This window comes from Gossypium raimondii, chromosome 11 (assembly GCF_025698545.1).
Source record: "Gossypium raimondii isolate GPD5lz chromosome 11, ASM2569854v1, whole genome shotgun sequence".
In the NCBI taxonomy this organism is placed as follows: Eukaryota; Viridiplantae; Streptophyta; class Magnoliopsida; order Malvales; family Malvaceae; genus Gossypium; species Gossypium raimondii.
Genome location: NC_068575.1, coordinates 56,822,160 through 56,954,085, shown reverse-complemented (window position 1 = coordinate 56,954,085; position 131,926 = coordinate 56,822,160). Strand labels below are relative to the sequence as shown.

Below are 131,926 nucleotides of genomic sequence, written 5' to 3'. Positions count from 1 at the left end.
GAGGGAGTGGATAGTCGTGCTTTTGCCCAACAATAAACCCTTTTCTTTTGGGTGGCATCATTTGGCAGAAGGAAAGCAATGGAGATTCCCAAGATGTGTGGACGTACATGTAGGAGAACCCAGACAAGGTGACAGCATTATCTAACTAAAGTTATTTCCCAATGCCCAAAGGCAAGCCTAGGGCATTAATTATAAATTGGTTAAAAACCACTATTTGTTAGTGACAAATGACGTCACCCTCATTATCTCAGACATTATATGTATTTCTCATCATATAAGTTACACCCAACGTTGCCCACCAGACAAAATGTGGTAAGTGGTAATCCGAAGTCATGTATACGAAGAGAATATAAAACTCAAAGGAACTAAAATCACAATTATACTCCTATACACTTTCATTGCATGAAGTGAAGGAAAATACAATAATAAGAAGCTAATCATATTTGGCTATAATTTTAGTAACTTTTACATGCTTTTGTTGAACTTTATGGTTTTGGGAATTAATTTTAGTAACTTCAATGAATGGTATTCACATGTTATGTTATTTACATGCAAAGCACGTTTAATATAAAAGTAGGTGCTACTATTTTTATTACACATTGCCTATAAGGGAGATGCATGGGACCATAACTAACATAGGTTGAAGATATATAGTATATATAAACAATTAAGACAAAAGTAATTGTCAGTCTAAGGTCAATCTTATTGCTAAAGAACTAAATTACAAAGATAAAAGCAAAAACAGTTAATTAAAATGGGTTAGGAGAGCAATTTATAATTTGACACCATGTTGGATCATGACTTTATCAACTGTAAACCTACTTCTTTAGTAACAGTACGACAGATACCTTGTACGAGCAAAGAAAAAATTTTCTTCTCTCTTAGATCTTTAAGGTTAACACTAAGAGACTGCTTTATTCTGCAAGCAATATGGCATGGTTAATCTTTTCTTCTTCTTTTTTAATGTCTTTCATCAAAAACTTGTTGGTTATAAGTATGACTGCTGTTGTTGTTTTCTTGGCCATCCATATTTTTAATACATATAATGTGACACTAAGCTGAATGTATTATTTCATATTAGATTATATTATGTTGGGCGAAAGAAATAAATAATTCTATATCAAAATATATTTATAAAAGATTTATATAATATTTATGAATAAATCTTTGTGTCTTAAATAATTCTATATAAAAAATTGTAAAGATAAAAATATTATTAAAAAAGTTTGATTGAGTTGATGTTGAGTCTACTAGTAACACCGAGATTAATAAGATATTACACACCTAGGGTAAATTTTTTTGGTGAAAACAAAACTTTAAATAATATATATGGTTATTTTTAAGAAAGTAAAATATAGAATTGGTTGTTTTAAAGAAGGTAATATTTTCTTTTAATAAACATGTAAATATATATATATAATATTTTAAATATGATTATAACATGAATACACAAATTATTAAATTTATTTTATTGAAAAATAAACTTGAAAACATTCAAGAAACATAATTATTTATACAGGATCCTTGTGTTGTTTGTTTTAAACCTCTCCAGTTTTCCAACATATTTTCTGCATTGAAACATCACACTGCAGTGCATTAGCTAAACGACATATGTTTTATGTGGGGCGATGAAGTTGGATCAAGTTTGATGTCACGACCTCCGAAATCAGACCACCTCCAATTCCATGAAGACATTAATGATCAATTGTAATTATACGATTAAGGTCGTCTCATTACGAACTATAAAGGGGAAGAAAAAGGCAAAGCGAATCCAATCGATTTGATTTATTATTATTTATCCCTAAAATCACGAGATGTATAATCTTGATTACTTTTGAACTAGTGCCCCCTTTACTGAAATGAGACAGAACCTTAATCTGTCATATATATATTTAAGGATTAAAATGCTGACAAGCACGAGGATTGTTTGGACTCCATAATGGAAACTCACATGCATTCTCAATCAACCCATTCCTATCATGTTTAACCATTTTTCTTCATTAATATAATATTTGGGTCTTTGGTTTCAAATCTTGGTGTTAGCAATAATATATAATATGCTCATGTATGATATTTTGCCCAAAAGTTAGCCCCACCACCAAATCTTTACATTATATATCCGTATTTTGAAGATTCATATTACTCCATAAATTCAAATGTGAACTCCTATTTTTTTTGAAGTGGCAAAATTTATGGAACTGCCAAGTACCCACACATGCAGTAGTTTTTACTCGTCAGGGCATTCACAAGCAAAAGATAAATTTGAGAAACTTGTATCATATGAACTCACATACGATCAATTTAGTATCCAAGTCCTCGCATTTGTAGCTTCTTTCCAAAACTACAATCTTCTTTGTATAAGTTGAGGAATTGATAAAATAAATGCAAAAATTATAGCTTTCTTTTTTTTTTCTTTTTCAAAGAAAGAGCATCCTTAAGAAACAAAACTGATACTCCCTAGTCTTTGTTGGTATTTTTAACCTTTGAGAGAGATGCGAGAGAGAGAGCATGTGCATGAACTGAAAAGACAGAGACCTATGTTTCCCTTGCATCCAAATTGAAAAGAAACAAACAAACCATTATTATTATTATTATTTAAAAAAAAAACAAAAGGAAAAGAAAAGCTGTATATCTCCACTGGCTGCAAGCAAAGACCTGACGACAGGTTAGCCCTTCTTTTTTTTCTTTTGCAGAAAGCAAAGAAAGAAAAAACGTAACGAATCCTATGTTTTTCAGGGCATTATTGCATGCTGCCTACAGATAGCAAACAATTAAAGCTTGCAATGGTACTTCAACGCCAATGAACCAATATACACGTCAAGTCATAGACATAGCCGCTTGATTAATTTAGCTGCGTCCATTGGACAACTGGTGGATGATTTGAGTCTGTCTACAAATTTCGTGCTTCTTCCTCTCTTAAGTCTCTTTGCCAAAAATCTTTGGATAATATTTCTACTTGCACTAACTCATTGAGCTACATCTCTCCAAAAATTAACCGGGTTTGGTTCAACTTTCCAAGGCAGGATTCCTCTAAAACCTCTCGCAAAGGGATTAAACCCCAGTAAACCAAAGGAGAATTAAGACCAATTAACCACCTCTCTGCATTCTTTTATGCAACCTCTAAAACATGGCATGAGAATTGAGATATCCCCGGCTGGCGCACTGCAATCAGGGATGTACCCCTTCAAATTTTCAAGTTTTTGAATTTTATATAAAAATTATTACGTATTTTAAATTTGGTGTCCACATTAGATAACATTTGCTTTTTTGGCTAGATTGTATGTAACAGCCCGATTTTTGGGTCTAGTCGGAATAGTGGTTTCAGGACCACAAATTCGAAGAGAAAAATTTTGAGGACGAAATTTATTTTAAAGGGGAGAGAAATGTAATACCCCGAAAATTTTTACAGTAAGATATTATCTTTGATATAGTAAGGAAGTAAAGTTACAAAAAGGAGAATTTTGAGTTATGACAACATTGGAAAGTATATTATGACATATTAATTAAATAAAGGATTAAATTGCAAAAGTGAGAAAATTTTTGTTATCCAAGAGTAAATACTCAAAATTTGAGGGTTAAAGTGTAAATATGAAAAGTTGAAAGACCAATAGTGTAAATATTTTAAGGGTGGAATAATTTAGAAACTAAGGAAAATGGATAAATTGGGACCAAATTGAATAGAAGAATAATTATGAAGGACTAAATCGTAATTTTACCAAATTAAGTGATGACTCAAGGATGGAATTTTAAAAGATCTAAAGGGAAAATGGTCAATTAGAAGAAAGAGAAATCTAGAAAATAATGATGATGTTGGAGATATTTTAGATTAAATAAATAAATAAAATTAGTTTATTAATATTTTAATTTGATTTTTAAATGACATTTTATCATTTTATTATTATTTTATTTAGTATATATATATGTGGAAGAAAAGATGAAGAATCATCTACCTTTCCCATGCATTTCACGTTAGAAGAGAAGGGAAGAAAGAAAGTTTTGCTTTCTTTAAAGAAAGTTTTGCTTTCTTTACAATTTGGTCATTCCACCAAAAATTTACTATTTTCACCTAGAAATCAAAAGAATTTCCATAGCTACCAAGAGAGAAAAATGTTAAGGAGACTATGGGGAGCTAGAATATCAAGTTAGATTCGATAAATAGAAGTTGGAGGAGAGAGAAAATCAAGTTAAAGATTGAAATCAATAGAGCAAGGTAAGAACATCAAGGTTTCAATATATTTTTAAGTTTGATATTATTGAAAAAGTATGAAATTGATGTTAATGTAGGGTTTTATTATATAAGGCTCTATGTTATTGATATGTTAGTGAAGGGAAACAAGAGGAATTGATAGACAATATTGTAGAGAAAGGAAAGGAGGGTGTTATAAATTTGATTATCAACATCTTGCACTAAAACAATTTTGGACAACAGTAGTAGGTTAACTTTGAAAAAATTACCATAAACTGTGGAAATTGAATTAGAGGATGAAAAAAATATGGAATTAAATCTTATTGAGTCTAGTTTCTCATCGAAGAAACGGTGTAAGTAATGGAATTGTAAATCATGAGATATAATGAATTTTATTAGATAAGGTCAGAATGAATTCGGGTTCCCCTGTTCTAACTTGGAAAATCATTAAAATTGTATAAAAATAATTATGGGTTATAATTTATATATTTAAAATCCTTAATGAGTCTATTTTCAATAGAAATAAACAGGGACATCATCCGGATTCTATACAAAGAGATAATTAATTTTTAGTGAAGAGGGGTCGGAACTATCGAACAGTGAAATAGGGGAACTTTAAAGAATAAACTGTACTTAGTGACTGAACCAAAAATTCTTAAAATTTTATGTTAAGAAGATATGTGAGTCTAGTTTCAGGGAAAATTAACGGATCTTAATTTGGAGCTCTGTAGCTCGAGATATAAATAAATTAGTGACTCAGACTTAGACAGATAGCTTGAATTTACATACAGGAAAAATAGTGATAGTATGGATAATGTTGTTTAAATGTGTTATACACATTAAGGATATGGAATGGAGAGGAGGAGGAGGAAAATTGGGAAATATATGAATGATTTGTGTATAATTGGTCATATTCTTGATTATAATTGATAAATGATGAAATAGAAATGATGCTTATATTTGTGCGTTATTGGTCATGGTCTAAGCTCATGTGTGAAAATAAAGTTTCATAGAATGTGTGTATGGTATATTCGGTATATGATTTGGCATGAAGTAATGTCATGAATAGTTTATGAATTAACACATGTTGGTAAGTGTGATACATGAATAAATGTTGTGCTCATCCATGCTTATAATGTTTATGCTATATGTGTATTTGGCTAACATATTTGACGTACATGCTTAGGCTTTGGCCAAGTAGTGGTTGAAATGGTAACATATTTAGTTGTGATCATGTAATCTCTATTGAAATGGTTTATCATGTGGTTAGTTCCAAAAAGAGTTATGTTTAAATACACTAGCTTGCGACTATGGTTGAATGATATGTTTATACCTTGTGTGATGTGCATAGGAAACGAGTGTGGAAAGATAATGAAATAGTAAGTTCATATGGCTGAAATTTAATGATTACATGTTAATTTCATGAATTATATAATGTATGATGAGATATATTCGTTAATGAATTGAGAATAAAATAACAATACGAAAATCGAATAAATGATCAAATTGAGCGGAACGTCGGATTTGAGTACTTCTGATCAGTGACAAGTGATAAGTAGTAGCTTCAGCTACACTTATCTGATCAGTGACAAGTAGCAAGTGATAAGTGATAGCTTCAGCTACACTTATCTGATCAGTGACAAGTGATAAATGGTAGCTTTAGCTAGACTTATCTGATCAGTGACAAGTGACAAGTGATAAGTGGTAGCTTAGCTACACTTATCTGATCAGAGACAAGTGATAAGTGATCATACGTAAGACCATAGTTATACTATGGCAAAGTGGAAGTGAAGTACTCAATTTTCCGTAACCGTTCCCTAATTTGATTAAGGATGGTAAGTGACAAATGGGCCCAAAAGAATTATAGTAAATGGATAAGTGGTAGTAAATTTATACCAGGATGATGAGTTGAATTGATGTTGTTATATAAGCTAAAGTGATATTTTCATTGCAAAAATTGAGAATTTCATAAATGTGTTAATGAATGGTATATTCAATAAACGTTGAGTTAAATGATAAATGCGTATTAGTATTGAACTTAATGATTTGAATTGTGAACATGAGAAATTTGGGAATTGAATGAAATGGAAATGAAGCATTGAATTATTAAGACTTGTGAATTGCATGAATATGTATCGGGTCTCATAGGTCCTATTTATTATGAATATAATATTTTGAGGATATATTATGAAGAATTATAAAATCATGTTAATAATTTGAAAGTTTTAATTTAGATGAAGTTTTATAACTCGGTTAAATATGTTTACAAGTGTATGTGTTCTGGTAATGCCTCGTACCCTATTCTGGTGTCGAATACGGGTAAGGGGTATTACATTGTATTTCATATAATTTGTCTTTTAAGCCATAAGATTATACTTTATATTAACAAAATACTTTTTTATTTTTAATTATTTAACTTTAATAATAATCAAATATTAATGTATGATGAGCCTTAAAAAACTAAATTTAGAGGCCCAATATAGATTTTAAAGCTAAATTTCAGAATTAATTGATTTGACTCATACCGGTACATATTAGGTTAGCGACTTTCTTGGTTTTTGATTTGTATGTCTTGCTAAGGAATTATCTTTCCTCTGGTAAAGTGTAACGACTCGATAGTTACGGGTGTCGGAAAATATATTTCTGAAATTCCGTTAATGTAAATTAGGCCAATATCCATTCCATAGTCATTTCAAGAGTATATAAATCATATATTCCATATATTTGCAACATATTTCACATTCTGTTTTCAATTCACTATTTCGCTTCCATTTCTCATACCATACCATTTCAATATCAATAATAAAACTTTATTATTCCTTTATCCCTATTAACACGACTCGGACTCGGACAGATACACGGATCCAACCAAAACACACCAGTTTGGCACCCAGTGCCTCATCGGATAATTCGAAGTAATAAATTGACACTCAGTGTCTCATTGGTTAAACCAAAGTAAATTGGCACTCAGTGCCTCATCGAGTTAATCCGAAGTAGTAAATTAACACCCAGTATCTCACCGACTCGAAGTCGAAGAAATCCCTGAACTCTTCCAATCCTATGGCATGCCATCTATATCTGACTTAGCCCGATACAGTTAATAGGGTTTCAATTCACTTTTCTAATGCCACAATTATCCAATACTCAATTATCACATAAATCACAATTTCACATACATTACATTCAATATAAAAAATGCTAACACTTACCTTATTTACTTATCATAAACATTTAAATCAAAATACAACAATTAATAATTAAATTCGGATTATAGAAATACAAACCAAGATTTTCGAGCTACTCCTCGTCGACTTTATCTTTTCCTTTTTCCCTAACCAAAACCTAATTAACCACACAACTAACTTCGTAAATTAATAAATATTTACGAGCCTAATTTACAATAACGAAATTTTGGAAATATAGTTTTCGACACCTGTGACTATCGGGTCCTTACAATTCTCCCCCTAAATAAATTTCGTCCCCGAAATTTACCTGAAAAGAAGTGGGGTACTAAGATCTCATTGTCTCTTCCGGTTCCCAAGTCGTTTCTTTTACATTATGACTACGCCATAACTACACGACTCTTTTACTTCAAGTGCCAAAATCTCAACTGGTTCTTCTTCATATGACAAATTAGGTTGAATTTCAATATCCTCTATCGAAATAACATGAGATGGGTTCGATCGATATTTTCTAAGCATTGAAAAGTGAAAAACATCATGAATTTTCTGTAATTTCACAGGCAAAACTAAACGATATGCAACTGGTCCCACTCTTTCTGTGATCTCATACGGTCTAATAAATCGAGGACTTAATTTCCCTTGTTGGCCAAACCTCAAAATTTTCTTCCAAGGCGAAACTTTAAGAAATACTTTATCACCAACAGAATATTCAATATCTCGATGCTTCAAATCTGCATATGATTTCTGTCTATCAAAAGCTGTCTTCATTCTATCTCAAATTTTCTTAACAATGTCTTTCGTTTCTTGGATCAATTCTGGCTCGATCATTTTTCTTTCACTTAATCCCATCCAAAAAATGGGTGATCGACATCTACGACCATATAAAGCTTCATACGATGCCATTTGAATACTTGATTGGAAACTATTATTGTATACAAATTTGGCCAAAGGCAAGTAACGGTTCCAACCTGATTCAAAATCAATAACACAAGTACGAAGCATATCTTCCAAAATCTGAATAACTCGCTCATATTGTCCGTCAATCTACGGATGAAAAGTTGTGCTAAAGTTAAGTAGTGTACCAAGAGATTTATGCAACTGTTTCTAAAATCTCGAAGTAAACTACGGATCCTGATCAGAAATTATCGACATAGGAACACCATGCAATCTTACAATTTCTTGAATATAAACTTCAGCAAGCTTTTGAAGTGACCAATCAGTCCTGACTACAATAAAATAAGTCGATTTCGTAAGTCGATCAATAATCACTCAAATAGCATTTTTCTTACTTGCCGATAAAGGTAACCCTGTTACAAAATCCATCGTGATGCAATCTCATTACCATTCAGGAATAGAAATAGGCTGAAGTAATCTAGTAGGAGCCTGATGTTCTGCCTTAACTCGCTAACAAGTTAAACATTTAGCCACATACTCAACCGCATCTCTTTTCATTCCTGGCCACCAATAAGATTCTCATAGATCACGATACATTTTCGTTCCTCCAGGATGCAAAGGAAAAGGACTATCATGAGCTTCCCGAAGTATCAACTCTTTTAATTCAGAAATATCCGGAACACAAATTTGATTACGAAATCTCAAGCAATCATAATTATCAATGCTGGAATTTTTTTAACATACCATTTTGAACCATTTCTCTTTTCTTCATCAACTTGTCATCTTCTAACTATGCTGATTTGATCCGATCAAACATCACCGGTTTAATTCTCAATTCAGCCAATAGACTTCCATCATCACTGATATTGAGTTGAGCAAACATTGCTCGCAATTCAATTGTTGTTTTTCTACTCAACGCATCAGCTACAACATTAGCTTTACCAGGATGATAATCAATAACACAATCAAAATCTTTCAAAAGCTCTATCCAACGACGCTATCTCAAATTCAACTCCTTTTGAGATAGAAGATATTTAAAACTCTTATAATCAATATAAATGTAACATTTCTCACCATACAAGTAATGTCTCTATATTTTTAGAGTAAAAATCACAGCAGCTAGCTCTAAATCGTGCGTCAGATAATTGTGTTCATGCGCTTTCAACTGATGAGACGCATAAGCAATCACTTTCCCGTCTTGCATCAAAACACAACCAAGACCACTCAATGAAGCATCACTATAAACAACAAAGTCTTTTTCCGATTCTGGCAAAGTCAAAACCAGCGCTTCAGTCAACATATGCTTCAATTTCTCAAAATTTTCTTGACACTGGTCATCCCAAAAAAAACTAGACATTCTTATGCAACAACTTTGTCATCGACAAGGCTATCTTCGAAAATCTATTTACAAATCTTCGGTAATAAATAGCTAATTCAAGAAAACTACGAACCTCCGACACATTCCTCAGTGCTTTCTACTAAACATTTGCCTCAATCTTTTTCAGATCATATCTAATTCCATCTGCCGAAATAACATGCCCCAAGAATACAACCTCTGATAATCAGAATTCACATTTTCTAAGCTTCCCGTACAACCGTTTCTCCCGTAATGTTTGCAAAACAATTCTGAGATGTTGCTCATGTTCAGATTTAGATTTCGAATAGACCAGAATATCATCAATGAAAACTACCACAAACTGATCCAGATATGGTTGAAAAATACAGTTCATAAGATCCATAAATGTTGTCTTCGGTACATCTATAAATACAGGTTTAAGTTTTAGGGTTTAGGGTTTAGCATTTATCAATCCAAAAGGCATTACTAAGAATTCATAATGACCATACCGTGTTTGAAATGCCGTCTTCGGTACATCACTTTCTTTCACTTTCAGCTGATAGTAACCCGATCTCAAATCGATCTTTGAAAATACATAAGCTCCCTTTGGTTGATCAAATAAATCATTAATGCGGGGTAAAGGATATCGATTTTTAATCATCACCTTATTCAATTGCCGATAATCAATGCAAAGCCGCATCGAACCATCTTTCTTTTTAACAAAAAGTACTGGAGCTCCCCAAGGCGAAGTACTAGGACATATAAAACCATGATCCAGTAAGTCTAGTAGTTGCACATTTAATTCTTTTAACTTTGTAGGTGACATACGATATGAGGGTATTGACACTAGAGCTGTACCAGGAAATACTTCAATTGCAAATTCAACCTCTCAATCTAGTGGTAATCCTGGTAATTCTTCAGGAAATACATCAGAAAATTCACAAACAGTTCGAATTTTACTGCATTGACTTTCAATAGAATCTGAATTAATAACATAAGCTAGAAAAGCTTCGTGACCCTGATGAAGAAGTTTATTACCCTGAATTGTTGAAATAATACGGGTTGACCCACTGGTTCGAATACCATTCACCTCAATCTTATCTCTATTTTCACTTTGAATAATAAACTTCTTTTTACAGCAATTCAGAATCACCCCGTGCTTCGTAAGCCAATCCATACTCAAAATTATATCAAAATTGCCAAATGGCATTATCAATAAATCAACAGGAAAGATTATGTTTTGTATCGTTAATGGACACATCCTACACACCTGATCCACTAACACAGATTGCCTCAATGGACTGGACACCACTATTGATACTCTAGACATCTCAGACTTCAAACTTTCCGACTCAACCAATTTAGTATTAACATAAGAATGTGAATAATCTCAGATCCATTAAAGTGTAAACATGTTTTGAATGCAATAAAAATATACATGTCACAGCATCATTAGCATCACCATCCTCACGAGTCCCCACAACATAGGCTCGAGCTAGCCTTCTAGCCTTCGACTGTTGAGTAACAACACCATTTTCCTTTCTAGCACCACCTCTCGAAAACGAATTATTACATATACCTCCGAGAATAAATGAACATATAGAATACCCAGAAGAGGTCACTACAAGATACTCGACTATAACAACTGCATTCAGATATCTTTGCAATTTCAACACCATCCCACTGACTACTACAGTCATTAATTATCCCACATTATCCCGACCACTAAAGAAATCAATTCAGAAGAAATTTCGGTTAACCCGTTCTTTAAATACCATACCCGAATAAGTCGATTACTCGTGAATAACTTCTTCCTTAATAGCGACATTGCGTATCCCAAATAATTTTCAGAAACATCTGATAACTCTTTTAGAACTCTCTTTACTTGCTAACCCATCCTCGACTTTAGCCGCGTTATTATTTATTCAGCTATTGAACTCTTCAGTTTCACACTTGTAAGCTTGATGAATATAAATCTTGTAAATTTTCTTGTATAAGACTGTACAGGTGAGGAGGTGAAGGTCGTAAAGCCTCAAAATTTGACTCTCATATATACACACATATAACGTAACATTTATCATCAACATAATTATTATAATCATTCGACATTTTCAACTATAAAACAAAAACAAATATACCAGCATCCAAATCCCGACTCAATTCGACTCAATTATGGCATGTACCTCTAGACTCAATTTCAAGCTCGATTTAGTTCGAGAATCGACTAAACTTGCAAAGCTCTGATACCACTAAATGTAATACCCCCAACCCATATCCCTCGCCGGAATCGAGTTATGGAGCATTACCGGAGTTTACAAATCAAACAGATAGAAATTTTAAACATTTCATATCATCAAAACAAGTCATCAAAGCATCATTTTAATCTAAATTATAAACATACCAAATCCAAATCAATTTGCCTAGTTCATGAGCACTTAAATATAGAATTAAATTCACATGCAATTATCTAGATTTAGTTCAATTTATCATGCCATAATATGGATTCAAACACAAACACATATTTATATGTATAAAACCAACCAAAATTAAACTTATAACCTCATTTACAATCAAACCACAATGTAACTATTATTTAGACACCCTAAGTACATGCCGACACAAAGGATAAACATGACCACATTTGAGTTCGGGATTGTTGTTGGATGCTGAATTGGCGATCAAAAGTTAAGTACCTAACCTGCGCACGGGAAACAAAATCGTACGATGAGTAAAACTCAGTGGTATTTCTATAATCCGAATATTTAAAGATAAGAAATTACAAATATACAATTAAAATATAAACACAAATATATTTAATTATTACAACAACCACATCATATTTCATTTATTTCACAAATATCTCAATTCTCATACTTGCTATATTCAGGGATTTCTTCGACTTCGAGTCGATGAGACACTGGGTGCCAATTTACTTCTGTTTAACCGATGAGACATTGGGTGTCAATTTATTACTTCGAATTATTCAATGAGGCACTGGGTGCCAAACTTGTATGTTTTGATTGGATTTGTGTATCCGTCCGAGTCTGAGTCGTGTTAATAGGGATAAATGAATAATAAATTTTTATAATTGATATTAAAATGGTATGGTATGAGAATGGAAGTGAAATAGCGAATTAAAAATAGAATGTGATATATGTTACAAATATATGGAATATATGAGTTATATACTCATGAAATGACTATGGAATGATATTGCAATTGTATAACAAAATGTGGAATAAATTGTGAAAAGCTATTTATATAGCAAGTATGAGAATTGAGATATTTGTGAAACAAATGAAATATGATATGGTTGTTATAATAATTAAATATTAATATGTGTTTATATTTCAATTGTATATTTGTAATTTCTTATCTTTAAATATTCGGATTATAGAAATATCACTGAGTTTTACACAGCGTACAGTTTTGTTTCCCGTGCGCAGGTTAGGTACTTAACTTTTGATTGTCGATTCAGCATCCAACAACGATCCCAAACTCAAATGTGGTGATGTTTATCCTTTGTGTCGGCATGTACCTAGGGTGTCTAAATAATAATTATTTTGTGATTTGATTGTAAATGAGGTTATAAGTTTAATCTTGGTTGGTTTTATACATATAAATATGTGTTTGTTTTTGTTTTTGAAGTCATATTATGGCATGATAAATTGAACTAAATCTAGATAGGTGCATGTGAATTTAATTCTATGTTTAAGTGCTCACGAACTAGGCAAATTGATTTGGATTTGGTATGTTTGTAATTTGGATTAAAATGATGCTTTGATGACTTGTTTTGATGATATAAAATGTTTGAAATTTCTGTCTGTTTGATCTGTAAACTCCGGTAATACTCCGTAACCCGGTTCCGGTGAGAGATACGGGTTGGGGGTGTTACATAAGGTGCCAACACTGTCAAGGGAAAAAGAAATGAATTTAATGTAGAGACAAAGAGCACAAAGTAAAAAAATTGAGCATCACAATTGAGCGGTACTATCGATTTGATATATTCATTGCTAACAGAAATGAATTCTCGATTTAATGATGAGGTAGTGGAGTTACTTGTTTTTAGCTTCGCCTTGGATTCACGTGATAATTGTAAAGCTTTTCGGGTGGAATATATTTAAAAGCTTATGAATGATTTTTATCTGAACAATTTTACGGAGCAAGAAAAGCTACACATGAAGATTCAATTGAAGCATTTTCAACTTGATGCTCATCAAAGCACGAAGTTGCAGAAATATTCTACAATTGCTGAGTTGTGTCAAGTGTTAACTAAGACAAATAAGTCAAATATTTATCTTCTTGATAAAATTATTCGTCTTGTGCTAACTCTTCCCATGTCTACTGCAACAACTGAACGAGCATTTTCAACCATGAAAATTATGGAAACAAGGTTTCGCAACAGAATGGAGGATATTCTTTCAACTTACTTGGTGGCATATATCGAAAAAGAGAGAGCTTGAGAATTTTTAATTGATTCTATCATTGATGAATTCGATCTTATGAAAAAATAAAGGATGCAATTTAAGATGTCTAGTATTGAGAAATAAGACTAAGACCAAGTTTTTTAATTTAATTTAATTTTTTAAATTATAATGATATTTATGAAATTTTTAGTATAGTATTAGTTATTCCTTTTTACATATTAGAAAAAAAATATTTAATTTTATATAGTGTGATTTTTTTTCTTTTAATTTTTTTAAAATTATATCATTCATATTTTTAAAAAATATTAAATTAATTTGTTTGATAAGAAAAAAATCTAAAAAATTCAGATTTAGAAATTTCGCACACTTTAAAGTAAAATCCTAGGTGTGCAATCAGCACTCAATTAAAGAGCTTGTATAGGAGCCATGCCTAGTTGCCCATATTTCAAAACCATGTAAATGGATTTGCTAGCCATGAGAATCCCGATTAAGTGATAAGGTTACGAGTGTGAGGAAATGAAAGATTTGACGGATAAGGTGCGCAGATATGGTTGTTTTATTGCTTAAACCTATCCCCTTGGAGGCAACTCTACATTAGACTGTTGCTCAAGCGCCTATGACTATTTTATGGACCCAAAACTATGCTGTCAGCATCACGTATGACAACTGTTTTAAACAATCAACTTCAAATTTGACTAACCGTAATAACTTAAAAAGATTCCAGTAGCTCCCCAAACAGTTAAAAATCGAGGCAAACACCATAAATACAATAATAAATTTAAGTCAAATCAACAATCTGGGACCAAACAAGCACAACCCCATAGGATTTGCATTGACCTCTAGTTCCTCTCAACATTCTTTTCTAACATCTTTCTAATATAACATACATGGGAACCTGTTTGAGTGTCCATGCATGCGTCAGGTGTTATGGCATGCACTCAAGATGCTGACCACTGATCGAATCTCATGGATGAGCAGTTGTGATGAGCGCTCCAAAATCAGATATAAACAGGTTTAACATCATTAGCACCAAAGCTTGCAGCACACACTGGACACTTGCGATGACGACTTCCAATAATCTTTTGTACACAAGGATTGCAGAAGAGATGGTAGCATTTTGTAATAACAACCTGGAAAAGAGGCAAACAATCTCTAAGCAAATGCAGAGAATGGATGGAGAAATATTGACAAACCAAGAGAATTGTTTGAAACAGAATTGAACAAACCATAGCTATAAAAACAATGTTAAAAAGAGTATCTCTCTGAGAAGAGAACCAATATAACCAGTTTAAAAAGTCAAAAACCATTCTTGAAGTTGCAGCATTCAAATTGCACAAATTGCACGGAAGCACCCTAACCTATTGTCAGTGCAAAAGAGAATAAAAAGCTCAAGCTAACAACAAAAAAGGGCCTAGTTGAACAATTGGCACCTTGGAATACTAAATCCGGATTGCACATTTTACCTCTTTTGGTCTATCAAGACAGATACTGCATTTCAGTATTTCCTTGTACTCTCTAAGTTCTTGTTGAAGCCTTTGTACAGTTGATGATCCTTCAATCTCAGCTTGAAGACGCAACACCTTCCTTCTCACCACTTCCAGTTCTTCCTCATTTCTTTTCTTGCTAAACCTAACAGTTGAACGAAATGTAGAATGAGTGACATGAATTCACCCAATGCACTTAGAACAAAGTGAAACATAGAAACTACCAATATATTCATTTACCTTTGCCTCTCTAATTCTATCTGCAACTCCACCAATGCCACTCGACTTCTCTCAATCTTAGATTGTGAGTCCTCTAGTGACTCCCTTGCCTGATGAGATGATCTTCTAATATCTGCCAATCGTTTTTGTGTATTTTCCAATGAAACCGAGTTTTGAAATCTTTCTTCTGCCAGTTTCTGAACCTGATCTGAGCAAAACCTCAGCTGCAAAAGGATTTGCACAAGACGCAAAATTTGTATTACTTGTAGAAGATTATTCCATACAAAATAAGTCATGCATACCTGATCCTCAATTCTTGCAGCTTTCATCTCATAAAAATCAAGGGATGAACTGGCTTGCTGAAGATCCTTCTCCATGGTATGTTTTTCAAAGAGTAGAGCATCTTGCAGCTGCTTTGACCCAACACCTTCTAGAAAAAGCTGAAAGAGAACCATATAAGTAACAAGATCAAATTCCAGAGAAAAAATACAACTGTATAGAAGACAATGGATGCTCTACAAGTATAAGTCCTCCACATGCTCTACAATGGAACCACATTAACAGAACTTCCAGATTCCAAATGATGCACTCTCCTCTAATCATTAGTTTTCCACGGTTAGGTTGCAAGCAAAGGTGTTTATTCCATGTCAGACATTTTCCCAATCTTTATGCAAGTATTCATGAATATGGAAAGCATAGAGTTAATCAAAAGCAATCATTCCTAGTGAGTATAAAAACAATCATAAAAATAAATAGTTTTTTAACAAATTGTCAAGAGATCAAATAAATAGAGAAGGTAAAACAATACTGAACCATTTCAATCAGATCTAAAGAATATCATAAACCATATAAGTGATACCTTGATGTTATAGTCATCCCTCTCTGTGACTTGCTGCAATAGCTGCTGGTTTTGTGTTTGCATGTCATCATATGACTGTCCAATTGACTGGGGAGAAAACAAAACACCAGGCTCAAAAAAAAAAACTACAAAATGCAGAGCCAAGCCTAGAAAAGAAGAAACTGACCTCTATTTCAGATAAGTAAGCCTCATTTTCCTCATTTTTGGATTTTAAAACATCAGAAAGCCTAGCCTTACCCCTGAAATAGCAATATACTTGATGTTTTTCACACACTTTTCATAACCCATGGTATATTACTTCCAGTACATTTGTTCTTAGCTAAAGGGAATTTCTTCAGAAGATAAATCTAATACCTCCTGGAAGCCTCCAGTTTCTGTCGCAACTCAGCAATTTCAGCTTCTGCAGCAGCCAACCTTTGCTGGGATACCGCTTCAGCTTCATTAGCTGTCTTAACACGTAATTCCAGATTTTGCTCATCAAGACAAGATTTCAGACTTTGAACATGAGCCCATGCCTTGTATTCTGAATCTCTAGCTTCCAAAACATCTCTGCAATCAAGAAAAAGAATTATAACCATCTGGAACTGCACATCAAGAATAGAACCATATCAAGAGCTGCAAGATATCAGTACTATTGCTTTGGGTTGAACAAAGAAACCAGAATAATACATCCAACAACTTTTTGAAAATCAAGTGTATAAACTCAAACTCTCAATGTCGAAAATGTAAAAGTCAAAGCCTAACCTCCAAAATTCAAACATACCAAAAGCTATACATGTGTCATAAGACCTAGTTATTAATACATGAAATGCTACTTCCAAACATACTAAAACCTATATATAAGCATCATAAGCCCCAGTTTTAAGTCCATGGGGATAAAAGCCCACCTAACCAAATAAAGACTAACAAAATAAATCAAACAAAGAAGTCCACTGATGCATGAAATGTTACTTCCTAATTTACATCTAGAATAAACATGCTTACAACATGGAAGGAAGTTCATCATCCACAACATAACCAGAGGTAGCATATCATAATCAATCTAATATAAGATATTCAACATTCTCCATAATTAGCATATGACAACTTCCATAAAAGATAAAAAAGTAAAACACATAAGAGAAATATGCTTATTCTAACTACAGGCAGCACTCAAGAGGAGAAATTTTGTGATTTCTTTTTTCAGAACATTGCTCTGGCATTCATAAAATTCTTGGAAAGAAAGTCGGGCTGTAATGCAAATTACACATGAATTTACTGTAGAACAAATTTACTGTAGAAGATAATAAAAGAAAGCATCATGCACAAATAATCAAACCTTGAATCAGTAAATTCATGTCTGTACATATCAAATATCAACTTCAACTCCACATCACTGTCCTTCAATTCCTGGACCTGTAGTGAAGAAAAAAATATATAAATACATAGAGACAAGTAGATTTTACTTCTCTGAGAAAAAAGATGGGCATAAAGGTTGATACGAGTAGATTTTACAGGTAATAAAAGGCACATTTCCTTTAATTTGAACAAGCATCAATTCCCCATCACAGCTTTCTTCAACATAGATTTAATCAGAATCACGCAGAAATATTAAACAACCATACCATGGCTTGCAACTTGTTTGTTTCAGCAACTTGCTCAACAGATCTGACAGACAAATTCTCACACTCTTTCGCCTGTTCACAATAATTGTTTAAAATTTTTAACAAATCTACATAGAGAAAAGAACAAAGGGCCTTTAAACCTTAAAGCAAAACCAGGAATAACCAAACAACTTATAAAATTACTAACCTTCCTATCAAGAGTAGTGTAAAGAGATTGCACGTCAGCGCGGAGAGAATGAATATCCACGACGGCCTCTTTGTATTTACCTAATTGACTCTGCATCAAACTCATTTCCTCAGGAAATGAAGAAAGCAAGCTTTTAAATTCTGCAATTATTTCCTTCCTTCCTGGAGTGTAAATGTATTTTAAGCAGATTGTCAGAAAAATAACAGAAGATTAAAATCAGCAGATGGTTCAGATTCAGAGTAAACATAATTTATCTTCCTACCTGGTTCTCTAGATGCCTCTTCCAGCTTAGCTTCAATTCTCTTTCTTTCATCAATTTGTCGCTGTATTTCTGCCCCCATATGAGAAGCTCTAGAATCAGAAATTGCCAATGATCTCTGAAATACATCAGCTATATCATTTTTTATACTCAACTCCTTTTCTTTCCAAGCCAGATTATCTTTCTCAACCTAAAAGTTTTAGAAGGGAAGTTATAGTCAGCATGGGAATTGGAAATCCTCAACAAAAATGACAGACAAAAGGCATAAATGAAACTACCGACCAGTAACAACCTGTAGTTTCTCATATAAATCCTGATACCGCGAAACTTCTGATTTTGACCTTTCTAGTTGATCTCTCACCAGAAGATATACTTGGGCAGAAGAAATGCACTTTATACTCTTCAATGTGTTCTGTCAACCGAAAATACTTATTTGATTTTATATGACTGAATAAAAGGAAGTGCAAGCTCAGAAATGAAGAGAAAATAATCAGCAACGCATACCTGCAAATTTGATAACTGCTGTAATATTTCTATTCTTTCCTCATGAAGGCCTTTTAGTTCTGTTAGTCGAGTGGATGCTTGCTCCTGTCAAACTCAAATTAATCATCCAGATGAACTTTCAGTTCCAGCAATTCACAAGATAACTAAAAGGAAATCAGGAATTACCAACAGCTTTTTGAGGGCTGACTCCATTTCTTGCAGATCTCTATGCTTATCTTTGAACTTATCACCAGCAACAGGTTTACCCCCGAGGTTTAAGACAGGAAAAAATGCACCTTTCGTTGCATCTCTTTCTGCTTTAAGAGTTGCCAATTTGCAATTACTTACCTGCAGTTCTGCAACTGCAATTTCTAATTCACCTGCAAAACACATAGCAAAATACGAGAGTCAAACTTGTAGATGCTTCAATGACATTTGGTTTCTATAATTGACTAGCATTTGAAAACAATATAAGGGTATCGCCCATTGATTGGATCATCCACAGCTTTAGAGTGAAATAACAGATTTTATAAGGTGCAAGTGTTGTGGAGATGGCATAAATTTAAATAATCACATTGACGGCATGCATACTGACTTTCTTCCATGCTACAACATAAATGCAAGATTTAGTATGTCATACATAGTTAGAACATATCTATGCAAGATATATTTGCTTAGGTGGAAACTAATAATGTCACATCCAGACAACCGGTTGATGTCACAACTGCATAATAAACAGACAAATCCGGACCACATATAGAAAATTACCTTTCAGACGTTTAAGTTCAGCTTTATTCTTAGCATCAATATCCCTATGGCTCTGCAACTCTCTTACCAAAGATCTGTGGTTCAAATGAATATCACCTAATGCTAACCTCAAATTCTTAACTTCTGATTCTAGGTCACAAAATGCCTTCTGCCTGCATGATCCTAGCATAAAGCGATGTTAACACAGTTAACAGAATAATAAAATCCAGAAAAGATTTTATCCAAAAAAAAGTCTGTATAGTTCACAATTTACATTTTCCACTAAACACATACCATAGCTGGGTAATAACTCCAGAAAAGATTTTATCCAAAAAGAGAAAAGACTATCAATTTACATTTTCCAACTGAACACATACCATAGATAGGAAGATCTTTTTTAACTACAGCATATAATCCATCCTTCAGACACCATAGGTCATTAATTGCAACTACTATATTGTGTAATATGTTCCCACTCTTTTCAGATGCAGTCTGTTCTCTATCTTCTTTCATCTGCACTGGGCAAATATTGGAAGAGGAACTCTCAGTTGCACCTGTCTCCATAAGTCTGCTAAGAAAAGCATCCTCAGCAGGAAAGAGAGCCCCATCTACGTTTGTAATACAAAAGCCTTCTCAGAAAGTCGATATACAGAACAATAAACCAAAGATTGACAACAGAAGAATTATAAAGCTCCTATAAATCAGAAGTGCAAAATTTAACTCGAATTTATAAATTATAAGTTATAACATTAAGAAAGCATAGTCCTTGGAAATATCTTCAGAGTTCATTACAAAGGACTACAACACTAATAAAAGAAAGCAAAGCATGGAAGAAAATCCTCACCCTCTGTATTAGGTGCACATTCACCATTTTGCCTGCCAGCTTCTTGTGTGTGGATGGCACGAGATTCCAAGCCAGTGATCAGCTATCGTAAAAGTAGAATATAAATTTCCCATCAAGCAATTTACTATATAAAGCAAAAACCTAAAAGATATAAATACGATTATCATCTTTTCTAGTAAGCAGAATGCACAAAATTTTTAACAGTTTGTACAGGATCTTACCACTTCCCAAGATTTGTTCGCCACTTGCAATGTAGAATCATATGGCTTCTGTTTGTTCTTCAGTTGAATGAATTTGTTCTCAAAAGCAGAATACTCAACCTTCTGAGCTTCTAACTTTTGCAGCAGCTTTTGATTCTGAAATTGCAAAACTTGAGTATCAAGCTGCATCAGACCAATAAAAGGAGGTGGCATTAGAAGAAAGTCAAATATACATACGAGATATAAAAGAAACCATTCTAACATGAGGATATTTCACCCAAAAAAGTTTAAATGAAGTTGGACCTCCAAATCTCCATGGACAAATCAACCTACCCAAACCCCAAGCGAACACGCTGAAAAAATAATAATACCCCGTATTCATAGCTGAGCACAGCAGAGGATCCAAGAACAAGAAATGTTCAACCAAAAGCATACGGTAAAAGGAGAAGTGGAATTTGCAGCAAATAAACCAGCATCAAATCTATGATCACTAAAATAATAGAAAAATCCTCAAAATTTAAACTAAATTGCTGATGACAATATTTATAAACATTAGGTCAAAGCCACATATAGACATGCATCCAATTGATGCTAAAATAGCAATGCGAAATTTGATACATAAGAAAAAACCGTCAGAATTAAGTAATTTTGACTTTTTAAAATTGTAATTCAATAGAACACTAAGTATTAGGACAAGCAGATATCAATAATTACTTCAAATCAGAAATTTTTAACAAAATAAGAAGCAAACACCATACCTTTTTCTCCTCAGAAGTTGGTGAGAATGGTTGCTTCTTTGAGTCAACAGCAGTGGGAGATATGGAGGCAAAGTGACGCCGCTTTCTGTCAGCCTCACCAGTGCTCCCCATTGAAACCCACCCTCACACTCACAACCCCTAGAAACCCACCCAAGACAACCTTTATCTACTTCAAGGCCAAACGGTGTATCCACCTTAAATAAACCTTAATCTTAACCTGATTGAATAAAAAAACTAATGCTTCAATAACAGAACCATAGCCAATTAATCCGTTCCAAGACCCTAATTCATCACAATTCGAAAGCCCTAACCGATCAGTTTTTCATTCATTGTTTCTTATTGTTGCTCACCAAAAACCTAATTTTATCAAAATTATAATCGAAAACAAAAAGGGTCGTCACTTTCTAATGATAAGAAGAAGAGTTAGGCGCAGCAGTTTCTCTCGCCCTTTACTTTTTATCTATCTAAGAACGCAGTATAAAGAGAGAGCTTGAGTAGGAAATTGAAAAATAATCAAAACAATAATAAAATGAATAGAACAGTTGGGTGTCTGAGCGTACATTGAAATAAGGAAATTTGAAATTCTGAGAATGTTAAAGGGTACTTTTGAGAATTGAAAGACCGATTCTTTTAAAAAAAGTTAAATTTAGATATTAGTCCCTATACTTTACAAAAATTTATAGATTTAATCTTTTACTTTAATTTGGTCATTTTTAGTCTTGTTCAAATTTTAAAATTTTCGTCCTTACCAAACAATAATTGTCAGCTACTTTCAAAATTTGATACGGAAAACATATTATTGTATGTGTAATACGATGTCAGCTTGTTATTTCTAAGTATTACTCACTAAAATCCTATTAATGGATTGATGGTTGTTATTTATGTCAAGACTGGAATTTCAAATTTCGACAAGTATAAGGACTTAAAATGATTCAACGGGAGAATATGGACTAAATCTACAATCGTATGCATAGTACATGATTAGCACTTGAACTTAACTAAATGGATTTAACTGCTTTTGTTTGGGTCATGACTAGAATTTTAAATTTTGAAAAGTATAGACACTAAAATTGACTAATTGGAAAAGCATATGGATTAAAATTGATCAAATTAAAGTATAAAGACTAAAATTATAATTTCTGCAAAGTACAGGAACCTATAAATATAATGCATGATTAAGACAATTAGAGAGAGAGAGAGAACCTATAATGCATGAATTAACCCTAAATTTGATATCATAACATATGTACAGGAATACCAAATGTAATATAAAATACACAACAAGAAAATAATACGAATTTATATAAGGGTAAAAATTTTAAATTGATACAAATCATGATATGATAAGAAAAAAAGTAAGATATATAATAACACGAAATATAAATCTTACAAACAATCATTGAGCCATTACAATGAAATCAGAATGTCTTAACTTGTTGCTGCTCTTTTTCTATTTTCTTTGGTCTTACGTTACATGCATCCTATTCTTTGATCATTGTCATGCATTTGAATCTGCCTAACTTTCAGCTATATACAATATCAAATATTAGACTTCAATACTGAAGTAGTATGGCCAGACAGTTTTAAAAAACCTGTACCAACCAGTCAACCTATTACAACCAAGTGTCGCAACAAGGTGAGCTGCTTGATGTCATTCATCTTTCATGGAGAGTTCATGTCTTTTTTTCTGCCCAACTTCCACAAGCAATGTCAAAAGAGCTTCACACACTTGGGCTGCATCTGCTTCAGAAGGGTCATCCCTCAAGGATGAATAAACCATCCAGGCATGATCTAATTTCCGTTTTGGGCGCACCACAATAGATCCTGGGACTTCTGCATCACAGCGAGCCACAAGCCCATCGCTCTGTTCCTTATACCTGACCAGCAGCAATTGGGCACATGCAGCCATGGCAGCACCGAGGGGCATGACCACGGGTAGTCTTGCAGGCTGGCCATCAGAGAGGGGAGCCATCATAGGTAGCTCCGCATGAGCAACGCGAGATAATGTTGCCAGTACGGCAGGACTAATGCTAGCTTCAGTATGGAAAGAGACAACTGGAAGCTCCTTTGGCAAATGGTGTTTCTGCAAAAATTCTTTCCTCCTCTTGTAAGTCAAGTCTTCCATAGCTTGCATGTCCCCCTTTACAGTTGGAATGTTTCATATGAAGATTGTCAGAAAAATAATTTGCAATGGGCTACAAATTTAAAAGATCATGCAACTAGACTTCCACCAGAAAGTAGACTCATTTCAGACAAAAATCCTTCCATTGAAAAAGAGGTAACGATCACCAAACCATCCAATGAATGTGCTGAGTTCCTCTCATGGTAACTCAGAAGTCACAGCAAAGTAATTGCGTATGATCCTGCTGTCAATTATTTATGGACACTCAAGAGCAAAGAAACTGTATAAAAGACTACTTGCATACCTTAAGCACTTTACAAATTAGAATCTCCATAAGCTTCCGTAGATTAACATAATCACCAAGCTGGCCTTCTCTCAAGATATCTGAAGCTATAGGACTTCCACCGTACGGACTCTGTGCTAATGCTAACCCAGCAACCTTATCTTTCAAGTCAGACCAATACATAGATAGAGCAGCCGCTAGATCTACTCCCCCTTTGCTATGTCCAAGAAGCAAAACACGTTTTCCGGAACCCCAATAAATTTCCTCGATGTAATCTTTTATCTCTTTGGCATTTTTCTCAACTGAAGCCTGATTAGTGATTGTAATGTTCAGCGTAGACTAAAAAAAAACCGAACTGTGTAACAGAAGAGTAATTAAATATACCTCACTATGAATCTTGGCAATATGACAAGTCAGACCCATCTTTGAGAAACTTGTTTTTGTACTGACAAAATAAAGAGGCCCATGGTTGCTGAAAAGACCTGACAAATATGACAATTGCTGGAAGTAAGCAATTAAGCAACATAGAAATACTGAATTAGAACTTCTAAAAAGAAATTAAAACAACATAATACCAAGATCCCGCAGAACATCTATGATCTTTGTCATGACAACTAATGCATCAAACATCACCATTCAAAAGATAATGTTCAAGGTTAAATTTTGAATTTCAACTCAAGAGTCAACTTCAGCCTTTGTTCCATTTTAGTATATTTTAGCTAGAAGTTTGCGTAACTGATGTTTAGTCAGTTCAAATCTAAGGTAGAATTTTAATCGCTTTCTATAACTATATAAAGGCAAGCAATGATCAATGAACCTACATTCTTGATTTCACCTCTGAAAGACATGACGTGTTCAGAGCTGAAATGAAAATAGAACATGCATATCCTAGGCCTGGAAGTCAAGCTTCACTAAGGATTTTGTACCGCTGTTTCTGACAAGGTTTCTTGTTCCCTAAAATGTTCAAGAAACAATATTTTGGTGTTTTAACCTGTTTATACAAACCTTTAGTTAAAATTTGGCATTTTCCAAAAAATGAGTGCTGTAAGAAATAGTGCCTATATTCTAATATCTACTTGAGCATATCAGATTCAATCCCCCTACAATTTCACCACTTTTTTCTTTCTCTCAAAATGCCTAGAATGCGAATACGGTTGTTTTAAGGAGGAAAATTTACAAAGGTACCTGGAACCAATAAATAAACCATCGAGCTTGGCAGTTTATGGAGACCATGCCTGAAAAAGGAGAGACAACTAATCAAGAATTGCAAAACCATGCTAGGAAATAGTACTCACATAAAAATATGCTAAGCAGCCATTTTACCTAATATTTTCAAGAATTTCTGTAAACCTCCCAGTTCCATCTTCAACTGATGGCATCTCCGGAGCCCGTTTCAGCCATCCAATATCATTTGCAGACCCACGAACAGTACTCCTTGCTCTTTCAATAAGCCTGAGCATTTTTTATATGTGTCTATATAAAGACTGGAACAATTCATTACTCCTTATAATACCCAAACTGAAATTACTTCTGGCACTAAATAAGAAGAAAGAAAGGGGAGGAAGATTATTCAAAATATTGCAAGACATTTAAATTACAAATAAGTATGCTCAAATGATAAGCAACCAGTCATGAATGAATTAATCCAACCCCTCCTTTCCCCACCTTTGTGCAGAAAATTGTAGTGCACGGATGGATCATTAAAACTGACAAACTGAGGAACTTCACCACTTAAAAATTGTAAACATTTTGACCTTTTAGCATCCCGTGTAATGACTACTATTTTTTAAAATCATAAGTACAGGATAATATCTTAAAATCACGATCTATTTTCACAAATTTCGTTATAAAAGAAATCCATGATTAAGCATATAGGAATAAATACCCTTGAAAAATGGAAATCCCATTTCGCCTCGTATGATTTGATTGTGCAATTGCACCATTAATTTCAGATGGATCTCCAGTGGAGGTCCTTACTACAGGATTGTTGGCTGAGGCAGTAGTTACATGACAAGAGGATGCAGACAATGTTGAGCTACTTCCACTTGAAAATGGATGATCATTAATTACAGAATCCTTAGTTCGCCCTGAAGAAGATGTTGATATTTCTTGCACACGTACAATGGAATCCCTTGAATCTCTAAAAGCAAGTTTCTCTGCAATATTGCCAAAAGAATTGCAATGAAGTCGTCCATAATTCATGGGTTAACACAATGAGCACAAGGAAATAGACCAAAATGAAATGAAGAACACAATAAGCTAGTTCAGCACAGAAATGATATAAGCAACTCTTAGAGGCTTCCAGGAAAGAAAATAATAAAAAGAGAAATAAAAATGGAACTTCTGTAGATAAATATTGAATTAAAAAAAATAGAAGAAATCAAGATGAAAAGAGAGACCTTACCAGAATAACCAGAAAAATAACCAGCCAAGTAGTTAGTTGTTTGTGCAAGATAAGAAGCAGCTTCATTTAAAGCTGGTAAAGAGGTGAATAATTGAGGAATAACCCCGTCATTTCCAAGACCATCATTTTCAGCCTGAAAATAGGGTTGTTGTTTTTGTCGTTCAAGACAAGTAAGATCAGGTCTTAATGTTATTAACAAAGATCTATAACGCCAATGTACCGATGAAAAAACAGAACCATAACACCAAGATATGAAATACGTTATAGAATCTGGAATTTTGTTGCAAAAGATATCAAAAGAACTGCACAAAAAACAATAGATGAAGAAAAATAAGAAAAAAGTTATAATATGTTTTTAATTTAAACAGATACCAGATCAAGCTAAACACATTGGCAAATTAACCTCTTTAAAACCAGGAAACTTCTTGAAACCTAAGTATTATACAGATACATACAGCACATTCCCAAAAAGAAATAATACCTATACTCTGGAAGCTGAAATCTATGTCGCTCGGGCTTTCATTTTTCTTAAAAATACTTGTTTAAGTGTCCATCACATAGTTAGATATCCGTATCGAATGTGGTCCTCCAAATATATATATATATATATATATATATATATAAACATAGGAAAAATTGAGCATATCCTGAGTTCAGATAAAATAGGCTTAAATACTTACCACCGACCCTGTCCTTGATTCTCCATTTCTGCACCTTTCAGCTGTCCTCATTAGAATCAAGCTCTAAAAAACCAATTAGAGGGGGGGGGGGGGGAATAACACGTTAGCTCCTTTAAAAAAAGATTGGAGAAGAGCAATCAAGCTTATTTAATCTAAGCTTGGGGCAGAGGATTCCAATGATAGAAAAATCTGCTTCCAAATTAATTTCACTGATTTTCAAAACATAGATCGTTCTCGTTGAAATATTGGTTGGACAACGTGTTCAAATTAAATGATTAAAAAGCAAAATGTAGAAGAGAAATTGAAGAGGAAATCAATAACCATCAGATTATTAACGATAACAAATATATGTTTTAGAATTCCATTCTAGAAACACTTACCTAAATCCTTACTGAAATATCAATTATCAACGAAATTTTTGCAGCAATAGGAATTTAGAAATTTTATTATATTAATGACTATCGTAGATTCGATTATTTTCAACTCGTTTGAATTGATAAAATTTCTTAACGACAAGGAATAGAAGAGCAAAAGCAAACCAAAATACCGAATGGCGAATGCGAAAGAGAAGAAGCTAGACGATGTCGTTTCATCTCGCTGTAGTGATACAAGGCCGTGGAGGGAACGAATCTCAAGGAAAACTTTTACTTAGTTGAGCCCATATCTATCTTCGCCGCCTCTAAAGCATGGTTCTTTATTTCAAGGAAAACTTTTGGTTTTTTATTTCGGGTTAGATTATATTTTGACCATTTAAAAAAATAGATAAATTAATTTTTATATATTTCAAAATGTACAAATAAATTTATTCGTTAAATTTTATCTATTAAATGATCAGGTGACATAATAATTTAATGGAGAACTTACTTTGTATGCTTCAAAATATATAAAAATTAATTTATCTGTTTTTTCAATAAAGGGATCGAAATGCAATTCACCCTATAGGTGCTTTCCTGATAATTTTACTAGCATAGGTCACATTATATCAAAATTTAAAAAAAATTTATGGTCCACATTTTTTTGGGGTTTTTTAGCGAGGAAATTTAATATGTAATAGCTCGTTTTCAATGAAATCGGAACAGTGGTTTCGGGACAACAAATTCGAGTCAGAAAGAAAATTATTTTAATATTAGTGCATGGTTTGCATTATGATAAGAATAACGTATGAAAATTTCATTAAAATTTTTTTATCGATTACATGTCTAATTTAATAAAGGACCAAATTGCATAAAATGCAAAAGTTGAGTTCTAGTAGCTATAAGTATCAAAGAGCTATGGAATTCAAAATTTGAGGTCCTTATATAGAAATTAGACCATTAAGTGGAGTTAGTAGATAAGTATGATGATTCATCCATTGAAATTTAATTAAAGAAAAGGGTGAAATTGGAAAGTAAAAGATGAAAAGATGATAAATTAATAAAATAAGAAAATATCATCATTTTCATCATCTTTCCTAAATAGAAAAACATGGAAACTCTAGCTAAGAGAAAAGAGCTCAAGCAAGCTTACTTAGCTTAATTAGGTAAGTAATCTTATTCCGTTTTTAGTAATTTTCATATTTTCGAGATCGTAATAACCTAATCTAACTATTTTGGGGATTAATTTGCAAAGTTATCAAAGTATTAAAGTTTTGCCATGGATGAATATGCATGAATTATGAAATTTTATGGTAGAAATGGAAGGTTGTTGATATATAAACAACTTTTGTAAAGGAAATGACTGTAAATGTTATATGTAAAAGTCGGTTAGGCTTGGAATAAGGATTAAATTGCATTAAATTCATTTTTCGAGCCTAGAGATTAAATCATAATTAATCAAAAGTATAGGGGTAAAATGGAAATTTTGCCTAAGATGTGAATTAGATGGAATTGAATGTGAATTTTATTAAATTGAGTTAAATTTACTCGTATACATCTGGATAGACTTAGTTCGGAATTAGATTGAGAAAAACAAAAAGTATCAGAATAATAATCTACGAACACGAACATTGTCGAGGTAAGTTCGTGTAATTAAATTGTGTATATTTATATGTTTGAACGAGATGTTGTATACGTGAATTGTATAAATGTTGTATGTATGAAATTGATCACATATCCGATAATACCTGATAAATAATAAGTCTTGCTTGGATAAATGAGATTCAATGGATACAGGGTTCCCGAATTGCTTGTGGTCCTGCATATGTTGCGGACACAACATAGCTCAAAAAAGCGTTATGTTATTAGCTCTCATGAGCATCTTGAAATTTGGCCCTCTCGAGCTTCCCCTTATATGGTTCTTGCGAGCTTCCTGTTAATAGCTATTCGGAGCATCCCGATCGGTTGTAATCTTGCATGTGTTGTAGGCACACCACAGCTCTTATAAGCGTCCTGTTATATGGCTCTTCGTGAGCTTCCCGATTAAAGGCTCTTTATGAACTTCCTGATTAATGGCTTCTCGGAGCTTCCCAATATGGCTCGCTTGAACTTCCTGATAATAAGCTATTTGGAGCTTCCCGTTAATAGTTCTTAGGAGCTACCCATTATTGGCTCGCATGAGCTTCCCGTTATACAGCTTGGAAGAGCTTTCGGTTATACAAACCGGATAAGCTTCCCGATACATGGCTTACATGAGCTTCTCGTTATATGGCTCGAGAGAGAGCTTCCTGTTTATGTGCTCATATGAGCATTTCCGAATATGAATTGACGGATTACAGATTTGTACACTTCAAGTGTACTACCCGGGTATCCATCGATATTTTAAATGATTCAACGGACAAAATTCTTATATGAGAAAATAAATGAATTAAAAGTGAATCATTACCCGTATATACATGAAGTATATAGAATTGATATATGAATATAAGAAGTGGAAAGTTATGAACATGGAAACTTGATATTGTTGAGCTCATACATGTTCCTTGACATTTATATGAAATATGTGTCTGACATGGTTGATGTGGATATGTGCTACGGCTTTTGGCCATCTTGTTTTAGTATGTTTTATATGCTTACCTTAATTTTGATTAAATGGTAAGTTAAATTTCTTATTATACGAACTTACTAAGCATTATACGCTTACTCTGTTTCTTTTCCCTATTTTATAGTATTCGGAAGTTTGTAAAGGTTGGAGGTTGGTCGGAGCATCATCACACTATCCCTCAGCCTATTTCGGTACATATAGAAAACTAATTTTTGGTTATAATGGCATGTATAGGTTAATTAGCGAATGTTGGCACACGGGTGTGTGACTTAACCATGTGACCCGAGTTAGTAACCACCCTAATTTGGACACAGGCTGGGACACGACCGTGTGTCCCTATTTCGAATGTCCACACGGTCTGAGACACGGGTGTATCTCTCGACCGTGTAAGAAACACGGCCTGGCCACACAGGCGTGTGTCCCTTGCACCTTGGAAAATTTTTGAGATTTTACGAAAAATTTTCTGAGTTCTCGGTTTAATCCCGACTTGTTTTAAATGTGTATTTTGGGCATTGAGGGCTCATTTAAAGGACAATATGATTGATGTCAGATATGAATAGTAAATGATATAAATTAACTGTATTTGTTCTGTAAACTCCAGTAATGCTCCGTAACCCTATTCTGACGACGGATATGGGTTAGGGGTGTTACATTTATTGGTATTAGAGCTACGATTTAGCCAATTCTCAAACTAACATATCAAATACGAGTCTAGCTATACATGCCATTTTATACTCTATGATAGTGTGATATCTCCCTACCATTTTAAATATGTTTTTCATATAGTAATGTCATCCAACCGAGCTGAATCTGAAAAAGCTGAGAGCAATGCTTAAGCTTCAGTACAAAGAGCAACATCTAGTAGTAGAAGGCATGTATCTAAGGGCCAAGGAGGAAAGGCAAAAGACGCCTTCTTCCAAATGATGAACAAACGGTTTATAGAATTTGTAAGTACAAATCTAGCTGTACAACAACCTCCCCCTCTTGTTTCTCAACCGGTTCTCGATATGCCACAAGGTATAGAACTTGTTAGAACTGGTAAGGCTCATGTAGATAAAATCTGTAAATATGAGGTAGAAAAATTCAGAGCAACAGCTGAAGATGATCTTGAAAGGGTCGAATTCTAGTTAGAAAATACTATCAGGGTTCTAGATGAATTATCTTGTACATCGGTCGAATGTCTGAAATATGTTATATCCTTGTTAAAAGATTCAGCTTACCAATGGTGGAATACACTGATTTCCGTTCTACAAAAAGAACAGATTACATGGGAATTTTTCCAAACTTAATTCAGAAATAAATATATCAGTCAGTGTCAGAGAATGCATCCCGACCGAAGTCGCAATGTGTAAGCGATTTGAAGAAGGCCTGAATGAAGACATAAAGCTGTTAGTTAGGATTCTGGAATTAAAATAATTTGTCATATTGGTCAATCGAGCTCATAAAGCTGAAGAGCTAAGTAAATAAAAGAGACAAGCCGAGCTGGAAATCAGAACTTCAAGTAAAATATTTGCTAGAAAGTCATATCAGTCGGCCTCAAAGAAGTCAAAGAAAGATTATGACCGTTCTGTTACCTCTGCAGGATATTCTGGGAGAAGTAAGAGCTATAACACCCCTAACCTTTATCCGTTACCGGAACAGGGTTACGGAGCATTACCAAACTTTACTAATTAAATACGGACATTTCCCAACTTTTGTTACACATATTAAAAATCAATTATATAACACACATATTATCCCTTAGATGAACCTTCGAGGCTCAATATTCACCTTAGAAGTGAATCGGGACTAAACCGGATACTTAGGGAATTTTTCCCAAAATTTAAAAAATTTTCTTAGAAGCAGGGGACACATGCCCGTGTCTCTGCCCGTGTGAACAAAAATAAGCCATTTTAAGGCCACTTTTCTCACCCATTTTGACATTAACTTGTACTCAACATTCACATACACCAATATATCCCAACCAAGCAATCAATACAAGCTAAAACATGTTCTCAACATGACCTAACATCACAAATATTTCATTTACTTATACCTACCTATTTAACTCATTTCATTGATTTATCAAATTCTACTACTAATTATATGTATACAAACATTTAACATTCACAACCACAATTCAAATTATTTCATTGCCAAACCAACCCTATACATGCCATATAAACCAAAATTTACATTGCAAAAACTACCGGAATAAACTGGATAGTGTAGCTTGATGTGTTGATCCAATCTTCTGACTACACGTTAATCTACAAGAACATTAAACAACACGAGTAAGCTTAATAAAACTTAGTAAGTTCAATAGGTTAAACATTGATCTTATTAAACTTAATATAATATAATAAATTAAATTGTAAATAAATCATACATTTTTCCCTGTCAAATACAATATAATCAATAAACACACTTCCTTCAGATCAATATCAATAATAATTTATAAATCTTTCAATTCAATCACATAAGTCTTTTACCATTTTTTATTGAATCGAAGAACGACTTACAGATATGAGTACATCGTTCTTTTTGTGCCATAGTCCAACTATGGTCTTACATATGCAGTGCCATGGCCCTGCCGTGGTCTTACATTTGTAGTGCCATAACCCAATTATGGTCTTATCATCAGAATGTCATAGCCCAGCTATGGTCTTACACATGTATCTATATTGCCATGGTCCAACCATGGTCTTACATTCAAGGTGCCATAACCCAGTTATGGTCTTTTCATTAAAATGCCATAGCTCATTTATGGTCTTACATTTAAATATTACCATGGTTCAACCATGGTCTTATCCGTCAATTCATTATTTGCCACGGAATGATCGTACTCAATCCTGCGTTCTACTCGTTTTAAACATTCAATTCAATTTTCATACTTCTACAATAATCTTAATTTCAACAACAAAACATGAATAAATATATTATACAATTCCTAAATTGACAAATAATCATGAAAGTTTAACCATATAAACTTACCTGGGTTGGATTGTAAAATTGATAATAGTTCAGAGACTACTCGGCTAATTTTCCTTTTTCTCATTGATCTACGAGCTCTTGATATGAAGTAAAAATATAAAAACCAGCTTAAGAAGCTCTCTAATGGCTGTTTTTGGCTGAGAATTGAAGAAAAATTGCTTTGAAATCTTTAGATTTCTTTTTATTTAAGCTTAGTTTTACCAAATTTACAATTTTGCCCTTAAATCACCTAATTCCAAGATTTTTTTCTGCTTATGCCGCCTCAGCCATTCCTTGGGATACATCCATCAATAGAAAATGGGTCCGCCAAGAATTGCTTCATGCGGGAGATGGATTATCAAGTGAACCATAATGGTGAAGAAGGAAGGTGGGAAGATTTTCTCCATGTTGCATAAAGTTAAAGCGGCTCGATCCTGTACCTCCTGAAGTTCTTGAACATCCAAAACTTTGCCACAAATGGTTTTTATTATATTGGATAGTTCAATTATACAAGACGTCACCTTCTTGGACATACAACATCGTAGAGCAACTGGTAGTAAATCTTGCATCAAGATGTGATAGTCATGTGATTTTAGCGAATATAATCTTCGATCTTTAACACTAACACATCGAGATATATTTGATGCATACACATCTGGAACCTTAATATCCTTCAACACCATGCAAAACAGTTCTTTTTCCGTATTGGATATTGAGAACATAGAAGGCAGCAACCGATATTTCTCATTCGGAAGTGGATTGGGATGAAGATCAGGCTGAATTTCCATTTGGACCAAATCAAGTCGACTCTGAAGATTGTCTTTTGATTTTCCGTTGAAATTTAAAATTGTACCTACAATGTTCTCATAGACATTTTTCTCAATGTACATAACATCAAGATTGTGTCATAAAAGGTGATGCTCCCAATAAGGCAACTCAAAAAAAATACTTCTTTTTTTCCACAAGTCCACCTCATTAGGGTCGTCCTCTTCATCAGAGTCATCATCAGCTTCATCATTTGATCTTCTATTTCTTTGCGTGTTTGGCGGTTGGTTGATCTTCCCATAAATGAAATTCATATTTTCCAACATGAACAAGATTTCAGAGCCACTGGTCTGCGAAGGAGCTTCTCTGAACTCTTGGTCTTTGTCAAATCTGAACTCAAATCTAAATCTATGATTTTTCGGTAACCACCGACGATGCCCCATGTAAGAGAACTTCTTCCCATTGTACAACCATTGCGAACATGTTTGTGCAGCACAACAAGGACACACATAACGACCCTTGGTACTCCAATCGGATAAATTGGCATAAGCGGGAAAGTCATTAATGGTTCACATCAAAGCTGCACGTAAATTAAAGTTCTCATTTCTCAGCACATCGTATGTCTCGACACCAGCCCATAATTGTTTTAACTCTTTAATAAGTGGTTGTAAATAAATGTCGATATCATTCCCGGGCCCTTTCTCCCCAGGGATAATCATAGATAAGATAAGGGAAGATTGCTTCATGCAAATCCACGGAGGCAGATTGTAAGGAACAAGCACTCTTGGCCAAGCATCTTGTCTGTGATGCTCATGATCTTGAAAGGATTAAATCCATTAGATGCTAGCCCAAGCCTCACACTCCTAGGATCGCTTGCAAAGCTTGGAAATTTATTGTCAAATGATTTCCAAGCTAAAGAATCTGTCGGATGCCTTAATAATCCATCATCGATTCGTCTATCATGGTGCCACATCATTGACTCCGCTGTCTTCGACGACATGAAAAGCCTTTGAAGCCTTGGTATCAGCGGAAAATACTGCAAGATCTTGACTAGCTTCTTTCTAGACTGTGCATCATTTTCATCATCGTTCCCATATTCTGTGTTTCTACTTATCCAACGAGAGTAGCCGCATACATGACAGCACTGTTGGTTTCTCCGATCGCCCCAATACAACATGCAGTCATTTGGGCAACTATGGATTTTGTTGTACCCAAGGCCTAAATCTTTTATCATTCTCTTCATATCTTTGCATGACTGAGGGATTTTTGCAAACGGAAACATTTCTCTCAAAAACTCTAACAGCATTGTCAACGAGTTTCCGGTCCACCCTCCCAAACATTTTAATTGAAAAAGGCGAACACAGAAGGACATTTTTGAAAATTTTGATCCTTCATACAGTTCTTCGTTCATGTCATTAAGTAGTGCGTAGAACTTCGCCGCTTCTCCATTCGGATCTTCATGATGTACACTACTTCCCGGTTCGGTAAAAACATTTCCACCAATATTACAATCATCAGATGCCACAAAGTCCGCCGGAAACGACTGGACACCATGATTGTGCATATTAAATACATCCCGCAACATACCTTCCATGTCATCCCCTCTATCAAACTGATGGTAAGCAGTATCAGGATAAGATACATCCATCCTTGAAGAGGAAGTACTAGGCGGGCATTCTCCATGAAATAACGATTGTTTATAACCCCGAACAAACCCATCAACAATTAGATGCTCGTATACAACCTCACGATAATGCCAGTTTATGTTGACACAATTCTTACAGGGGTAAAGAATCATGTTCTCTTGGCTTGCGTATTGAAATGAAAAATTTAGAAACGTCTGTACTCCATTTCGATAACCGTTGCTTACCCTTGACAAATTCATCCAAGACCGGTCCATTTCTTAATTATTGAAGTCTGATTTTCACCAGAAATTACAACATTCAGTTCTTCACTTATAAGTATAAATGAGTTATGTAAGTTAAGTAATGTATTATGTAAGTTATGAAAGTTATGTAATAAGTTCGTATTATATATGTAAGTTATTTAACTTATGTATTATGAAATTTTATCTTAATAATAAATAAGTTATCTAAACTTAGAAATTGATGTGTAATTAGAAATTTTATCTTAATATTATATAAGTTATGTAATGAGAAATTAATATTATCTAAGTTATGTTATTAGAAATTAATATTATATAAGTTATGTAATTAGAAATTTTATCTTAATATTATATAAGTTATCCAACTCATTTATATAAGTTATCTTAATATTATATAAGTTATGTAAGTTTATGTATGAAGGCTATGCAAGTTATGTAATGTATCAACTTTTAAAAATATAAGATAAATTAAATAAATATATATAATTAATAAGTTAAAATAAAATTTATTAATAAGTTATGTAATTTATGTAAACACAATTGCTAATTCATTGACATTCAATGAATTAATCGATCAAATTATTGTATGAAAATGATTATTAAACACTAACATTCAATCGTTAATCGCATCTAACATCGATAGTTTATTAATTTAAGAGTAAATTTGATAACTCATTTCTTTGCCAAAATCGATAAATTTTTCACATTAAACCGAATAAACTAATCGCCCATAATTTATTCAAATACTCAAAAACATAAAGTGCTTTAAGAATTAGCATAATCCAAAATTTAGTAAACTCTGTAGATTGTTTTTGTTTGGGTAAACAGTTCGTGGAGACATATCAAATCATAATTTAAACATCGCAATAATGTAATCAGGTAGCTGCAAAGTTACATACACAAATTATAAGTAAACAAATACCCATAGGCTCAAAACCAAAAAGCTTAATTAAAACTCTCTTTTAATACTCAAAAATAATAAGTAAACTATTAAGTTAAAATATATCAAAATCAGAAATTTAAACATTTGGATGTGTTTTTGTAAGAAAACTATGTAGGAAACATAGGAATAAATACCTCAAATTTCCTCAAATTTGAAGCAAACTTTTGCAAAAAAAATAACAAAACACAACTAACTTTATTAGTACCAAAAAAACAAGAAAAAACACAACAGAAGTAAACAGAGGATTATTTAACTACATTTAGATTCAAATCAATGTATCAATTTTAATTATCACAACAATCAACTTAATATGAATTGATAAAGTAACACTCAATAATTGAATTGTACGATTCAATCAATTGAAGTGAAGGTTAATGTCTCAACTCTCGAGTAACTAACAAACACATAACCCGTGGTAGCATGCATTCTCATCCAATAATAATTTTTTTGTAACTACAGCCAAACAATCAATAACAATCATTCTCATCCAATAATTTTTTTTGTAAAGTTTGAAAGGTAAATAAATCTTATACCAAATTCTAATGACAAACATGCTAAGCTAAGTGTGATGAAAGAAAAAAAGAAGAAAGTTTTTAAGCTCTGTACTAATAAAAGCTCTGTAGTCTGTACTAATAAAAGCATGGCAAAAGGAACAGTATTTACAATTTCTTTCTTTAATAGATGGTAAATTCACTAATTGAAAAGCACCAGTTTCTGCCTACTGCTCCTTGAAGATATACAAGTAATACTGCCTGAAAGTAAAATATAGTGTAAGAACTAGTCCTTAAATTTTAGATTTTTGTAGTTTTCTAATAAGGTTAATTAAGATTTAGTTGACTTGGGGTTTTTCATCACTTCATAAGAAAAGATAAGATTCCCTCGGTTTTCACGGGAGGCAAACAAACATAGAACGAACTAAGAAACCCATCCAGCCAACATCCTTATCAAGAAATCAAGATATCAATCAAACTGCTCAAAAATTCAAAAGGCGAATCATAAAAGAAAAAAAAATCGTTAGCATACCACAAGAAAAAAGAGAAAAGAAAATTTGTTTGTTTAACCAATAAGTTGGATTAAGAACAAGAAAGAAAACTGAAACAATCCGTATGAAAAAAAGAGGCAAAAATGAAAGAAAATAACAATCCGTATAAAAAAGCATGCAAGCAATATGATGAGGATCAACATAAGCATCTAACTTATGTACTTAAGAACTTCATCGCTGAAGTCAAAATCCTCATGCAAATCTCCCTCGTTCACACTCAAGGAAGGCACTGAATTTCCCAGAATCGGAACAGGTTATCAACATTTAGTCCTACTATATCAGAACAGGTTCCAAAGGAAGGCACTAAATTTCCCGGAACCATCCATGACTATCAAGTTCCCAACCTAAAGACCTTAAAACATCAAAACAATACAGCATCAAACATAGTGAAAACAGGGATTAAAATAAAAAACCAAAATTCTTTTAGACATTACAATAACAATAACATAAAACAAAATTCCTTAAGAACATAAAAATAATACAGCATCAAACATAAGTAAAACTGGGTTTAAAGTTTAAACTAAAACTTAAAACTTTGGGGCTTCATAATAACAAAAAGATAAAATTCTTCAACAGTTCATAACATAAAAATAATACCTTCGAACAGTAAATAACATTTAAAAAGAAAACAAAAACAAAACTTTGGACAGCATAAAACATAAAACATAAAACATAAAATAAGATGTTTTTAAGTACACAAGAATTATCTGGTTGATTTGCAAGCCAGAGTACAGCTCGAAAATTTCAATTCAAATGAAAACTAAAGTTGGCTCACCTTGAACTTGTTTATTTGAAGGGTTTGGGTCAGAAGTTGCAGAAGAATCGAAGTGAAGAGAAGTAGAGAACAACAACAACGCGTCGTGGAACTAGAGCCTGGATGAGGGTTTTCGTTTTGGGGGGAAAAAAAGGGAGGAGGGAAGGGGTTAGGGATTTTGAAGTCTGAATTAGGGGCTGGGTGTGGGAAAGGGAGGGGGAAAACTAAGCTAAGCAAAACGACATCGTCTTAGTTAATAAATTTTAAGTCCCTGAAATCAAACGGTGACGTCCAGCGGAATTTTAAATAGACTATTGCGGCGATTTTAGCCAAAACCCCGCTAAAGATAATCTTTTGTGACGATTCTGAGAAAAACACCACTAAAAATTTAAAATCCTTCATGCAGAAACGACGTTGTTTTTGTTCAATTTTTGATAACCTAAAAACGCCGCTATTTCATACCATCTACGGTGTTTTGGATAGAAACGCCACTAACAACCAACCAAATGGCGCCGTTTTCTGTAATTTCTAGTACATTGTTGCGGCGTTTCTTGTGAAAATGCCACTATTCTTAAATTTTTTCAATTATTTAATAATTTTATAAAATTTACATTTGATACATTAATATGCCATTATTTTTAATTGTTCAATTTTTTAAAATTGAAATATTGTTCAATTTTAAATTTGAATTATGTTGGAAGGCATTTTATGTGTTATTAAAAATTAATTTAATTTTGGTATCTTAAAATTTAAATAATTCTATTATTCTGCAAATTTAAAATTTAAATAATTCTATTAAAATTTAATACTTAAAATTTCATTATCTAAATCCTATAAATCATTATAACCCTTATATCCTAAAAAACATATACAGTAGACCTACGACCCTAGATCACATACCCTAAAAATTAAACCATATACCCACAAACCCTAGACAATAACCCATAAAATCCTAAAACCTAAACCTTAAGCCCTAAACTACGAGGCCTTATTCACTAAACTCTAAATCCAAAACCTATAAATCATAAACCCCTAACTCGTAACCTGTAACCCCTAACACACCTAAACCCTAGGCCCCAACCCTTAAACCATAAACCACAAATTAACCATAATGCATAAACCCTTAACCTATATCCCCTAGACATATTAAATCATAAAACATTAACTATAAACCCCTAAACCCTTAACCCTTAACCCCAACCCTTAACCATTAGTTAAACCCTTAACCCTTAAACACCAACCTTTAAACCATAATCCATAAACCCCTAACCCATATCCCTTAAACCTTAAATCATAGAACATATAAAAACTATAAACCCCTAAATCCAAAACCTATAAATCATAAACCCTTAACTCGTAACCCTTAACCCATATCCCTTAAACATATTGAATCATAAAACATTAACTATACAACCCCTTCCCTTAACCCTTAACCCCTAAACCCTTAACCCCAACCCTTAAACCATAATCCATAAAACCTTAACCCATATCTCTTAAACCTTAAATCATAGAACATATATAAACTATAATTTTTAAACCCTGATCCATAACATATATATAAACTATAAAGTGTAAACCCTATCCATTAAAAAATAAACAATAAACATAACTCTTAAATTCATAATCCCCAAACCGATAATGCCTCTAAAGCTCAACAACAAAAGACAAACTTTTTGCGACGTTTTCACCAAAAGCACCGCTACTGGTTGACTATTCCGGCGTTTCTAGAAAAGCGCCACCAATTTGGAGAAGCTCAACATGAAAACGGCGTCGTTCGACTTAACTATTTGTGGCGCTTTCTGAGAAATCGCCGCTAATGCTTGACTATTGTGGCATTTTCTAATAAGCGCCACTAACGTCTCTAAAAGCTATATAAAAACGACATCGTTCTCTTAACAGTCTGTGGCATTTTTAGACAAGCGCCACTAAAGCCCTAATGCTAAATAAAAAACAACATCGTTTGCTTAATAGTTTTGCGGCGCTTTTATAGAAGCGTCGTTAACTATTAAGAGTTTTGAGGCGTTTCTATGAAAGCGCCACAAACGACACAAAAGCTCAACAAGAAAACGGCATCGTTTGGCTTAACTCCTTTGCGGCGCTTTGGAGGAATTGCCGCTAATTCCTCTATTTTGCGGCGTTTCTAAGAAAGCGCCATTAAAGTCTCTAAAACCTAAATAAAAAACGACTACGTTTTCTTAAGAGTTTTACGGCACTTTGTCAAAAGCGCCGCCAAATCTTGGCTATTGCGGCATTTTTCGATAACCGCCACTATCGTCTTGAAAAGATAAACGAAAAACGGCAACGTTTTCTTAACAGTTTTGCGGCGCTTATGATAAAGCGCCGCTAATTCTTGACCGTTGCGGCATTTTCCAGTAAGCGCCACTAACTTTCCTAAAACCTAAACTTAAAACGGCTCCATTTTCTTAGCAGTTTTTGCGGCGTTTATGATAAAACACCGGTAATTCTTGACTATTGCGGCGTTTCTAAAGAAAGCGCCACAAATGTTGAAAAGCTCAACAAGAAAACGGCGTCGTTTAACTTAACTCCTTTGCGGCGCTTATTCGAAGCTCCGCTAATGCCTGTCTACTGTGGCGTTTTTTTAAAAGCGCCACTAATATCTCTTAATCTAAAAAAAGGAAATGGCATCGTTCCCTTAACTCTTTTGCGGCGCTTGCTGTAAAACGCCGCTATTGATGACTTCTTGCGGCGTTTTTATTTGTTCGCCGCTAATGCTATATTTTTTGTAGCGTTTTTTGTTTAAACGCCGCTAAAAACCTGTTTTGGTGCACCCTAAATAGTCCACCATTTTCCTTTTGTTTCTCCCCCACATTCTCCACTGCTTCATTGACGAAACTTGCCCAGCTAACTCCATTGGTTTTGGGCCTTAAGCCTGTCCCTACATTAAAACTAGTCAACTGCCCAGTCCCTATACTTTTACTCACTTCCGTGAAATTTGTGATTGGTGCACTATCAGTCTCTTTTAAATCGGCAATAAATTGAAAATGTGATCCCTGCACAATTGTCTTTTTATTACCTTCCCCAATTACATTATTCTCCCTGATTTCGTTCTTCCTCAAAGGATGCCTAGGTTTCCGGGCAACGATCATCCAAGATCCAGACGACTCTACCTTCCCCCTTCGATCAAGGACCTCCAGTGCCAGATTCTGCACAACTATATTGGCCTCATCATCATGTGACGTTGGGTTTTCTCTCCTAACTTCTGGGCAAACCTCTTTCGCATAGCCAAAAATACCGCATTCAAACACACATTTGGTAGCCCTTCATACTCAGTTCTTTAAACTTTGCCTTCAATCCTTATTTTCGACACTAATGGTTGCCTGAGATCAACATTGACCGTCATACGTGCAAATCGACCCGGAGCTCCGTTGTCAGTGTTCTCATCTATCTCGATCACATGTCCAATTGTACTACCCACTGCCTTCAATAAGCACTTCTTGTACAAAGCCCCGGAGAACCCTGGAAGACTTTCCGTACTACCACTTGATGAGGATAGCTTTGAGCCGTCAAGAAAGACGTCGACCATGGTTGCACCGTTAAGTATTGCCTGTAAATTACCCATGGATCCTCCGAAAACGCCTTAGTATAGTCCTCCATTACTTGAAACTTAACAAGATAATAGTCATTTTCTACCTCCATCAGTTGAAACGCTCCACTTGGCTTCCATAACCCATAATCTTATTAGTCAGCACACTGAAGCCAATCTTCCTACCAATTAATTTCATGATAATGGACTTGGACATACTTCTTTGAATCAACGTATGAACTCTCTCAGAAGACTTTATATTCGGGATGCCATCCACCATCTCAGTAATCATAACACCCTATTTTAAATCAATCGTCATCTTCATAATCTTCCTCGCCTTTGTTATTTCTATCCCAGCCAATAAGCTTATCCTTAAAGGTGACCGGGGCCTCTTCTTCTCTATCCACCGCCATGTCCCCAACATCCGAGGGATCATCTTCCCTTTGCCTGACTTTCTTCGTCGCCCTCCCTAAGCCACTCTTTCTTGCCGCCTGACTTTGCATGATTTTAAATCAGATTTTTTAAGGTATGTTATTTAATAGAAAACATTCTCTTTTGTTGTTTAACCTTAATTGTAATAAAGATTCTACATTATAATTGGTGTATTATACTGCCAACGCTGATTTTCCCATTATCAACCCAGACTTCTCTGGCAACAAGAACGCATACATTTATGCATCAACTTCTTCAGGTTCAAGGCAAATATTGAAGGCTCATTTACTTGGTACATACTTTGATATTGTTACACTTTTAGGGTATACAGTTTGAATACAGAGAGATGTTATATTATCATTTTGGATCCTAAGAAGAAGAATGCAGAAACCGATGCACTCCCTCCGAGCACTTGAACTTCCCTCTTGGTTTTCATGGTTACCTTGTATGAAAGAGGATTTAAGTTGGGTGTTTGATCAAACTGTTTGAACCCGAGCTACAATCACGATCAACAGTATTACAATTGAGAGAATCAAGGAAGATCTGATTTCTTCCTCCAACTGACCTCTGGTTTCTTCATTAGGTTTTTCTCTCTTACCACTTCGGAACACCTCATTCAGAAGTGATTGGAATTTCAATACGAGCTCTGTGACTTTAGCTTTTGCAAAGTCCAATATCCACTGCAAGATGTCATTGTCTGGCTCTGCTTCACCGCTAGAATTCCCAGGCCTTCCATTTTCAACTGTAAGAAACACAACACCAGGGAAGGGAGTGTCGAATCATACAAAATAAAAAGGGCATTCATAATATGCTATTGCTATCAGGAACAGACCTGCAGGGAGAGGCAAGTCAAGGAGCTTCCGAACCAACTCGTTGTTCTTTATAGCATCCCAAACAGCTTTATCAGATGATATTGAAACGACCAGCCTCTACATGCACATCGATTCAATTTGGCAAACAAACAAAAAAAAAACATGGTCAGAAGAACTTGAGGAACAATATCTGGTAAAGCAAATATATGCAAAACACCTTGACAGATGGCTCAGTGAGGAGCAAGATGAAGCCATCGTAAACTCTACCAAGACCTTGACATAGCAACCCTCTCGAGTGACAGCTGTCCAAAAGAGGCTTCAACCATTTAAATTCTGGTGTAGATGAAGAAATCCCATGTATGTAACTGGTCCACAAAACAAAAGCGAAATTGCATGAAGCGCTCCAAGGGAATAAGTGATAAGCATAATTTTCTCATATAAGAGATGCAAAACTACAAAAATCAACACAGCAAGCAGAAAGTGAGAAATCCAACTCACTTGTGGAGAGCAGCTAAAGCAGTTTCAACTTCTGGTTTGGATGGAACTGGTCCCAAAATAAAATTATTGAAGGACCCAGTTCCTATTTTATTTTCATTTCCATCTACAACTTCTAGTCTTTTGCAAATTTCATTTTGACAGGAAGAAGAAGAAGAAGAAGAAGAAGGTCTAAGTGGAGAAGCATAATTGGATGGGACTGAAAGGTTAAGATTATGTGAAGAGGAAGAAGAAACAGCAGAGAGAGTAGTGGAAGAAGAATTTAACTGAATCTTTGGAAAGTTGATGTGCATGGTTCCTCCTCCCATAGTTCTGCTAGCTAGTTTTCTGTAATCAAAAGTCTGGTTTTGTTTGGATAAGCCAAAGCCTAGCTTTTGCAAGGCACCCTATAGTAAGATCAAGATTTTAGCCCTTCCTTTGGTTTGACTGAGATATTATTCTTGCAGAAAATTTTAAAATTTCATATGTAATTGTGATACATATTTTATATAATTATACATACGAAATCTTGATGTTACTTGAATTGTGTACATGTATATATTATTTTGAATCAAATTTATACATGCAATGAGTAAATTTAAAATAGTACCACCTAGTGATTGTAAAAATTAAACTAATTAAAATCAAAATTTTATTCCTACAATTAAAATAAATTAACGGCCATGTGTCGCATTATATATCAAATAAAAATTCTATATAAATTTCAGACTGATTCTAAAACAAAAACTATTACGATTTACTTCAAATGTAATATATATCTTCTTTCCTTTGAAAAGAAAAAAATAATGTAAATAGTCTGTGATTTCGAAAAGGAAACACAGACAAATCACCATAATTCAATTTTCTAACTTTTTAAAGATTTTTTTTTTGTTGAATAATGAGAAGTCCTAAACGCCCTTATCTAAGACTTGTGTTGATTATTCAGCCAGCTCCCACATCTGCCATCAGCAAACTCCAGCTTCCAGCAAGTGAATCTTCTAGTATCTGCAGTTCTCACGGGGGCCCTCTTTGAAGTGCCTCGCTACAAAGTCAGCATCTCTGTTTGCCTCCCGTGTCACATGCCTGATCCTCGTTTATTATAATGAATTCGAATTTTTTAGATTTGATTAGTTGATAAAATGTAATTATATCGTAATTTATTTAGTTCACATATTTAGTAATATATATTGTAATTATATTATAGGATACATAAGGTTGTAAGACTAACAGTTTGAATTCAGAAGAAATGATAACTCAAAACGGTTTAAGCACTAGAAATCATAGGACACATGACATTGTCCCCTTTTCTTTCTCAAATTTTATCATAATGCTCAACTCCTTATCTCTCCTTTTCTCTGTAACACCCCTTGCCCAAGCTAAATTGATAACTTGAGCGACGAATGCCACATTTGGCATTAAATTACCTAAATATCTAACACTTAAAAATGTAATAGGTTAACATTCAAAATACTATATTTACTTTTTCATTATCAAACACCATGTAATTTCCAATAATGTCATTTAAGTGCAATTTAAACATAACACAGTACATGTCATTTTTAAGTCCAAAATCATATCCCAAAAGAATCTTGAAATTTTGAGAGTCAATGTGATCCCCATGAAGAAGTACTCTTCGTAGCTTCTATCTATTTCTTTTACCTATGCGTTTAAATGTGTTAGCCTACATAAATAGTTTAATAAGTACTCAACTAAATTCAATCTTATCATATATATATAATTTATAAGTTTTTAATAACATTTATTCACAGTTTCTTTCACTAATATACTTAAACTTTTAATTCATTTTCCAAAATATAAAATCATTTAAATTAGCTTTATAACTTATAACTTTTACTTTAACGCATATAGTCACTAATCAACTTTTACATTCACATATCAAAGTCTTTTCTTAAATTACTTTCATATAACATATTTGATATATCACACATATATCACTTTGTATTGTTTTATGCATTCACTTTGAATCACATAAACACATTCGTTATATTTTATTTCACATGATCACTTTATTCACAATTCATAAAAGTAATAACATAACATGTATTCACAACACTTAGCACTTTACATTTCAATTTACTATCATTAAGTACTTTGTTTTCTTATAACTCCACCTAATATTTTATTTCACTATTTTAAAACACGTAGTAATTTTTGAACATTTTCCAATTTCATCTCCAAATTCATGAAAATTTAATATTTATTTTTATAACATTTTGATATCATTATTCACGTCATTTAAACCTTTAATCACAATATTCATTTCATATATCAAATTTTACACTCTTTACAATTTAGCCCTCTCTATAGTAATTTCACTATTCTACATCTATTCATTTATCCGTCATTGACAAATAAATAATTTTTCACTCCTTATACTTTTATCCTTAGTTTCATAAAATTCACTAACCGCTAAATTATCACTTTATCATTTATTATATTGCTAAATTCAATATACATATTCAATATTCAATAATCATAGTTATATATTATTTAATCATTTCATATTAAAATCTAAATACTTAAATATTCAAATTAAAATAAACTAACTTGAATTCAATTAAGTACTTATCTATTTTTTCATTTTCCTATGCTTTCTTTGTTATCGTCCCATACTAAAATAATATATAGAAAATTTTTATTTCAATTTCATCATTGTTTTCACCAACCAATCAAATTTCAACAAGTTTCAATCCTTAGTTACCATATTTTCCCTAAGCTTTAATCCATTCATTATGTCTACAAATATCAACTAAAATTATAAAATTACATCTACATCCTTTTCTCACAAAATGAGAAAATCTTTATCCCCGTACTTTTCACCACCATTCAATTTCCAAATTATCAGAAAAAATATTAATTATTATAAAAGTTATTGTTAATACTTGAAAATAACTTTAAATAAATAAAGAGGTTTGTTTAAGAAAGTATTCAATAATACAATGTTAATAAAATTAACAAGAGAAATAATTATTTTATGCATTTTAATCTCACTGTTAAAATATTTAATTTCACTATGTCTATTGAAGCCAATCTCACCATCCAAGTATATAACCAAATGAACACTAAAAATATGAAAAACACAGACCAAGTCAACAAAATAAAAATATTGACAATATTTTATCTTTGTAGATATAAATTTAAATTTTAAACTTCATTATTTTTAATTTTAAATTTTAAATTTATAAATAAACACACAATTATATTTTATATTAAGAATTAAATTACGACTCTATGTCTCATTAAATCTTCACCTTCTGCTTGGGGGTTATTTTTCTAACAATTTCGACTATATAATAAGTAATAACCCTCCCTGGGGCTTCTCGGTTCTCAAGGACGTCAATGGATTATGTAACTTCGAAATGAATATTATGAAACAAATTGCTCGTTATTAATAAGCCTTTTGTTTCCAACACTTGTTCCCCATAAAACAAAGTTAGCGTCGTCCCTCTCCGTAGGAAAAGGCAATGGAAAATCACAGTAAAAAAAAATGGAAAGACTGACTGATTCGTATACAAGGCCAAGAAGGAAACATTTCCAGATTCGGAGCTGGTTATTTCGTTATTCATTTTTGTTTTTTGTTTAAGAATTTCTTTCAACCTTCTCTGTGTTTTTTCCCTCTTACATTGTTAAAACACATGCAGGAAGTTGAAATGTATCTGATGATTCGGTGTTTTGGTTTTTGTTCTGTAATGTTTTGATTAGAGATGGATGAAAGCAAGGGACCATCACATTACGTAAGGCTTACAAAGGAAAAAGAGCCTCTTGAAGAGATCACCCCTGGAGAACTCAATCAACCCGTTCAAGTTCCTCAGGTTGGTAGTATTTCCATTCCATTGTTATTTAATAATCATTTTCCTTTTTATTATAATGAGTTTCTGTTGATATAATCTCGGATTTGGGGTTTGTAACGATAACCCATTTCTTTTAGTTCATTTTTTTAGATCTAGGTCTGAGTATGGTTTGAACAAATCAAGTTCTTTTTTTGTTTTTGGCTATTTGAAGTGGTATGGCATGGTGGGAAGCCAAAGCTTGATAATTTTATATATATATATATATATAGTTAGTGGTACATAGATGCCTTGAATGTGGGCAACCTCTACCTGAAAGCTATGAGCCACCTGCTGATGAAGACTGGACAACTGGAGTTTTTGGCTGTTTTGAAGAAACTGAGAGCTGTAAGAGTCCAATTAATCTATCTTTTTGTTTTCATATAGTTACTATCATTCCTTATGATTTCACAGTGCTGCAATTGTTGGATGATTATTGCAGGCGTGACGGGTCTGTTTTGTCCATGTTTGTTGTTCGGGCAAAATGTTGAAACCTTGAGAGACGATATAACAAGGAATGATGCATGCTTTTGTCATGCTTTATGTGTAGAAGGCGGGATGGTGATTGCAGCAGCCACCTTATTCTTCCACGGCATTGACCCTCAAACATCATTTCTCATTGGTGAGACCCTGGTTTTTGCTTGGTGGTTGTGCGGCATCTACAATGGCTTGTTTCGACAATCCCTGCAGAAGAAATATCATCTCAAGGTATACCCCCCCCCAATCTAGAATCTATAGGCGCATAAGCAGCTATGGGTGTTAGGTGATTTGCTAAGTTGTGGTCTGTGTTTTAACTGCAGAATTCGCCATGTCATCCCTGCTTGGTCCACTGCTGCTTGCATTGGTGTGCCTTGTGTCAAGAGCACAGGGAATTGAAGAACCATTTATCTGATAACGTCTATATGCAAATGACCCTTCTTAAGCCACCGCCGGTTCAAGTAATGACCTCTGATGGGCAGAAACAGGAGGAGCCTGCACCAGCCTTACCTCCATCTACAGTACCTAACGGAAATGATGAACAACCAAAATTGGAGATAACACCAGTATAGGATTGATTTCTTTCTTATCAATAATTATTATTTTTTATCATTAAAAGAAAAAAACTAGTAGGAAGGAACTCATTTATGTCTTTTATAATCGTTGCAGCAATTCATCTACCATATTTTTTTTGGTAAATGTAGAAAACTACCCGTATTTAAACTACAATCACTCTAAGCACTATATTAGATGGCTGTGGGAAGACGGTAAAACTTGGGTTCAAATTAAAAGTTATAGCTGCCATACTATTCACTAGTCGATTTCTTTCACGAAACATATATTTGAGATCAATTTCCTAATTATTAACAATTATTCTTTTGACATTTGATAGGACAATATTGTCGTAATCCATCTCACCAATTTCCACAAACAAAGTCTAATGCTGCCAAGCTGTTACAAAGATCACTCTTCTTATCATCATCTTCCTTTCTAATATCAACCCATCATGATACCCCATAATTCAGCCTCAATACTACATATCCCTATATTCCTTGCAAATCCTAAGTGTCAGACACCATTTTCATCTTTGACCAATCCTCCAGCTGCTGCAAAACCACTATCAAGTTGTCTAGCCATCTGTGTTCACTTTGAGCCATCCCGATTCAGGGCGCTGCCAATAAACATGTTGCCATATCTTCTCCTTTCCCCTATTATTTCTCATTTGTAGTTTGAGTCTTATCACAAAATTCTCGGCTTAAACTTTTTGCCTTGTCCAGCGTGCTTTCCCACTCAGAAAAATTATCAAAAAAAAAAAACTTGATTTCTTTGCATGCCAGCCCAAAAAACACCTCCCAGTTTTCATCATTCAAAGCAAAATATTCCGGCCTTGATAAGTTGACATGAACCCAATCAACTAAATTAAGGCCAAAGAATTCATTCAATCTGTCACTCTTCACCACGCAACTCCAAAGGCCAGCCGCTGGCAAACATTTTCACAGAACATGATCTATTCTCCAATCTAGCTTCACATTGATTAATACACGAAGGGTCTATTGTAATATGTCGTTTCCATCATTCCGCATCCGTTAGAAATTTTCTATGAACCACAAGCTAAACAAATACTCTCACTCGTTGTGGCCCCTTAATCTTCCAAATCACCTGCCACCTCTTATCAATTTCCCAATCAGATTCCTCGCTCAATAACTCATATGCCGACTTAGAAGTGAAGGCAGTTCCTTTGTTCCATTTCCAACCAGGTTTATCCTCGAAATCATAATTAGCCATTGGTGGTTTAACTGCAATAATATATGCAATAGAGGATGATGGCAAATGATTTTTAAGACATCCATATCTCATTCTCATTTATTGTTAACCATACTACAAACTGACACAGTTTCATTGGGTAGCAAATCTGGATTCAAACAGATCGTATCTGTAACACCCCCTATCCGTATCCGTCGCCGGAATAGAATACGAGGCATTACCAGATTTTACCGAATATATATATATTTAAAAAAAAACTCAATATAACCCCTTTATAAAAATCTAATTTTCCCCTGCAAATTTTAAATCGAGACCAATCCAATACAACCAATCCATTTCAATATATATTTTCAATATAGCTTTATCGTGTTCATAAGATAATCTCATCACATACCAAAACCAAAATTTGTTAGCCATACCAATGGCTAACCATACATTCATTTCATATAACATCTACTTTACTAGCTTATACATGCCATTGATTTCCAAAATAAAGTTTCTTTATATACCGAGATCTTGAGGTTGATAGTGTGATGCGTCTCCGACCAAATCCGACCTCCGAGCTCTTAACACTACAAAACAGGGGAAAAAGAAACAGGATAAGCACTCTGTGCTTAGTAAGCTCATGTAACAAGAATTATACTTACCTAATATTTTCCATACAATGTAATAAACATTCATACACCCATTCCATACATTATTCCCCTATCATGCACAAACTCAACATTCAAATTAGTCCAATAATTTCCATGTATCAATAATTTATACCATGATTGATGAGCTCATCAATACCATGATTTCCATTTCCTTGTTATTTTTCCATATTTACCCTGTTGAACTACTTGAAATTTCGATGGATTTTCAGAGGTACACTTTAGTGTACAATTTTGGGTCCATCAATTCATATTCATGTGCACACATTTCCATTTCAGATAGCACACTCCCTTGAACCTCATCCTTACGGGATTACCGGTCCAGCTAAATCTCAGAATATAAACTCACGAGTATTGTCTGGATTACCACCAAGCTAAATCCTGCAATGACAATTACTCTAATGAGCTTGGATCCGAATTACCACCAAAGCTAAATTCAGACCTAATTCGGATTACCCGTCCGGCTAAATCCATTTTCCACATATTCTTCAGGAGGGCTATATCATGATAGGATCACCCGTCCGGGCTAAATCCATTTTCCACATATTCTTCGGGAGGGCTATATCAGGATAGGATCACCCTTCCGGGCTAGATCCTTTTTACTGTCAATTCCTTTTCAGAGATCCATTGAATTTTCCTTTCATTCAACCGGGATTTATTTCCTCTTTTCATCAAGTATATCAATACTTCATCAATTATCATACAATAAACATACAACTCATATTCACAACAATAACAAACATTTCAAGCATTTAAGAATATAATTCAAGTTACACGAACCTACCTCGATACTTGTTCGTAAATAAAAATCTACTAATCACGAACTATTTCTTTTCCTCGATCTAGATTTGTATTTGAATTTTCCGGATCTAAATAAATAAATTTAATCATTAATCTAATACATTTCATGTTCATATGTAACATTCTCTAAAATTCCATTATTATTTATAGTGCATTCAAAGCTGTCTTACTGAGTCACAGTCACTAAATTATTTATATCTTGAGCTACGGAACTCAAAATTAAGATCCGTTAATTTTCCCTGAAACTAGACTCGCATATCTTCTTACATAAATTTTCAGAATTTTTGGTGTAGCCAACAAGTACAGTTTATTCTTTAAAGTTTCCCCTGTTTCACTTGTTGACAGTTCCGACCCATCTTCACTAAAAATTAATTATCTCATTGTACAGAATTCGGATGATGTTTCCGTTTGTTTCTTCTGAAAATAGACTCATTAAGGATTCTAACCATATAAAGTATAACTCATAATCATTTTTGTACAATTTTTAATGATTTTTCCAAAGTCAGAACAGGGGAACCCGAATTCATTCTGACCTTGTCTCACAAAACCTATTATATCTCATGATTTACAATTCCATTGCTTATACCATTTCTTTTATAAGAAACTAGACTCAATAAGCTTTAATTTCATATTTTATTCATCCTCTAATTCAATTTCTACAATTTTTTGGTGATTTTTAAAAGTTAACCTACTGCTGCTGTCCAAACTGTTTTAGTGCATGAGGTTAATTACCATTTTTCCCTAAACTTTCAATAAATGATAATTTCATCCTTGCTCAATTAACCTCTCAATTGAGCTGATTTTTCCTAAATTAACACATTATTCCATCACTTTAAACTACTTTATAACCTTTGGAAATCAGAATTTTAGCATTAGACTTTAATTCCAAACTTTTTCACAATTAGGTCCTACAAATCAATTTCTATTGAAATCACCTAATAAAATCATCTCATAAACAAATTAAAGCTTCACTTTCATCCTATTTCATCATAAAATTCCAGCACATATTCATAGCAACTTTCCATTTCATTCATAAAATCAAAAGCTAATGAATTTAGTAATAGGACCTAGTTGTAAAAGTCTTAGAAACACAAAGATTACAAGAAAAAGGCAAGCATTAACTCACTTGGTGCAAAAATTATGAAAAAACAGCTTGAAGGAACCCTTGGGACGTTTTTGTCTGATGAGAATGCAGAAAATATGAAGGGAATTCTAGATATTCCACTTTAATCCTAACTTTTAAAGTAAATTTTGCAATATTTCAATTTTACCCTTAATTCTTCAATTCTCCTGATTTTTCTCAACGTATGCCGCCCAAAATATATTCTTTTGGGATTATTTTCAATTTATGTCCCTCCTCATTTAACAATTGAGCTATTTAATCCTTCTAGTAACTTTTACAACTTTTCAATTTAGTCCTTTTTACGTAATTGACTATCCAAACATTAAAATTTTCTAACGAAATTTTTATACCATATTACTAATATTTCATAATTATTTATAAAATTATTTTTGACTCGGTTTTACGAGATCAAAGTCTCGATACCTTATTTTTACCCAATTTCTTCAATAATTTCTTATTCTAACTAACCACTAAATCGGTAAAATTTTTCTATCGATATTTTCATACGATTTTCCTATCATATCAATATTCATGCAAAAATATTAAAATAAATTTATCTTTAAATCAGATTTGTGGTTACGAAACCACTATTCCGATAACTTTGAATTTGGGCCATTACAGTATCCAATTTCTTATGATTTTTTATTCATTCATCTCTCCAAAAATTAACCTCCTTACCATTTTCGACATTCCAAATCACGCCGTCCCTAACAGCTTGTAAGATCTAGTCCACCTATCTTTCATTTATTTTTTTACAGATGATCTTGTGTTATTTGCGGAGGCTACAATTGATCAAATGATGGTGGTGCGTCAAGTGATGAAAGTGTTTTGCAATTTCTCTGGCTACAGAGTGAGCAATGAGAAAACTACTATGTATTTCTTAAAGAATGTTTCTAATCAAATGAAGGATCTGATAAGTGGAGGACTGAGTTATAATTCTGTTGAAGATCTTGGGAAGATCTTGGGTGTCCCTCTTTTTCATCGATGAATCACGAAGGCTACTTTCCAGTATCTTATCAACAGTATGAGACAGAAGTTAGCCGGCTAGAAGGCGAGTGCTTTGTCTTTGGCTGGACTAATTACACTTGCTAAAGCGGTACTGTCAACCATACCTATTTATGTGATACAATCAACCGTTGTTCCAAAAGGTATTTGCTTGGAAATGGAGAAAATAATCCGCAATTTTGTGTGGGAGAGCACGGAAGATTAGTCAAATTAAATGGGAAGAAGTGTGCAAACCAATTAAAAGTGGTGGACTGGGATTTAAGAATTTGAGCAATCAAAATGATGCTTTCTTGATGAAGATAAGTTTCAACATTATTCGACAATATACAGTCAGCTTTGGGTGCAAGTTCTTCGTACCACAAACTTTGCGCATAAACAATGCATTGCAGTTATGGAAAGGATTGAGTAAAGTCGGGGAAGCTGTCAGGGATGGTATAATTCATCTACGATATTGATTGTTATTTATAGTTTGTACAACAGGAAATATTAACAAGGAAAAATAAAAGAATAAGCAAACACTTCTATTTAGATGATTTATTAAAATCACCGTGAAATTATTTTACATTGATGATGTGCTTGAGCGGAAAAGAGGAATTAGGATAATATAAGAGAATTAATGATGTGCTTAAGCGGAAAAGTGAAAGGATAAAATGTGAGAATTGAAAAGGTAAAAAGAAAATTAATTTTAAATGTATTTGTTCAATCATCCTAATCAAAGGGCGAAATCAAAAATATAATATTATCTTTATATTAAATTAAATTTTTATATTTTTAGAGAATTAAAATGTAATTTTATTTTTATTATTTTAAATTTTTAAATATTTAAATAAAAAAATTTACATTGTAAGGCCGCTGATCCCAACCTTTTGCCATGTTTTATAATCTCTAAACAGCTTTCTCGTGACCTAGCTTTTGCATTTTTCAGCCTCTAAAAGCGTATGCATGAAAATAATATATTTTTCAACCTCACGTGCTCCTTTAATGTGCATTGAGGAAATTCGATTAATTTTTTCTAAAAACTCATATATACTTTTTTTTTAAAAACCCAACACATATATAAATAAGCTTATATTTGGATGCTTTCACCAAAAAACCTTATATTTGGATACAAATTACCAGTCGCGTTACGGCGTTAGAGAAAATAAATCCGATTTCTTCCGGGTCCTAACCCACCCCATATTCAAAAAAATTCCAAGACAAGTCAAAAGTCAAACCCCCTTTTCTTGGGTTCAGGGTTTTACCCGCACTAGGGAATCCACCGCTGCATTCCGTTACAATGGCGCGATTCCCAAGATCCGCAGTCCCGCGCCTTCTCTATACCTTCTTCTCCAGCAAAACGAGGAGGTTTTACCCCTCGCCGACCGCCGCCCTTCTACTAGGGAATTTTGAGGTCCGTCAATTCTCAGCTGGCAACGTCGCGCGAGCCAAGGATGCCAAAGAACCATGGTGGAAAGAGTCCATGGAACGACTCCGAAACATCGGAATTTCTGCTCACATCGACTCTGGCAAGACCACTCTAACGGAGCGGATTCTTTATTATACGGGCCGGATTCACGAGATCCACGAGGTTCGTGGCAAAGATGGCGTCGGAGCAAAGATGGATTCCATGGATTTAGAGAGAGAGAAAGGGATTACTATCCAATCTGCTGCCACGTATTGCACCTGGAAGGATTACCAGGTTCGTAAGTGGTTTTAATTTGATCTAATTTGACAGTTTCTTTTTTTTTTTTGAAAGCTGTGCATAAATTTTATCTACTGTTTTAGATTAATATTATCGATACGCCTGGTCATGTTGATTTTACGATTGAAGTGGAGAGGGCGCTGCGTGTTCTTGACGGTGCCATTTTAGTTTTGTGTAGTGTTGGTGGTGTACAAAGTCAGTCAATTACTGTTGATCGACAAATGAGAAGATATGAAGTTCCGAGACTCGCCTTTATTAACAAGCTTGATAGAATGGGAGCTGATCCATGGAAAGTTCTCAACCAGGTATATATTTTGGATGTATATTCATGTAACCGAGCTGAACTTCACATCTTTAACGGTGGTACACTTATAACTTTTTTGTCTGTTGTCAGGCGAGGTCTAAGCTTCGACATCATAGTGCAGCTGTGCAAGTCCCAATTGGCCTTGAAGAAAACTTTCAGGGTCTTATCGACCTTGTGCAACTAAAAGCTTATTATTTCCATGGATCCAGCGGGTTTGTTTTAATATTTATGGTTCACTTAATTTTTCTTTGAGTGTAGAGCCTGTTTCATTTCTTTGACTTTCTTCAATCATATTCTAACTATTTCAGAGAAAAAGTTGTTGCGGAAGAAATACCAGCAGATATGGACGCGATAGTTGCAGAAGAGAGACGTGAACTGATAGAAATGGTGTCTGAAGTAGATGATAAACTAGCTGAAGCTTTTCTAAATGATGAGCCTATTTCATCTGTTGATCTTGAGGTCTGTTTGAGGAATGATCCTTTATTTACTAATTTAGTTTCCAATGACAGAGTGTACCTGAGTTGATATTGCCATCCAGTATCAGTTTTGAACTTAAAAAATGGCAGAGAAAATAGTATGGTTGCCTTCTTTGTTACTTTACATGCATCAAATCATCAAAGTTGATACTTGTTTCTAAAAATTAATAGTGGATGTGATGGCCTCTGATCGAATTTTGAATGATCCTGCATGTTGAATGGTTCTTCATCTTTCTGTCTATGTACTTTAGACCGATTGTTCTTTTTCAGACCTTGAATGTTAAAAAAATGTGAAATTAGCTTAAATATTACCCTAGTGTAAACCAAGGAACTTTAATTCTAAATGCTGCTGTTTTCCTTTTTACTTGTCCTCTTTATGAACTTCCTATGAATCCTAAAATTTGGAGCAGGAAGCAGTTCGTAGGGCAACCATAGCTCGAAAATTTGTACCTGTATTCATGGGTAGTGCGTTCAAAAACAAGGTACTTATGATCAATTCTGCTCTTTGGTTTCTGTTAAATTCACAATCAACCAACTTGTGCAACAAGGCACCACACCCAATTGGATACCCTTTCTCATATTGTTTGGAAGGGATAAGCATTATGTACTTCGTTTCACTAATTTTCCGGGTTATGAGATGCCATTTCTCAGATGCTTTCTCTTTTGCTCAGGGTGTACAACCACTTTTGGATGGTGTTCTTAGTTACTTGCCATGTCCAATTGAAGTCAGTAACTATGCTCTTGATCAAACAAAGAATGAAGTGAAGGTATAAAATTGATAGTGCAACTCCAATGAATAAAAGGGCTTTTACCAACTCTGATGTGAAACATTTACTTCTTTCTTTTCATGTAATCCTTAGAATTCTCTTGTAGGTTATGTTGCCCGGAACCCCGGATGGACCACTTGTGGCATTAGCTTTTAAGTTGGAGGAAGGCCGGTTTGGTCAGCTAACATATCTAAGGTAATTCTACTGCATCATTTTCTATTGATTTTTTGCATTATATTAGTATTTAGCGCTTCTATTATGCTAACAGTATTTGAACTGATGAAGAGTCTACGAGGGTGTGATTCGAAAGGGTGATTTTATAGTGAACATAAACACAGGCAAGAAGATTAAGGTTAGTTAGCTTATTGCTTCATGTTCTCTTGGGCCAATTTTTTAATCCCCTTTTTTGTTAATTTCCCTCCTACGTGATCTTGTTAGGCAACACAACATTGTTCCATTTTGCCTGTGAGAACCTGCACATCCAAGTGTTGTATGGGAGGTCTTTTCTTTGTTTCTTGTTTTTTGCAAGTGTGATTTGGTCTTGAGCTACGAAGAGTAAGATGGACTTATAGAAATACCAGATATCTAAAACTAAAATATGACTTTAGATAGTTTTTGTGATTAATGGCAGAAACAGTATTGGTTAAAATTTTGAAAAGTAGTTATCCGTTATATATGCCATATACTTGCCATACATGCAATTATGCATGTTAGTTTCACCCAGACAAGCAAGGTGGCTATTCATCAAAATTGAGAAAAATTGGCCCTCTTTGCTAATATAATGCTCTTAAATTGTGGTCCTGTTAGGTCAGAACATGTGCTGTTATTGGTATTGTGGTTGATGTGATCCACTTTCATGATATGAAATTACTTTTCCTTATTTTTCAATGCAATTTGTTTCTCTTTTCCTTGCTGTGCTAACCTGGATTTTGGAGCTCAGTCTACATGCTAAATGTTTACTATTTTGTCCCAGGTACCTCGTTTGGTTCGGATGCATTCTGATGAAATGGAGGTTAGATTTTACTTGATATCAGTCTTAGTTGTTATCTGAACTGTTCTGTTTTAGTCAATTGGTTGATTTAATATTGTTCTGTTTGCGGTTCATAATACTCAGGACATTCAAGAGGCACATGCTGGGCAAATAGTTGCAGTTTTTGGAGTAGACTGCGCTTCAGGTCCTATTCTCACTTAGCATATTTCTATACACAAATAAAAGCTTTTATTCTTTGATGTTATATATTTATTTATTCAAGGAGCTTGACTACACAACAGGAGCAATAAAAATGCCAAAAAATGTTGGTTGAGTAGACAAAGCCATGTTTTCCCACTTCTTTTTTTGCTTTAAAAAAAAACCCAGGAAAGGCTTTCAAAGAATTACCATAACATATGGCATTGTGTTTCCAGGTGATACATTTACAAATGGATCTGTCAAATACACCATGACCTCTATGAGTGTCCCTGAACCAGTGATGTCATTAGCTGTTCAGCCGGTTTCAAAAGATTCAGGAGGCCAAGTGAGTGCTTTTTGGACTCATATAAATGCATATGTTGGTGCACTCCATCATAGCATATGATGTTAACTACTGATGAATCTTGTGTTTCTCTGAATTAGTTTTCAAAGGCATTGAACCGTTTCCAGAGAGAGGATCCTACATTTCATGTAGGGTTGGATGCTGAAAGCGGGCAGGTTGGAAAATTTATTTTGGATGACTCTGATACCATTCACAACTCTATTTTGCATTAACTGACTTACAGTGTTATTGTTATTATTTATTTACATAGACAATCATCTCTGGAATGGGAGAGCTTCATCTCGACATATATGTGGAAAGGATCCGGAGAGAATACAAGGTCTTGACCCATTTGTTTAGCATATGACATAAGAGTTTCTAAGATTATTATGATTGAAATTCATGTTTTAAATAATTTATACTTCCTGAAAACAGGTTGATGCAACTGTTGGAAAGCCTCGTGTGAATTTCAGGGAGACTATAACTCAACGTGCTGAATTTGATTATTTACACAAGAAACAGTCTGGAGGACAGGGTCAATATGGTCGAGTATGTGGGTAAGTAGCAATGATCTGTCTTTGGCTTGTATTTCTATTAACATCATAATAATATCTATCTTGTATTTAAATTAGATGCAGTTCCTTGACGCCTGAATCACTTGTCTGAAACCGCTCTTCCTCCCTGATTCTGTTCTGGACTAGTTGTTTTACATTATCAGATTTGGTTTTGGAAGATTATTACTTGTCCACTGATATGGATATGTTGGTTTCTTGTATTGATAGGTATGTTGAACCAATTCCACCAGGGTCTCCAATAAAGATTGAATTTGAGAACATGATTGTTGGACAAGCTGTACCATCAAACTTTATTCCTGCAATTGAGAAGGGTTTCAAAGAAGCTGCAAATTCGTGAGTATATTTACTTTACTCCCTTATTCTTGAAACTCACTCATCAATACAGAATGATTACTTGTGCACTTAGTATTGTTGTGAGTATAAATTGATGTACTGCTTCCATATTCTTTTGTACAGGGGTTCATTAATTGGACATCCAGTTGAAAATATAAGGATTGTTTTGACTGATGGTGCATCTCATGCAGTAGATTCTAGTGAGCTTGCGTTTAAGTTAGCTGCTATATATGCATTCAGACAGGTATGTCTAATGTTCTTAGGATGATATTCTATGAAATGATTAGTTCATATCTTTTGCTTTCCCTTTTGTTCTTTTTGGCAGCCTTTTGTGGATTTTCTTATTTTGACTTGTGAAACAGTGTTATAGTGCTGCAAGGCCTGTGATACTGGAACCTATAATGTTGGTTGAGTTGAAAGTACCAACAGAATTTCAGGGTACAGTAGCGGGTGATATCAATAAGTGAGTCTATCCTTTGTTTTATACTTGATGTTTTTTGGACTTGGCAATTCTTTGATATTCAATCTGATTTGCTGCATCCTCAACTATTTGTAGGAGGAAAGGTGTTATTGTTGGAAATGACCAAGATGGAGATGATTCTATAATTACTGTCAATGTAAGTGAAACTTGTTTTCTTTTGAAAGGTTCAGCTTAGCTGCATATCCAAGCAAATTTCTTACGAACTCTGGAATTTGCACTTGGAATTTGTCCACGGTCTTTCATGAATTCCCTTGTTAACTCAGGTTCATCTTTATTGAAATACCCATGTTGATATTCTGGTTTTCAGATATTTTAGGATTCGTGCCATAGTGCTCAAAGAAAATCGTTAATCATTTTGTATCGTGGGAATGTGATGTTATACTTGTGCATATGTCGATGTCTGTGTCCTGCATGTAGAGTCCTGATTTGCCATCACAAGTAGCACTTAAAAATTAAACCCCCTTTCTCCAAAGAGCTGAATATCATTTCTCTTGTCTTTCTAGGTCCCGTTGAACAATATGTTTGGGTACTCAACAATGCTTCGATCAATGACACAGGTGAGTGTGTGAGGCACAGAATCTTTTCATAGAAATTGGCTTGATCCTTCTGAGGTGTGGATTTGTTTTTATCATATGTAAAATGTAATATCATGTATACAGGGAAAAGGTGAATTCACAATGGAATACAAGGAGCATTCACCGGTTTCTCAGGACGTGCAAATGCAATTAGTGAGCACTCACAAGGCCGATAAAGCTGAATAAATAACGAGCAAGACTGCTTGAAGATTGAAGAACTGGGTACAAGTTGTATAATTTGTTTTTATTAATTCTTGCTCTATTTATTGCAGCCATATGTTTCATCATCTTTTAAGTCGCAAAAATTTTGAAAGCACAATAATGTGCAAACTGCCGTTTCTCGACCATCATAGATGAATGTATCTTTTCTTAGCAGAATAAGATTCCATGTATATTTCCAACTTATGGCTAACCATAGCAACTAGTTAAATGCTTCTCTCTGTTTTGTGGGGAGCTCCAGATTTGGCTCAGATTCACTGAGGGGTGCAAAGTACTGATCCACCATATCGTCCGACACTTTTTCTAAGCTTGGAGGTTCCCACTGCATATCCAAAGATTTAAAATAAAAATAAATACGAGTTTGGCAGCAGAATCCAGAAAATCATTAGGCGTTCGAAATGTAAAAAGGGTGACACCTTTGGAGCAGAGTCTTTGTGCACCACTCGTGCTCTGACACCCTGAAATGAAAGAAAATAACTGATTTAAGTCCATGAAATTTTATTCATTTACTGGAAAGTGCAAAATCTAAATAGTTTTGTACCTCGCAGAAGTCATTAGAGATTCGCTTAGATATCCCTTGAAGGGACATCCGATACTCACGAACCAAGCACTGGTCAAAGGTTTGAAATCTGCCTTCTCGTACCTGAATCACTATAAGGGCACCATGAACAATGCCTGATTTCCATTCAAAGGGGAGGAAGGGGGATGGCAGTTAAAGAAGCTCACCGATCTCAAAGACACCTTCAAGCTCAATGGTGAAGCTTCTTTAAGTTTCTTTAATGTGGAATTGCACCATGCATCATTTGTTGCAGATGCCTCACTTTCCTGAAAAAAAACTACCAGTAAATTATTCAAGAAAGTTCACTGCAGCTTTAGTTTTGATAAATATATTATGTTACATCAATTTTCCAATATATTAAAAAGGAACTAGATGTGGGAAATGATTATATCCTGCAAATTTTGTTGTGGCTGAAATCTTCTTACTCGCAAACAGATTGATTTTAACACGCATTTTATATTAGTAATGGGCCCATTTTAGCACACATTTTAGTGCACTCAACGGGTGGTGTAGCTATGTAAAGATATAGTATTCCTTTATATTGTTGCATTAAACCAATGCCTTCTTGCCTTTGCTTTTTCTAAATGCTTTCATGAAACAACTTCAGCTTTCTAACTTACATGGTCTGAAAAAGATAAACAGAAGGAAAGAAAGTGCTTACCACAGCATCGATAATTTCCCCAACTGTGTCATGGCCGAAACATTTATTGAGCACTTCAATCCTATATATGTAACATGCTTAATGGGACGAAATTCAAAATAATGAATCATATATTATAATAAAGAAAGAAAGAAAAAAAGGAGAAAGCACTGGATTAGCAGTTAGAGCCAGTAACAGAAATATGGTCTCCTATATGAGAAAACTAACCTGTGCAGCGCACTGATCTTTTCAGGATAGACTGCATCACTATATTTCTCCAAACAAGACTCAATGACAGAAGGATCATCGGTAACCAAATTTCCAAGCTCTTCTTCAATCAGTGGAAGCTTCTGTTATTGTAACAAGTGCACCAATCTTATATAACCAGGGAAGATGAATAAATTGTAAGGAAAAAGAAGCACCCAAGTCAAAAGCCTATCGGTACTAACATCAGTGTTTGAGTAGTGTGTCGCAAGCCCGCAAGAAACCATTTCAGCCCCACTGAGTTTTGCTCCTGTCAGACCCAAGTACTCTCCTGGAAACACATTTGTTTAAGTGGAAAGATGATTGTTCTAGTTTTATAGTGAAATACAGTAAATCCATGATTGAACATATACATTACAGGTCCAAGAAGCCAGTAAAGAAAAGCAAGTGGAACAGGCATAAAGAAAACATATTGTAAAGGCCTACCTAAGTGACCAGGTAGACGAGAGAGATGAAAGGATGCTCCGGCATCAGGATGGAAGCCAATTTGAGTTTCAGGGGTAGCAAAAACCTGGAAAACCATGTGTCTAAGTTACTTGAATTTCCAAACGGCAATTTTAATATTATGAATGGAGAAAGTGAACAATAAGAGTCCTTTAAACAAGATGATTACAAGGTAACAAATATATAGCCTGCAGTAAACTAAGGACCGTCGAATGAATAGCGGAAAGAAAGAATAACCAAAACAAATCACTGCAACATACGGTTCTATCAGTCGCAAGCCGAAATGTCCCAGGTATCGAAATTCCAGCTCCACCACCCATAGTAATGCCATTTAAAATAGACACCTAGAATCGAATCATTACTTTATATATGCATATCTCTATCATCAATTTGTCAGTACTCCGTAACAACTTATCGTTTCAATAAAGCTTCGAAAAGAATAAATCACCAACAAGTAATGATTATCAGCATTCAAGGAACAGAAGGTAAACACTCACATGAGGCTTCAAATATGTACCAAGATGGTATATAAAGCTATACAACGTCCTAAAAAAGCCCTTACACTTTTCTATCTTCCCTGCACTAAGAGAATTTAAACGGTAAATAACCATGAAAAATCAACCATACAATAAATAATGTCTAACAAGAAAAACTTTCAGTACACTACAATCTATTCAGCATACATTTTATTCATCTAGGTTTTACCTTCATTTATCAAATGATAAAGAGCAACAATATCTCCACCTGCACAAAATGCCCTTCCACTGCCCTTTAATTATCCAAAAAAAAAATTCAAATTGTCAGTTGTCTCTAAACATTTTACTGAACTATTATAATAACAATTAGTATTTTAAAAAATTGAAATTACCTTCATGACCACAAATCCAATATTGGGATCATCTTCCCAAGATGCGTACAATTCATGCAACCTAGCGCCCTGCAATGGGAAGTAATTTCCTCCGCAAATTGTTAATCTAATCCAAAGAAGATATAAAGCAAACCCCTAGATAACGTAACAGGGATTCAAATGTAAAGAGGAACTTTACTATATTTGTATTGAGAGCATTGAGAGACGAAGGTCTGTTGAGAATCGCTACTCGAGAACTCGCTTTACCTTCAACCAGCACCTAAAGTTTTACATATAAACACGTAAGTATATACCCCATTGATGCCTAAATTGATCTAACTCAAGGTTTCAAGAGAGAAAGTGATCAGACTTGATTTTGAAGATCACCAGCAGAAGAATTGATTGGAAGCGAGGATAGGTTTCTCTTCAACCGGATTAGACTGTCACGATGACGACTTGTTACCAAACGCTTTAAGCTCTGCATTTCGGATTTGCCCTCTAAGCTTTAGCTCAAAATTGAGCAACTGCGGAGAAGAGGAAGCCAAAAGAAATGCCGTGTCGTAGTATTATTAGCCCATCAGAAAAAAGAAAATGAAAATGGCGTTCCAAGGGGCTTGTTTGGCGGCTTTAGTACCACTCTGCCAGCCTAACAAAGGATAGATCTTTTCCAAACTGGGTTTTAGACTGGACTTCCTATAACGGTCCCAGAGCTTTAAGGCCCATAGAACTGGGTTTTAGGGGTTTTTCTTTTTCGTTCTTTTTTTTTTCTTAATAATTGGATGATGAATTACTTGGATTGAATTCAAGGTGTCGTACCGCTCAGAACTTAGGTTAAGAAGTCGGCTTTTTTTTTCGCAAATCTTGATGGTAAACGCTTTTTTCCCTCTTTTTTCTCCTCATATTTTTCTCTTTTCCTCTGAATGGATTATAGAACAAACTAAAGTACTTTCATAATCTTCTGAGACTCTATTTCTTATAAAACAACTCATATATTACCTGGAAAAATTGCAGAAGGTTTTGCGATAAAGCTAAGACCCCTGTGGAGTTTGCTTTTGTAAGCAGCGAAAAAGAGCTGCCCTTGTCGAGGTAATTTTTGGGTTAAACAAATTTTCAACTTTCATAACCTCTAGTTTTTACTCTTTTTAATCTTTTGTTCATTTTTTTAAAAAATTTATTCTTTGATTGTGATTGCTATCAGTTTAAATTGGGAAATCTCTGTCAGGGAATTACAGTTCAGGGACAATCTAATTGTATTGCTTATGGCATAAAGCTACTTATTCATCATTATCTTATTGCATGCCGGCATGTTTATTTTGTTTTCTCTCGTCTAAAGGCCATGGGTTGATTAAAAGCAATCTAGAAAAATTGTTGGAGGCTGTTTTCCTGAGAAGGGCCGGTTCCTTCTCTGTGGGATCCTTGATTTGGGGGGAAAGGAAAAGTGTGAATCCACTCGTTTTCCTTTCCTCTTAACAAACGAAGAAAGTAGTGGAAAGAAATTAAATTTTCTTTCCACCTCTTTCCCTTCTATCATAGACTGTATGAAATCTGAACTTTTATTTGTTTTGGTTTTTGTAGTTCTAAATATGCTACCAATCTCACTAATTTGAGAAAACTTAGATTTTGCGTCAAAACTTGTCAAATTGGCATGCTATTTTGATTTTTATTAGATTAAAGTAAGTAATTTTGAATTTTCGGTTATTGGATTAGAGTAAGTTGTTTTTTATTTTTCTTGCTTTAATCTATTACTGTTCACGTATTTATGTTTTATCACTCTTTTTACGAAAAAATCTAATGTAATTACCAAACCCGAGAGTATTCAATCTAAGCTGGATCCTTTTGGTTCCTCGGATTTTGCGTCTTAATCTTAATGCTTTGTTTTGCCTTAAATATCTAAAGTTGTTGTTTCTTCTCATTGCCTCTTGCTATTTTCCTTCATTGAGAAAGGGAAAAAAAATCTTTACTTTTCGTTGAACCAATTTGAGCAAGATTCTTTTCAGTTTTACTTGAATGTTGTTCAATTTCAGGGTTGTTTTCAGGGGATTAAGAAATGGATGAGAATATGAAGCAACTCCAGCAAAGCTTGATTGAGCTTGAAACTGAAGCTGAACATTTACTATTAGCCAGGCACCAGGTAAGCCTTAGTTTATAGTCAGACTTTTAAGTTCCTAGAACAGATAAGTTCACCAGGCCAATAAAATTATATATCTAGGTAACTGTTTAAAACTTATTTGATTCCTTCATTAAAAAGTTAAAAGAAATTACCATTTGTATGATACGAATTTTAATTTTTTAAGTAACTGGATGTGTTAAAAGTTATATTAATTGGAAATGCAGCTGGTTGAAAATGATAAAGTGAGAAATGGGAACAGGGAAGCACTTACTGCACTGAGGAAGAGGGCTCGGACAACAAAAACTAGTGTCCCATCTCCCTTTGAGTCGATGATGAAGAATATTGGGAACCCTGCATCAAGACCTTTGGTAAAAGAGGTTTGTGCTACTTGTGGCAATCATGACTCAAATGAGCAGACATGGATGATGTTCCCAGGAACTGATGTTTTTGCCAAGATACCATTTCATGCTGCTCACAGTATTTTGGAGACAGGTTTGTTGTACAAGTTAATTTATTTCGAAGACTTGGTTGTTTACTTTGTTTAGAAGATTATGCTAGTGTTACTGTTCACTAAGAAATTCTGAATAGAGCTTTGTTGTGTAGTTGAATAGATTGGGTTTTATTGCTTGACATCACCTCAATCAATTCTAGTTGTTGTTATTGTTTTCAGTAACATTATTGTAAGAATCGGGGGCTTTGAACATGATTTTAGAGTTCTAGTTAACAGTCACTAGATTTTTTCCATAGTTCTCTTCATGATTCATGTGCAATGTGCATGTATTATTAATCCTTGTCCTTGCTGTTATTCAGATCAAGCACGGCTGGACCATGAAGCTCAGAAACTTCAAAGCTATGTTAAGGAGAAATCCTTTTTTATATCAGAAAAAGGTGTCCTCGCTGACAAGATCAGTCCTGGTGTGCTTAGATCCTTAGTAGCGTTAAAAGATAAACCATGGTAAGTAGAATTGAGTAGATATCGGTCTATCTCTATCTTTTGTAGTAACAAACCATATTTCTCCTATTCCGTGCAGCAGCTTTAGTCATAGGTTTTTCCGATTATGTCTTCATTCTTTTTATGGAAAATACTTAGACAGCTGGTTGCCATGGATATCATGAAGGATGGATTTGTATGATGAAGAAGCTAGTAAATTGGCACACAAAATTTCATTCTTCTTTTGCTTTTTCACTCTGCGGAAATGAAAACCGTATTCTACTCTTTATTCTTGTTTCAGTGACTTACGAAGCAGGCTACATGATGCATTTCTTAGCGTCATGGTTTATTTCACATTGTAGTGATTTATTGTACACAAATATGCTACTTCACTAGTGCATTCATCACAAAAGCTGAATTCTACATGTGCTTTTTTATCCTTTTGTTGAGTGGTGTGAGGTTGCTTTTTTCACATTGTAATGCAATAGACATGTTTTCACATGGTTCTTTGACCCCTTCCAGTCCTCCCACTCGCCTTGCATACTGGTCTTTTCATTGGATTATTTATGCTATTTACAACTACCACTGTTGTTGTGCAAGTTGAAAAGGGTGTAGCAAATAATAATCAGGCTATTGATTGAGCCTGTTCATTTTTTGCAGATTTGTTAGATATGCCTGATGTGAGGAAGCAATCAAACAAATAGGAAAGTACTTCTATCGATGTGAACATTGCACTTTTCAGAGGGGATGGCAATGAAGTTGGTTTGGATCGTCTTTGAGCAGAAATGTCTGTAGAAAAAGGAGCGTGGACGAAATTTACCAATCACTGCTGATTTTGTTGATGGCATTGTGGACATTGGTTTTATCAAATATGAACATCATCTTTGAATCTAACTCGAGGATAAACACCTGGTGCTAGACCATATTGTAAGGACCCTTTCACCTTACTAAATTGACTTTCTATTTGAAAGCATTAATAGATTCACCTTAACAAATGGTTCATCATTCCTGTTTATTTTAAAATGTTTATCTGGGACCAGCGTTAGATTTTTTTTTTTTATGTAATTGTATTATTGTTGTTAGCTGATGAGATGAGGGGCTAAGAATATGGCATTGTATGATACCGAGCTGCTCTTGTCGGGCTTGTTATTCTCAGTACAATAATATATATTTTATATATTAGCTTCTCATTGTCATGAACTTTTGGTAGGAAGACGTGGCCTATTTTGTGTCCGTAGTGTGACAGATGAAAACCCAACACCGACCAACCGTTTCAAATGAGTCAATGCAAACTGGCAAATCCCTCCAAATGCATTTATGAAATTAACTGTTCCAGAACAAATTCATATCCCTACATGATTGAATGACAATAAATGTGAGAGAAAAGTGAAATGTTACAAAGCGATGCGCATTGTCCTCGATCAGACTTCAATCCTCTGATAAGAAAACCAAGCAAGTTGTTGACTATTACAACAAGCCTAACTCTAATAAATAATGGGAATTTCCATTCAAACAACGTGTGTTCCCTGCAAGGAATTCCACAACTCCGAACACTCTTGTTCCTCATCCTCAGATTTACCCCTCACAAACATTCCCGATGCCGAGCTTGATGCTTGCATCAGATTTAATGTTAACTCAGCACCAGTTTCCTGAAACTTTTCCCAACCTTGAGGGGGCTCTGGTAATAAGGAATGCTGCTCGGCCGTTGTAGAACTGAACACGCCAAGGTCTTCCATCCCACGGTGGTTCAATTGCCAGCCTCGATCAAGTACCAGCTGCCGAGCCAGGACAGCAGCACGATTTTCAGCGATCAGCTCTTGCAAGGCAGTACTAGATCTCGATGAGAGATCGGATGGGGAGATCCATGAATCAGCCCTAGATGACAGAAGAGAGAGAGCACGTCCTTTCGGCAACGATAGGTGGTATGGAAATCTCCCAGTCTTCAATTTAGCATCTGTTTGAGGACATACCGTTACACTTCCAAGATTTCCCAATTCATAATTAACTTCTACACTACCGTGATCACAAGTACTCAATTAGTGTAAAACGAACAAGAATTTGCTTGCTTTGATTAAACCATCAACGTAAAGAGATCAAAGGGAATATCTAAACAATGTAAACCAGTTTGTGAAATGCAATTTCAGCATCAGACCAGCCTTATTCAAACTACAGGGATTCAACTGTGTGACCAGCTCAGGTGATAGAAATCTTGCGCAGATTAAAAGGAAATCAAACCCAACGAAGCAACCCGAAGTCTGAATTTCTCTCTTTTTTTTTAAGAAAAAAAATTTTAACAAAAAAAAATCCCCAATGGACTTTAAAAAACAAAACTATCCATAAACAGCACAATCATAGAAATTAAAGAACAGACTAAAAAGAGCAAAAAAAAAGTACCTTGAGCAGAGTTCCTGGAAGCAGAATCATGAGAGCCTTTTCTCCTACGCTCATTGTGGCCTGCCAATCTCCTTCTGCAACTCCTCTTCGAGTCGTCAAATTCTGACACCACATGAAACCTATGCCCATTTCCCCATTTATCCATCACCTCTTTATAATTTACCATACATTTCTTACTACTTTCATTTCTCTATCCTATCATCACCCATAATTTACAATTCCATTCAAAAATAGCAAGTAAATTACTCTTTTAATGCGTTAAATTTATCTAAATTAATTCTTCAAGATATTATTATAAATCATATCTTCTATAACTGAATTAGTTTAAAAAAGGAATGAAAAAGAAAATGTAGGTTTGATAAAATGGGAACTACGACTTAAAAGCTCCAAGAACTGTTATGGCAGATTCTTTTTAGCCCTAAGATGGAGAAAGACAAAGCAAAGGAAGAAGAAAAGGGTCACCTGCTACACTGTTGACAAAAACGTTGCTCTATCCCTAGCACCACCACCTTGGGTGCCTTAGAGTGCATCTCACAAACTTTATGCCTCCGGTGATACTCTTTAGCATTCACCAGTGCAACGTCACAACCTTCAACTTGACACCGTGGTACCGTCGACGCTGGACTCCCCATGACAGCTATAGGTGACGAAGGCTCAACTCCACCACTTACGCCGCCGCTGCCGCACCCAATATTATTATTGTAGTAGGGATTACCTTTCTTTCCAATTGAGAACCCACCGACGAGGTGTCGCTCGGTCAAGGATGTAGAATCCTCGAAGTAGTGCCTCTTCCCAAGCTTCAAGCAAACAAGATGGGGGTCGGGGTGCATATGAGACCCATCGCCGGCATAAAGAGAGTGTTCCTGGTTCAAGTGATGGGTAAGAGTAGCATTGACGTGGTGAGGAAGGAACATGAGTGCAGGGGCGGCAGTGTTGGCCACCGGGAGTGTGGAGGAAGGTGATGAAATCATCTCCGCCCTGCTGCTGCTAGTAGTAGAGGTAGTTGAGGCGTACAAATTGAAGGCGTTGATATTATCGTTGCCTCCCCAGTCGAATCTCGTACTTGTAGGATTAAGCTCCCCTAAGTCCCAAGCGAGATTAATGCTGTTATTACCAGTTTGCCCTTTGCTCCCCAAGTACATGCTCCCGCCATTTTCCATAATCTCTGCCCTTACACTTGCACTTGAAGCTACCAGTGTCCTATATATATATGTACTATATATTTAAGAGGTAGGGGTAGATAGGTTTATCGTTTCTTTTTTTCTTTTTTTTTGGTTTGATTACCTTCGCCGGTTTTGCGTACGCAGAGAGGACTGGAGCATAGTCTGATTGTTTCACACAAAAGAAGAAATTTCTTTTCTAAAAAAAGAAAAAAAGAGGGAGGAGCTTTAAAAGGATAGAGAATAATTAGAGAAAATAAATGAAGGGTTAGGTTCTTGGTTATTATTTGGGTGTGTTAAGTCTAACGGGGGAAGGAGATGAGTGGTGGAGGTTAAGAAAGAGAAAGCTGCAAGATTCACAGAAGCGGAAGTTGCTGAAAAGGCAATAAATGAGATAGAGATATAGAGAGAGACAAATGGCTGATGAGATGAGACTCCAAAATGTATCAGATTTTTTAATTTCAATTTTTAGGGAATCTGATTTTTATTTTTTTATTATGTTTATATATTTTATATCCCTTTTATTATACATTAAAATTATTTTTTCAAACATTTATGGTTCTTTCCTTCCTCAATTTTTTGGTTAAAAGTGTAACCTGTCTTATTACAATACTAAACTTTTATAGTTCTTTCCTTCCGGGAAGGGTGGTAAAATAGACTATAGACTTTTTAATTTACAAAAGGAAAGCTATTAAAAAGAAAAAGTAAGCTAAATATGTTTTTAAAGATTAGAATATATTTTTCAATATCAGAATTTTTTTTTAAGATGCTATACAATTGAATTCTCCTATCTATGTATAAAGGAAATCAAAAATTTTATACAATTGTTGTTTAAACCCTGAACAGTGTTTCTGATAAAAATTTTGTCTTGAATGGATATTGTTGCTTCCACGTCTCATTTGTCTTGTTGCTTCTTTAATTGCATGATCATGGTTGATTCCACGTTGCATGCTTGAGTTAATGGCTGCTTCAATCATGGCTGCTTCCATCACTGCTTACATCATCAGTGTTTTGATAATAGATTCACGTTGCAAACTTTGTTGGTTGCATCTGAACTTCTTTTTTTTGTCTTGTCACATCATGGATTTGATAATAACTTCGACGTTGCCAAACTTATTTATTTGTTTATAAGTTTTGTCACATCATAAGTTTTATTACGGTTTTCACTTTTGGTTGTCTTTTTTGACTTTTAGTCTTCTTGAAGTTGTTGAGATTCATTTCTTCAATTTCATCTAAATGTAATGAATCTGATGAAAGTCTTGGTGAATTCCAAGTCTCCCATGTTATTCAGATTTGCTCCAGAATATGAGATGGATAATCTCCAATTTCTATGTCGGCTATCTTTTTTAATAGTCGCAAAGATTTTTCATCTCTGTTTTCATGGATGTTTCCAGTATAATATGCCACTATCCTTCTTCCATCAGTCCATAGTTGATAAATATTTTGCTGCAGAAGATCTTTAGCTGTTGATATTAAATCAATCTCTGCTTGGGTTTCATAATAATTCATATCATTATAACACTTGTCAATGGTTTTTGTCAAGTGTTCTTTGACTTCATTTACTGCGAATAATCGGGGACTTCCAATCATCCTTTGAATAATCCATATTTGATATGGCTGATAAAATTTTTCTTTTTCAGCTATACCAATTAGGCTACATATTTCAATAAGAAAATAGTAGAAAAAGTTATCATTGTTTATGATGTTTTGTAATTTAGATTTTACCACGGCGGGAAAATCCTTTAAAAGATGAAAAGAAAATTTTTGTACAACTATTTCTTTTACAAAACCTCATTCAATACTTGTTATATCAAATAGTTCATGATCCAATCTATATTTTATAGTTGGAAAACTTTCTCCTATAAAATTAGTAAAACCATAAGATTGTAGAAAATATTCGAAAAAGTTTATTTTTATAAATATTTTATTCATAATAGAATTCCATTTATTTTTATAAATATTTCTCTGTGTAAAATCTGTCTAGATTTGTTATATAAATGATTCTAAATATCTTATTCATAATAGAATTGTTTTTCCTTTATGAATAAAATATTGAAGTATATCAAGAAGATTGTTTATCTCCTTAATATCCATAAATTCCATTTGGAATTCATCCCAATCTCTGTATAAGATTGATTTTAATAGTAAATCTTGATTCATTTTCCTTAGTTGTTTTTTCAACTAAAATTGTGAAAATCTGATAAAAGCTCTTCTAAAATTTGCTCTTTGATCAGAAGCATGGTTTTTCCAGATTTCATTAATAAAATTATATAAATCTGGTGATAAACCAGGATTATAAAAATCTTTTATTTTTGAAAGATCTTTTATATCTTGAATTTATTGTTGTTTCAACAAATTCTCTGCTCCCTTGATAGTTTCAGCATAAGTGGCTTGAGATGCCGAATTTGGATCTTGGGACCATTGTGATTGAGTCACCTTTTTTGGGTCAATAGAAAAGAAGTTCCAACTGGTTGGTTTACCATTGGATATGATAAAATATTTGTTCAAACTGGTTGTTTTACCATTAGATAAGGCACATAGTATCTCTGGTTAGGATAGAATGGTATTTGAGCATGTACAATTCTTTGTTTGGAATTTGTTACTGCTTTCCCTTTACTGGGCTTTTTGTGAACGGTAGTCCATTCACCAACTTGTAGAGGTTTTTTACCTCTATCCATGAGGCCTGCTAAGATAACCAGCAATAATATTATCAGAACTTTTTACATATAATACTTCAAAATTAAAGGTACATATATAATTCATTATACCATCTAATCCTTTTAGGTACAGTTTCCATACTTTTGTTAGTAAGGAATTGGTTAATCGCTGATTATCGCTTTTATGATAAATATTTGGTGCTAAATATATAAGAAAATTTTTATTCCTTTTTTTATTGCTAATAATTCTTTTTCATATATAATATAATTAATTTCATTTGGTTTAAATTTTTCGAACTATATCCACATACTAATTCTTCATTGTTTGTTGTTTTAGCTTTTAAAATACATCCCCAATAGTTTTGTGATGCATCTATTTCTAGAATTAATTTATCACATTATTTAGGTAAATAAACTTTTAGACTTTGATTTATTTCAAATTTTAGTTTTGTATAATTAATTAATCCTTTTAGACCGGATAAAAGGTTTATCCTTCTTTTTGAATAATTTGACTGGAATTATTTCATAATAAAAAAGACTTAAAAGTTGGGCTAAGGCCATTACAAGAAAAAAAAACTAACAGACTAAAAAAATAAAATAAAACGGGCCTGGTTAATCCATCCCGATCAAAAGAATAAAAAAATAAATGCACCTAATCCTATCCTATCCAGTCAAATCAAGAATAGCTGGATACCATTTATTTATTTTTTCCATTTCCGATGCCCAGCCATAATGAATAGCAGGCTTTCAATAAAAGATAAAAACGTTTTCTCTGCTACTCTTCCTTCCAGAAAACTCTTCACTTCCTTCAATCTGGAGGTTTTGGCCAGAAGTTTCCCACCGCTCTCCGAACCATCACAGGGACTTCCTTCTCCAGGTAACAGCATTCATAACTTCTCAGGGCCTCCTTTGCTATAGTGTGTGCATAAATGTTTTTCGCCTTTGGGATGAAACTGAACTCAATCTCCTGAAAATTGTTGCTATGAATCTGAATATCTCTGATAATTTCTCCAATGACCGATTTGTCTAAATTTTTGCTTTGACATTTCTTGATAATGGTTCTCGAATCCCCCATAATTTCTATTTTGTTGACTCCCAGTCTAATCCCTAGTTTTATTGCCTGTAATCCTGCATATGCCTCTGCTGTAAATGGATTTGCAATGTTTGAATGAGTAACTGCCTGTGTTGCAAGTATGTCCCCTTCCTCGTTCCATGCTATTAATCCCGATGCCGATCCGAAATCTCGATCGTGGAAGGTCGCATCAAAATGAATAATGGTCCTGCCTCTTCTGGATACCTGTTGAGAAAACTCATGAGACAAAGGGGTAATTTTTCCTTCCTTTGTAACTGCAAGTTCTGTAATATAATCGCTGATCTTCCTTACGATTTCTGATCCTGACATGTTCTTTCTTTCATAAACGAGCTGGTTTCTACTGAACCATATGAACCAGAGGCTACAACAGAAGACTTGAAGTTGTTTATCAGTTCCTCTAGTAAAGACCCATGTAAGCCAATCCCATATATTATCATTATTCTGACTCAGTAGCCATGAAAGATTCAACTGATTCCAAACTTCTATCGATGTAGGGCATTTTTGGAAGATATAGCAGCTATCCTCTTCATCACATCCACATCTGAGACATTGGGAATTCTTAACAACCCTTTTGATTTTGAGGTTGATAAAAGTTGGGATAAAGTTCCAAGAGATCCTACATACTGTCATTTGAATTTTTGAAGGAATATGTAATTTCCATAGTTTAGTATAGAAATTTTTTTCCTCGGTATGTACCATTAATCCATTAGGATCAAGGTTAGTTTCCTGTAATAGTTTATAAGCACTCCTTACGGAGAACTCCCCTGTCGGTTCTCCTCTCTATACTTGAAAGTCCTCTTGTACTGTCTCCGCCAATGGAATCTTCAAAATTTTTTCCGCTATGACCGGTTGGAAGGTATTTCTAATCAACTCTATTTTCCAACTCCTACTATTTGAATCAATTAAATCAGAGACTAATTTAATATTATCATTTCCATCTTGAATCGGTATTCTGTCTGCTTCATTCCCTGGTATCCACAAATCGGTCCAAATGGAAATTTGGTCACCTCTCCCTACCCTCCATCCACGTCCTCTTTCAAGGAGTCTTCTCGCAGCCCAAATGCTCTTCCAGGTAAATGAAGGTAAATTCCCTAACCGAGCTTCGTAGAAATCAGAATTAGGGAAATATTTTACTTTCAAAACACGGGCCAATAATGAATCCGGATAATTAATAAGACGCCACCCCTGCTTCGCTAATAACGCAATATTGAACTGTGTAAAATTACGAAAACCGAGACCTCCATCTTCTTTAAGTAAACAAATATTCTTCCAAGCACACCAATGGATACTTTTTTTATTTTGTCTCTTTTGCCACCAGAAATTGGCTATAATTTGATCCAGATCTGTACAAAGAGTCCTATGAAGTAAAAAACAAGCCATCGAGTAATTTGGGATAGCTTGGAGAACTGCTTTTATAAACACTTCTTTTGCACCTTGAGAGAGAAACTTGATACTCCAACTATCGATTTTTTACTTTAGCCTATCCTTCAGAGTTTGAAAAGACGATCTCACTTTTTTTCCCACCATACTAGGAAGCCCTAAATACCTTTCCAATTCATTTGCTCTTCTGACCCCAAGGATCTGTGAAACAACCTCTCTATCTCTATCTTTTGTGTTTGTACTGAAGAAAACCGTCGATTTATCAAAATTCACACATTGCCCAGAACTTACTTCATAATCCTTCAGAATCTGTTTCAATAAACGCGCACCCCTTTCAGTAGCTTCTGCAAATAAAATGCAGTCATCTGCAAACAATAAGTGAGTTATAGTTGGCCCGCTTCTACTTGCTTTAACACCTTTAAGAACATTATCTCTTTCTGCAAGCCTCATTAAACTTGAGATTCCCTCCCCACAAAAAAGAAATAAAAACGGGCTTAGAGGATCCTCTTGTCTGAGACCTCTAGATGGAAGAAACGGTCGTCCAGTATTGCCATTGCAAATTACAGAATACGAGACCGAAGAGACACATTTCAATACTAACTCAACCCATCCTGGATCAAAGCCCATTTTTTTCATCACCCCTTCCAAAAAACCCCATTCAACTCTATCGTAAGCCTTACTCATGTCCAATTTAACAGCCATGAATCCTTTTTTTCCCAACCTCTTGAGCTTTAAGGTGTGAAGAATTTCATAAACAAGTAGCACATTATCAGAAATCAACCTTCCTGGAACAAAAGCACTCTGTGCTAAATCAATACATTTATGAATTACTCCCCGAAGTCTATTTGCAATGACTTTAGCAATCAGTTTATAGATCACATTACATAAGCTAATAGGTCTAAACTGAGTAATGCTTGAGGGATTCTGGATTTTTGGGATGAGCACAATGTTTGTTTTGTTAATTGAACGTAAATCCATACCTTCATTTAATCTTTGGAGGAAAAAATTGGAGACGTCATCACCAATAATTGGCCAGCATTTTTGATAAAATAAGGCTGGAAAACCATCATCTCCTGGAGCCTTCGTCGGTCCTATTCTTGAAAGAGCTTCTCGTATCTCTTCCTTCGTGTACCTTGCCTTCAGTTTACTGTTATCTTCCTCAGAAATACATCTATCAATGCCTGATAAAATTTTCACGTAGTAATTTTGCCCTCCTGCTGAAAATAACTTTAAAAAATATGAACTAGCAATGACCTCCATCTCCCTGCAATCCTCTGTCTCCCTTCCATCTTCAAATTGCAACCTTTGGATCCTATTATGCTTCCTTCTTTGAGATGCTTGTTTGTGAAAGAAAGCTGTATTTCTATCTCCATATTTCAGCCAGTTAATTCGGGCCCTTTGCTCCCAATATCTTTCATCCTTGTCAATCTCAAAGTTCAGGTGGAGTTTTGTATCAATAATCTCTGCCAGGTTCTCATCACTTCTCTCTGATTCAAGTAAAACTTCCAGTATAGAAGTTAAAGCCTCTTTATTCATCTTCTTCCTTTGCTGGACCAAAGCTCCCCACCTCTCAAATCCTCTTTTTAAGTTTTCCAGCCTGTATAAAAAATCTCCTGTGGAATTTTCCCAAATGCGTTTGATTTCGTTGAAGAATGTCTCCTCTGAAACCCACCAAGCTTCGAATTTGAAATTCTTTTCTGTCGCCCTTTTAACTCTGAAGTTCATATCAATAAGAAGTGGACAATGATCAGAAAATGAATATGGGAGGTGTTGAATAAGAGTATTAGGGAATAAAGAATGCCATTGCTCTGTTGCCACTTCTCTGTCAAGTCTTTCTTGAATGTTTGTTTCTGGCAAATTACCCCTCTCCCACGTGAACCGCTTGCCTGAATAACCCAAGTCTATCAGATTACAATCATCTAAAGCCTTTCGAAAAGCTTTCATCCTTCTTTCTTCTCTAGGTATTCCACCTTTCTTCTCAAAACTGTATAAGATTTCATTAAAATCCCCACAAACCATCCATGGAAAATCACCCTGAGTACTAAGTTGTCGCAACAAATTCCAAGATTCTTCTCTTTCACCTGAATAAGGAGAACCATAGAACCCTGTGAGTCTCCACTTTCCCTCATCCCCTTCGTCAACAATCACATCAATATGACGATTTGAAAAGCTTTGAAGCACAATATTAACATTCTTTTGCCAAGCTAAACAGAGTCCTCATCTAGACCCAATCGACTCTACATCAATTCCACACTGAAAACCACAACTTCCTCGTATTTTTTCCATCATTTTCTTGTTTATTTTAGTCTCTATCAAAAAAGTCACCTGGGGATTTTGAAGCTTCAAAGAATACCGAAGCCGACGAACTGTCCGAGGATTCCCCAAACCTCGAACATTCTAACTTAAGATTTTTATTGCGGCCGGCCGGCTTGCCTCTTGGCAGCCACCGATAACGAAAGATTGCTGTCAGGTACCCTCCTGATTCTCCCTTCCATAACACTCCTTTCTTCGGTATCCTCCCTCACTCTTTTTTCCCCTCCTCCCCAATAATCAACTCATTCTCCAAATCATGTTCCATGGCTGTTTGATTATCAGCAAATGGAGCTCTTTTCCTTTCTGATTGTAAGGAGAGCCTGTTACCTTCCAAATTAAAACCTAGAATAGGATCAACAATTCCCTGGAATTTTTTGACACATCCCCAATCTCTGTTTCCCCTAAATGCGCCCCTTTTATTCGTTCCCCCTTCAGAACCTCCTTCCTCCCTTAACCAGACATTATTCACTGCTTGGGCTCTTCTGGACTGTGCTCGCATGGACAAACCCATCCCAGTTCATTAACATCAGCCCCAGCCTCCATTTTAGCTTCACAAAAGGAATCATTGTGGCCTAAACGGCCACAGTAGAAGCAAAAAAGAGTAAGTCTTTCATATTGAAATCTAACATATGAGCATTTGTTGCGAAAATTAACTTGTTCTTTCTTTTTTAGCGGACGTCGAATATCAACTTGAACCCTAATACGCATAAAATTCATATTTTCTTTCCCCAAACTAGAGCCATCATAATCTTGAAAATTTCCAATAAAATTTCCTAATTGCATAGCCAAATTCTCCGAATAATATCCAATGGGCACCCCGTGAACTTGAACCCAGAACGGTGAAGAAATTAATGGAAAATAAGTTACAAAGCTGTGAATAAATAAGCATGTATTTGTAATAAAATAATTTAAAGTTGTGAATAAGTAAATGTTATTTAGTTTTGTATGGAAATTTAAAATAGTAATCCTTATAGATAAGGATGAAAATATGCATTTATACATTTAAGGAGTAACCTTGATAAATGAGAAATGTTTTACTAATAGACAAAAATGTCTCCAATCGATCTAGTTCCGACAGTGATGAAAGTGATATTTGAGTATTTGATAGAGAAAGGGGAGTTGCCTATATGAGTAAAGATTTATAAGGTACGAAATGAATGTTTGTAATGAATATATTGACGATAAAAGTCATGTTATGTGTATATATATATATATATATATATATATATATATGAGAGTTAAAATTTTGAGGCTTTACGACCTTCACCCCCTCACCTGAACAATGGAATTTACAAGAATTATATTCATTAAGTTTACAAGTGTGAAATTGAAGAGTTCAATAATTGAAGGAATAATAATGCAGTCAGAGTTGTGGATGGGATAGCAAGTAAAGAGGGTTCGAAAAGATATCAAATTTTAAATGATTATTTGGGATTCATAATGTCGCTATTAATGAAAAAGCTATTCACGAGTAATCGACTTATTCAGGTATAAAATTTAAAGAGCAGGTTAATCGGAATTTCTTCTGAATTGATTTCTTTAATGATTGGGATAATGCGAGATTAATGATGACTTTAGTAATCAGTGGGATTGTGTTGAAAATTGCAAACATATCTCGAATGCCGTTGTTATAATCGAGTATTTTACAATGATCTCTTCGGGTATTCTATATGGGTATTCTATATGCTCTTTTATCCTCGAGGTATATGCAATTATTTATTTTCGATATGATTCTTATCATATAGCAAGGTTGCTTAATCGTATTGTTAGACGGAATTATTATTAGTCCGGTTAATTCATGATCGGATTCCTCTATCTTTCTTTGGTTTTCTAATCTATTATGTTCGATAGAAGATTTGATGATAAGACTCATATGAAACTATTTTCTATTTCTCTTGGTTGAAGCTCGAATTACATATATGGAATTTATATTGTCTTTATCACAACTATTACTAGTGCGTGCATGCGATATTCTTCTTGTGGATTTTCTCCGGGATATTCTTGTGGATTTTCTCGGGATATTCTTTTGGATTTTCTCGGGATATCATCGATCTCTTTATCATTCAATGTGGTTTTTCTTCTCGAAAATTCAAGATAGCTTCACATCTTGGATTTTATTATCTCGGTTTTCTTATTATTCTTATGGTCTAATCTTATTTATTAACCATGGTTCATCCGTACAAGATATTCATTGGCCGGAGGTAACTATATTTATTACTGTTATAAATCTTGGTTTGATCATGGGAACTCGGTGATATGGATCTCAGATTATAGAAGTTGTATTACTGCACTGGTTGTTATTGGGACTACTTCGGTTTTCTTCATCTATTTTGGAGTGCATTATTGATGTTGAAGTATTGTTCTATCTATACGGTTGGAACGTCAGTTCTATTATGGCATTATGGTTTTTAATCTATCTGATGGTTGTGGCTTCGGTATAGTTTAAAGCTTCGATGTTAATGATTGAAATATTTTTATTATATATAATTCCTTTCTAGTTTTCGTGAAAGGGTTGACATCGGCAAAAGTGTAGATGGAGGAAGATTGAGCTCAAACTTGTATTTTGGTTTTCACTTCTCAGGTAATTCTGAAATTATGTCAACAAGTCAATAATGGAATGTCAAAATTCGTTTGAGTTAAATGCTATTTGTGGAAATTTTCGATTGGTGTTCGAGAGGATTATGATATATGGTATATCTGGATTGTTTTGACAACAAGAAGATTGGATTATTCTGAAATGTTATTATCTGATGGATAAAATCGACTCAGTTGTTTTAATCAGTGTGGGTTATTCATTGAAAAGTTAATTGAGTTATAATCAGTGATGGAATCAGTACATCTTGGGTCTCCACAATGGGTTTAACTTATCTGTTTTCTTCTCGCTGAATGGGTTTCCAAGGTCTTCGTTCAAAGGTATTAAATAAGATAATTCGGGTTTCTCAGTTATGTTTCGACAGACAATTACTGGAAATTTCTTTGTAGTTATACTACTAGTGAAAAAGTGATGGCAAGAGAACATCAGAGCTACTCAATTAAGTTCAGGCATAGTATCAATTTCTAAAATGAGTTTTAATATGAGTTCGGAAGTGATATGAGTTATGATTAATTTTTATGGACTTCGATTGAAAGGGTGGAAGAAAGATTTGACTTAATAGCCTGTATCAGGTGAGAAATTTCTAGGACGAAATTTTTTTAAGGGGGGAAGAGTTGTAACAGCCCAATTTTCAGTAGTGTCAGAACAATGATTTGAGATCACTAAATTCGATGAAAAGTTAGAAATATTTTTGAATCGATGAATTTTGTGATTTAAAAGAAATTATTAGGTAAATTGGGTCAAAACGAGGTATCGAGACCTCGATATCATAAATCGAGCCGTAAATATTTTTATAAATATTTACAGAGTGTCAATAGGATAATATTAAAGTTTCGTTAAGAAATTTTAACGTTTTGATAGTTAATTATGAAAAGGATTAAATTGCAATAGGGATAAAAGTTTAATTATAGATTACAGAAAAGTTAAAAGGACCAAATAGGCAATTATGCCTTTTTCCAAAGTTGAGGCGGCATAAGTATAAAAATATGAGATTTTTATGTGTTAAAAATATTATTATATTATAGTAATGATTATGTTTTTATATTATATTATTATTAATATATTATATTATATTATATATATATATATATATATATATCAAAAGAAAGAATAGAAATGAGAAAGAAAGAAACAGAGAGCAAAACGAAACAGAGAAGGAGAAAGAAGAAAAGAAAGAGAGCGACGGTTCAGGGGTTTCAAAACTTCTAAATTCAATTGGTAAATCAATTTAGTCCCTTTTCTTATGGTTTTGATATTTTGGTATCCTAGAACAAAATACTACTTGATTTAAGTTGAAATTTTGGAAGTTAGTAAATTTTAGATGTTGTTCATGTTGAATTAATTGATGAATTAGAGGTTAAAATGATTGAATTTTAAGTTAGAAGTTAGTAGAAGGTTGATTTGTAAAATAAAACATAAGTTTTGAATTAATAGGGACTAAATTGAGAGAATTTTGAAATTAGGGATTTATGATGAAACTGAAGAATTAAAATGAGTATATAGTGAGAATTAAGAGAGAATATGGAGTTAAATTAGGAAAAATAAAATTAGTATTGATAAGGGATTAAATTAGAAAGTTTAGGTATAAATGGAAATATTTTAATGGAATTGTGTATTAATAATTTTTAATTGTTTAATTGCGTAGCTAATGTCGTGCAATAGTCATTGTCCGAGAAATGAAAGGAGCAGGTGGACAAGGATTGACTCGAGAGAAATTTCGGTTAGTATTACTATAATTCAAATTTAATTATTAATTGTTAAAATTTAAATTAATATACATGATAAGCAAATTGAGGTAAGAATCATGATTGAATTAAATGAAAAATACGTATTGGTATTGAAATTATAAATAGCAATTGTTGAATTTTGAATAATATGTTTAGTAAATAAAAATAAGGTGAATATTGATATTGAATTGTATGTGAATTGAATGGAAATTACTAGTGATATGATTTGAATTAAAAGAATTAATGCGATATTGAATTGTATGTTGATTGAAAAGTAATTAGTGATTTGAATTTCATTAAATAAATAAATAAATAAAATATAAAATATGAATTGAATAAAAGTGAATTAAAATATGAAAAGTGTGAATACATGAATCAAGTATGATTACATGTGAATGTCGGAATATCTATTGGTAGATTAGAAAGTGGAAAGTAAATTTGAATTGAAATGTGATTATTGAATAGAAATTGAAATGGTTTGAATTGAATTATTGAATTGAACTGGAATATTGAAATTGGTGATTGATATGGATTTTATTAGAATTGAAATTGAGAATGTAGAGATTGATATGTGAAACGACATCGAATCGAATTATGGAATACTTAATATTGTTATGTGTATTGCATTGAATCGTGAAAATATCAAGCAATGAATTATCGCAATCTTGTGAAACTGATTAGAATAATGAATTTATAATTGATCTTGAACTAATATGGAAATTTTCTTCGAAAGTAAATTAAATACCTATTAACTAGTCGGGCTAGTCGGATATAGTTGGCATGCCATAGGATATGGAAGAGTACGGGTTATTGCGAAACTATCGATCGAGCACTTATGTGCCGACTCATCTTATCTTATCATTCATCGATTCGATACTTTGTGTGTCGAATATTGTTACTGTTACTGTTACAGATTCAACACTTTGTGTGTTGAATATCATTATCATATCGCTATAATTATTTGTTCTTGATCGGTACTATGTATCGTATTAGGCACTATGTGCCGTATTGGTGTGATTGGTTGGAATCCTGTATCCGTCAAAGTCCGAGTCAAGTTAATAGGGTAAATGAATAATTTTGATAATATAAATTTTATTGCATGATCTTGAATATGAATTGAAATAAGACATTAAATTGAGGTATTGAAATGAAATGTATGAACCATGGGTTCAAGAAATAGATAATGATATAGTTCATGAAATAGTTTTGGTAGTACGAGATGATGTAAAAATATAAGCAAAGAGAAGCAAACTGAAATAGCCATTGTTGAGAAATGAGAAATAAAAAAATGAAAATAAAATGATTTGAAATAGTGAAATAATATGTGAATTTAATTGAATACAAGTTATTGAAATTTATTTATGGATTTAATGTATAAATTGAGTGTTAGAAGATTATAAGTGTAAATTGATTATAAATGAACGAATCGAATCGAAAAATAGTTGTTATTATTATTATTGTTGGTGAAACAAGTTGATTTAATATATTAAATGTTTATTAAAAGATTAAAAGTATAAATTGAATATAAATAGAAATGATAATGAATGAGTTGATAAATTGATTGGATTTGTATGAACTGGAATGAGTTATTAGAATGAGATGTGGAAAAATCTAATAAATTTTTTATAGTGAAATAAGTTCGAATACACTTAAATATAAGACTGAAATATTGCTTATTGTTATTAATGATCAAGTTGATTTAAAGTATGGGATAATTAATGAATAATTGTAGACATAAATTAAATGTATATAATTTATCCATTAATGTTATTAATTTGAATTATGGTAATACCATTGAGTATTCCCATACTCAGCGTCTGTTGTTTCCGTCATGCGCGAGTTAGTAGGAAGCTGCTGCTCGGTCCAAAGATCCGAGTAATCCCGACCTCGGAGAAATTTTGGTGATGTACTTTTGTTTTGATAATGTGGCATGTACCTAAGTGATATATAGGTTAAGTATAAGAGTTTTGTGATTGTGGTTTTAGAACGATGTTTTAAATTGATTATAAGTATGAAATGGAACTAATATGACATATTTGATTAAAGTATGCTATGTCTGTTATTTATTTGTGAATTAGTTATAAGTTATCCGATATGTTTGGTAATACTCTATAACCCTGTTCCGGTGACGGTTTGGGGTTAAGGGGTGTTACACAGATAACAATAAATCTCAAATATGTATCATAAAACGAACACAAAAAATACCAAAAACTATAATGTTATTTAATATCTACTCATGTATGTTAGACTATTTTATTTAATTCAATAAACTAACGGAATATAATATTACTAAAACACATTAAAAGAAGTTATTAAACCATACTCAACTACATAAAGATAGAAAAAAAGGAATTAAGACAATAATATACATAATTTTCAATTTCTCAACCAAAAATAATTAATAATAGAAAATTATAATTGATTAAAATCAAGGTAATGTAATGCGATTGATACATGTTAATTTTTCTCAAGTACTACCACTACTAATAATAATTAAGGTCATCTACATCGTATGAGATTAGGTGGTAAAAATGAGTTTATATTTTAAATAAAAAAATTCTAATTTTTCCACTATAATTTATGTTGGTCAAAAGATTTCAGAATAAAAAATTTAAATTGTATTTTATGATTAGAGAAAATATTTAAGAAATGGTCTATAAGTATGACGAATTTCAAAATGAATTAATTATTAAATTCTAATTTGGTAAATGATTTTTTAGAAATTTAATTAACAACTAAAAATAAGTTACAAATACTTAAATATAACTACATGGTATTATTGAGGCTTAAATAATAAAACAAATAAGGATAAATTTGATATAAAAGTAATATTATTTAAGGATTAGGGATATTAAGAATCTAAAATTATCAATATCTAAAATTCAAATCACAATGTTGTTACCAAATTTTACATTATTATCTGTTGAGTAATTATTTGCATAACTTATTAAAGGGAATATTCGAATATTTATACACATTATCATCACTTGTTTGTAAATATTTAAATTTTTATTATTTATTATTTTCTTTTAAAATCGAAAAAGCATACTACATATGTTTTATCTTACACTATGTCGTTGCAGAGCGTGTACTGTGCATGGATTTCCTCCTACATACTTTTCCAATAAATACGAGTTGAAATGTCAAATTTTAATATAATATATAATTTCATATATAAACTTTTATTTTATTAATTATATGTTTTAAATTTTAATTTCAATGTTTGAATAAATATTTTATTTTATTTTAATTATACATTTCTGTCAAATTGTTTTCATATTTGTTGATTTTATTGGTTGTGATGGAAAAAAGTTAATGCTTCGATACGAGCAATTCCGCCCAATTCAAATGTCATAATAAAGATCAGCTTAGTTTCCCTCCAGGCTCAATTACAATATCTAAATCCAAACAGATAAAGTCAAAACTCAACTTAGTAATTCAAGACTTTATCACAAAAAAAATTCGAGAAGAAAAGTTGAAGTTTCAAAACGATAAATTATGGAGTAATGATGCATTAGAAGAGACTAATTATATTCGTGGGCCTAAACTCTCAATCTATGATGACAAGCCCATGTGGAAAATGCTAACAAACTTGGGCATTTCACTTCAAGAATCCCAATTGATCTCATAAGCCGAGACGTTTCATATTGGGTTTGAGTTTTAGGCTTAATTTTTATTATATATAAGCCCAATATGTTATTTATCAGCTCTTATTATTTTATTCCAATTTTTTATAATTATTACGTATTTTAGGTTATTTAGGAATTTTATGTTAACAAGAAAGTTTAGTTTAAAATTACTTATTTTTTAGATTAAATTAGAGTTCTAGTATACTTAAGAGTTTTATTTAAATTTATTTAGCTAGTCTATATATAGGCCTTTGCGTTGTACACAATACATTCAATTCATTATTATTATATTTCTCTTTTAAGTTAATAAATTCTCTCTGGGTTTTTCTTTTCAAAAATTTCTCTTGAGTTTATTCTAGAAGAGTTTTAACAATCTTTTTAAATTGTGGGGATCATTTCAAGCTTTTTCTTGCCAAGATTTCTATATTGGAGGGGAAATTAGAGCCGTTTGAAGGGGGTTGTGGATTCTTCGTATTTCCAAGGCTTCTTAGGACTTCCACACGCCACGTTCTATCTTTCCATTTATCTTCTTTATTCGCTTCCTTAATCTTTGATTTATTATTTTATTTTAGTTATTTATTTTAATTGATTTATCTGACTTGGATTCAACTTCGTTTCAGGTTGTGTCAAAATCTAAGTTTCTTTCCGAACGACTAGAGCCCTAAGTCAAATCCGCGACTTTGACAAACTTTACGATCCGCTTTTGCGTTCATCCTTCTCATCCTTTATCATTTGATATCAGATTTTGGCGTTTTAGGTGTTCTTTTTATTTTATAAATTAATTTTTAAAAAACAGCCTCAAAACAATTTTTACCCCTACAGTTTTCAAAAAAAAATAATTTTCAGTGGGTAAAAGATTTTCAAACGATCTGAAATTTTACATACTATTTCTTGGCACTATTTTAGAGTATAAAAAATATTTCCCACAAAAATTGATCAAAAAAAGTACAAAAAATTGCAAAAAAATAAAAAAAAAATATTTTGTGGGTTGAATTTTGTGCCAAAAATTTTCAGATCAGATTTACATTATTTGAGGAGGCTCCATTTTAAATTTCGTGATTTTTGAAAATTGGGAACAACTCGAACGAAGTTTGTCAAGTTGCTTCGCAGTTTTTCAGGTTTTCGGATTTCAACAATTTTCATTGACTCTTAGCTTTAAGTTGTCATTTGTTTTTATTTTTTTATTTGTTCCTTTAAGCATTCTAACACTTTCTTGTTTCTTGTGCTAGTAGGTTAAAGCACGTTGCATATTCCTTCATTTGTGCAACAGAATTCTTTGATGTCTAAGCCAATTTTGGACTCATAGTGCTATTAGGTTTGCTTTGATAGTTTGATTCTAATACATTCTGATTGATTGATATAGACACTTTTTAAAAGACTCACAAGATTAATTCTTACCTCATTGAGATTTTTTTTTGAGTGCATATAGGTGAGGTTTGCTTAATTTTTTCTTTTGAAGTGTTGTGCTTTTCCAGGCTTTCCCTATGACTTGTGACACTCGTACCCGTAAAAAACCATGATGAGATACCAGCTGATGACAAAGAACAAGATGTTACACTGGAGAATATTGTGGGGATGGTAAAATTTCAACATCAACAATTGAACGAGGTTCGTGATACATTTGAGGCCAATTTGACTATGTGTCGATCAGAACTACAAGAGAACATTAATAAACTTTCCAATCATATTCAACTGCTAACTCAAGCTGTTGCTCGTTTGAAGACTTCTTCAAATCGATGATCTCGTGCTTGTTATAGTCATGATGATAGGGATAATGAACAACTTCGTATTCGTTTTAATACTGGTAGACACGGATATCGTCACATTGATGAAACTTTGGGTATTTTTAATCGAGGCCATCCTTCTGTCGCTAAACCAAAGTTCAACATTTCACCATTGTAAATAAAGTATGATCCAGATGCATATTGTGTTTGGGAGGATAAAATGGAGATCATGTTCTGTTGTTATAAGTGTCCGGATGAGAAGAAAGTTTCATTAGCTATATTGGCATTTTTGGATTATGCATTGAGTTGGTGGACTCAACTTGTGTTAAATCGCCAAAGGAGTCATTAACGATATGTTGATTCATGGGAATAGTTGACACAAATCATGCGAAAACGTTTTATCCCACCTCACTATTATAGGGATATTAAACGAAGACTTCAATGCCTTGTTCAAGGAAATCAATCTGTTGACGAGTACTTTAAGGAGATAGAGATGCTTATGCATAGAGCAAATGACCAAGAAGATGAGGAGACTACCATGGTATGGTTTGTAGATGGTTTGAACGTTTCGATAACCAATGTTCTTGATCTTCAAACTTACATTGATCTAGAAGATATGGTACGCGAGGCAATTGAGGTTGAGCGACAGTTTCAACAACGTCAATCTCGTCCTTTTAGTACTTCACAATATTATAGAGGTACGAGTTCTAATTCTACTTTCAAGAATTCAAAATTTCCTTTTGCTACTAGTAAGTTGTTGCCAAAACATGATGAGACTAAACATTTTAAGTGGAAAAGTGGGGCTCCTACAAAACCTTCTTCTTCATCTTCTAAGCAGCCCACTTCTACTACTTCACCAAAAAAACAATGATCTCATGAAATTGAATGTTTTAAATGCAAAGGGCATGGGTACTATAGCCGTGATTGTGCCAACACGAGACTTTTATTGATCAAAGAAGATGATGATTATACTTCTGATTCTGATAAAAAAAATCCAGATATGCCCGAATTAATGATGTCAATGATAGCGGTAAAATTTATGGTAAATAAGAGTTGGTGGAACCATTAACTCATTCTCGTTGTCTAGTTGTGAGGTGCACCCTCAACATCCAATTGAAGGATGATTATGATCTTCAACAAAGTAATATATTCCATTCGAGGTGTTTGATTAAAGGTAAACTTTGCTAATTTATCATTGATAGTGGAAGTTGTGCTAACGTCGTGAGCAGCTACCTTGGGGATTCTCTTGCGTTGCCATATAGCAAACATCCTACACCATACCATCTTTAATGGCTTAACGAAGGTACAGAGGTCCTTGTGGTATAACAGTGCTTGATCATTTTTAAACTTGGGACTTACATTGATGATGTTTGGTGTGATGTCGTTCCCATGCACGTCGCCCACTTGTTACTTGGTAGACCATGGCAGCACAATCGTGATGTTATTCATCATGGTAAATTAAATTGATATTATTTTATTTTTCATGGGAAGAATTACACTTTCACCCATTTGAAATCGAAACGATGAAGTTTTATAATGAGGTTATGGGAAGTAAGACACAAAATTCAAAAAAGGCTGAGAGAAAAGAGGTGTCTAGTGAAAATAGCCAAATTAATGATGACCAAATGGTGAGTGCATCCTCTTGTGAGAAAAAAAGAGTGGTTCATAATTTTTATGCAAATGGAAAAGATGTGCGATGAGCCTTATTCACTAAACACCCTTGCGTCATTATCCGATTTAGGCAAAATTGTTTATCTTTGACTAACCTTTACAACTCTTTGCCTAGTGTTTTTGTGTCTCTTTTACAGGAATATAAAGATATCTTTGAAGAAGCACCTAAAGGATTGCCACTTTTGAGGGGTATTGAGCATCAAATTGACTTAATATCTGGGTCAACAATTCCAAATCGACCAGCTTATCAGAGCAATCTTGAAGAGATGAAGGAGTTACAAAAGCAAGTAGATAAACTTTTGGAGAAGGGTTACATTCATGAAAGTTTAAGTCATTGTGCAGTGCCGATAATTTTGGTGCCAAAGAAATATGGTACATATAGAATGTGCGTCAATTGTCGACCAATTAACCAAATTACTATTAAGTATAGACATCTTATTCCAATGCTTGATGATATGTTTGATGAATTTTATGGTGCTTGTATCATTACAAAAATTGATTTAAAAAGTGGCTACCATCAAATTCAAATGAAAATTGGGGATGAATGGAAAACAACCTTTAAAACTAAGTTTGATTTATATGAATGGCTAGTCATGCCTTTCGGTTTGACTAATGCACCTAGTACTTTCATGCGCTTGATGAACCATGTTTTGAGACCTTATTTGGGTAAATTTGTCTTAGTATATTTTGATGATATTCTGATTTACTCAACTTCTTTAGATAACCATGTTTTTCATGTTAAATCAGTTTTGGGTATTTTGCGAACTGAAAAATTATTTGCCAACCTTGATAAATGCCTTTTTTGTTGGGATAAACTAATTTTTTTAAGTTTTATAGTAAGTGCTCAAGGTATTCATGTCGATAAGGATAAAGTAAAGGCAATTAGAAAGTGGCCCACTTCTAAATCAACTACGAGCTGTTGTGGGTAAGAACCTTAAAAATTGGAAAGAATGTTTGCCATTTGTTGAGTTTGCATATAACCGATCTATTCACTTTACAACTTTCTATTCCATATTTGAACTTGTTTATGGTTTTAATCCACTAACTATACTTGATCTTGTACCATTGCCTATAGAAAACATTTCTAGTTTAGATGGTGAGAAGAAAGCTGAATTGGTAAAATTCATGCATGCAAAAGTAAGACAACGAATCGCCAAAACAAATGAAGCAACTGCCAACAAAGCTAACAAGGGGCGCAAGCAATTTATCTTTGAGTCACATGACTGGGTTTGGGTCCACATGAGAAAAGAGCGATTTCCAACTAAACACAAAATAAAATTAGACCCATGTGGTGATGGACCTTTTCAAGTACTCAAGCGCATTAATGATAATGCATATCAAACCGACCTTCCCAATGAGTATAATGTTAGTGCCACTTTTAATGTCGCTGACCTTTTTCCTTTTGATATTACAGATTCGAGGACGAATCCTTTTGTGAAAGGGGGGAATGATACGAGCAATTCAGCCTAATTCAAAGGCCATAATAAATGTGAGCTTAGTTTCCCTTAAGGCCCAATTACGAGATCCAAATCCAAACAGATAAAGTCAAAACTCAACTTAGTGGTACAAGGCTTTATCACGAAAAAAATTCGAGAAGAAAAGTTGAAGTTTCAAGACGATGAATTATGGAGTAATGATGAATTAGAATAGACTAATTATGTTCGTGGGCCTAAACTCTCAATCTATGATGACAAGCCCATGTGGAAAATGCTAACAAGCTTAGGCATTCCACTTCAAGAACCCCAATTGATCTCACAAGCCTAGACGTTTCATATTGGGGTTGAGTTTTAAGCTTAATTTTTATTATATATGAGCCTAATATTTTATTTATCAGTTTTTATTATTTTATTTTATTCCAATTTTTTTATAATTATTAAGTATTTTAAGTTATTTAGGAATTTTATGTTAACAAGAAAGCTTAGTTTAAAACTATTTATTGTTTCGATTAAATTAGAGTTCTAGTATACTTAAAAGTTTTATTTAAATTTACTTAGCTAGCCTATATATAGGCCTTTGCGTTGTACACAATAAATTCAATTCATTATTATTATATTTATCTTTTAAGTTAATAAATTCTCACTGGGTTTTTCTTTTGAAGAATTTCTCTTGAAGAATTTCTCTTGAGTTTATTCTAGAAGAGTTTTAACAATCTTTTTAGATTGTGGGGATCACTTCAAACTTTTTCTTGCTAAGATTTCTATATTGGAGGGAAAATTAGAGCCGGTTGAAGGGGGTTGTGGATTCTTCGTATTTCCAAGGCTTCTCAGGATTTCCATACGCCACGTTCTATCTTTCCATTTATCTTCTTTATTCGCTTCCTTAATTTTTGATTTATTATTTTATTTTAGTTATTTATTTTAATTGTTTTATCTAACTTGGATTCAATTTCGTTTCAGGTTGTGTCAAAATCTAAGTTTCTTTCCGAACGACTAGAGCCCTAAGTCAAATCCACGACTTTGACAAACTTTACGATCCGCTTTCGTGTTCAACCTTCTCGTCCTTTATCACGCTTGTTGTTGCTAAATCTCTATTGATCACCAGCCATTTCTCTTGGAAGATGGGTTGGTCGTTGATATTCGAATGGTGACTTATTGTCGTTTTCTTAATTTATTTTTATTTTGAGAGTACTTAGGAACAATAAATTATTTTACAAGTTAATTTCGACATGTGTTGTCTTTAAATTTTATATGTTCTTTTGTTGTTTCTCGTGTTTAACAATTATTTCCTTTTTTTGTGTATTGTATTGTACAAGTTCTAATGTTGCTCATGCAAGTGTTTTTAAGATGGAATTGTCGTCATCTTCTCCAGTTTAGGGGATACTCTATTCTTTTGCTATTTCTGTCTATTATTTTTTACTCTCTAGACTAGTCCCCCTACTATAATAAATGCTTACAATTACTTTAGATATGACAGATTTGAGTTATGACAATACTAATTGTCAACGTACTATAATGCTCGCTAAAGCATTTTTGTTATTAACGAAGTTTGTCCTTTATCGTTTATTACAAGTGTTTATTGCTTCCTTTTAATCCCAAATTTTCAGGTCTCGTTCATAAAATAAATGAATTAATTAGATTATTAATTGAGAATTAGTAACCCTAATCACAAAAAATGGCATTTGTGGTAAATAAAACAATAAGAAAAAGAGATGTTGATATCCTGAAGGAAAAAGTTGAGACAAATCCTCAGAACCAGACTGCGTTTTGCCAAAAAGAAATAAATAAAACATTAAAAAGAAAAGTCCTGCTTGCACTGATCAATTATTTCGTCATCTGGTTGGCAGATTTCAGCAAAATATGAGCAGTGGAAACGCTTCAGAACCACGCGCCTTCTATTATTTCAAGGAATAAAAACTTTTTTAGTCAAAATTTATACCAGGAAAAATAAATAAATAATACTCCTAAACTCCTACAACACCAGCTGCCTGACAATGATGGGCACTTGTCAATATCACGTGGCATTATTAACCCAAATGGTTTTTTACCCTTTAAGTTTATGTGTATCCATTTTAAATTGTATTCTAATTATTGATTTATGCATTCTTATTTTAAATTTATTAATTTTTAGTTTTAATTATAAGATGATAAAATTTTAATTTCTTATAAAATTAATATACTTAACTTTAATTTAAAATTAAATATATTTAATACAATTATATATTAACCATAAGTTGAATTCATTAAATTATTTTAGGTAAAATTAATTAGTTACTGTTTTTAAAAGATTTTAATTAAAATATAAATATAAAAGAATAAGAAAAAATTAATATCGAAGTTAATATATACAATTAAATTAAATTTTAAATAGTTAACATTTATATATATAATAAATTATTAAAATAAAAATAAAGTATGATTATCATTTATTGCACTTTTTAAAGATAAACTCAAAGTCAATAACGAGTTAGGTTAAGGGCAACATTAATCTTTTAACGCTACATCTATTATTTTTACACATCTTTTGGTAATATTTGACTAGCCAAAAGAAAGAAATTTTCACTTATCTTGAAGATGTCTATTTTTCTACAAGAGTTCTTATACATATTTTTATTTTCAAGTTTAAATTTGTATTAACTATTCTTTATTTTGTGTTTAATTATTGTAATAAGCGAGGCGAAGCCAAAAATTTTGTGAGAGTCGGAATTAAGTTGTATATTTTTAGAATAGTAAAAATATAATTTTACCATTTTAAGCCTATATCTTTATAATTTTTAAAGGATTAAATTAATTTTATTTATCATTTTTGCAAGACCAAAGTGCATTTTTACCATTATTAATAAATTATAAATGAGTTAAAAGGGAAATTTTCCATTTTAAGAGGACTAGGACTCCTACCAAGCACCAACTCCTGACTCCGCCCCCAATAATACATATGTAATAAATAAGTTTTTTCCTCATGTTATTACACTAATAATCAAACAATGCAAATAATTTTAAGATCTGAGGTTCAAGTCTTATTCTATATAAGTCATATGTGCGTTCCGTTCCATATTAATTCAGGTTTAGATCTCATCATATTCGGGGCTTGTATGTACATATTAATCATTAAAAATTATATTATTTTGTAATTTAATTTAGTAATAATTTAAATATTTTATAATTAACTAAGCTATTTATTTTGAATTGTAATTTATTGAAAATAAAGATTAAAAATAAGAAATAGATAAATTAATAAGTAATTTAAAAAGGTAAAACATTCCTTTTAATTTAAAATTGATTTAATAGATAAACTTTTGGAATTAAATGAATTTTTTATCAAAGGTTAAGTAGGGTTTTAATACTTTTCCTAGCGGTTGACATGACTGGAGTTCGACCATGGTATTAAATATATGTAATTTTTAATTAAAATTTAAAAGTACTTTTTAAAATAATTATAAAATATAAGAATATAAAAATTTATTAATATTTCATTGTTATTTAAAAAAAATTCAAATTGTGGTGTGAAATCTTTAAAACCAAAACAAAAGCTGTGGTGTGAAGTTTCTTCCAGCGAAGGTTGGGTCGTTGCTGCCCGTTGACCAACCAAGTTCCATCATAAAAGATTCTGAACTGAAACATCTGGCTCGGGGTATCCTAAGCTTATTATGGGATCCCAAAAACAATAAATAATGACGTTATACCTAAACACGTGTACGGCCACAATGGTCATACTTTTGCATAATAAAAAAATTGTGGAACCAGACATGGGAGTGTGTTCAGTGAAAAAGCTAGGAAGAAACTCCCACTTTGTACTTGCTTAAGTGGGTTCGTGACACGTGGGCATCAACAAACTTGGTTGAGGATCCATTTTTCCAAAATTTCATTTCCCCCCTCCTCTCGCCCAATCCCCGTACTTCAACAGAGTCGGAGAACTGAGACACAGGATTGTTTCTTTTAATGAAACACAAGCAAATAAGGGTTTATAAAAGAGAAGGAAAAAGGAGATAAAAATGATGCTTCCGTCTCAGGAAAGAGGGGACCAATTTTCATATCTTTATTTTTATTTTTTGTTGTTGTTTTAGGCTTACATGAAGACTACCAAGGGGACCATCTGAATAGTCCCTCTGATCATCAAAATTATGTACACACATACATATGTGTCCTCAAATCTATAAAAGGAACATTCTCTTAGTTGCTTATCCAAGTGTTTGGATCCCAAGGAATAAACAAATCTAGATTGCTATGCTTATTTATAGTGTTCCATAAAATGTAGACGAAAAAGACCACGTTCAGAACAATCTATCAATTTCACAAAAAATTGGAAAGTGATATTTACAAATTATCTATCAAATAGAGTGGGAATAAAACATCAACTTTAATGTTAGTAAAAATGTTTATATTTATAATTTAGCATATTCTTCTTCAAACAAATAATTATTTCCCTCGTCAGAAGGACTTTCTTATGCATAGCTAATGTTTTGAGCAGTAAATTATGGACTTAGTTGATTAATTTCACATGGAAGTCTGGGTTTTTTTTTTTTAAACTTAGTGAGAATGATGAAATAGCTTTCTGATATCCCAATGTGGTAAAAAAAATCTACCTCAAACTAAGGAAAATTGAATTGATACTCGATAAAGCAGGTGGTGAATGAGACCTTTCACTCAAATTAAAGAAAAGGACTGGAGAAAAGCTTTACTGCAGGATATATAATTTATTGGTTCCTGCTACATTAATTAATAAATACGATATAAAAAAAACAATATTATTCTATAATGCTGGAGAGAATATGTTCTTGGGGTCATTGTCATATCGAAGATAGCATCATAATATTCATTCATGTTGCAAGAAATGGTAAGCTTTGGATGACAAGTAAAGCTTTATTCCTGTCATCTAAATGGGGGAAAAAGAAAGATGCATGGTGATCACAATAGCTTATGATATACCATAATTGAATGCCATACAATCTGTTTAATTTAGATAGTTCAATCCTGAATTTTAGTATCATGATTAGTATATAAGATTGAAGCAAAATTTGTCAAATAAGTAAAGCATGATTAAAATAAATTGTAAACATAATTATGAAGGGGATGGGTGTACCCCAAGATGAGCAGAGACATAGATTTTGAAGCAAAGGTGAGTGGTGCTGAGTCAAGAAGGGGCCCTTTCTCTGAGTAACTCATAAAAGAACCCATCATCTCCAAACATCACCCTCAATGAAGGGACTGCCTCAATTATTTCAGCACTCTCTCTCTCTCCCTTTTCTCTACTTTTTTATATTTTATTTTATTTATTTTACAACAAATGTCTGGACATAGGGTTACTTCTTTTATTTTATCATAAATTTAAGGGTGGGTTTGAATGGGCGATTGAGTGCGCTGCGGTGTATTTAGTTTATTTTTAGTCTTACGTTACAGTATCGCTGCAGTATCTAATCTCACCATCACCACTGTTTTTACACTAACCGTAAATAAACGCACCGCCTATCCAAACTCACCCTAAGTCTGTTAAAAAGTTTCATATTGTGCTACCAAAGTACTTAGCTAGAGAATGAAGATCAACCTAGGAACAGAAATAACTATGACGTTATATGAAGAAAAAAATGAAATGTATTTAACTTTTGCTAATATTTGATGAAAATAATTGAAAGATAGGATACAGATACCTCTCTAGTGCCATAACTGAGGAAAACCCAGAAAGTCGCTGGGCATTCTTTTGAAGTGATTTTTTTTGGATTACATTCCTTTATACTCAATGGGCCATCGTCCAATAATAATCGACTGGTGGTGGCATAGGCTTTCAATATTTGGGCCTTTTAACATTTTATATTAGTAATTATCCAAAAAAGGTTTTATCCAAAAAAATCAGCCTAATAAGGACTTAATGGATAATGATTATAAAGTAAAGGTGACAGTCTCAACAAAAGAAAGGGAATCAAGGAAGAATATGTGAAATAAGGTTATATTAATTCCAAAACCATTTGCATTTCTCAAAGATAAGGTGAAGTTTTGGAAGCTTTCTCTGCTGACTGTAAGCCATTTTGATATAAAACGAAACTAAATCATTCTTGAATTAAATAATTTGAAGAAATACACAGCATTTTAGTAACTGAATTATTATACATTAAATTATGTCGGGTGGGCCACTCACTTAAGCCCGCGTCTATTTTTTCATTAGTTGGTTGGGTGCGGGCGGCGGGGTATTGGTTCCGTCTGTGGTGCCGACGGTTTGTTTTTTTTTTCTCGATAGAATTATTACACATTTTAAGCATTTGCAAATAATATTACAATTTGCAAAATGCAACAATCCCCTATGAAAGTGACCCTCACCCAAGTACAAAACACCAAAATCTCAATGCGATAACATCACAATTTCATACCATTAGACCCCCAAAGACCCCATTGTTATTCTGCCCTCTAAAAAAAATTGTGCAAGCAACCAAAACATAAGCCCCATTAACCAAGGATCCTTTAGACACTAACCACAACCGATTCTTTATAAGAAACACAACAACATCACTCAAGATATATTCACCACCATGCCTTTAACATTCCAGGCCTTTTTATTCCAGCTAACGCCAGAGCATAAGCCATCTTATTTCCGTGCTTTTCAGCTTTCGAAAAGGAAACATTACTAACTCTAACCATTTTGTTTTCGATATCCTTGAAGATAGATTGCAGCAACCACGGCCTCAATCTTTTGTTCTCAAATCAACTAAACACCTCATTTGATCCAATCTCAATGATTAGAGAGCTTTTACCTTTCCACTCCATTGCTAAATACACATCCAAAGCAATGATGATCGCTCCAACCTCGACTATAAGGAGTCTTTTGCTCCAACCTCATTTGATCCGATCTCATTTCCGTTTGTTTTACTCTTTATACAGTTATACTAGCATCAATAAGTTGGTGTTGGGAGCTTCTCTTTTTCTTTGCATAGACAGAGTTGATCGGGGAGAGCTCATTAGAGGCGACTTGGAGTTTAGTGGTCCTTTCTGTTTTTTTCCTTTTGTTGTACTTGTTTGTTGGTTTTTTGTTTTGTTGTACGGTGTTTCTTTAATAAATTCCAACCTTTCACTAAAAAAAATTAAATATTTAAAATTTATTATGTCACAAATTTAAATCTTAATTACTATGATTGAATTTTTATTCATTTTATATAAACATGTAAAAAGAAGAAAACATTCTCATGAGTCATGAGAATATAATTTACTAATTGGAAGATTAATATAAATACAGAGGAGAGGTGGGAAAAGGAAGGGATAACTAATATCACTTTAAGCGACACCATGCAGTAAGTAGTTGCCTAAAATGGTAGATCCATCCATGTCAGTCATGTTCATTACTTTTTGGAAAGGATATGGAGTGATTTACACGTTCGGAAGCAACGGAAGGCAGCAGAGAAGTATTTTTCATGAGATTTGAAGTTGAGGAACCGATGATGGAGTCGTACAGCAGCAACAATGATAAGTCTTAACGACCACCTACACTTGCACACACTACTTCCAGTTGCTTGCAATCTGTATATAGCCTTTTGCCTCACCTTCAAGAGAAAACAATACTACACCTATAGTTTGTTAGGCACTGACATGACATGCCCCCCTTCCTTCGTCCTTTGCCCATAAATCTACTCTTTATTATTATTTAATTTTTTCCCCTTATTTTGGGTCCACCTTCTCAGCTAAATTAGTTAAATATGTCAAAAAAAAATTAATTGATCAAATAAGTCAGTTTTTTGAAAATTTAGATAAATAAATTATATTTTGAGAGAGTGTGTGAAAGCTCGCTCAATTGAATGTGTCTCTTAAAAAACGACTTATTTCCTTAAATTTTTAAAAATTAATCTATATGGTTAATTAACAAAAAAATTCTAACATATATATAACTATTTAAAACCATCTTCTGTCTATTTACCTTGAGGAACATATATTACACAATTACCATCCAAGTCATTGGAAGTTTTTGTTGGTACCCTCAGAAAAGGTTCATATTATTGTAGGTTAAACCAATTGAGTAAAACTAAGATTAATAGATATTAAATCCTTTGACTTTGACAATTTAGACACACACTTAACTGCATGTTGAATTATAATTTAAGTAATAGAATCATTTTGCGTTGTTTAATTCAATCCATACACATCTTGTAATATTATTCCATTAACTGAAATTTCAAATATTATGCGATAAAATAAACCTCGTAAAAATCTTGATTTTGATGTTTTAAAACATTTTACTGAATGCTTTATTGTAAACTCTCTTTTTGGATAGTACTTTTTTTCTTAGTTTTAACTTTAAAAGTTATGTTGTATTATTCTACTTGTCTTTTAAGATTTTTATTTTAAATTATGTCACATAAAATTTGATGTATTATTTAATAGTTTTAACAATAGAAATACCTAATTGATATAACATTCATAGTTTGAATATATAATTATAATGTTTTAAAGTTTATAGGATCAATTTAGAATAGAGTTCATACTTTAGGGATATCCAATGCAATTAGCTAAAAAAAGATTGCGTAATTATGAAGCCCTTCAAAGTTAGAATCAACCACCAAAGATTGAGGAGCATCCCTCCAAAGTGGTCGTGGTCATTATTTCAGTACAACATTGTAAGCACAAACTGTAATTACGAGCCAATCTATCCATTATTATATCCCACAATTAAACAAAGAAAAAGATATAATCATGAAGCTATTATAGTTTCAAAATTTCTAATTATTCACTACCCACTTCATAATTACAAATTTGGTTCTTTCTTTATAACAACGCTTCCTTCCACGCCAATTCGCCCCCAAAAACAACATATCCCTTATCATGCGTCTACCATCCACTCACCCTCTTTCCCTTCTCTTCATCTTCTTTCTCCACAACTTGCCACCGTACATGGCGGCAAGACTAGTGCCAGAGTTCCCATTCAGGGAACTAACTGTTTCAACTGTCGATAAGTACTATCGCTACAATAGATTCCTCAGTTCCGAGAGAGGCAAACATGTCAGTGGCATGTCAGAGATCAAGAAATACTTACGTTACTTAGGTTATTTGACATCACCTGATTATAATGTATCAGATGATATATTCGATGCTCAGTTTGAATCTGCTATCAAGCATTATCAATCAAGGCTTGGCCTTCTGGTTACGGGTAAGCTCGATTACGGTATGCTCTCTCAAATTTTAGCTCCGAGATGTGGTATCCCCGACGGAGAATCATCATCTCCCACGTTGCATGTAAAGAAAAACTACGTGTTCTTTCCCGGGAAACCTCGATGGGCACGTCCCGTTCCAATGACTCTAACGTATGGAATCTCCCCCGACAATTTGATCCATTACTTGAGCTTATCGGATATAAGGAAAACCTTTAAACGAGCTTTCTCGAGATGGGCATCGGTTATTCCGGTCAGTTTCGTAGAAACGAATGATTATGGGTTCGCTGATATCAAAATAGGGTTCTACACCGGTGATCATGGAGATGGGGAGCCGTTTGATGGGGTGTTAGGGATCCTGGCCCACTCGTTTTCACCTGAGAGCGGGAGGTTTCATCTCGACGCAGCCGAGACGTGGGCCGTTGATTTCGGAGTGGAGAAATCGACTGTAGCTGTGGATTTAGAATCAGTGGCAATTCATGAGATCGGTCATTTGTTGGGTTTAGCTCACAGCCCAGTGAAAAATGCTGTTATGTATCCGAGCTTGAAGCCTAGGGAAAAGAAAGTCGATTTATCGATAGATGATATACAAGGAGTCCAATCTCTCTATGGATCAAACCCTAATTTTACATTTGGTTCTTTGTTGGAATCTGACACTTCAGCAAATCAAGCCATTGGTTTGAGATTTGAACCATCTTTTTGGGCCATCTCCATGTTCTTGGCAGCTTCTTTCTTCTGCATCTAACTTCCTTTTTTGTTTTAAATTTAGAAGGTGATTGGCTTTTGATTATCTGATCTCCATAACAGGAGCTAGCATTCCAGACCCTTGAAATAGTGTAAAATTTTACAGTCATACAAGGAAACTCCCTGATCAAATGGAGAATATTTATGACTATATCCCTATATAGAGGCGTTTGTGTCCCCATTTAATATAATGGGACGGCCCTTTGAGAGCATAACATGACATAGTTTTTATGTATATCTTTTTAAACATATTGTGGAAGTGATTGTTACAATCAATTGCAAAACTATTCATCACGTGTAACACGAACTTACCTCGACACTTGTTCGTAACCAAAAATCTACTAATCCCAAACTTTTTCTTTCCCTCGATCTTGCTTCGTATTTGAATTTTCCGGATCTAAATAAATAAATTTAATCATTAATCTAATACTTTTCATGTTCATATGTAACACTCTCTATAATTCCATTATTATTTGTAGTGCATTCAAAGCTGTTTCACTGAGTCACAGTCACTAAATTATTTATATCTTGAGGTACGGAACTCCAAATCAAGATCCATTAATTTTCCATGAAACTAGGCTCACATATCTTCTTACCATAAAATTTTCAGAATTTTTGGTGTAGCCAATAAGTACAGTTTATTCTTTAAAGTTTCCCCTGTTTCACTTCTTGACAGTTCCGACCCCTCTTCACTAAAAATTAATTATCTCATTGTACAGAATTTGGATGATGTTTCCGTTTGTTTCTTCTGAAAATAGACTCATTAAGGATTCTAACAATATAAAGTATAACTCATAATCATTTTTTTACAATTTTTAATGATTTTACAAAGTCAGAACAGGGGAACCCGAATTCATTCTGACCTTATCTCACAAAACCTATTATATCTCATGATTTACAATTCCATTGCTTACACCATTTATTTTATAAGAAACTAGACCCAATAAGCTTTAATTTCATATTTTATTCATCCTCTAATTAAATTTATACAATTTTTGGTGATTTTTCAAAGTTAGCCTACTGCTGCTGTCCAAACTGTTTTAGTGCATGAGGTTAATTACCATTTTTCCCTAAACTTTCAATAAATGATAATTTCATCCTTGCTCAATTAACCTCTCAATTGAGCTGATTTTTCATAAATTAACACATTATTCCATCACTTTAAACTACTTTATAACCTTTGGAAATCCGAATTTTAGCGTTAGACTTTAATTCCAAACTTTTTCACAATTAGGTCCTACAAATCAATTTCTATTGAAATCACCTAATAAAATCATCTCATAAACAAATTAAAGCTTCAATTTCATGCTATTTCATCATAAACTTCCAGCACATATTCATAGCAACTTTCAAATTCATTCATAAAATCAAAAACTAATGAATTTGGTAATAGGATCTAGTTGTAAAAGTCTTAGAAATACAAAAATTACAAGAAAAAAGGCAAGGATTAACTCACTTGGTGCAAAAATTATGAAAAACCAGCTTGAAGAAACGCTTAGGACGTTTTTGGCTGATGGGAATGTAGAAAAATAAAGAGGAATCTAGATAATTCCACTTGAGTCCTAACTTTTAAAGCAAATTTTGTAATATTCCAATTTTACCCTTAATTCTTCAATTCTCTTGATTTTTCTCAGCGTATGCCGCCCAAAATATCTCCTTTTGGGGTTATTTTCAATTTATGTCCCTCTTCATTTAACAATTGAGCTATTTAATCCTTCTAGTAACTTTTACACTTTTTTCAATTTAGTCCTTTTCACTTAATTGACTACCCAAACATTAAAATTTTCTAACGAAATTTTAATACCATATTACTAACACTTCATAAATATTTATAAAAATATTTTTGACTCGGTTTTACGAGATCGAAGTCTCGATACCTTGTTTTTACTCAATTTCTTCTATAATTTCTTTTTCTAACTAACCACTAAATCGGTAAAATTTTTCTATCGATATTTTCATACGATTTTCCTATCATACCAATATTCATGCAAAAATATTAAAATAAATTTATCTTTAAATCGAATTTGTGGTTACGAAACCACTATTCCGATAACTTTGAATTTGGGCCATTACAAACCTGGTATCGTTGAGACGTGACATACTGACTTCAAATGGTCAAGTTTTGGTACCTGTTCACATTCACCTATAAACTTAAAATTCGTTTGCAATACAATTTCAAAACCCAAACACATATCCAATGAATTATAACACAATTAACATATCATTCATACTTATAAAGTTCAAAGATACATGTTGAAATCTCACATTTGTATCATTCTTAGCATTTACCAAATCCACATATTCATCCATATGTATAGATAACCAAAATGGCTACAATTGAGCTCTTTTCATTATGTATCAATTCTTACTACAAGGAATAAAGCTATTGATCATGTCAAGTTACCATTTAAACATTAAATGTTTACATTTTAAACCAAACTGACTCTACCTAGGTACATGCCATATAACGAACCAGAAAGAGACTTTACAAACATTGATGAGTTAGGGATCTTAGGCTAGATGTTGGATTCAATGCTCAGAACCTTGAGATGTATCTAAACCTGCACATGGGAAAACAAACTGTACGCTGAGCGATAAAGTTCAATGTTATTTCAATGATTCAAGTCAAAATAATATAAGTTTCAATCAATTGCGTACTTTCAATTTCATATTTTAATAACAATCAATTCATATACAATTCATGTTGGTCCTCAATCAACATATCAACATATATATATATGTATACCACAATTTGCACAATTTCTATCAAATGGATCAACTAAACATTACCTAAATTATCAATCTAAGTGACCATATAATACAATTACCATTAATGTCAACAATATTTGCATTTTAACTCAATTCTCAACATCTAATCAGATCACATTTCATTTCGAATTGAATCATTTCATTTTTTATCTTATCATATCACCTTCAGGCTTGTTAATTGGTTCGTATGGTCTTTCACATGCTATCGATAATTAAACATTGTTTATAAATACCTATAATTCAACTTTATAACATTTAATCACTTTTCAAATATCAATCAATCAACCAATTCACAATTTATGTTCCTTATTAGCATAGCTCGTACTCAAATGGATACACGGATACCAACCAACATACCAATTTAACACCTAGTGCCTCACCGGAACGTTCGAAGTAAATAGATTGGGCCCAACACTCACCGGCATAATTGAAATAAAAGTTGTACCCTACACTAATCATAACGTTCGAAGGAAAATGTATTCAACGCTCATTGACATATAGTTGAAATAATTCACGCTCAATCTATATTATGACGTGCCAATTATATTCGACTCTATTCGAATAGTTAATTGGGTAACCAATTTTCCAATTTTATCATATAGTTCAATTTACATTTCATTATTTCCAATTCATCATTTCATTGCATAACATAATATGATCCAACCCAATTCAAAGACAATTTCATATTTTCATCAAATTACACTATTTTCAATTTTATTCAATTTAGTCTTATATTTCGATAACCGGTCTCAATCATAACAATTCAATTCAAATAATCATTTTCAACTCATTTCAATATCATACTATGAAAAATAGTATAAATATTTATCAATTCGAATAATAGAAATACAAATCGAAAACTTGAGTTATTTGTTGTCAACTCTCACATTTCCTTTATCTCTAGATGGCCCTGTGTCGCCTTTAGCTACGAATAATAATCCAACGATACACAATATCAAATTCCAAACCAATTCACATTCAATCACAAAGTTAAACATATTTTTCAATTTAGTCTCTAAACTCGGGACAAACATAACTTTCGACCTAGACCTTCAGATTATAATTTGACTTCACATATATTCATTAGGGACCTTCTACTTCTTATTCCTATTGAATTTTCATAACATTTTTTTTACTAAATTTGATCCCTAATATACAAAACTATCAATTGAGCTTTACAATTTAGTTCTTTTTAACATCTAAGATTAATTTCTACCAAATTCACACCAATTTCATCAATTTTTCAATTATGAAAACTTCTTAAAACTTTAACAGTTCTACAAATTGGCACATGAGCTAACTAAATCAAGCTCCCATGACCTCAAATCTATAATAATTAAAGAAAAACAGCTAGGGATGTACTTGAATTTTTAGCCGAAAGTTGAGAAATGTTTGAAGCTTTCTTTATTTCTTTAGCTATGGAGGATGAAAAGGAAGAAGATGAAATGTTTTCATGTTTCCTTCCGCTTTATTTGATATATATTATTATGATTATAATTTAATTAATCATTTTTCTTAATTAATCATATTTTATTTAATTAATCAAAATATAACATCATCGTCCACTATATTTAATTTGATCATGGTCTAATTGCTATTTTGGACATTTTGTTAATTTTAATTTAAGTCCCTAAGTCATTTCCTAATGAAAAATCTATAATGATTGGACTTTTATAATTTAGTCATTGGGCCTTAACTAACCACATTTTTTACTAAACTACTTATCTAAATTTTAATCCATCTACAGACTAACTCCGTCAATATCCCTATTTAATATTTACGAACTTGGTTTACGAAAACAAGATCCTAAAATCACTTTTTTTTACACCACTAGAAACCGGGTCATTCAGTAAGCCTATTTCTTAATCAGAGTATGCACAAATTATTGGAAGTTTGATGCATCTAATGGATTTTACTTGAAATATATACAACATACATTGTATGTTGACTAATTAGATACACATAACCCAACTCATGAACATTGGGATGCTATAGTTAGACCTGCAAAATATTTTGAGAGTACCATGAATTATGATATCTTATTCAGTGAATTTCCACTGTATTGGAAGGATACAATAATGCTAACTGGATTTTAGATTTATTTAAGATAAAATTCACCAGTGATTATATATTCACCATTAGGGCGCTAGGATCTAGTGCCTTTAGTGTAGTGATTATGTATATGTACTTGTAATTTTTTTGAACAAGGTTATTCAATAAAACTCCACCATTATCGTTAATATCTTTTCCATATCGACCTCGATGGTTTTTGCACATAAAAGCAAAAGGAAAAAAATATTAGCTCATTAATTATATAATGATATAATAATGAGTTGCATTATGTGGACAAATATTAATGCGAGAAGACAACTTGTATTAGTAGATAATTTAGACAAGTCTTTAGTTTATTATGGACTAAGCAAATCGATTAAAAGACTAATATGTCGTTTACCAAGTTTAAATGGAGAGATATCTTATCTCGGGTATCGGAGCAAATGACTTTGGGAAGATAGATACATAGATGTGATGCTCGTATTATGGCTTACCTTAATCCCGAGTAAGTAACAGACTATGTGTGCATGGCTCGTATGCTTTGATGTATTGATAGCTTGAATTCAATTTGTAATAGAGTCAAAAGCTGATATGTTAGGTATATGATTTTTGCATGTCATAGCTTCACTTACAATAGTGGAATTCATAGCCCAACAAAGGGTAAATTATATCAACTCATCAGTATTACATGATAGATGGAAAGTAACGTTGCCACGGGTCATTCTTCCAAAGACGAATGATTTAATTACTATTCGTTACTAATTGACTTTTCACAAATGAAGATGTAACAATCACCATGAGATAAAACATGATCACATTGGACGAATAAATTTATCCTAATAAGATTAATGATGTCTTATGAGGGTAACACACACATGACAAGGTCATTAATTGAGCAGCTGATAAAGTAGCTTTCGTAATGGTATATAATAGGGAGAGCTCAGTCATGGTAGTTCAATGGAATGACTCTATGACTAAATAATATTGTAATTAATAGACGAATAGTCAAAACTTAATTATAAATTATTTGAGCCCTAATTATATATGCTCAATTGATCCCTCCTCTAGCTCGATATAACCTTAATGGGTTGCATTAATTGATGATATGGAAAAAAAAAGTGAAACGAGGGTTTTTACAAAATTATTATAAAAAAAACCAAAATATTATAACTTTTTTTTATTTACCAAAATATAAAAAAACAAAAACAAAAACCTGCAAAAAAAAAAACCTGTGGCGGCACCAAAGGTGCCAAAGAAATTGGCGGCACCAATGGTGCCAAAGAGATTGGGGGCACCAATGGTGCCAAAGGACTAAAATGTAACTATCTGCAGTTTCAAGGACTTGACATGAAAATTTACCATTTCTGAATTTTGAGTGAATTGCTGCAGGTGTGCGTGTGGGGCGCACTAAAATTGAAATGTGACTAATTGCCTTCTAAGCCCTCCTTATTTATTATTTTCTTTTTATCCCCTTTCAACTCACTTTTTTATTTAATAAACAAGCCCTCAACCTATTTTTGTAGTTAAATAAGCTCTTAATCTATGATTTTTACTCATAAATTCCTTTATTTTATTATTAAAGTAACTTAACTAATATTATATTTAATTAAAAAATTAATAGAAATACCGGACATGCCTTGTTGAAAAACCGAAGTAATAATAAAGTGATCACCCATAAATGTAACCCAAATAGAAAAAATAAATTATAATTATAAACTATTCTCATCAAATTTAGTAAATTTTTAAATAAACTATTCTCATCAAATTACCAAAATAATACATAAAATGCAAATTAGTTTATACTTTTTTTAAATAGCTTTAATTTAGGTAAAATATATTTACTTTAATAATAAAATAAAGGCTTTTATGAGTAAAAATCATAGATTAAGAGCTTATTTAACTACAAAAATAGGTTGAGGGCTTGTTTATTAAATAAAAAAATGAGTTGAAAGGGAATAAAAATAAAATAATAAATAAGGAGGGCTTAGAAGGCAATTAGCCACATTTCAATTTTAGTGCGCCCCACACGCTCAGCTGCAGCAATTCACTCAAAATTCAAAAATGGTAAATTTTCATGTCAGGTCTTTGAAACTGCAGATAGTTATATTTTAGTCCTTTGGCATCATTGGTGCCGCCACAGGTTTTTTTTTTTGCAGGTTTTTGTTTTTGGTAAATAAAAAAAGTTATAATATTTTGGTTATTTTTTTATTTTTATAATAATTTTGTAAATAACCCATGAAACGACAAATTAGAGAAATAGACCACATATATCACTATTTGCGGTGAATGTGTTTTCTCGTTATGAACAAGATATGGCTCGTGAATTAATTAATTTTTTCGAATTATTATTTAGTTAGTTTGAAATTAAATAATTGAAGTTCAAAGTGAAAATGGATTAATAAAGTCATCATAGTTTTATGAGAGCAAGTTGATTAAATTAATTTGTTCATAAATTATAATACGATATAGTTGTCATGATTTTAATGAGATTAAAATCAATTTAAGAAAATAATTTCATTAGTTTAATTGATTATATTAATTAAATGAATAAATAATATTTTTGGGCGTAAGAAAAATATTTATTGGGTTGAAAAAAATATATAAGTTGGCTTAAAAACCATATAACACATATAATTGACCCGATAAATGACGAGGCCCAAATAGGCTTGATTTTATAAGGAGGGGAGACAAACCCTAATTCAAGAGAAGGCATGGCGTCGTCCCACCTTATACACTCCAAGTAGGATTTGATTTTTCCTATTAAAATATTATTATTTTGTTATGAGTTGTTCAATTGAAATTCTTGTTATTTTTTTATAAACAGAGACTAAGGGCTAAGTTAACCATACACCTCATATATGTTGATATTCTATCAATATATAAAGAAGCTATTTTCTTAAAAAAATTCTATCTTTTGACAAAATTCGTCTTTTGATTTTTTAGCCCTCAAAGTTTCACTGAAGTGTTTATTAATTTGCGTATAGAGTTCATACTTAGCAAACCGAGGTTGATGATAGCGGAGAAGGCCGAGTGGTTGAAAGTTGGGAACGACTTAGTCCACTTAATCCAAAACACATGTATTATTGGGTTAAAGGGTTTATTATCGATTTTAAAGAATATTTTTAAAATTCCGCTATGCTTAATTTCACTATTTTCAAACCGATTTTTTCAACAATTGATATTAGAATTAGGTTATGCAATATTTATAGTGTAAATCGGTTTATCATATTTCTAAAACTTTCTGAATAAATTTTGATAAAGTGTGATTTTTTTTAGGCATATAAACATTTTTTGGGTTGTATGTGTGATTGCATGAATTTTTTTATTTTATAAATTGTTATAAAGTAAAATTTTCAAAAATTATGGTTCTAAAATTTAGATTAGTTATATTTTAAGTTATTTTTTGGGTTTATAATTAAGGGCCCTCTGGACGGTGGTTTAGCCTCGGCACGTTTGAAGCATTTTCCCTCTCAACCGCACCACAACAATCTGTTTGGATTGCAACAATGCAGCACAATCAAGAAGTTTTAACGCACTGGAGGCTTTTTTTTTTCCCCTACCGGAGCTCTTTGCTCCAGCCAAAATTTCAACACCCAATAATAGATAATTTTACATTTATATCCTGTTTTGTCTTTTTTTCCATTCTTTCCATTTTTATTGTTTTTTCCTTCACATTCTTTTTTCTTGTTGCGGCTTCACATTCTTTTTTTAATTCTTAATTTAAAATAAAACAGTATTTATTATATAATAAATTAATACATATTATTAACAATAATTATCATTTTATCTATTAAACAATTTAAATTGATTATATAATTAATTAATATATTTATAATAAAATATAGAAAGATACATTTTAATATTTTATTAAATGAATTTATAAATTCATATATTTCTAATAATTTTGTAAAAATAACATAATTTGAAAAACCCGAAAAAGCGTGGACACATAACCTAAAACAACCAAGACAAATCAAGCGGTTGAATTAAATTTTTATTGTATATGTATATTTATTTTTATAAATTTTTAATAATTTATTAATCGAATTAAACGAATCAATCAGATCGACGAACCGGTGATTTGACGAGTTCGATCAACGATTCAATTCTAAAACTTTGACTTTAACCAACTAAAGAAATGTATGTGTTATATAAATTTAAATTATATACGAAAGTTTGAACTCATTATTTCTTATGTTATAACAAACTATTTTAACACTCATCTAATAAATAAGGTTTTTGATTAAGTCTTAATTCGGTTGACATTAATATTATTATTATAGAAATATATAAGTTTGAATGCGTTAAAACGTGTTTATTTTATGCAAATCAAATCGAAAATGGTAGTCTTGGAAAAAAAATTAAGTATAATTTAAACCTTACATTTTACCTTTTTCTTTATATGATTAAGATATCTTCGAGTCTATTTCATGAGCTATAAAAATTAAACATTTCGGAATTAGTTAGTCTCCCTCTCACTTCACCAAACACAACTTTTGTCCCAATTCTAACATCCAAACAGCTCTCGACTCTTTCACTTATTCTCAACGGTTCTCTGAGTCTCCCTGATCTCGAGAGCCCCTCTAACCGCGCCACTCCTAACCTAATCCCTCTCTTTTCTCTTATATTTGTTTTACACTCACCGTAAACCCTCGTGATTCGTCTCTCCTGACCATGCTCAACCTTTCATCCACGCTCTCAACTCACGTTCGGTTCCTGCTCCAGTCCTTGACCGAAGCCAACGCCGACTCAGTTTCTCGAGACCTCTGCCAGGTGTTCCCCCCTTTCTCAATCAACTTTTTTGTAGTCAGATACGCCGATTGGGATTTTTTTTGCTGTTGCATTTCTAATGATTTGTCTGGTCACTCCAAAAACCCTAAAATTTCGCAAAAGTAACTGTTAGATTTAATGTATGGTAATAGAATTAGGTTGAGTTGAGATCTAGTTGACGCTCATTGCTTGATCACGTTGTAGCTCTTTCTTTACACGATTAACTAGTTTGGTGCCGTCTTATCCGTAGGAGTATATGTACAGGAATGTTAAGGAAGACTAAGATCTAAGATACCGCTGATTTGTCAGGGTGTCAAAAGACATAACTAGCAGGCTTGGATGGGGGTTTTTGTTTGATTCTTTTCAATTTATTGCAATTTTCTGGATAACATGCTGATGTGGCCTGTTTATTTTTGGCAGTTCATCGAATATGGTATAGAGGGAAGCATTCTGGTGTTGCAGACCTGCTTAGATTGCTTGAACTCTCACAAGACAGATTCAAAGAACTTGCAATCTGAACAAGTTGTAGCATCAATTTTTAGACATGCAATGGACAAGCCAAATTTTTGTACTGTCTTCTGTCAGTCACTAAGAAGTATGGATATCAGTGAGAATTTTTTGGAGAATTTCTCAAAAGCAATGCAGTTTTCCATGTCTGAGAAAATTGGCATTGGTCTTGCTTTATCTGATTCAGAAAATCCTGATATAAAAATCTGTGGTAAGTTATTGTTTGAATGGGCATTGACTTGTTAAATGGATGTACTCTTGCTGATCAAAATGATAAAAGTGGAGCTTTTGCATTTTTCTAGGGAAGAATTTCTGTATGGCTCAGATTGAGGAATTGAACTCGAATACTGCCTCTTTTGATTCTACTGAGCAAATTCAGAATGTAGTTATGTTCCTCCAGTGCTCTGGTGCTCTTTCCAAGCATGTAGATTCCTTTATGCAGATGTTATCTCTAGTTCAAGCTAACGGTGCTGCACAGTTTATTTTGACTCCAATACTTTCAGATGAATCACGTGGGGCTAATTTCTTAAGGTGTTCTTCTCATCTAAAACCGCAGTTAATCATGCAAGCCTCAGTGTCATGTTGTCTGTTAGTTTTTTAATCACTCTGTGATAATAGATCTTTTGTTCACTTTATTTATTCTGCAGGAATATGGATTTCTTCAATGAATGTGGAGAAAATGATTTTGATGCACTTTTAGAAGAAATGGAGAAGGAAATGAGCATGGCAGATATCATTAAGGAACTAGGCTATGGATGCACTGTTGATGTTGCGCACTGCAAAGAAATTTTATCTCTTTGCTTACCTCTGACAGAGATGACTATAGCTAGAATACTTGGCATGATTGTCCTCACCTATGCAGGGCTTGAGGACAACCAAACCATGTTTTCAACATTTAGCCTGGCCCTTGGTTGCAACACCTCATATGATTTGCCTTCATTGAGCTCCTGGAACATTGATGTTCTCGTAAAAACTATAAAGCAATTTGTGAGTAATACCTTTTTTTGATTTATGCGGTTCTTGACGTCTTTTGATTTACCAATAGCCCTTTCCTCAAGGAGCATATTTTCTTTATTTTTGTAATGCATGCTGAATACAGGCTCCTGGTACCAACTGGATTCGAGTTATTGAAAACCTGGATCATGAGGGGTTCTACATTCCTAGTGAAGCAGCATTCACTTTTTTCATGTCTGTATATCAACATGCATGCCAGGTATTGTTATTTTGTTTTAGTGTGAAGTTGCTTGCTTGTTGTATTGCTTTAGTTTTTTTTATCATTCTTTGTGCAGGACCCCTTTCCACTCCATGCCATTTGTGGGTCCGTGTGGAAGAATAGTGAAGGTCAGCTATCTTTTCTAAAATATGCTGTATCAGCAGTGCCAGATGTATTTACCTTTGACCATTCTTCGAGGAAGCTGGTAAGAGCTATGTAAATGTAGTCTTTCCTTTTCTTATCGCTATATTTGCAGTAGGAATAATGTTCAATCTTTCAGGCCTATCTGGATGCAGTGTACGGCCATAAGCTTCACCTTGCAAATGAAAATCATGCCTGGCTGTGTCTTGACCTCTTAGATGTGCTATGTCAACTAGCTGAAAGGGGTCACACCATCTTTGTTCGATCAATGCTTGACTACCCCTTAAAACACTGCCCTGAAGTCCTGCTTCTTGGGATGGCACATGTTAATGTAAATGTCCACAATCTCAATATGTTCTCATACTGTCTGATGTTTCTTTTTTGTATCTTTAACTTTTGGTTAATAAATCTTGTGTCTATGCTTGCAGACTGCTTATAATCTCCTCCAGCATGATGTCACTTCCACAGTTTTCCCAATGATAATTAAAAATGCTCTGGGTGCTGGTATGGTACTTGAACTATGGAATGTGAATGCTAATCTTGTCTTGCGGGGATTTGTAGAAGTACACAACAGTGAGCCAGACGGCATGATTAGAATTTTGGAAGTTTGTCAAGAGTCAAAGGTAATTTGGATTTTCAATTATGTTTCTTTCCTTCTGCGTCGCACTGTGAGATAAAACATTTATTCTGCATCAGACTGCTGCTAATGTCAAATTGTTCCTCCTCTTTTACTCTCTCTCTTTTTAAGTTCTTCAGTAGTGTTCTGATGTTTCCTTACTTAGAAAGGACTTTTATTTGAATGTGATAATTTATTTTTGGTAATTTCTCTTGTATCTTATTTGTTTTTGCAGATTCTATCATCAGTGCTGGAGATGATACCTTTTCCTTCTGGCATTAGATTAGCAGTCCTTGCTTCCAGGAAAGAGGTCATAGACTTTGAAAAGTGGTTGAGTGGTAACCTGAATACATATAAAGATGTTTTCTTGGAGGTGATATCAAGTCCTTCTCCAGCCTTTATGATTACTGAAGCTAATTTGATCCTAAGAATGTTTTGGCTGACATGTCTGATGCAACATTCAGGAGTGCCTAAAGTTCTTGAAGGAGATACAGTTTGCTGGATCACAAGAGTTTTCTGCCACACCTTTCCATCATACTACTGCTGTTTTGAATCTTTATTTGGAAGCTAGTTCTACCATTATCAAGGTACGACTGTTAATTGGTTATTCTTGTAATCCACATCTGGTTAGGGGTGAGCAAAACCCGATTCGACTTGAAAAAATCGAAAAAAAATTCGAATTTCGAGTTAAACGAATCGAGTTATTCGAATCAACTCGAATTTTTTTTTCGAATTTCGAGTTCGAATCGAGTTGAGTTTTCGAATTCGAATAATTCGAATATCAAACTATAATATTTTACATTTTTACCCCAAACTCCCAAACCTTTTTACTTTTCCTTCAAAACTTTTACTCCTTCCCACTTTCCCCCCAAAACTTTTACTCCCCTCCCCTCCCAACCCCCCAATCTACCCAAAATCCATTTCCCACCAAAATTTTACTCTCCCATCTACTTTTTCTCAAAATTTTACTCCCAAAAACCCTCAAAACATTTTATTTTCCCCCAAAATTTTTACTCCCTCTCACTTTTCCCCTAAAACTTTTATTCTCTTCCCATCCCACCTCCCATCTATCCCAAACCTTCCCCCCTCCAATTTTTTTTTAATATTTTCCCTCCAAAATTTTACTCCCCTATTTACTTTCCCTCAAACTTTTATTCCCCAAAACTTTTTATTTTTCCTCTAAACTTTTACTTCTCACCCTTTACTCTCAAATAAAAAATCAAAATTATCCCCAAAAAAATCACTAAACATAAATAGTAATAATTTTATTTATATCTACTATTTATATTATTAAATTAAATTTCACATTTTATATTATTTATATTATTGAATTGTTTAGTCATATTGAATATTTATATTAAAATTGAATTATTAATTATGCCATAAAATATTCGTGTTGAAATTTTATATTGGTATCAATTTCACATTTTATTTTTAAAATAACTTTTATTAAAAATTATATTTTTACATTTAATATATTTTTTAATTCCAAAATACATAGTGACAAGAATCTGAAGATAATTGAAACAACTAAGCAAGCAAAGAAGCTAACCAGTATATAAAAAATTAATAAATAAATTATGAGGTGATGAAAGTTAATAAAAAATTTGATTAAGGTGGACAAATTTTATTACGATGGGTGACAATGGTTACAAGGACCCAAAATTATTTTTTAAAATTTAACTCGAACAAATATATTCGATTCGATTCGAATTCCATCTCACTCGACTCGATTCGAGAAAACTTCAAATAAAGTTAGGATGATAAAATGATATTCAAAAACTCGATTAACTCGAAAATTTTCGATTCGATTCGATTCGATCGAATGCTCACCCCTACATCTGGTATGTTTTTATTTGGAAACTAACTGCTTTTCCTGTGTGTGTATCCTGTGCAGGTTCTTAAAGCTAATACTGGGGTGATAGCCTCTACTCAGCTTCTCGAGGAAATGGAAAGGTTGCATGTGACAATAATGGATTCTACTCAAAAGTTGCAAAATGGTGGGACCACAGAGTCTTCAACCTCTGATGGATATGGAGATGATATTGAGGCAGAAGCAAACTCTTACTTTCATCAAATGTTTTCTGAACAGTTGACTACTGATGCAATGGTTCAAATGCTTGCCCGATTCAAGGATTCTTCTGTGAGAAGGTATGTTGTTGCTTCAGTACCATTCCTAGGTTTTGCTTTCATTGCTCCAAAAATATTCTCAGATTCATAACCACTCTTGTCTATTGGCATGCCTAATAGGTTACGTGATTATGCTAGTTTTGATGCATCTGGTTGATATATATATTTTTGGTTAAGGAAGGCATTCATCATGTCTTCATGCCACATTCTATATCTGATTTAACATTTATCATTATTTGAAAATTTGGATTTACTAGAAAATTTCATTCCTAAGACATGATGGTTCGATGAGCTGTTTATAACAGGGAACAACTGATATTTGAGTGCATGATTGCGAATCTGTTTGAAGAATACCGATTTTTCCCCAAGTATCCAGAAAGACAGCTCAAAATTGCTGCAGTTCTCTTTGGTGAGTTATAATCCAATATAATCCTAATATACGAGTTTTTATCCTAGCCGTTCAGGGCCATTCTGGCTGTTACATTAGCTATATGTTTCATGTGTAAGACTTTGTTGCTGTTTTAGTGTTCAAATTTTGCCATCACTTTTGTCTTTCTTTGGTTATCATGATCCATCTGGATAAATGTTTTAAAAGTATGTGCAAAATATTTGTAAAACTCTAGTTGTTTAGTCTATAACTTACTTATCCTTTTATTTGATTCAGCTTGCTATATAGTTTTCTGACCTACAAATATATTATTTTTCTTTTGTTAATGTGGTGTGGATAAATTTTTTAGGCTCTTTTATCAAGCCCGCCTTTTTATTAAACTTATTTCATGTTTTTGGAATTTCAGGCTCTGTTATCAAGCATCAACTTGTAACTCACCTCACTCTTGGAATTGCCTTGCGTTGTGTTCTAGATGCATTGCGTAAACCTGCAGATTCAAAAGTTAGTTATTTCTTAGCATTAGTGTTGTCTTCTTTCTCATCTTTGGTTTCTTGCCGATGAAGGTGTAAAGGAGTAATTTAGTTGTTACTAATGAATTACTGCTGATCTATCTCATGTACAGATGTTTTTGTTTGGAACCAAGGCCTTGGAGCAGTTTGTGGATCGTCTGATTGAGTGGCCGCAGTATTGCAACCATATTTTACAGATATCTCACCTGCGTGCCACTCATTCAGAGCTTGTTGCTTTCATTGAACGAGCTCTTGTCAGGATTTCATCAGGTCACTTGGAGTCAGATGGGAGCAACAATCTTTCTGCTCATCACCAGGCTTCCTCTCAGGTGACCCCAGTAAACGGGGAGGTAAATCGTGGTGTTCTTTTGTTGTTGCATATGTAGAATTTAAATCTACAAATAATGGTGTCACAAAATAAATATTAGCTTGGCGATAATATATAATTAAATATTAGCTCATTTTTCTGGCTATAAATGATATCTGATTTGGTTTGCATCTAAGAGTTAAGCAGGATATAATATGGTGATACAATAATATTAAGATTCTGTCATTCAAGAATTTAGCTGTTAAATCAGTTTTTTCTTTTCTCTTTGTAGCCTGCATTGAAGTTTATTCTTTTTAGATCCATGCATAAATAAGTATTAAAAATAAAGAAAGAGATGCTTTTGAGTTGGTGCAGCAAACTCAAGAGAAGTTTATAATGTATGATGTGTTTGGCTGGAGAAGTTTAATGTGATAAATAATCTGTAACTTGCTGATGATCTGGTTGCCGTTGTGTTAGGATTTCCCCATTATAGAGTTTTCCCGTATTTCGGGTCAATGATCTTTTTATTTGATCTATGCAATCTGAGTTATTGCTGTCTTCTTTTCTGATATTTGGAGTCACCATTTCAGTTAAATAGCTCTGGCATCGCTCAGCCAGGGCCACAACTTTCTTCTCAACTTCAGCTTCCAAGACATGATAGTTCTCATGATGATCGTATTAAAGCCCCTGCTGCATCTTCCAATGATGTGAAACCACTGGTGTCTTCTGTAGGGCAGCCTTCAGTTGCTCCCTTGAGTGATGCTTCTAGTATTCAGAAAGTAGTATGCCTCTCGACTTATTATTTTGTGATGTATGTGGGATTTTGTTATCTAGAACTAATATTGTTCCTTAAATTTCAGTCGCAAAGTGTAGGCAGTGGTTCTTCTATGCTGTCTGCTTCCCCTGGTTTTGTTCGATCTTCTCGGGGCGTTACTTCTACCAGTAATAATTTTCCATAACTTTGTTCGGATGTTTCATTTGCAGTCTTCCATAAAACATTGACATTTTTACATGCTCTTATGCAACAATCTTTTGTTTTTATTACAGGGTTTGGCTCTGCTTTGAACATTGAAACACTAGTTGCTGCTGCTGAGAGAAGAGAGACGCCCATAGAGGTATTTGATGAGCGGTTATTGTCAACCATCTAATTTGTATATGGAAAATTGTTTTACTTTTTTCTTAATCAGTATGCATATCACAGTTTTATGTTTTTTGCTCCTGCTATTATCAACATGGAAACAATTAAAAGATTTCATATTTATAGATGATGTTATCTATTTAAACCGTATGTAATTGTGGTCTGGGCTATGATGAAAGAAAAGGATTTAGAATTTGCTACAATGGAAGTGCCAAAAACATTCAAGTTAGTATTAGTTCCAGTCTGGTGTGGCTGTAAGAATTTTTGGGTTTGGAACCATTGATGTTCTTCCCTACCTGGCTCAGACTTACATAGTTTGCAGGTGAAAGATAGAATGAGTAAACAGGTGGAAAGGTATGTGATTATGCATCATCTTGTTTGGGAGTGGACTGGGTGGAGCAAATAGAGAGTCTATATAATGTCATCATTTTACCCTAAAGTTGTTAAAGTAGTCTTTTAGGAGAAAAGGGGTTCATGTAAAGCTTGTAAGTGGACTATTTGACTCTTAAATGCTCCCAAGCGGAGGGTCTCTAAAAAGTGATTTGTTGGGGGTTTTAGTTTGCCTCCATCCCCTTTCCCTCCCATAAAAAACTCCCAAGCGAGCTAGAATATTCCCTTTACTCCGTTCTAGTTCTCTTCCTTCAAAACAGACTATTAATCCACTCAATGATGATCATGGAATATTGAATTTTGCTTTTTTTTGTAGGCTCCGGCATCTGAGATTCAAGACAAGATATCATTCATAATCAATAATATTTCGGTTGCAAATATTGAAGCTAAAGGAAAAGAGTTCACTGAAATCCTGAAAGAGCAGTACTATCCTTGGTTTGCCCAATACATGGTTATGAAAAGGTCAGACTTGGATACTTTATTTAACATAAATGTTCATGCCTCTTTCTGTATGGTATGCCATTGATTATTCAACTGAACTTTTTGTATTTCCTGCTCATTTTTCTACTATTGAATTAACTTATTCATGTGTTTTATTGCAGAGCAAGCATTGAGCCAAATTTTCATGATTTGTATTTGAAGTTTCTTGACAAAGTTAACTCAAAGGCTTTGACTAAGGAGATCGTCCAGGCTACATATGAGAACTGCAAGGTTTCTGTTGTTTAATTAATTTAGCCACGCAGAATAATTTGACCAATAACTGAAAAAATGATTTATTATCCCATATGTTGTTTAGGTTTTGCTGGGATCTGAGCTTATAAAATCAAGCTCTGAAGAGCGGTCGTTGCTAAAAAATTTGGGTAGTTGGCTTGGGAAGTTAACAATTGGCCGAAATCAAGTCCTGAGAGCTCGTGAAATAGATCCCAAATCTCTGATTATAGAGGTACTTGTTTCTTAAGTTTAAACTTTTAGTTGATTATACAACCTATTGTTTCAGTTATTCTTATGTCCATCTACAACATCTGGTCTACTTATGATCTATCAATTGATTTGAATTTATTCGTTTTTTACTTTTGCTTTTTCCAGGCGTATGAGAAGGGGCTAATGATTGCAGTTATCCCATTTACTTCAAAGGTATGATTATTTATAAAATTAACTGATTTCTTGTGCTGACCTTAAGTTTGGGTTATCATAAATATGTTACATTTTGCAGATTCTTGAGCCGTGTCAAAGCAGTCTGGCATACCAACCCCCTAATCCTTGGACCATGGGCATTCTGTCATTACTAGCTGAGATTTACTCAATGCCGAACTTGAAAATGAATCTTAAGTTTGACATAGAGGTACTGTTACATATTTTAAGCATGTCATATGAAGATGAGGTCTTTTTTCTTCAATATTGTGGTTTTCCTCACAGAAGCTTGGTAATCATTTAATTTATCTGCTTATTGTGTTTTTTCTCTTTGGCTTTTTAGGTTCTATTCAAGAACCTTGGTGTGGATATGAAGGACATTTCACCGACTTCTCTTCTCAAGGATCGTAAAAGAGAACTCGAGGGGAATCCTGATTTTTCTAATAAAGATGTTGGGGTATCCCAAGCCCCAATGGTTGCAGAAGTTAAATCTGGAATAATTTCTCCACTTAATCATGTCGATTTATCTCTTGAGGGTGCTAGTCCACCAAATTCTGGTGGCCCCACACATTTGTTATCTCAGGTTTGATTTTTTATTTTTTCAGTTGCTATTAGTAGTTAATTACATGTGTTAATATTTATTTCTTGGAGTTATTTTAGTATGCTGGGCCCTTGCGTCTTTCTTCTGGTGCATTGATGGAGGATGAAAAACTAGCTGCTTTAGGCTTGTCTGATCAGCTTCCTTCTGCACAAGGACTATTTCAAGCCACTCCATCACAGTCACCTTTTTCTGTTAGTCAGGTATGGCCGTTTTTTGTTTTCATTCTTCCATGTTCAAAGAATTGTTAACTATTTTTATTATTTAGATTATTGACCCTTGTCTTCTTTGCAGCTGTCCACGTCAATTCCTAACATTGGAACTCATGTTATTATCAATCAGAAGCTCAGTTCTCTAGGCTTGCACATGCACTTCCAGAGGTTTTATGCTGTTGTCATATCATTTCCTGCTTTTTCTATACATTGCTTGGTGCCTTGGTGATTAACTCTGCATATAATGTGATGCAGGGTAGTTCCAATTGCAATGGACAGAGCTATCAAAGAGATTGTAGCTGGTATTATTCAGCGCAGTGTTTCTATAGCAACTCAAACAACCAAGGAGCTTGTTTTAAAGGTCTGAAATGTCAAGTCAATGAAGCTTAGATCCAAGTACTTTTAAATTTATTCAATCCATTTTATTAAGGCAATAAGATGACTTTCCTTTTTTTTATCTCCATATTGGTTTACTGCTTTTAGCTCATTTTCAGAAACTTTGTTACTTTTCTGTATTTTCTAGTATTTGTTCTTATGAGAGTTCAATTTTGTTTCTCTTGTTAATCTATATAAAGCTTCTATTTCTTCTCACAATCATTGGATATATTTTCTTTTAAGTTTATGTTTGTATGATTTATAATTTTCTCCTAGAAGTTATAGGGAGCATATTCCTGAAATGCCTGGGTATCATCTTGGAATGATTACAACCAACTTTTTGAACAATTCATTGAATCACTATTCTTAGTCTTAAATCACTTTAATCAAATGCAATTTAGGATTATGCTATGGAATCAGACGAGACACGGATCTATAATGCTGCACACTTGATGGTTGCAAGTTTGGCTGGAAGTCTAGCGCATGTTACATGCAAGGTTTTATCTCATATCTTGTATTTTCTGTTATTCCAGGCCTTGTCAACTTTATTGTATGGTTTTAATCTGTAGTTTTGGTGTTCTAGGAACCTTTACGTGGCTCTATATCAAGTCAGCTGAGGAATTCACTTCAGGGTTTGAGTGTTGGGAGTGATCTTCTAGAACAAGCTGTTCAGCTTGTTACTAATGATAACCTTGATCTTGGCTGTGCAGTGATTGAACAGGCTGCTACTGATAAGGTCATATGGTTGCTTTTGATCAATAGTATTTTGTGCATACGTGTTTCATTGAGCTAAGTTTCGCAGATAGGCTTGGTTTGATTTTCATGGATTGACTCTTACCTTGGTTCTTAAGTTGGTTTCTGTAATATCTATGAATCTCATGGATTTGGTTCATAAGTAGGGTTCATTAGTGACTGTTCTAATGAAAATGTTCGTCAGATATTGGTTTTTAGGCTTCCTTATTCACAGTAATGCATTATTCATGTGGTAGTTTTTTTCTGCATAGAGGTGGCATTTTAGAAAATTGGCATAGAGTTAATGTGTTTTAACTGATCTTCTGTTCTTGGTTCTAACTTTATCCCCCCCCCCCCCCAATATGACTTTAATATATAGGCAATACAAACAATTGATGGAGAGATAGCTACTCAACTTTCTTTAAGAAGAAAGCATAGAGATCCCACATTTTTTGATCCAAGCATGTATGGACAAGGTTCTGTGGGTGTTGTGCCTGAGGCTCTTCGACCTAAACCAGGTCACTTGTCTCTCTCTCAGCAGCGAGTGTATGAGGTAGTCTTGATTAACCATTTGAATAAGGATTACTTGGTTCGAGAAGGAAGGCACTGATAGTTGATCCTTCCTGCTTGTTTGTCCTCTTTATCCTGTAGGACTTTGTTCGGCTTCCTTGGCAAAATCAATCTGGCCAGAATTCACATTCTATGTCTGCTAGTCCTTCAAGCTTATCTGGTGATGCTGGTCTAACCGGCACATTTGGTTCAACATCAGGGCAAGGTACCCCTGGTTACACATCTGGCCCTGGAACTCTGGGACAATTGGATGTTACTTCGGAGGCAATTGAAACTTCGTCAGCTGCTCTTTTGAGGTGGTTCAGTTTAAATGGTACTTTGGTCTCTTTGATTTTTTCTGCTTTTGTAGCTGATAAAATCTTTGTTTCAGTGCTTCCTCAATTCATATTGGCGCAGGAGCTGCTCTTACCCAGCAGACTACTGAAAACGATCCCCTCAATGCTTCATTCCCTTCAACAACTTTGGCCCCTGAATTGCATTCAGTGGATACCACTGATGCAGTAAAAGTGAGAAACTTTGTATGGATGAATTTTGTGCTGGTAGAGTCATGATTTTTTACTGACGCATGCTCCCAACTGGTTGCTAGGAACTGGGACCTACACCACAGCCGTTACCTTCATCTGCTGTAACCGAGCGTCTTGGAAGTAGCATCTCGGAGGCTTCACTGAGCACAAGGGATGCATTGGATAAATTTCAGCTTGTTGCTCTGAAGGTTGAATGCAACTCCATTTTTTTTCCTGCCTTATTTATCCTGCTATCTTTTGGGTTCTGGGAGAATTTGGTCAGATCAGTGAATGACTTTGATGTCTGCAATCATCAACTTCTTCCTGTATTTATTTTCCATATTCCTTTTCACATTCAAATATTGTGATTAATGCACAATATCCCTCAGACTATAGCTGCCATCCCTCTTACTCTTGTCCTCGTACTACTTGAGTTTAAGTTTTTCCTATTAAACATTGAAATCTTGTCAAAATATGTTTCTGACTCTTTGTCAAACCATTCAGTTGGAAAGTTTGGTGACGACTGATGGCAGAGAAGCTGACATTCAGGTATTGTTAACTTTCTTCAACTTCTATGTACTGCAGCTATGTATTTTATGTTATTTATGTATCAGCAATGAACTTCCTTTTTGTTTGGTTATATTATTTGAGCACTGTTTTATGACATTTTTATTTTAGGGACTGATCTCTGAGGTACCTGAAATCATACTCAGATGTGTAAGTCGGGATGAGGCTGCACTTGCTGTGGCTCAAAAGGTATTCTACTGATTGTGGGGGGAAATTTTATTTTTTGGTTATTTATTTTATATTGTGAAATTGCTTGATTTTGATTCTCAATGCATATGCAGGTTTTCAAAGGCTTATATGAGAATGCATCCAATAGTCTTCATGTCAATGCTTATCTTGCTATTCTGGCTGCTGTCCGTGATGTTTGCAAGCTTGCTGTTAAGGAGCTTACTAGTTGGGTATGCTCTGTTCTGCATTTGGAAGGAGGCTTGTTTTCCTTGGTGTATAAAACAGTGAAGTTGCATTAGTTGCCTGCAAATATTAGTTATGGAATCCTATAGCTCCGTTGCTTTGGATTCTAAACTTGGTACATGTTTTATTTGTAAAGAGAGTACGAGTAACTGCTATAACAGTTGTCTATCTATAGTGGTTAATCTCTTGCCGTTGTTAGGACTTCATTTTAATGGGTAAAATGATGTATTCTGGCTAAGTTTTGCTATGGTATTCTGCATTTGGTGGCTTTGTGCATATTGTATTGGTTTGTTCTGTTGTAGTGGCTAGATATGTCTGGAATTATCTCTCAATCTGTGTTGATTGTTCAATTCTTCTCTTACAGGTGATATATTCGGATGAGGAGCGAAAGTTCAACAAAGATATCACTGTTGGCCTTATTCGAAGTGAATTGCTGAACCTTGCAGAGTACAACGTTCTTATGGCAAAACTTATTGATGGGGGAAGGAATAGTATGTACACAAGTAATTTTCCCTTTAGTGAAGTTATTTCTGCTAAACCCAACTCATGCAATCCATTAACTGCAGAAGCTGCTACTGAATTTGCGATGTCACTTCTTCAAACTTTGGTTACTGATGAATCCAGAGTCATCTCAGAACTCCACAATCTTGTTGATGCTCTGGCAAAGGTGGGTCTTATCTTTCTCTCTTTCCCTCCCTCTCTATCTCTTTTGTTTTCCCACTTGATTATTTTGGTATGGTCTCTTAATTGTTATGATCGTGCAGGTTGCTTCAAAACCTGGATCTTCTGAATCATTGCAACATTTGATTGAGATGATTGGAAATCCTTCTGCAAGTATGGCAGTTTTATCCAGTGCTTCTATTGGAAAGGAGGATAAGACTAGGCAGTCTAGAGACAAAAAGGTTGCCCTCTCATCTGTTATATTGTTTAATTCTTTTTCCTTTCTTTTATTGATGTAAAATAAGAGTCGCAGGTGCAGGGTTTGGGAGAGGAATTAATAAATTGTTTTAAGTTATAGCTTAATTTGTTATTGTTTAATTCGTACATATACTAATACTATGTCTGAGCTCAAATCTTTTTCTTGAAGCAGGCACCTGGGCACACACCAGCTAGCAGGGAAGATAATAGTAATATAGAGGCTCTAGAACCAGATCCTGCAGGCTTCAAGGAGCAGGTGACTATTTGTTTCAGTATCTAAGAAGGCATAATGCTTTGTGCATATTATAGATTTCACTTCATACTGTTGGAGTGAAAATTCTAAGTTGGTTTTAAGGGTGTTCAAGATATAAACCTATGCGTATCAATTAACAAAAACGCCTGTTAAAAATCTCATATAATTGGATCTGCACCAATGTTTGAAAGTGGTGATGCAAGTACTCCTTGCAAGCCTGCACTATTCCTATTGGCGTACTTTAGTCATTTATCTTTCTCACTCTTTTCTCTCCTCCCTCTCTCTCAATAAAACTCTTTTTTTCTGTGCCCTGTGTCCGCCGTCCTCTCTTCTTGTCTCCTGCACGGCAGGAAAAGTGGTATATCACTCAATTCTTGTGTTAATTTTCTTTCTAAATATTTTGTAGGTTTCCATGTTGTTTGCAGAATGGTACCAGATCTGTGAGCTTCCTGGTGCAAATGATGGACCTTGTAATCATTACATTGTACAATTGCATCAAAATGGACTGCTTAAAGGGGATGATACGACAGAACGCTTTTTCCGTATTATCATGGTGAAATTCCCCCTTGCCACTCCTTTCCCCCCTCTGTGTTACATATAAATTAACAAGAGAACTCAGGAGATCCGAACTAATTTTTTAGTTTTACTTCATGCTAGGAACTTTCTGTTGCACATTGCCTATCTTCTGAAGTCATGAATTCTGGCACATTACAATCACCTCAGCAAGTGCAAACTCTCTCTTTCCTTGCCATTGATATTTATGCAAAACTTGTGGTGTCAATCCTTAAGGTCCTACTATATCCTCTTTTTCATTATATCAATATGATCTACTTTTCATTTGGATTAAAATGTTTTAACTTGTCCTCTTTTTGGAAATTTCTTTAGTTTTGCCCTGTGGAACAGGGATCAAGTAAACTCTTTCTTATGTCCAAGGTGAAAATTATTTAACTTTTATTTGTATCGTTTGATTTTGTTTTGCAAAAATATGTAATGATATTGATGGTGCTGAACAGATTTTGACTGTGACTGTAAGACTTATTCAAAAAGAGGCTGAGGATAGGAAAGCAGCTTTTAATCCAAGACCATATTTCAGATTATTTATTAATTGGCTGTTAGATCTTGGTTCCTTGGACCCTGTCCCTGATGGTGCTAATTTTCAGGTACCATTCATCTGCATATGCTTAGCCAAGATAGTTTGCCATTGAATAGCCTAATTATTTTTGTGTTTATTGCAGATCTTGACTGCCTTTGCCAATGCATTTCATGCTCTCCATCCCCTTAAAGTTCCTGCTTTCAGGTAAGAATTGAGTTCATTTATGCTACTTTGGTTACTAGTGTAGTAACATGAGGAAAAAGTTTATTTAACACATGTTCTAAAATAGTTAGACATAAAAGAAAGAATCGTTAGTACAAATTTAAACATGCAATTAAAAAGATCAGTAAAAACTCTTGTATAAAATAAAACCTCTTCAAAATAAGCGAAAAGTTTTCCTTCTCTTTGCCACAAACAAGGCATTAGAGTGGCTAAAAATTACTAATTGCGAGTAGTTTATAGCTAAACAATGATAAAACATGTGAAAAAAAAAAAACTCCAACCAAACGTAGCATTAGTTTTTAATATATGCAAGAATATGCTTTTAGGATGTCCTGTCTCCTCTTGAAAAGCATCATTTAGATACAACTTTTAGTCTCGAGTAAAAAATTTTCCGTGTGAAGGGTTGGTTTAGTCATCATATTCTTATTTCCTTGAGTGGATACCTTATAGTGAATTGGCTTAACTTGTAGTATGGTTTATGATAAATGGGCATTCTGGTTTAAGGTACCTGGTAGCTACAATTAAATGCTTCTGTTACTGTTTTATTTCTCATGAATCATTCAGTATAGCTAAACTATCTGATGTCCAAAAAATAATTACCTGGATGCTTCTATGCACTTTCTTATCCCCACGAACTTTGCTTTTTATTAATGCTTTAAGGAGCACTTCAATGAAGACTATCCTGAGAACACTGCATCCAGTAGGATGAAGTTGGAAAACCAATAACTTGTTGAGCATTAATATTTGGCATGCACATGTACAATCTGGAAGATGCTATTTGTAAGTCCTGTTACTTAAGTTCATTGCTTGCTTTGCTGTTATAGTTTTGCATGGCTGGAGCTTGTCAGTCACAGAAGTTTCATGCCGAAATTGCTCACTTGGAATGGTCAGAAGGGTTGGCCCTATATCCAACGATTGCTGGTAGACTTGCTTCAATTCCTGGAGCCGTTTTTGAGGAATGCTGAGCTCGGAGTGCCGGTTTGCCTCTTTCTAAAGACTTTTTTGGTTATTTGTTTTCATTGTAAACAAATTATGCTGGTCCTACTGATTCTCTCTTGTATTATATCCATATTAGGTTCATTTTCTGTATAAAGGCACACTCAGGGTGCTGCTGGTTCTACTTCATGACTTCCCTGAGTTCCTGTGTGATTGTCATTTTACCTTCTGTGATGTGATTCCTCCGAGCTGCATACAGATGCGAAATATTATCCTTAGTGCTTTTCCACGCAATATGAGGTTACCAGATCCATCTACTCCCAACTTAAAGGTGTTAGTTCATCATGCTCTCTCCCTCTCCCTTCCTCTTCATATTGTTTAGTTTAATCAAGAAAGTGATTCTGTAATCATTGTGTGCAGATTGATTTGCTTCCGGAAATCAGAGAACCCCCTCGCATCCTTTCTGAGGTTGATGCTGCTCTGAAGGCAAAACAGATGAAGGCTGATGTAGATGAGTATCTCAAGGTTCTCAAATTAACTCTTAATTTTGTGCTGGACTCATGAGCTTGTTTCTTACCTTTCCCTAAACGTTTTGGTTTCTTGGTTGTTTACATCAACCTATTTCTCTTATCTAAAATTTTCAGATTTGAGAACCATTTTTCTCTCCTACTTTTCACTGGAATTTTTATTACTGTCAAAGGTCCATTGAATTAACCTTTTTAAATTATTTGCTAAAAATTTTCTGAAAAATTCTCTGCAGATGAGGCCACAAGGAGGATCTACATTTCTAACTGAACTGAAACAAAGACTACTCCTTTCACCAAGCGAGGCAGCATCAGCTGGTACCCGTTATAATGTTCCATTAATCAACTCACTGGTGCTATATGTCGGTATGCAGGTATTCTAAAGTTTCTTCTCCTTTTCTAGATGTTATCATTCAGTAATCAATTTTTATCTTCACTATGCATAACATGTATTAATTTACTAGGTATTTTGTTTTTAATCCCATCCAGTTAATTGGAATGAGGCCTTATTATGGAATCCTTCTAATGATATGGTGAAAAATGTAGAATGACATGTTTCTACTGTAAATATATCATCTGGCATTTAATGAGTACTTGTGGAAAACTGCTTGTAGGCAATTCAGCAACTGCAGTCGAGAGTACCTCATGCACAGTCAGCAGCAAGCACTGCTCCAATGAGTGTGTTCTTAGTTAGTGCTGCCTTGGATATTTTCCAGACTCTAATAGCAGACCTTGATACCGAGGGGCGTTATCTTTTTCTCAATGCAATTGCAAATCAATTGCGATATCCAAACAACCATACGCATTACTTCTCCTTCATCTTACTATACTTATTTGCCGAAGCGAATCAGGTAAGAATTTCTGTTCCATGGTAGTAAATTATTATTGCATTTCTAATGGACTGAGGATAAACTTTTCTTTCTACAGGAAATTATCCAAGAGCAAATCACAAGAGTTTTGTTGGAACGGCTGATTGTTAATAAACCTCATCCTTGGGGTCTCCTCATTACCTTCATTGAGCTCATAAAGGTAAAAATTGATTCTGAATGTGACCTCGTCTTTTAGTTTTTCTGGTATGTAATATGATGTCAAAACTGTTAATGTTTTTTTTTTCTCTTTTAATTTCAGAATCCTAGATACAACTTCTGGAATCGATCTTTCATAAGGTGTGCACCCGAGATTGAAAAACTCTTTGAATCTGTTGCAAGATCATGTGGGGGCTTGAAACCTGTGGACGATAGTATCGTTTCTGGTTGGGTTTCCGACAATGCACACTAGCCAGTTAAAAACTCTTTTCAATGCCATAATGTAATAGAACTGTAATTTTAGAGTATCTGTAAACTGTACAAGTCTTACTATTGTTATTGTCCCTTAGAATTCTGTATTACAAGCCAGTTAAAACTTATTCCAAATTACTGCCTTCTTATTCATTGTTGTAAATGGCATGCCGAGGACTGCAAGTTCATTTTATACATTTAGAAGTATACAAAAATTGTGAATTAAGCACCCCATTGGTTTAGGCTAATTTGTCCGTTATCTCAGATTCTTTCTTAGTAGATGTTAATGATTTTGGATAACCTGGTGATACCTAGTCATTCCCTAGTCCCGTCAAATATATATTAAGGAAAGTCGGGCCAATCAAATTAAATCAAACTCGGCAGGAAAACTGAACCACAACAATGAACAAAATTTAACTCATCTATTCGCACTTCTCCTAGAACAAGAGGGATGGACATCAGGGGCTGCTGCCCTTTCTGCAACTCCGAACCTGAAGCCATTCCCCATCTTTCATGGGATTGCAACTTAATGCAAGATTATGTAGACTGCTCCCTTTCCCTCCTGCAGTTTGGCTCAAATGAAATCTTACATTAAGACTATCTTCCCTCATCGTTGGCCTACTTTGTTCATTGCATTTGGATTGCGAGAAAAGCTATCATTTTTTATAAACCTTTGAGTGAAAACATGATTACTTCTAGACCGATGTCTCTCGCGGTTGTCTTTTAATTCAGAAAACAAGGGCTGGCCGTCTACAGGTTGAGTTTAAATGGTCACCGCCTAGCCTTAGGTAGTTTAAACTTGACTGTGATGACTCTTGATTTAGAAAGCCGAGCGCTACTGGTTCAGATGATATTATACATGATCACTGTGGGCATTGGATTGTTGGTTGCCATCATTTCCTTTACTTGCCAAAGTCTGAATATTTCTCATGTCATTGTTGAATTGGATGCTATTGTTATTATTGATCTCATTAGCCCTCTAGAGAATAAAAGTTCATGGCAAATTAAATAAATGTTCCCTTATTTGACCAAAAAAGGAAACTACGACAAAAGCAATGAATCTAATGCTCATGGAAAGCACTGCATTTTAGATAACCAGGTGATACCTAGTCATTTGCTAGTCTGTCATATATCCATCAGCCTGCTACATAATTGCTTGGAAGGCTTCTCCTATTTTGCATTATTAAGGAAAGTCTGGGTTAATCAAATGAAATCAAATCCAGTAATAAGGAAAAGTGAAAAATTATAACAATGGGAAGTGTTTGCTCCTGTTAAGACCAAAAAAAGAAAAAGTGTTTGCTACACGCTTGGAATACTTCCTAGTCCCTACGAACAAACTTGCCCATGATATGGAGAACTGCAACAAAAGCAATGAAACCAATGCTCATTACAAGCACCACATTTGGAGAGATCTTGAGTCCTGGAGCATCATCGGTGTAGAACTGAAGCATAGTACCAGCAGCCCCTCCCGAGGCACCCCCACCGCTTGTTGTTCTCCTCCTGCGCAGGCTTGCTGCTGCTGCTGCACTTCCTCTTGGTGGAGCTGTTCCCGTTGCCATCTCTGTTAAACAACCCACCAATCTTCACAACTAAAAATTTGTATACACTCACAAACACATCATGTTTCTTGATAAGAGCATTAATAAAGAATGGATATCAGGCAACACACAATTTACAAGGTGAAACCTAAACGATTTTCCCACTAGAATTACAAATCAAGGAAATAAAGCATGGCTGAAATTCCCAAAGTTCATAAATCTCCCCTATGAATTATCAATAAATTCGGCCTAAACCATTCAATCCTATAAAAGATATATAATAACATAGTCGATTGAACCCCAATAAGTTTGTGTAGCAAATCTTCATGCTGTAAGCCAATTTAATTATTCTAACTGACCAACAGGAGGATTCCCATCCATCCAAATTTAAGATCTGATCAAATCACAATCTCATTCAATTTAAAGGGTTCACGCATGCACTTAATCCTACTCGACTATAATGTGCAAATAATCTCAAAAAACGACAGATCCAAGCAAAGTAAAAGAGTAGGTTGTGAGAAAGTAGATCTAAAATGGATCGATCTAATCCTATTCGGAGGCAAAATGAGAGATCAAGACATCGCTTAGAGAAACTCATCATCCGAAATCTAATGGAATGTAAAAGGGAAGTAGAAGAACTCGCCTGAGTGGAGTCGGAATTCAGATCCAGTAAGTTTTAGGAGACGCCTACCTGTACTGCCCTGTTTAATATATCTTTGACTAAAATTCCGTTCGAATGTAGACAGTGGGCTTTTTCATTTCCTATATATATGCTGTCCCACCAACGGAACTGGTAGGCACCTCCACGCAGCTTTGGCCAATCGCTTTTAGCCACGTCATCATATAGAGTCCCAAACAGATCGCCTGCGGAATGATTATGTCTACGCGTGAGGCTGTGTGGGCTAAGTTGGCTCAATTGCACATATATTTCTCTATTAATCATTTTCAAATGTAAATAATTTTAATCCCAAAGTGGAGGAGACCCAAATGAGGTTTAAAAGTGGATCAGTGAAGAAAGAATAAAATTCATGCATATGATGGCGATGGGTGCAAATAGCGATGACAATTAATGAAATCGATATCCATAACAAAGCTTAAAAGGAGTCATTGTCGGTAAGACAATTACAGAAAACGGAAAGGGACTTGGCTTTTAGGGTGTAGACTTCTCACTAGCGGATTCTGATATGAGATTTCTTTTTAAAATTAAAAATTTTTGATAGGAGGTTTACAGAAATTTTGAAATGTTTAAGGAGATTTCAACTTTTTTGGGAAGTCCGCCCCTGGGGTTGTTATCCACGCATGATAATGTTTGGAGGTTGGAATGTCAACTTCAAGACATTGTGCAGATAAATGTGACTCAGCCCTCATTCCCGACTACCACCATTTTCCCTTCCGTATTGAGCTTAAAATCTGAGATTTTATTACATTTAACCTCAAAACTATGCATGAAATGACCGGATTGGCTGCTTAAACCACCACAAATTGTGAAATATACAAGTTTCTTCAACTCCCTACTTTTCTTAATCAACCACACTCTAATTTAAATATGTCATATGGAATCACACTTGCAAACTCTTGCACGAGTCTCGTATGTTCGGGACTAAATTGGATCCTGTACTTATAAGTGCTTTAGTGGAAAATTTGAGACATTAGACATAGATATTCTAACTTCCATACAGTGAGTATACAGTTACACTTGATGATGTAGCTTTATAACTCGGTTTATTGGTGGATGGGACAGTCGTTATGGGGGCAATGGGCATTGTTGATTGGAGCGTAATTTGCGAGCAACTATTACGCAAGCTGCCAAACAAGTTTAGCGGTAGCCGGATAGAGATGAAATAATCAAAAACCAATTTCAATTATATCGATAACTCCACAAGTTTCGTTGAAAGAGAACAATACACACAAGCATTCACCCTGAAGTTAATAAAAGGTCTTCTAATGCTCAATAAATTTTGAAATCTGATACATTTAGGGTAGCTACTACAACTAGTCAACTTAAAAGAAGCGGGACGACTTAGTTGGGGATCAACTATGTTGGCAACATTGTATCAAGGGATGTGTTGAGTGACAAAACCATAAAAAAAAATTAAAATTGATGGTTGCATACTCCTTCAGTCATGGACATGGTATTAACTATCATTTTTACGTCCCCGAGTAAACGCCCATTATGTATTCCCACTCATAATAAGATAAAAATTCATTCTATAATATAATTATCATAATATTTTTGAAATAATATATTATTTAAATAGGTGGAACAATGATGTGAGTCATGTGGGTATAACGAATAAGCTCGAAGATATCCGACTATTATTAGATCAACGATCGAAAGTCGATGTTAATTTTTTAAATTTTAAATAGTATAATTTTACGTAAAGATTTGAAATTTAATATTAGGTGCTTAATAAAATTTATAATTTCGTATTATTGTTTGAATGGATTCCATACACTAATCCGAGAATTCAAGAATGCATCCCGACTGAATTTTTAGCAAATCACAATATCCGGCACATCAAGTTGCCATTGATGGTTTTTGCGACGATTGAGATGCACGAATCAAATCGAGTGATGCATGAATTTGATTTGGAAAACGCAACGGAAAATAGGTTTAAGGGAAAACCAGAGTTTTAATTTTTTTTTCAAAAACAAGAACTTGGTTGCATTATCTAAAGTAATAAACATTTAATCAAAATCATACATTTATGATTCATCAAGGATGAACGCTTTGATCGAATAGTCTTCTTCGCTATCCTTAAGCTCACGTCTGCCGAGTGTAATTTACAAAATTATCAGTGGGGCAATTTCATAATTTCTCTAAATTGTTTGGGTCATGTAACACCCTAAACCCGGCCGAAACGTTAGGGCCGAATCTGGTGATGTCACATTGTAACACCTCTTACCCGTATTCAACGCTGGAATAGGGTACGAGGCATTACCAGAATAAATACACTTATAGAAATATTAAACCGAGTTATAAAATTTCATCCAAATTAAAAACTTTCAAATTATTATCTTCGAGTCGCTAATTAGGGTATACGAGGCCCAATACATACCGATAATGCACCAATATAAACATCACTGGAATAGGGTACGAGGCATTACCAGAATAAATACACTTGGCTTCCATTTTACTTATCGACATTTGTCAAATTAGAGAAAGTCTTACGGAATTAAGTACTTCGTTTTCTCGATATCATCGTCCAACTATGGTTTTACACGTAATCACATAACACATACCGATGCCATAGCCCAGCTATGGTCTTGTACGGAAATCACATATCACATGTTGCCATGGTCCAACCATGGTCTTTTTTGTCAATTCATTGCATATCACTGAACGAAAGTACTCATTCCTGCGTTCTACTCAATTTGATCTTCCA

At 33.8% G+C, this 131,926-nt stretch overlaps 11 protein-coding genes and 1 long non-coding RNA gene across 20 annotated transcripts; 5 read left to right on the top strand and 7 right to left on the bottom strand.

The window, feature by feature from the left end:
- Positions 1–14,694: 14,694 nt before the first annotated feature.
- Positions 14,695–22,204, bottom strand: LOC105802556 (E3 ubiquitin-protein ligase BRE1-like 1). Its single transcript, XM_012634258.2, has 19 exons — positions 21,670–22,204; positions 20,933–21,094; positions 20,712–20,793; positions 20,245–20,475; positions 19,889–20,050; positions 19,307–19,500; positions 19,142–19,225; positions 18,930–19,049; positions 18,641–18,827; positions 18,379–18,539; positions 18,192–18,263; positions 17,906–17,982; positions 16,942–17,136; positions 16,754–16,826; positions 16,588–16,674; positions 16,031–16,168; positions 15,750–15,952; positions 15,489–15,654; positions 14,695–15,155 (listed from the first exon to the last, which is right to left on the bottom strand). The coding sequence occupies exons 1-19, from the start codon at positions 21,778–21,780 to the stop codon at positions 15,024–15,026; spliced, it is 2,637 nt and encodes an 878-aa protein (XP_012489712.1). The 5' UTR covers positions 21,781–22,204; the 3' UTR covers positions 14,695–15,023.
- An 806-nt stretch (positions 22,205–23,010) lies between these two features.
- Positions 23,011–27,832, bottom strand: LOC105802557 (uncharacterized). Of its 4 annotated transcripts, none has more exons than XM_012634260.2 (9): positions 27,706–27,832; positions 27,159–27,221; positions 26,479–26,780; positions 25,960–26,230; positions 25,398–25,526; positions 25,260–25,309; positions 24,459–24,556; positions 24,096–24,383; positions 23,011–23,809 (listed from the first exon to the last, which is right to left on the bottom strand). In XM_012634260.2, exons 2-9 carry the CDS (start codon positions 27,182–27,184, stop codon positions 23,321–23,323), a joined length of 1,653 nt encoding a protein of 550 aa, XP_012489714.1. In that variant the 5' UTR covers positions 27,185–27,221; positions 27,706–27,832; the 3' UTR covers positions 23,011–23,320. The 4 variants fall into 4 exon arrangements, with proteins under 4 accessions (XP_012489714.1, XP_012489716.1, XP_012489715.1 ...); XM_012634262.2 differs by having other exon boundaries at positions 26,479–26,611; XM_012634261.2 differs by lacking the exon at positions 27,706–27,832 and adding an exon at positions 27,539–27,691.
- Positions 27,833–42,693: 14,861 nt separating this feature from the next.
- LOC105802559 (uncharacterized) lies at positions 42,694–44,189 on the bottom strand. Its single transcript, XM_012634264.2, has 4 exons — positions 43,744–44,189; positions 43,463–43,610; positions 43,266–43,362; positions 42,694–43,175 (listed from the first exon to the last, which is right to left on the bottom strand). Exons 1-4 carry the CDS (start codon positions 44,046–44,048, stop codon positions 42,910–42,912), a joined length of 816 nt encoding a protein of 271 aa, XP_012489718.1. The 5' UTR covers positions 44,049–44,189; the 3' UTR covers positions 42,694–42,909.
- A 3,255-nt stretch (positions 44,190–47,444) lies between these two features.
- Positions 47,445–48,704, top strand: LOC105801449 (cell number regulator 6). Its single transcript, XM_012632752.2, has 4 exons — positions 47,445–47,552; positions 47,801–47,915; positions 48,010–48,275; positions 48,368–48,704. Exons 1-4 carry the CDS (start codon positions 47,445–47,447, stop codon positions 48,614–48,616), a joined length of 738 nt encoding a protein of 245 aa, XP_012488206.1. The 3' UTR covers positions 48,617–48,704.
- A 1,569-nt stretch (positions 48,705–50,273) lies between these two features.
- LOC128034696 (uncharacterized) lies at positions 50,274–101,293 on the bottom strand. Its single transcript, XR_008190848.1, has 3 exons — positions 101,207–101,293; positions 100,063–100,147; positions 50,274–50,380 (listed from the first exon to the last, which is right to left on the bottom strand). It is a non-coding gene; the product is annotated as an uncharacterized LOC128034696 (long non-coding RNA).
- On the top strand, positions 54,524–60,494 carry LOC105802560 (elongation factor G-2, mitochondrial). 2 transcript variants are annotated; one of them, XM_012634265.2, is made up of 20 exons: positions 54,524–55,068; positions 55,155–55,376; positions 55,466–55,587; positions 55,684–55,834; positions 56,262–56,333; positions 56,523–56,618; positions 56,725–56,813; positions 56,904–56,970; positions 57,592–57,630; positions 57,733–57,793; positions 58,023–58,132; positions 58,231–58,305; positions 58,401–58,469; positions 58,565–58,686; positions 58,912–59,037; positions 59,161–59,281; positions 59,400–59,500; positions 59,594–59,654; positions 60,022–60,075; positions 60,178–60,494. In XM_012634265.2, exons 1-20 carry the CDS (start codon positions 54,667–54,669, stop codon positions 60,277–60,279), a joined length of 2,262 nt encoding a protein of 753 aa, XP_012489719.1. In that variant the 5' UTR covers positions 54,524–54,666; the 3' UTR covers positions 60,280–60,494. The 2 variants fall into 2 exon arrangements, with proteins under 2 accessions (XP_012489719.1, XP_052479447.1); XM_052623487.1 differs by having other exon boundaries at positions 54,922–55,068; positions 55,250–55,376.
- LOC105802562 (3-hydroxyisobutyryl-CoA hydrolase-like protein 1, mitochondrial) lies at positions 60,313–63,678 on the bottom strand. 2 transcript variants are annotated; one of them, XM_012634269.2, is made up of 14 exons: positions 63,437–63,674; positions 63,266–63,346; positions 63,088–63,156; positions 62,925–62,988; positions 62,717–62,796; positions 62,480–62,563; positions 62,202–62,286; positions 61,961–62,046; positions 61,740–61,861; positions 61,533–61,593; positions 61,039–61,137; positions 60,854–60,955; positions 60,729–60,770; positions 60,313–60,634 (listed from the first exon to the last, which is right to left on the bottom strand). In XM_012634269.2, the coding sequence occupies exons 1-14, from the start codon at positions 63,548–63,550 to the stop codon at positions 60,515–60,517; spliced, it is 1,209 nt and encodes a 402-aa protein (XP_012489723.1). In that variant the 5' UTR covers positions 63,551–63,674; the 3' UTR covers positions 60,313–60,514. The 2 variants fall into 2 exon arrangements, with proteins under 2 accessions (XP_012489723.1, XP_012489724.1); XM_012634270.2 differs by lacking the exons at positions 60,313–60,634; positions 60,729–60,770 and having other exon boundaries at positions 60,854–60,963; positions 63,437–63,678.
- LOC105802564 (uncharacterized) lies at positions 63,856–67,307 on the top strand. The gene is made up of 6 exons (XM_012634271.2): positions 63,856–63,933; positions 64,078–64,152; positions 65,091–65,197; positions 65,401–65,668; positions 65,987–66,131; positions 66,768–67,307. Coding segments are annotated over exons 3-6 (498 nt in total). The 5' UTR covers positions 63,856–63,933; positions 64,078–64,152; positions 65,091–65,113; the 3' UTR covers positions 66,769–67,307.
- On the bottom strand, positions 67,401–70,027 carry LOC105802561 (squamosa promoter-binding-like protein 7). 2 transcript variants are annotated; one of them, XM_052623488.1, is made up of 3 exons: positions 68,964–70,027; positions 68,502–68,575; positions 67,401–68,061 (listed from the first exon to the last, which is right to left on the bottom strand). In XM_052623488.1, exons 1-3 carry the CDS (start codon positions 69,659–69,661, stop codon positions 67,616–67,618), a joined length of 1,218 nt encoding a protein of 405 aa, XP_052479448.1. In that variant the 5' UTR covers positions 69,662–70,027; the 3' UTR covers positions 67,401–67,615. The 2 variants fall into 2 exon arrangements, with proteins under 2 accessions (XP_052479448.1, XP_012489722.1); XM_012634268.2 differs by having other exon boundaries at positions 68,502–68,620; positions 68,964–70,023.
- Positions 98,599–99,901, top strand: LOC105802565 (metalloendoproteinase 4-MMP). Its single transcript, XM_012634272.2, has one exon. The coding sequence runs from the start codon at positions 98,681–98,683 to the stop codon at positions 99,749–99,751; it is 1,071 nt and encodes a 356-aa protein (XP_012489726.1). The 5' UTR covers positions 98,599–98,680; the 3' UTR covers positions 99,752–99,901.
- Positions 101,294–109,033: 7,740 nt separating the features above from the next.
- LOC105802567 (uncharacterized) lies at positions 109,034–127,155 on the top strand. 3 transcript variants are annotated; one of them, XM_012634275.2, is made up of 51 exons: positions 109,034–109,344; positions 109,762–110,059; positions 110,151–110,379; positions 110,496–110,835; positions 110,948–111,061; positions 111,138–111,266; positions 111,342–111,533; positions 111,631–111,825; positions 112,054–112,191; positions 112,283–112,405; positions 113,716–113,969; positions 114,254–114,357; positions 114,743–114,837; positions 114,959–115,174; positions 115,743–115,934; positions 116,013–116,094; positions 116,200–116,267; positions 116,997–117,142; positions 117,283–117,391; positions 117,477–117,623; positions 117,767–117,814; positions 117,894–118,022; positions 118,155–118,394; positions 118,472–118,612; positions 118,704–118,789; positions 118,877–118,982; positions 119,398–119,493; positions 119,580–119,732; positions 120,108–120,281; positions 120,380–120,594; positions 120,669–120,804; positions 120,885–121,010; positions 121,306–121,350; positions 121,480–121,557; positions 121,650–121,766; positions 122,144–122,270; positions 122,346–122,446; positions 122,544–122,681; positions 122,870–122,953; positions 123,357–123,503; positions 123,608–123,739; positions 123,836–123,883; positions 123,964–124,110; positions 124,186–124,247; positions 125,090–125,243; positions 125,341–125,532; positions 125,622–125,726; positions 125,962–126,099; positions 126,340–126,576; positions 126,653–126,754; positions 126,854–127,155. In XM_012634275.2, exons 1-51 carry the CDS (start codon positions 109,246–109,248, stop codon positions 127,001–127,003), a joined length of 7,224 nt encoding a protein of 2,407 aa, XP_012489729.1. In that variant the 5' UTR covers positions 109,034–109,245; the 3' UTR covers positions 127,004–127,155. The 3 variants fall into 3 exon arrangements, with proteins under 3 accessions (XP_012489729.1, XP_012489728.1, XP_012489727.1); XM_012634274.2 differs by having other exon boundaries at positions 114,959–115,195; positions 115,743–115,931; XM_012634273.2 differs by having other exon boundaries at positions 114,959–115,195.
- Positions 127,156–128,201: 1,046 nt separating this feature from the next.
- Positions 128,202–129,350, bottom strand: LOC105802569 (protein transport protein Sec61 subunit beta). Its single transcript, XM_012634277.2, has 2 exons — positions 129,184–129,350; positions 128,202–128,563 (listed from the first exon to the last, which is right to left on the bottom strand). The coding sequence occupies exon 2, from the start codon at positions 128,559–128,561 to the stop codon at positions 128,322–128,324; it is 240 nt and encodes a 79-aa protein (XP_012489731.1). The 5' UTR covers positions 128,562–128,563; positions 129,184–129,350; the 3' UTR covers positions 128,202–128,321.
- Positions 129,351–131,926: the final 2,576 nt, after the last annotated feature.

Excerpts from the sequence above, each read along its gene's own strand:
- LOC105802556 (XM_012634258.2), bottom strand. The coding sequence starts at position 21,780 with ATGGGGAGCACTGGTGAGGCTGACAGAAAGCGGCGTCACTTTGCCTCC. Across the intron at positions 20,051-20,244 it reads AAAAGATCTTCCTATCTATG|GATCATGCAGGCAGAAGGCA; the intron begins GTATGTGTTCAG and ends GCTTTATGCTAG. Across the intron at positions 19,050-19,141 it reads AGCAGTTATCAAATTTGCAG|AACACATTGAAGAGTATAAA; the intron begins GTATGCGTTGCT and ends TTCGGTTGACAG.
- LOC105802557 (XM_012634260.2), bottom strand. The coding sequence starts at position 27,184 with ATGGAGAATCAAGGACAGGGTCGGTG. Across the intron at positions 24,557-25,259 it reads GGTTTATTTATTGGTTCCAG|GTCTTTTCAGCAACCATGGG; the intron begins GTACCTTTGTAA and ends CATATTTGTCAG. Across the intron at positions 23,810-24,095 it reads TAATTTGTAAAGTGCTTAAG|GGGGACATGCAAGCTATGGA; the intron begins GTATGCAAGTAG and ends CCAACTGTAAAG.
- LOC105802559 (XM_012634264.2), bottom strand. The coding sequence starts at position 44,048 with ATGGGAGGAGGAACCATGCACATCAACTTTCCAAAGATTCAGTTAAAT. Across the intron at positions 43,611-43,743 it reads GCTTTAGCTGCTCTCCACAA|TTACATACATGGGATTTCTT; the intron begins GTGAGTTGGATT and ends TTTGTGGACCAG. Across the intron at positions 43,176-43,265 it reads TGACTTGCCTCTCCCTGCAG|TTGAAAATGGAAGGCCTGGG; the intron begins GTCTGTTCCTGA and ends TGTTTCTTACAG.
- LOC105801449 (XM_012632752.2), top strand. The coding sequence starts at position 47,445 with ATGGATGAAAGCAAGGGACCATCACATTACGTAAGGCTTACAAAGGAA. Across the intron at positions 47,553-47,800 it reads AACCCGTTCAAGTTCCTCAG|TTAGTGGTACATAGATGCCT; the intron begins GTTGGTAGTATT and ends ATATATATATAG. Across the intron at positions 48,276-48,367 it reads AGAAGAAATATCATCTCAAG|AATTCGCCATGTCATCCCTG; the intron begins GTATACCCCCCC and ends TTTTAACTGCAG.
- LOC105802560 (XM_012634265.2), top strand. The coding sequence starts at position 54,667 with ATGGCGCGATTCCCAAGATCCGCAGTCCCGCGCCTTCTCTATACCTTC. Across the intron at positions 58,306-58,400 it reads TGGATGCTGAAAGCGGGCAG|ACAATCATCTCTGGAATGGG; the intron begins GTTGGAAAATTT and ends TTATTTACATAG. Across the intron at positions 59,038-59,160 it reads TTCAAAGAAGCTGCAAATTC|GGGTTCATTAATTGGACATC; the intron begins GTGAGTATATTT and ends TCTTTTGTACAG.
- LOC105802562 (XM_012634269.2), bottom strand. The coding sequence starts at position 63,550 with ATGCAGAGCTTAAAGCGTTTGGTAACAAGTCGTCATCGTGACAGTCTA. Across the intron at positions 63,157-63,265 it reads ATGCTCTCAATACAAATATA|GGCGCTAGGTTGCATGAATT; the intron begins GTAAAGTTCCTC and ends TTCCCATTGCAG. Across the intron at positions 62,989-63,087 it reads TTGGATTTGTGGTCATGAAG|GGCAGTGGAAGGGCATTTTG; the intron begins GTAATTTCAATT and ends GGATAATTAAAG.
- LOC105802564 (XM_012634271.2), top strand. The coding sequence starts at position 65,114 with ATGGATGAGAATATGAAGCAACTCCAGCAAAGCTTGATTGAGCTTGAA. Across the intron at positions 65,198-65,400 it reads TACTATTAGCCAGGCACCAG|CTGGTTGAAAATGATAAAGT; the intron begins GTAAGCCTTAGT and ends TTGGAAATGCAG. Across the intron at positions 65,669-65,986 it reads TCACAGTATTTTGGAGACAG|ATCAAGCACGGCTGGACCAT; the intron begins GTTTGTTGTACA and ends GCTGTTATTCAG.
- LOC105802561 (XM_012634268.2), bottom strand. The coding sequence starts at position 69,661 with ATGGAAAATGGCGGGAGCATGTACTTGGGGAGCAAAGGGCAAACTGGT. Across the intron at positions 68,621-68,963 it reads TTTTGTCAACAGTGTAGCAG|GTTTCATGTGGTGTCAGAAT; the intron begins GTGACCCTTTTC and ends AAATGGGCATAG. Across the intron at positions 68,062-68,501 it reads TTCCAGGAACTCTGCTCAAG|ATGCTAAATTGAAGACTGGG; the intron begins GTACTTTTTTTT and ends GTCCTCAAACAG.
- LOC105802565 (XM_012634272.2), top strand. The coding sequence starts at position 98,681 with ATGCGTCTACCATCCACTCACCCTCTTTCCCTTCTCTTCATCTTCTTT.
- LOC105802567 (XM_012634273.2), top strand. The coding sequence starts at position 109,246 with ATGCTCAACCTTTCATCCACGCTCTCAACTCACGTTCGGTTCCTGCTC. Across the intron at positions 111,062-111,137 it reads TATATCAACATGCATGCCAG|GACCCCTTTCCACTCCATGC; the intron begins GTATTGTTATTT and ends TTCTTTGTGCAG. Across the intron at positions 118,613-118,703 it reads CACCTTTTTCTGTTAGTCAG|CTGTCCACGTCAATTCCTAA; the intron begins GTATGGCCGTTT and ends TCTTCTTTGCAG.
- LOC105802569 (XM_012634277.2), bottom strand. The coding sequence starts at position 128,561 with ATGGCAACGGGAACAGCTCCACCAAGAGGAAGTGCAGCAGCAGCAGCA.